Source organism: Mastigoproctus giganteus, chromosome 6 (assembly GCF_048544385.1).
Source record: "Mastigoproctus giganteus isolate SK-2022 chromosome 6, ASM4854438v1, whole genome shotgun sequence".
Classification (NCBI taxonomy): Eukaryota; Metazoa; Arthropoda; class Arachnida; order Uropygi; family Thelyphonidae; genus Mastigoproctus; species Mastigoproctus giganteus.
Window position 1 is genome coordinate 22,092,557 of NC_143580.1, and position 144,179 is coordinate 22,236,735.

The following is a 144,179-nucleotide window of genomic DNA, read 5'->3' on the forward strand; positions in this document are numbered from 1 at the left end:
TATTATGACCCACTTACTCAGTGAAGTTGATGGCTGCTCTTCTAGAGTGATTAAAATTAAAACAACAGCATTTTATACATTTAATAATAGGTTTGTGTGCACAGCCAACGTAACTCCAAATAAAAAAAATCAGAACAGAATCTGAATGAAAAATTACTTTATTCATACTTGGTAGAGATCTGACCTTACATTGCCATGAACACTATTCAGACCAAACGTCAACGTTCACACTGCATGCCAGTTCCAAGGCCCACCTGATATCCATATAAAAATTACCATTCACCAATACTCTGGAATTTGTCATTCCTTAATTACTATGACTTCACTTCTACCACACTTTACAATATATTTCACAGTGAAGTTGATTTTTTTTGTAGTTTTACTTTTTAGTGCCTGTCTAAAACATCAAACTTTTTTTTAAAATCAGAGAACTGTATTGGACAAGTGACAGCAAAACTGTGAGAATTTGCAAGTAAGAAACAGCAAAAAACTTATGGAAGTCACACAAAATGTGATTTTTATAAATGGCAGTGTAGATAATTAAAGTTAGGTGCAGCAAGATAGCAGACACGTCTATTACAAATCCCATGAAGATATTAGATTACACAGAGCAGCTAAAAAAAAAAAAAACAACACTTTTCCATGACTGCTATTACAATTCATCAGTTACCTTAAGATGGATGTTTAGCATGACACTAACTGTTATGCTAAACATCCTCCATCACATTCAAAATAATTAACCATAAAAATGTTACAAAAAATTAGTTTTCTTAAAACTGCATAACAGGTTATGTTTAAGAATGTTTTTATAAAGATTGAGTGAAATTTTCTCAGAGGAGTGTCTGAACTAATTTTCACTGACTGGATAAAATTCATCATAAAAACATGTTTTTGTTGGCTGTGGTTGGAGAAAAACTTAAATATAAAATCAAGAGATATATAAGATTTTGACATTTGTGCACTTGAAATAACTGACGTTTTGACAATAGACTTTGTGCCGTTCACAAAATATCAAAGTATTATGAACTTTTTTGGATTTAACATGGCCCATCTCTTGTAACTGAAATCAGAAATAGCAAATAAAGAGTAAAAACCATACCATGATTTTATCTCAAAATAAGACCACTACATTTCAACAATTACACAAAATGGGCAGCATTCAAATGAATAGCATGTATTTACTGTACGACTCGGTAAACAACAACAACAAAATTTAAGATTTGCTTTTACCAATAAAACAATCTAAAGTCTCTAAAAATAAGCTACCTTTTTAAGTTTTTCTCATTTACATATAATTAAAAAGGTAGTAGCAAGCTAACAAACGCTAAGATGTTTGGCTAAAGAAAAGTACAGCAGCATTACAATTTTAAACTTTAATTTCAAACCAAACAATCATAAATTATCACATTATTAACATTTGTTCTGTACTGAAACTAAATATAATAAACAAGCAGATATAAAAGATCCATATATTCACATTTGTTCTCTTATATTTAAATTTACTTAGATACATTTTAGATTAGTAGTTTTTATAGATATCATGTTTAATAAAATCTGATCTTGCAACCCGAAGGGTTATGCATTATCCAAGTTATGTAAGTTTACAATACCTATTAACACATTTGCTGCCACCTGTATTTGAGGGGGTCCATTCAATGTGCTGTAATTTTCAAAAATTTGTAAATAACAGTTGAAAAGTAAAAGTCTGAAATTCATAGCTAAAAGTGAACACTTACTTTTGGGTTTGAGCTGTAAATCAGAACAAAACAATTTTAACAAAAAATTTATTCTATGTATGTAAATTAACCTGAACACAGGCAAAAATTGTGTACCAAGCTTTAAACAAAAGGCAAACTCTGCTAATAGTCCAGAATTCAATCAGTGTGACAGCAGAATCAAGCATTTAATTTCATGTGCTGTCATCTTTAACCCACTTGTATATTGACAGCTTAAGAATGATTGCCTATATGTGTTACAAAATAGCATGGTACCATTTAACACTTATGTGTCAGATGTAGCGAACATGTTAAAAGTTATTATATCCAGAAGTGGGAGAGGGAAAAAAAAGAAAAGAAAAAATCTATCACAGATATCCTGGATGGTTTGAAATTTAAGCTATCACTACAATATTAGTACAATTATTTTTACAGGTAGAGATGGATAGTTTTGTTAAAAAAGATCTAAATGAATTAATGATATCAATTTACAAATGACAAATCATGAAATGCAAACTACAACTGGGTATTAATGTTATAATCAAGACAAAAAGCAAATGTGAGTAAAAAGATGGGAGATAAGCAAATCTGTTTTTGATGTGTACAAAGGAAATGACTACATATTCCTATAAGATGCTCCAGATAATCTGATTAAGAATCTATTGGGAAAATACGATACCTGAGAATGCATTTTCCAACTGTACAATATAACTGCAACCTCTTGAGAGAGAACTTGGAAAAGCAGAAGTATCAATTGCAGATAAAGTATTACAACCAATTATGAAACTTACTGTTCTAAAATATGTAATGAATTCTCTTTGTTGACACTTGAAGAAAAGTTATTTTATCAGTACAGTATATGTGAAAGAATAAAAATGATTTTACAAAAGTAACATAAGAATATGAATCAATTTGCAAGTAATACAAGTGTTTTAGATCATGCTAAAACAGAAAGAGAGCCAACATACAGAACAAAAAAATTCAAATTTATCGTTATTTAAACTTAAATGAAAGGTGCTTCCCTGAAAGTATGCAATCAATTAAACTAAAATCCATCATTGAACAGGCAGCATGTTTCCCAAAAAGAAAATTTTATTTTATCTGGGTCAATCAACCATTTTGAAAACGTTTTTATTGTTGCAGCAAATAGCTTCCCCTCACCCCTCTTTCTGGGGATAGATATAATCGGATAGAGCCAGTACTACTGGCTCTATCCGATTATAACCATGAAAATGTTTTACTCTGAATAATAAGTTTGTCCTAATAACTGAGATCATCTCATAAATTTTACATTTGATTATAATATTAAATTAAACCAAGGGAGAAAAACTTATAAATCAATTATCTTCATTAATGCTGGTTTAACTATTAACGATTTCCAAAGAATGCATTTGCATATCTACCAACTTTTGGGGGGTGGGGCAAAAACTTTTTTTTTTACCTTGTACTGGTACATTTAATCACTATATTCTCAAAATGGAGTTTATATCTAATATCTATGATATTTAAAAATACAAAAATCTAGTGCATAAATTTTGAAAATGAAATTTATATGAGAATAAATTATAAAAACCCTTTAATTTCAAGAATGTTTTTTATACTTTGTATTTTTCCAGTTTAGATGAACTATCAAATTTATTTTAAAAAAAATTATATATATATATATATATATATATATATACTGTACTTGGCAGATATGCAAATGTTTTCTAATAAATAATCTATAACTGAGTGCTGAATTTCAGATTCATTTATTTAGTATCTTCATCCATTAATGGCAACTTTTCATAGAAGAATAAAGTTTCTCTTTTATAATATGATATGTTCCATTTAAATAGTGGGAGGCAGGGGACCTTGCTAAATCTCCTGTAAGGTTTTACAGTTAAAATAATACATCAACCACAGTTATCCAGTGCAAGACAGCAAAAACTTTTAGTAAGAACATTCTAGTTAAAACAGAAAAGTTTGGCCTAGCACATAACTGCTATTAAATGTAGCTAAAATTGTCTAAGACAGGAATTAAACATTAAATTCCATGTTCAATATGAAGTTGTACTTGCTTAAGTCCAAATATTAATAACTAGTTTCAAAACTATCTTCTAACTTTAAAACCCATTTCTCTTTGTTCAAATTTTGGAAATCTTAAAGATAGATTTGTGCTTATATACACACATGTTCATGCACACACAATATTCATGAAATTATTACAAATTGCATTCTAATTTTTATAAGAATTTTGATATTGAAAATTTTTATGGCCAAAATGGCTTCCAATTACCATTTATTTTGTCCAATCAAGCGTATTTAAATTCATGAAGTTATAAAAACTTTTGTATTACAATTGATAAACAGTTTTGTAGAATATCAATATGTCCTCAAATTATAAGTGGCAGGAATTTGCTTGTCCACTTAGAAGTTATGATAAAAGTCTTGAAGTTACTCAGTAATCCATTTACTGGATTATTAATATACTCATAAAAGTGGCCGTGTTTATACAAAATCAAAATTTATTACAGTGGTCACCTATATATTTAATAAAAAATATTTTCTTGAACAAATGCCTGTTTTCACTGTGTATGTAAGTAACATTATTAACTGTCTGAATACACAAAACAGTGTTGCTAAAATTTGGAAATTGAGCCTGTAGTCTTGCAGTATCAAGGAATAAGAGCTTAATCAAGAACCATGCATATCTTGGATTTTTTTAATTTATTCAGTAAGCCAGCTGTATTCAATTTAGATGTATTAAAATGGACTTCTTGGACAAAGGTTTAATTTTTCTTTTTAATATGCAAGTGTTCCACAAATGGACCTACTCCATATTAAAAGATTGATAGTAAAAACATTACAAATTGTTATTTGTAATGTTTTTACTATATTCAAACTCATGCCTGATTAATACCACCATGCAGTGTTTTGAAATGGGGAAAGTTGAATCTTTTTCTCATGTTTGAAACCACTCCACAGTTGTATGCATGTATTTGTGTTGAATCATAACTAAACACAAATACATGCCTATCACTTTTGCTTCAGTATCACAATATTATTATAGATTAACCCTTTCCATTATTTTTAAAATATGCCATTAATACAAACATTGAAGCAGTAGGGCCAAAACAGCTATTGAAGGATGGAGTGCCAGTGTACATCTTCCTTCGTGGCTTATATGCAGGGATGTCCAGATGTTTACAGTCAATAGCTGGTTCTTGCATATATGCTCAGTCAGTCTGCAGAAGCCAAGAATGGTAATGCATGCTCCTCGTCAGAACGAATAATTTTCATAATTACATGTGCGAGGATATTGCAATTTAAAGAAGTAAGCATCAAATTTTGTGTCTGAGAAATCTTTTCCAGATACAAAACTTGATGTTTGTTCACTATTGAAACTACAGTTCAAACAGATTCATTCCAATGAAGAGCGAAAACAAACCAATCACTGAGTATGTGTCTCTACATGTGCAGACATGAAGATGCACACATGCACTGCAAATCTTTCAGCAGCTGTTTCAAATGTTCAGAAATTTGACTATATCTAATCTAAAACCCAATGAACAAATTATAAATGATTATTTATCCTAATATGAAGCAAAAGAATGACATCCTAAGGTGGAGTTGTTTAAATCCACACCTGTGGAAAAAAATCATACCATTTCAATCCTAATCCTTAAACCTTGTTTAGTCTTTAACATCTGTTGATTTCCCCCATCCCCACCAATTCAGTAAGTTTACAAGCCATCCCAATGTTTCTCTAGCTTGGAACAAGTCCAAAAATCATTTTACTTCCTTCTCCTGCCACCCCCACCACTCAAGTGTTGCCATTATGTCATACAAATATTAACTGGCCACAAGTTTGTGTGCCAAGAATGGAATTGTTAGATTTCAAATATTACATTTACATGATGAAGGCCACGAGGCTAGGGATAGATATGGTGCACAGTTGATTTCTTAATCCTTGTAGTGTATATGACAACTTCAGTTCGTTTAGAATTAAAGTGATCTGGGTAAAGCATTATCGTATGCAAGTCAACAACAATTAAAACATACTTCACTGCAAGGAGTAAGACATTTAATGGAAAGTTAGTATTTTGTAGGGTGGAATATTATATGTTACAATGCCTGTCTCAGGGACTTTACCAGAAGAAAGTTCAGTTAAACTAGAAATTTATGATATTTACATACTGCAAAAGATTTCACCTAAAATGGCATGAAGGCAAATACAACAATAAAGAATAAAAAATATACTGATGTGATGGCAACCTCTGCATTAGAGGTGCAGTTTTTTTTTTTTTGGAGAAAGAGAGAATGGAAAAATCTCTCTTGACATCTTGCTCCTTTCCTGCCAGTCTAGTTGATCTCAAAATCACAGGGTGTGTATTTAGGAGCACAGCAGTGCTTAGAGTTGTTTTTTTGCTGTGTTTGACAACATGAAAGTGGGGAGGGAAAAAAAGAAGATTGGGCAGAATGTTCCTCCTGGGACGAAGAGGAGATGATAGATCACTTTCATGACACGTTAGAAGCAACCATCTCACAACTAAAGAGCAACATCCTTCTACTGAGAAAGACCCCACAGATAGAGTTGAAACATATAGCATTACAAACAAATAAAATACTAAAATTTCCATTAAATGTCTTTCTTATACAGTAAACTGTATGATGTTTTAATTATGATTATTAATTCAGCATTATTTAACCATTAACTACAGACATAGGTGTGGGAGCACTTATGGACATGGAATCATATTATCAGCATGTAATTACTTGGAGACTAACAGACGAGGAGAGCAAAAAAAATTATATTTAATTCAATCATAAATATTCAAATAAAATGTGCACATGCTGGCCAAAAATAAAAAGGGGCAGGGACTCAATCAACTAGCAGATACTTCACTTTGTTCATCTGAATATATTGCCATTGATTTGGATCATAAGTAATGTGTGACATGTTTCAAATATTTTTTTCAAAAAAAAAAAAAAAAAAAAACCCATAAAAGTAAATTCATGCAAAAATAAGGTAATTCATGCATTGGTAATTCTAATGATTTCAATTTTTGCAATTTATAATTTAGAATATCATCAATAAGTCAAATGTGGTCTTTGATAGCTATGGAGTGAAGGAGTTTGGAAGAAAAAGTTAGCGCGTTCTCAGCAGTCTTCTACACCATAACGTTAGTTAAAGGTTAACAAAGTGTAAGCTTAGGAAATAATTATTATAACTGTAATGTTTATTCATTTAAAGCTCGATTCATTTCAAATGGGCTCTTATGGGGGTATAAAAAGGTATTCATCAGATAGTTAAATGGCATAATGCTTTATAATTATATGCTTTCAGGTATTATGTAGACCAAATGCCCTGAAGCTTTAATTAGTTCAGGGACTGTAGATTAGTATTTAGGGTAATGTGGTCTTTTATCTGTAACACTGCCTTTAAAGTAAAGCTATAAAACCTACATATGCAGCAAAAACTTGATTGTCAAGCAATTTTTTACGTTACTTTCATTCCACATTTGAAATGCCATTTGAAATATTAAAAGAAAATCTCATTTACAACTGTGAAGCATTAGGAAAAGGCTATCAAAAAATATCCCTGTCATATGTATGACATTTTAAGATTTTGAACATTTCTGCGATACATTTTCATGCGATAATAACAGCACATCAGATATTTCAAAGGGTTAAGCAAAAGTTCAGTTACATTTTTGTAGCTTGGTATAAACATTTCTGAAAGTTTCTCAAGCAGGGTTAAATAATATTTAATAAAGTCAAAATTTAGGGACTAAATTATGTTTCTAATGAACATAACTCTACAAGATTAAAGATATTAAATATAAATCAAAAAATTAGAGGTATATATAAATGTGCTGCTCTACATTCATAAAAAATCTTGCCAGTTTTTATTCATTAATGAAAATAACAAATAAGAGCCAAAATAAATATTCATAATTTTTCTTATTTTGTAGCCACAATTTAAATAAACATTCAATATTTACAGCAGATCACACATATAAAAAAGAAATGCCATTCATTTAAAATTTTTTAATCATGAAGTTGAACTGAAGGGAAGGAGGTGTGGAGGGTGCATTACAATCCTTACACATAATATTCTAGCATTTCAAATAATAGAATTGAACTGTCCAATCCTTGAAAGCTATACAAAAGAGGAACTATTTTGTGCACAAAACCTGTTAAATACCAAAAAAAAAAATATTAGCATATAACATAAAAATACATATTCTCCTCCTTCCCTTTCACAAAAAGAAGCAAATAAAACATCTTATATCTGCATCCTGTATCTCCCTTATGTAGGATGCCGATATGTATCTTGGCATATGTAAAGGATTCTCTTAATGCTGTACACAGCAGGCACAGACAACCTTTCTACAATCAAGGATACTCGTGGACGGAACCCTAAGCACTATTTATAAAATTTATAATAACCTCACCATTGAAGTAAACTTAATAAAAATTTAGGGAAGATGCAGAGAGCTTTTAAAATAAAATTATCCTGACTGATTCCTTCAGTTCTACCTATTGCACAAATTTGGACCAAACTTCCCAATTAAGTTAATGTAGAGATGTTCTAATTTTCATAAGTAGATCCTTTTCATATGCCACGGTACTGCAAAAATAAGACACAAAAGAAAAGAAGCAGGTTAAAAGAATAAAGTCCACTGCCAGTTTTGCAAAATTAGAAACACAGAACACTTAAATTTAAGAACATTGATTGATTGCTAAAAACATGATTGCAAAACAAAGCTGGAAAGGGAAAAAAAAAATTGAAATTAACTTTTTACAATTCACAGTGTTAATATGGCTTAAATTATGAATAATATTTCTGATCCGCTAAACTAATTTTTGTTGCATTTACCTTTTTTTTTTTTTTTTAAAGCAATGGTAATCAAATGAAGATCACTTTGAGTTGGCATAGAGTATGTTAAATCTAATAAAAAAATTATAAGCATTTCAGATCAGCAGTAGTTTACTTGAATTCCTATTAAAATATGGACTGAATAGAACAGGATAAACATCTTGTTAAAATAGTCACAGCACTATATGTACAAATGAACTAGACACATTCATAAGAACAGTATAATACCAAACTATATATAATCACTAAGTAAAACTAACCATCCATAAGTATATATATAATTCGTCATATTTAATTGCAATGCAAATCTAAATTTAATACTGCTGCCTAATAATAGCAACAAATTCCCAGAATTAAAAGGCTCAGAAGAGAGAGATTTTCAAAAATTTTACATCCATGCTACAGACATTGCACCAAGACAAAAAAGTAATCAGTGAAAATGCTAATTCATACTTTTTGCAGAATTCTAATAAAGAACCTAGTCTGATTCACTTTAAAGACAGTACTATTTGGTGTAAAATTATAAAGCACAACAGTATTTTCATTACCTAAACCTGCCCACATGCAATTACTTGATGCATTAGGTAATTTTCCATCAACTGTAAATTTTAAAAATAAATAGATGTACATAGTATTATTTTCTAACTCAGACATTTATTGAGAAATGTTTATGTAAGGAAATTAAGGGCCTGGCTTTGACAGAACTTAACATGCGTCCATAACTAACTTGACAGCTGCATTGGGGTCTTTTTCCCGTCGTAAAATGATCATTGCTACACTTGCATGTAGGGATACAAATCCAGGATTTTTTTTTTTTTTCTTTATAAGTATATACGCACCAGCAAAATTTTACTTTTTAAATAAACAAGCTAAAACCTTTCAAGGTTTTTTTAAAAATTTAATTGAAGTATTCAATAAGGAATCACGGTTCTAATTGAAAACTTCCCTAATCCTGGTCTACTATAATACATACGTTATCACCCCAATTAAATGAAATCTGACAACCAATAATTCCTAATTAGTCTATACATTAACATGAAAAAAGTTAAAATATTCATTTTGTTTCTTCTTTCTAATGCTGCAAACATAGTATTTTACAGCTCTGAAAAGGTATTCTCACATCAGAAGTGACAAAACACCGACAATCACTCACTGTTACCCAGTCTCCACCTGAAAACCATAGACACATTCTGTGGCTACATCTTCACATATCTTCCCTTCAACCACCTAGAGATGGGAGGGCACATTACAACAATGGGAGGAGGCACAACAACACAATATGTGACACCTCTGCAGCATGCAGTAGAAAAGAGGTCCTGACCTCATCCGCATCTCCTGGATACAGAGTTTACTCAACAGTTAATGATTTCCTGAATTTACCATGAGAAAAGTCTTATCTCTGAGCCTGTACGCCCATTGTGTGTGGTGGAGCAGACTGATTGCCAGCTCCGTTAATGTTGGTGTTGTTGTTGAACGAAGGAGAGGTAGAATATAAACACGTTCCTGTTGGAGAACTGGCCATTTTCTCTGAGGCAGACATCTTGGAGAAGGCGAGGAGGGTGTCTGGAAAATTGGGAGGTGTGGCTGGTGTATTTGCTGGAGTACACATCTAGAAAAGTAGAAAACAGAACAAATGTATGATTATCATAGTTAAGACTTGTACTCTAATTAAATAACATCATATTTATTCAATGAAAATTTTATTTTTTATATAGATTAAAAAGTATTTTTAAAAAATGGTTATTTTATTATTAAGGCTGAGAAAATAGCAGCAGACTAGACTAATACTAGAGTATAAATAGGTAAGTGTGATTTATTATCATGTAGTTATTGATTACACTACCTCAATGTAATTACTGATCTACATAACCTTTTCTCACAATAATGGCAACTAGAATATTCCATATGCAGAGCATTCCTTCCCTCCCACACCTACATATTGATTTATAGCAGACAGCCTGTGTTTTCTAAGTGCTGGCCCCCAGAGAGGCTCTTTCATTTTGGAGAAAGGGGCGAAGTTAAAGAGAGTTATGTCAGATTAGTTTGGTGAATGCTTCTGCATTTCCCAGTTCCACCGGCTCAAAAGTTGCATGACAGGTGCTAGACTCCACAGCACTGAATTGCTGTGGAGAAATGGTAAGGAACAGAGTATACTGTACTGCAATCTTGCACATGTGCAAGATATCCTTCAAAATATAACAGTATCTTCTGATCTACCTAACCTCCATACCTATTTGTTGATTTGTTCACTGCCTGTCAGCTTCCAGGAAGAAAACAATAAGTTGTACTTGGCATTCTGCAATGGTGGGACAACCACTACAAGGCTTATCAGGTGCACTCAACAAGTGGATCAAAAGGCTTTTCCTAACAATCCAACAACAGTTAAATATGTTAATCCTCTCACTCTGCATGCTTCACATAAATCATGTGCAGTGTGGCATAACTCAATCTTTTCATAAACATTGTTACAGTCTGGTGATTTAGCCCAATGCTCAAATTTGACCTAAGCATACCAGAATGTCATTCTTATATAAATTTACCTTTTAAAAATTAAACTCATGCAGTCTAGATGTAAAACTTCTCAAAATGTTAAAATAGCCATTGCCAATTCTGGGAACATTCATAATTTATCATGGCATTGAAATATCAAAACCAAAGAAAACTGGTATTTCAATGCTTGCATGTGTTGGATAAATGTCAAGGGGGAAAAAAAAAAAAAAAAAAATTTAATACTACTTTTGTTGCCAAATATTAGCATTCTGCTTGTCGATATTTTCCAGTTTGTTTATTTGTTTAATTCACTTACTAGCCAATGTATAATTTCACCTGCATACTGTACCTCAACTGTAAAATATGACCACTGTAAACAACACCTGTGCTATCTGCAGCACAATATTCACTGTCTAAAGTCAATCACTGGAGATATAGAGGCTCTGTGTTGTTGCTGTTCATTTTTCCTTGGTCCTCATAGAATGGCTAAGTAATGTCATATAAAAATGAAGACCTTGCCCATGTTTGCAAATTAATGTAGACATTCAAGTAGAATGTACATGGTACATTATACATTTCAAGTGTTAGATTTTTTCTTAAATTAATCAAATTTTTTTCTGTAATTAATAGAAGCAAAAATTAAATAACTAGCTATCTTATTATCAATTAAATACTAATTGATTAGCTAATAATATAAAAAGTAATTGTTTTCATTTCACTCTGTGTTATAACATGACATTCACTTGTTTTGTATTACTTTATAATCAGCGGACCATCACATACAACACACTTCTGTAATGTAATAGAAGACTAAGCAGTGTTAATATACTGTCAACACTTTGTTAATGCAGTTTACTTATTTCTTCTTAGATTTTAATAACAATCAAAATATAACATTTCTGCTGTGATTAATAATAATAACCAAATGCAGCAAAACATATCCAGTGCTTCAGTTACAATTATACAGTATATGGATAGCCTATGTGATATGAAAAAAAAAAAAAAAAAAAAAGCTGCGAGATTTCAATTGGTCTGATTTTTTAATTTTTGTATTACAGTGAAAAATATTAATTTGAGAATAACCGAATTATGCTACCTTTAAGTACAGTAATACCCCGACTTACGCTACCCCGACTTACGCGAACTCGGAGTTACGCGGTTCTTGATTTTTTCGTTTGGCAACGCTGCCGCCCACTATCTTCAAGGTCGTTTTTCATATGTTCATATGTTATCGATATACAGTGCGACGGCGGAGAATGAGAGCGAAAGATGAACAAAATTCAACTTTGCTGCTTTTATGTTTTTTATATCAGTGAAGGGGAAACACATTTCACCATAATAACGTAAAAACCAACACAATTCCAGCTATCGGTATAATCGCAAATGCAATTAGATCGAGTTTACTACCAGTTTATAACAGATTTCACTAGCAGAAACGCAACTGGATTTTTATTGTTTTATGGTAGTAACCCCTAGAAATGTGAGGTGTTAATAGTGTATCTCTGCCTTTATGGTGTTGTTTATTCAGTTGCTACATGCGCGCAGCTTTGTTTATGCGTATCAAGCGTGCCTCCTCGTTTTGTAATTGTGCTTTATTCCCTAAAAATGAGTAAAATACTTAATTAAAAGGTGTGAAAAGGAAGCGTCCTGGTGAAGACACTGCAGATTCAGAGAGAAAAAGAAAAGCAATTATCGATAAACAGAGGCGGACTGGGTCAAAAATTCTTACCCGGGAAAATTTATAGTGGCCTCATACTATGGTTTATGGCCAAAATCACACTGGCCCAACGGGGTTTCCCCGGTAAGGCTTATGGCCAGTCCGCCTCTGTCGATAGAGAAAAAATATGAAATTGTGAAACGCTTTGAGCGAAATGAAAGACCATGTGATATTGCACGTGCTACAGGCCTAAATGAAGCAACGGCGAAAAGCACATGACAATTGCAAACTTGACAGGTTGAAAATTGAAAAGGGCTCAATTGTAAAGGGCTTAAAAATTTTAGAAAACATAGACTCCAACGAAGAACGCGTTATAGCTACAAAGCAAGGAATAAAAAAATTATTAGCTTGCTACGACGAAATTCTGCGTGAAAAAAAGAAGGCGCTATGTCGTCAGACGAATTTGTTAGATTTTATGAAGCCATCGACATCGAAATAACTTTTTTACGTAAGTCATTTGTTTTTTTAATACATATTTTGTATTAATATGTATAAAGAACTGCAATTTTATTAATATTTTTCTTCTAAACTAGTGTTTTTGTTAGTCTTTGGTCCCAATTAAGCAAAGTTTATATGTATTTATATGCAAAGTTGTACCCCGACTTACGCGAATTCGACTTACGCGATTTTCGTCGGACCCACCTATCGCGTAACTTCGGGGTATTACTGTACTGCCATAACAAATATGGTGTAGCATTGGAAAAATTTCCTAGGACCCTTCAGTGAAATTTTGCCACTGATGGCATTATGCCACAGTGGATTTGAACGTGAATAACATGTAATTTATAAGCTGCTTACCACCACATAAGTTGCAACCAACTTTAACTTATACCGAGTTTTTCATCCTTATTTCTGGTGTAACAGAGGCAATGGCATATGAGAAACTCATAAGTTAAGTTGGATGCAAATTGTCTGGTAAAGAAAGTTGCACATTACGCCTGTTAAAATCCAAACAAATACCACAAGTTTTAACGTACGTGGCGTGTTACATTTTGGGCGCGTCAACAAATAATAATAATTCATGGTTTATATTAAAAATAATAATAATCGAGCAAGAGCAACCCAGAACATTTCGTTTCTGCGCGTCCGCCATATTGTCCATTCATTCTTCTAATCTGCGTACGGCAACAAACATGATATCCACTGCTTCAGCTACAATATACGGATAAATAAAACAAAGTAAAAGAAGAAATAACTGCCTGATTTTAAAAAAAAAAATGGTAAGTCCCTACAAATCGTTCTAAAAGAGCCATCATGAAAATCCATCCCCTGAGAATCGAGTTACAAGCAGATAGACGAAGAAAGAATTCTAATCCCATATCATAGGTATTTACAGCTATTTTGGGAGTATTATTTCATATTTTAAATCAACAATTTGAAATTTACGATTTGTTTAATGTAATGTGCTGAAAGCTTAAATTAGAAAGGAAATTCTAAGAAGAATCTTAGAACTCAGTATCCCTTTTCAATGGATTTCAGTCCACTGTTCAAATAAAATGTAGGGTCTTTGGTGTTGAGCAGGTAATGTTCTCCTACTAGGGTTAATACTGACAAACTGATACGCCGACATAAAATATATAGTATAAAATATGAGTACTTTAGACTTATGTTCAAGGTGACTTTTAATTAATGGTACTAATATCGATACCCGAGATTTCTTCGTTTTATCGTATAATCCTCCCGTAGTTCACCTCCATATAACCCTCCCTCAGCTAGAACGACAATCCTTTATAAACCACTAAGTTGACCACACTGACCTCAACGATGGAAACTTTCCAATGCACGTGATGAGAACGTGATAATGCAGGCAGTGTTTGCATCATTTTCAAGGTCACCGTCAAAACACTAGCTGGACAGAAACCGACAACCAAGATGTTCGGTGAACATGAACTAATAACTTATGCCAGAATGTAGTCACGACCTGTTAGCTGCATAATATGAGGATGATGATGATGCTGCTAAAATCTTTCTTTGCTTAAACAGCCGTTCTGGTCGAGACAACACGAAAGGATATTATGTACAGGAAGGGGAAGAAACAAGGAAACTAAGGATGAAACAGAAATCATCCGCGGTAAAATGTTTAACCGTATTTTTATACGGTGTTTAATTTTTTTTTTTTTTTTTATTATTGGTACATGATTAAAGCTCAGCGATTACATGGATTTACTGCTTTATCCTCCTCCCCCCTTCAGAAAATCCGGGGACAAGGCAATGATAGGAGCTCATCAATCCTTGGTATAAATACTCTTCGTTTCTTCATATGTAAATCAGTACCACTCTCACAGTAACTAATGTTACTGTTTTAAGCTTGCATAAAAGAGAAGTAAAGATTAATATCAAAGTAATTACATAAACCTCTCCCTCGGCCGCCCTTCGCTACTAGCCAGAGCCGGACCAAGGTATTTCTGCGCCCCGGGCAGAAAGGTTTTATTTTTTTATTTCTTACCTCATTGTTCTTCTGTTTTTGGCGCCCCGGGCAAGGGCCCTACTAGCTCGGGCCTGAATCCGGCACTGCTACTAGCTATGGTGTCAATGGGACAGATTCCGGTAATAAAATATATTTTTAAAAAAATGACTGAAAATATATTTCAAAAAAATGACTGAAAATGCAGTTTAATACTTTTTCACATGTATGACTATATCGTCTTAAAAAAAAAAAAAAAAAAAATACAATTATTGTAGCGTACCCGTGGCGAATATTTCGCCAAAACTAATGAAACTTAAAAATAACGGAAATTTTGAAAATAGGTTGAAAATTTTTATTGCAAATTGCTCTCTCTCAATTTTACTGCTCAGTAAAACCTATTGCAAAAGGAAACAGGTTGAAAGCTTGTTTAGTCTGAGTTATTCAAATTCAAAGAACGTTCCAGACAGAGGGCCGTAAGCAAATTATTATACAGATGGTCAAATCAATATCAAAGGGTTGTACTTTCCAGATTATCGAGTGAGAAATTAATTTAATTTGCAAACTGAAATTGATGGGAGGCAATATGTAGAGGCTCTTTCTCCTCTTCTAACAGCTTTCTACTTATGGAGTAATAATTATTGGGGTACATACACATTCGGAGCTCTTCCACCACCTACACGGTCCAATCATGGATTTATTCAGAGGGAAGACCTTCCTCGAAGCTAAGTTAATGTTACGTTTTACTTCCAAAATATCGTTTTTTCTTACTAGTTAAATACAGAAGTTATTTCTGCTCATATCCGCTAGATTTTGAATAGTTTATCATGCCCATTACTAACACAATTAGCTGTGTGCGATGAGAAACTGGTACTGCTAATTATCAACAAAATTTAAATGAGGCGGGGAAAAAATAGCATTTATCTTAAAGGTAGTAAATAACAATTATTAAGAGTAGCCGTCTTTTCAAACAGAATTCAATGATTTTTGGCAAAATCATTGAAAACGTCAAAGTTCGTATTGTGAGTACGTTAGTGCTGGAGTAAGTGTTGTGGAAATAACTTTAAAACCAAATTTTGAATTTTTACAAAAACAAACAAAAAAAATTAACGCAATAGCATTTCAATATGTTTGATATAATAAACAGACGAATCACCAAATTTTACAGTGATGGTAAACAGAGAATGCGGTGAGAATTTCAGTTAAGCATCTAGAAGTGGTATCATGGTATGGGGAATGTTTTGTTAGCACGGGCTGGGTCTGTTTATATTGGTGGAAGGTCGTATGTCATCCAGGAAGTATCTGAATTTTGTATCAGATCTACTGCACCCTGCAATGTTACACCTTTATCCCGAAGGTGATGACCACTTTATGGATGGCAGTGCAACAACAGCACATCATGCCAGAACGGTTCGGAGAACATGGGACGGATTTCAACCGTCTTCACTGGCTCCCTCATGCACCTGATCTCAATCCTATTGAGAATGTGTGGGATATGCTATTCGGCAACGAAGTCATCTTCCTTCAAACTTGATCACAGCTGCAAGATATTTTGCTGGAAGAATGGTTACAATTAGACCAAAACACATCAGAATCCATGCCGCCAGACTCGGCTCTAGAAGTTATTTTCTTCACCTAGGTGAAGAGTATCTAGGGCCTACAAAGACCAAAAGACGATCTTGAGAAGGAGCTTTCTTCTTTATAGAGCAAAAGTTGGAATTTTTGGAAATGGTATCACCTTACGCGTTGGGAAACCTAATTTTGCTGTAGTCTTCGCGAACCAACAGTTTACTGATTTTGAATAGTTTATCTGAATGGCATAAAAAGATGACAACTAAATTTCAGAGATGTCAGGAGTATTCACTTCCAAACGTGCCCAGAGCGTTTTCAATTCACTCCAACCAAGTAATTTCTGCTATACTTAACGTCATCCAAATCTATTACTCAGCATCCAATGACGGATTTATATGTACTTTGCTTCCTCAGTAACTAGCACTCAGCCATGACGAGACAGATCTTTTCTTTAGATGAACGTTCAGTATGTGCTGTGTTTTATATTTACTTTCACCACCCCATTGAAATGTGCTAACCTCTTCCTTTCTTTAGGTCGGTGACCGACTGTTATCTTCCTACCTGCCGCGTTATTTTTGCTTTATCCTTTCCCGTTAGCAGGTCATTGGGCACTTTCATCACAGCTGCATTCCGACATAGAAAACAAGTGATCTGAGCACGCCAGCTTGGCTGAGAGTTGCGTATATTTATGACGCCTATTTCCACAACAACACATGCTGCTTTTCTAATTTAATTATGCTACCGAGGACTTAAATGGAATATAAATACGTCACGGTAAACCGTCCCGCTGGAAATATTTAAATAAAGTGTTAATAACTATGCACCGAAGTGACAAGTGGCTGTTCAAAGGAGTGTTGCTAAGTCCACACGAAGCGTTCTGATTGGTTCTATAAGCAGAAATGAGATTTGTTGATAATAATAAACACCAAGTTCTTCTTAACTGTTCTGTACACACAATTAAATAAATAACGAACCTGCTTTTCATCCAGTAAAAATGTCCCTTTAAAATTGCCCATATATTTCATGCAAGATGGCAACTCCAGTGATCTTTTAAAACACATGTTGTTAAGGGTGGCTCATAACATTTTATGAGTTCAAACATTACTAAGAAATCACAGCCCGAGTCAAACATGTTTTACAGGCCATTCACTTCTTTTGAAACTTTTAAAAGGTGGGAAGGGGGGGAGACCTTGGATGGATGAGGGAAAAAAATAAATAAAAAATACACGACCAAGTGCCAAGCTGTGCTTTCTTTCTTTCTTTTTTTTTTTTTTTTTCGCTAGTTACTCGCTACCTATTTTTAGGGTCACACCGAGATTCTGAAAATAGGTATGGTATGCAGCGTTTCACAACGTATGTGGGTGTATGTTCTTTCCCATACAAAACCTAAGAAGTACCCAATATAGCATCCTTCCCTTCTCGCATATATTTCATTAGGTAATCTCTTTAATTTCCGGTTTTGCCATTACACTTCATATGCTCAATAAAATAGCCACAAAAAGTATCATATTATTATAGATATGAAATTCATCCCTATTTCAGCCAATTACTCATATTCCATTAAAACTTACAATATTTAATTACTTGTAATAAACCAAAAATACTAGATGGTCCACCAGAAAAATAACCGGCTAGCAATATCCCACATACACATTTGGTACCAGTCCAAAACTGAATGAAATTCTCTGCAATTTTACTATCAAGAATGTTATTTCATTTTATACCGGCTTTATCTCAAAGCCAAATTAGGTTTTGACCTAATTAGTAATTCTGTAGGCACAGTGTATCTTTGGAGTTATTTATTATTATTATTTCTTTTAAAAATTTAAAATATGTTTATTTTACAGTAATAAAATAAACAAAAAAAAATATCAGTCCATCCAGAATTACATCTAGGTCCAATATGCAGGGTGTCTCAAAAATATTGTTACAAACGTTTAGGGGAGGTAGGTAACATCTAAAGGAATGTGAATCGCATAGGAACCCATAACCGGAAACGTCACCGTAAGTCGGTACACGGCGCTGTTCATCAGTTCGCGAGAGGGAAAATTTCTTGTTTACTCATTCAAGCAGTCGTTGATTCAAGCCGCCGCACGAAGAGCATGCATCGATATACGAACTGTGAGCTGGCAGACATGCACCTAGTGTATGGATTAGCAGAGGGCAAGGGACGAGCCACTCAACGAATTTATGGAGAATGCTTCCCAGACAGACATGTACCGGACCACAGTTTGTTTGCACGTGTGCATCAAAATTTGTGCGATTATGGGTCATTTAGAGGTAACAGGAGTATTGCGGGCAGACCACGTTCGACGCGAACTCCCGCCATGGAAGAAAGTGTGTTGAATGCCGTCCAGAATAATCCTACTAGCAGCACACGTGCCGTTGCCTCTCCCTTAGGAGAGTCTTTTTTTTTTTTTTTTTTGTAGTTGTTGGCGCATCGGCTTCTGTGGCCATAATGCACCTCCCAAGGTTTTCGCAGTACTTTGATCCAAGCACAAGGCGGGATTCGAACCCGCGACCTTTGGGTTGCCAGGCAGGCACTTTACCCACCTGGCTAGCCGGGTCGGCTTTGGGAATGTCTCGTTGCAGTGTACAGCGTGTCTGGCATGACGATTCCTTACACCCCTTTCATCTCCAAAGGGTTCAGTTACTGATCCCCCAAGATCATCCTGCGCGTGTGGCTTTTGCGCAGTGGTTTCTCCAAGAAAGTGTTCAAGACTTGAATTTTCCAGCCTATGTCACTCGGGAAGGCTTATTCAATCAGCACAATGCTCATGTGTGGGCTCACGACAACCCACACGGTGTGCGCCCCCATGCGGCACAACATCACTTTGCAATAAATGTGTGGGCAGGTATGGTCGGTGACTGCTTAGTCGGCCCATACCTGTTACCATCTCGCATAAACTCCGCTAAATATCGGATCTTTCTTGAACAAGTTCTACCAGGTTTACTTGACAATGTTCCAGCAAATGTGAGACGCAACATTTGGTTTCAATATGACGGGGCGCATGCCCATTATGGAAGGCGTGTTCGTGACCATTTGAACAGGCGTTTTGGGCGTCGATGGATTGGCCGTGGTGGACCCGTTGCCTGGCCCCCACGCTCACCTGATTTATCGAGCCTTGATTTCTTTCTGTGGGGGGCCTCAAATCTATCGTGTATGAATCGCCTGTGGAGACAGAAATGGATCTCGTGGCGAGACTCGTCTGCGCTGCTGCTACTGCCAAAGAAACTCCAGGTGTGTTCGACCGTGTACGCCAATCCATGATGCGTTGGCGTCACGCATGCATCTCGTCTCATGGTGGAACCTTCGATTGAGCATCTGTTGTAACACCATGAAATGCATCCATCTCGTACTCCATTGTTAATATTATGTCAAATAAATGTTTGCCACTAATTACTGTCTTGTGTCATTTCTGCTTCTTGTGCCTCTGCTACTACTTTCCCGTGACGTTTCCGGTTATGGGTTCCTATGCGATTCACATTCCTTTAGACGTTACCTACCTCCCTTAAACGTTTGTACCAATATTTTTGAGACACTCTGTATATCTGGAATAAAAATCTGCATAATTCAACTTCACTCCACCTTCTGTACTATGCTTTATACAAGGATCAACTGTTCCAGAATTTTGTAAAGGTAGGAGTAAAGCAGCGTTGGGAGAATCATTAAGCTTTAATTATCATGTAACAGTAAAAAAAATATAATAATAAATAAATAATAATAAAAGTAATATATATATATATATATATATATATACTATCATTGAATTATATTAAATAAAATTAAATTATAATAAATAAATAAATAAATGATTAAAATGCAGCGATTCCATGACCATTATTGGCCTCGTGGTCCTCTGTCGATATGGGGCATGATGGTCAGTCTATTTTATTTTAGTTTATTTTGATTTGGTTATCGTTTGGTAGTTCCTTTAACCCTTTTTGGGTGATATTTCACGTCTTTCGGAACTGGTACCTCTCGGGGGGGTACCGCTAAATTAATAACTAATTGGCATTATTCTAAAATTTGTATAGTTTTTGTTAATTGGATTTAAAGATCGAAATTATATTAGGGTTTCTGGGCTACTATTTATATCTATTTTTTCTTTTCGTTCGATTGTTTATTTGGGTTATTTTTATGTTAATTTTCGCTCTACAGTTTTTGCCATACTGCTGGCTTATGTTTTGTTTAATTTAAAATAATGGATGTATTTCAGCTTCATATGGAGGAATTGCATGTCGCTGCCTCTAATGAATGCTTAATCATTTATTTATTTATTTATTATAATTTAATTTTATTTAATATAATTCAATGATAGTATATATTTCGGCTTCATATGGAGGAATTGCAATTTGCTGCCTCTAATGAATGCTTAATTATTTTAATTTTTTATTATAATTCAATAGTAATGGGTCGATATGCTAATTTAGCAACGCCAGTGCCGCCATCTATTTCCTTTTTTTCTTCAATATAAGCTGATTCAGCTTACAGTATGTCAGTAGTGTGGCTCTGCTTTAGAGTGCTGTCTGTTCTATAGTTTATTTTCGCTGCATAAGGACCACCGCCATGCAAATCCTCTGCATTGGTTGATCTATCGGAGAATGGTAGGGTGGTTTGGTTCTTCGATATTTCCGCCTTTGCGATGTTTTGTATGGCGATTGAAATGCAGCGATTCCATGACCATTATTGGCCTCGTGGTCCTCTGTCGATATGGGGCATGATGGTCAGTCTATTTTATTTTAGTTTATTTTGATTTGGTTATCGTTTGGTAGTTCCTTTAACCCTTTTTGGGTGATATTTCACGTCTTTCGGAACTGGTACCTCTCGGGGGGGTACCGCTAAATTAATAACTAATTGGCATTATTCTAAAATTTGTATAGTTTTTGTTAATTGGATTTAAAGATCGAAATTATATTAGGGTTTCTGGGCTACTATTTATATCTATTTTTTCTTTTCGTTCGATTGTTTATTTGGGTTATTTTTATGTTAATTTTCGCTCTACAGTTTTTGCCATACTGCTGGCTTATGTTTTGTTTAATTTAAAATAATGGATGTATTTCAGCTTCATATGGAGGAATTGCATGTCGCTGCCTCTAATGAATGCTTAATCATTTATTTATTTATTTATTATAATTTAATTTTATTTAATATAATTCAATGATAGTATATATTTCGGCTTCATATGGAGGAATTGCAATTTGCTGCCTCTAATGAATGCTTAATTATTTTAATTTTTTATTATAATTCAATAGTAATGGGTCGATATGCTAATTTAGCAACGCCAGTGCCGCCATCTATTTCCTTTTTTTCTTCAATATAAGCTGATTCAGCTTACAGTATGTCAGTAGTGTGGCTCTGCTTTAGAGTGCTGTCTGTTCTATAGTTTATTTTCGCTGCATAAGGACCACCGCCATGCAAATCCTCTGCATTGGTTGATCTATCGGAGAATGGTAGGGTGGTTTGGTTCTTCGATATTTCCGCCTTTGCGATGTTTTGTATGGCGATTGAAATGCAGCGATTCCATGACCATTATTGGCCTCGTGGTCCTCTGTCGATATGGGGCATGATGGTCAGTCTATTTTATTTTAGTTTATTTTGATTTGGTTATCGTTTGGTAGTTCCTTTAACCCTTTTTGGGTGATATTTCACGTCTTTCGGAACTGGTACCTCTCGGGGGGGTACCGCTAAATTAATAACTAATTGGCATTATTCTAAAATTTGTATAGTTTTTGTTAATTGGATTTAAAGATCGAAATTATATTAGGGTTTCTGGGCTACTATTTATATCTATTTTTTCTTTTCGTTCGATTGTTTATTTGGGTTATTTTTATGTTAATTTTCGCTCTACAGTTTTTGCCATACTGCTGGCTTATGTTTTGTTTAATTTAAAATAATGGATATATATATATATACATACACACACACATTATTTTGATATGGGGGGGCATACCCTCTTCAGCCTCCACCCGAGGCTGAAGAGGTTATTGAGGTCAACTGAGGGGGAGGAAATCCCTTGTTCCAGCCAGTGCTGGTGGTTATTAATATTTGTTAAAGATTCATTCTTCAATGTGCCGTCTCTTTGCAGAGGTTGGCTGTCATCTTCGCAACGGATGAACGTGAGGTAGAAGCCCTAAACAAACTCTGATCATACCACTTAAGGTTTGCTAATCAATATTTCCTTCTTTTCCCATTGATCTTGCCCTGAATTATCAATTGCAACATACATTTGTCATTCCCAGAGGCGGATTTAACGGTGGGCGCACTGGGCCCCGACTTCTGAAGGCCCACGCAAAACCCCAACAAATTAGTTGAACATATTAATTCAAAACTTTGTGATTATTATTATGCTATTATTAATTACATTATACATATATTATATTCAAATTTTATTGGAAATAAAACATTAATAGTACATAATATTTTTTATTTAATTAAAAAATTGGTTAACATGTATTTTTATTTTCCCTGTCTCCTCTTTTTTTTAAGGGACCCAATATTTTCTTCTGTGCCCGGGGCCTCAACCGACCTTAATCCGCTCCTGGTCATTCCTCATCAAATGTCCTAAATATTTTAGTTTCTTCTCCTTAATGGTGTTAGTTATTTCAGTCTTTTTCTTCATTCGTCTCATGATCTCATCATTCTTTATCTTATCAGTCCATAATACTCTTAAACATTCGTCTGTAACACCACATCTCAAAAGCATTTAACTTATTCTGGGTCTTCTTTGTCAGTGTCCCGGCCTAAGCTCCCTAAAGGAGGTCAGAAAAGACATAACATCTCAGTATTCTTGTTCTTAAAGGAAGTGTAAGATCACTGTGGCATAGAAGATTCTTCATTTTAAGGAAGCCTGCACATACTTGCTAAATTTTTGAGCGTACTTCAGCAGAATGGTCCCAGTCCTCGCTCAGCATACATCCAAGATAGCGACAACTTTTAATCCTTTCAATTTCTTCATTATTGATTGTAATTTTTGTTTGCACTTCTTTCTTACTGATCACCATAAGTTTCGTTCTCTTGATGTTTAACTGCAGACCAAAATTTTCATTTATTCTATTAACTCTATTGTATTGCCATTAATTTTTATCCCTTTTGTACATCCCTCTAAAGTTACTTTAAAAATTTCTTCAGCATATATGTTGAACAATATAGGTGGTAGAATACAACCTTGACGAACTCCTCTTTTAATTTCTATCTCTTCCGATTCTTCTCCGTCTATGGATACCTTTACTGATTGTCCCCAATACAAATTCGCCATTATTCTGATGTCTTTGCTATCTATTCAAATCTTCTAAGATTTGGAACAGTATGTCATGTCTTACCTGATCGAAGGCTTTTTCATAATCCAAGAAGCAGATGAATACCTCTTGGTTCACATCGCGACATCTTTCTATTAGAGTCCGAACTGCAAATAGGGCTTCACTGGTACCCAGCCCTTGTCGGAAGCCAAATTGAGAATCACTAAGTGTTTCCTCACATCTTTTATAAATTCGGTTGCGTATAATCCTTAGAAGTATCTTCAATGCATGGCTCATCAAACTAATTGTTCTAAATTGAGAACAACTATTTGCATATTTCGATATGGGTATGAACGACGATCTCACCCATTCCCTGGGAATTTCTCTATGTCAAACTTTTTTGAACAGACCAACCAATACCTTCACTTTTAATATCTTTAATAGTTCTCTCGGAATTTTGTCAGGACCACTTTCCTTTTTGAGTTCAGCATATTTAACAGCTGAAAATACTGGTGGCGCCCGGATGCACCATGGACGAAAATAAGCAGGTGGCTTTGGGCGATGTTCTGCTGGGATACCCTAAAACCAGTCGTCCTCGGTCCTTCCACATTTTCTGATCTGTCAGACTTTTCATTTCGGTTGTCATCAAACAGTTCTCTGATATATTCTTGTCAACTGAAATTTTTCTTCAATTAAAACTGCAATCTTTCCATTCTTCTTTCTAAAGATTCATTAGCTGTTGTAAAGGAAAAGGGTCCTTCAAACACTTTTAAGCATGTAATTAAATAAAATATTTAAAATATTTTATTTAAAATACATAAAATAATATATTTTCTATCGCTCACTATTATATAAAAATACTTTGTAAAAAAACAAACTATTGTATTAGGGTCACCTAGAAAGCTACTTTCAACTACCCATGTGTATTGTGTCTGTAAACTGATTAAAACCAAGAGTCGACTTCACACACAAACACTGCAAATTGCAAAAACAATTACCAATCACTGATATCTTACACGCACTGAAAGTAATTTATATCTGCTTTGATGAAATATCAGACCCTTGAGCAGAATGTACAAAAAAAAATTTTTTTTTTGTCCATTCTGCACAGGCTAACTAACTCCACAAGGTGAGATTACTTCGATCTGTAGGTAATTTTAAGGAAAATTACTAATTATTTAAATTAGGTTTTCAATTACGGTACTTATATTTGTTGTAGCGCAAACAGAATCTTAATTACGCCTTTAACTACATAAAAAATAATCACCCAAAATAAAAAGGCAATAATTTCAACTGTCAAAGGAATTTCAGTGATAAATTTCGCATTAACAAATGGATCATCATCCAAAGTTTTAAATATCAACTTGAAGAATTTGCGTTTATTTACAGTTCCAACATTTTTGTTTTTCAATAAAGTGAAATTAGGTGGGAAATGTCTTTTTTGCGTGCACTTTTCCAAAATACGCCCGCTACTTCTAAGAACGAAAGAGAAAGCTGACTAAGAGTATATATAAACGTGACAGACCCAATTTCTTGAGTGTTTGACCTTGTGATTTGTTTACAGCAGTCGCAAAGGCAAATCAGGTGGGATGGGCTTCTGGGAATAACGGGGTGGATGCATACAAAGCTCTATTTCAATTCTAGGAATTAAATCTCATTGTGTGGCTGTAAAGGTTTTTCCGCTAAACGAAAAGAGCGCATTTACAAGAATGATGAATATCCTTTTAAGATGACAAAATAAAGTACTTTATATGAGGCAGTGTTTTCACAATGGGAATCGTAAACAGATTAAGAAGCTTTTTGGAGCTACAGCCCTCCGGCTGCGAATGATTTCAAAGTACATATTTATACAGTATTGTGTAACAACAATCGTCTTGTTTGCTATTTTGGTTCCTTCCAGTGACCTTAATTTCAGATTATAAAATAATAACTCAAGGATTACATTCAGTAGGTTGGCACTCGAATTACCATATGAATTACATGAGCTATCGCGAGCTACCGAACACAAAAGTTTGTGTTGTAGCTCGCGCAACACTCCAAAGTAACAGGCGCAATTTGGCCATATGCTATGGCCAAATTGCGCCTGTTACTTTGGAGTGTTCATCAATATACAAATAGGCACTTGCAAATGAGTGAAACTCCTTTTAGCTTCGGCATGTCCAGGGTCATCTATTGGTGTTCGTAAGCCCTAGGTATTAATCATTCCCAGGCCTCAATACACCAAAAGACTCTGGACATGCCGAAGATAAAAGGCACTTTACAGAACAGAAAGAGTTGAAGAAAAAAATTATCTTAGAAATCCGTATTTAAAAATTCGTTTATAGAATTTTATTGTTGGAATGAAATCAGTGAATTCTATATGAATTATATTTGTAAGCCGTAGGCCTAATGGAAAAGACGACCCTAAGCATATCCGTCCACACAAGAACTCGACTCCCAATGAAGGGATTTTCAAGCGAGGATTTTCAAAGCCACCCAAAGTTCCATTAAAATCTAACAAATAGAAATCCGACAATTTCTATATTCACACATACAGGTATTATTTAAGAAGGAAAAGTCATCAATTCATGATATGGAAATATCGTGGGTCTCTTTTATATATAGGTAAGTATGGAAAACACTGGTGGTGCGTAAAAATAAAACCTGGTCACAAGCTTCTACTGCCAATCTCACATACTTTTCTTTTTTTTAACGCAAGTCAGAGTATATTATTAAGGGCTAGAAATGTTTTTTCCATGGGGCGTCCGTATATTGTCTGTAAACCCCGCGTCGAGGGGAAGATACGTTATGAATTTAGGATTTTTAGTACGTTATGAATTTAGGATTTTTCAGCCCACACAACATGCAACTTGGTCCGTGACCCCAGGTAGGGGCTATAACTACCACCCCCTTATGATTAAAATAATGTGGAATTTTTATTGCTGCATGGTGATTAAAGCTCAATAATTCCCCAAACATTGCTTTAGTTCTCCCACACACAAAATGGGAATGGGGTGAGATGGAAAGTTCATTACAGAAAGGAAGCAAAAACTATTTTTCTCATTTGCAATCACGTTTGAAGTTTTAAATGGATGGCCTGGTGATACATAAAATACCATACTCTTCTAAATTATTTCTTAACATAAAATTAAAAATCAATAACATAAAATTTCCACCCAAATAAACAATTGTATTTTCTATGGCTAGAAAATTTTTAAAAAATTAAAACCCGCACGGTGACAGATTTAGCATTTTCACGACATAACCAGAAATACCTGGGGGGGGGGGGAAGAAATGAATCTCCACAGACTACCTGCTATCTAAGAAGACCCCAGTACGTTATGAAACAAGTTTTTAAGTTGTCAAAAACTTGTTTCATAACAGTGTCTTAGATTTTGACTTTTGTTTCTTATACAGGCTGAAGAATTCATCTTAGAGAGGCTTGTATTACCACAATCTAGCTATTAAACATGGTTAACCTTCTTAAAATTACCCCAGGTCCTTTTCGTTTACCGCTCCCTTAAGTGCAGTAATACACAGTTGATACGATACTCTAGGTAGCAATAATCCCAGAGTAACGTATCAACAGTGTGGTAGTCGAAAATGAGAAGGATCTGGGGGTAAACTGCGCAGCCCGATATGAACCTCTCTGGGCAGTACAGACAGGCGCCAGGTCAGCTCAGAGAGTTTTGTCAATAATATACAGGAATTTTACTAGCAGGGACAAGAAGGTGATTATCCCATTGTACAAGGCAATGGTCAGGCCACATCTTGATTAATGCATAAGGGTCTCATTTTAGGAAGGATGTAGAGCTGATGGAACGGGTACAGAAAAGGGTAACAAAACAAGATCGGTGAGGGGAACAAAGGGGTGTTCTTACCAAGAAAGGCTTCAGTTCTAAAAACTGCAGCGTCTGGAGTCTAGGCACTGAGAGGTAATCTGACTAAGGTTTTTTAAGACTTTGAACGAATTGAGAAAGCACAATGCTGATGGGATTCTTCCTCTTGCTCAGACTACGCACATGAGGGGGCATAAACTCAAATTGAGGAATAATGATTGCAGAATAGATGTGCGGAAGTTTGCCTTTAGCCAAAGGGTGGTCGATTGCCAGAACAAGCTTCCATCCATTATGGAAGTGGATTGTTTGAATAAATGCAAAGAAGAACTAGACAAGCCATTGGAGGGAATGAATAGGTGAAATGGATTTTTCTCCCCCCTTTTTGGCTGATGATGTATAAGCTTGCTTTCTTGCATCATTTGCCATTAGTAATACTAATATAAAATTCTTTTTGAATAATAATAACTCAAATGGTACACATATCCATAAATTTACTTTTAGTTAGTTACAGATTATATATATGTGTGTGTAATGATATTAAAAATAAAATAGATAAGGTTTTTTCAGTAATATATATACAGTATATAATCTGTGTGGGTATTTCCATCAATTGTGGAGACAATAATGGCTAAAGTATAATCGGATCAAAAGGATTGTGTTGTGTAAACATTTACGATAAATGGAATATCGCTGAAATCTCTAAACATCCTTTTCCAGGAAGCTATTTTCTAGCTGATACATTCGTGATTTGACCAATTTACTTTGGTCCGAACCTTAACCCTGGAACATTTGATCCACAGTGTGCAAACCGAGGGTAAAGATGGGAGCGAAGGTCTTGATAGTTAAATGATTAGCAGCTGTAAACAGAAATATCGAAACTCAGTCCTCTGCATATTCTTGGATGTCAAATCGTATCAATGCCGAGATGAAGTGATGGCAATTGATAACATTTCTGACAGACTCTATAGAGTTCAGCAAAAATAGTTTCTAATGACATGACACCATTCTGTTAATGCAGGTGTTTAACACCAATAAGCAGTTTTCGTTCAGAGGAGACATATCACGTGGTCGTGTATACCTTTCAGCTCGAAGGAGAGAGTCCACATAAATAATCAACCCCGTCTGGCCCAAGTTACGATAACTGCAAGAGCCGTGTAGACATAACAGATAATAACGTACACGTGGAGGTGGTGCAACATTTGTAAACATATTGCAGTCCTTCAATACTGCAGTGAACAAATGATTTCCTTGTCTGCCCCCTCGAACAGAATCGCTTCACAAAGGGACCAGATGAAACACGTCTGATACACGCAATCATTCGGCCACCTGACGGCCGACATAACAAACACAAGTCTGTTAACAAGGAACACAAACATATGCGTTTGCCCAATGGGTAAGGTTTGTTAAAAGGAAAAAAAAAAAAAAAAAGGAAAGGGGGGGAGTCTGAACAAGTTTGTAGTGAAACCTGTTTCGCTCAACACCTGCCAGTGACACTGCGGAAGGCAAATACTTAGTGTTTTTGGTTCTTCGATAATGTTTTGACATATAACGAACTTTTGTCCAGCAGACAAACAGCTTTTATGTTAGGTTATGACCAAAAGGGGTGGAACTGAATTCCGCAGAACAGGGTTCCTCCACCCTGAGATCCAGAACGTTCTTCTAGAGAATGAGCATTTCATAAATACACACTACATTGCCAAAAGTAACTGAACACCTGCACGTTTCAAAGAACCTTTTTTGATACAATATTTAATAACAGGACAATCCATATTTCACCTTACACACTGTATCCCTATTGTAGACTCAGAAAATAAAAATAAGATGGCAGTATTTTGGTCCATGCTCCTTCAACATAGCTGCCAATTCAGCTACTGACTGTGGCGTGCCCACCTGGCCCGAAGCCAATGTTTCCAGGTCCTCCCAAAGTACTCAATGAGGCTGAGGTCAGGCATTGGGCAGGATAATGAAGCTTTTGTATGCATATATCTTAAAACCAAGCCACTACAGGTCTTGCAGTATGACATGTTGCTGGGTTAACAAAAAGTGCCCTCCTCATTGCTGCAACAATGCAGGAAGAATGGAATTATCCAGAATGTCAATGTATCACATGGCAATCGTTGTTCCAGGAAGACTACCATGGTTGGTAAAGTTGATAAATAAGGTTTTCAGTTAATCTGCCAAACCAAAACACGAGGCCGTGTTTGCGTTTGGCAGATTCCCTGAATACAAGTCGACGTTGTGCATTATCCTTGCACAAATATTAGTTCCTGTGGTCTGTCTCTCTCTCTGAACTCCTGGCTGAAAGTATTCAAGGAGGCCTGCGGACCACTGTTCTGAGAGCCCGCCGGTCTCTTTTCATTAATTTTTGTGGTCTACCCGAACGTTTGCTGGCTGAAGTAACATCATGACATTTTCCATTTGGGATTAACCATCAGCCGTCGTTGATTTAAGGTGCTGGTTTTGATGTAATGAATAAACAACTTGATTGTTAATATGGCATCCTATGATAACGCCCTGTTAGACATAACGAAGCTCAACGCCTCGATTCATCCACTGTATTTCTTTGATTTGCTTAATCCTAGCATGGACAGCGGGTATGGTTCATTTTTCCTAAATCCCACGGGTGTCCGGATACTTTTGGCAATATAGTGTTGGGGCAGGAGTCTCATGAGTCGGTGCAACCAGCATAAATATTCCAGAATTTGCTAGGAGTATTGTAAAGTAGACGCCACACATTTCAAACAAATATCTTGTTTATCGTAAGGTCTTCAGAAACCGCCTTAGAACAGAGGACAATTTTTTTCCTAATATTCTGATTCACAAAACATTCGCAGTGGGACCAACTTTTCCAAAACGTGCAAGTCCTCGCTTACCAGCTCTACGCAATGAAGTCGCAAAAGAAATGTGATGTGCGTGACATCCTAAGCCCAAAGAGATTGGCTCCACTACCTGGAGCCAATCCATATACTGTAACGGTTTATGATTTTATCGTGCTGTATGGTTACGTGTCATGGGATGGAGGAGAAAACTTAGAGAAAAACAAGAATTAGACCGATTAATTCTGTGCTGAATGGAAAAACGTCCAGATTCCCCAACGCAAAAAAAAAAAAAAAAAAATTGCGTATATCCCAATAAAATACGATTAAATAAAGATGCACCATCAACTTGGTTTGATTTGGTCAGCGGAAAGTCAACTCAGGTCATGATACAGCATGTACTCCATGTAATTGGTGTGTCTTAATGGGTGGTTAGTCTTTTTTCTTATATTTTCCTTCATTTAATGCTTTCTTGGTAAATGAAAGATCTACAAAGTTGATCCCTTCTTCCCCCCCCCCCCAACAGGGTTCGAAACAGCAGTCTAACGAGAGCGAATTTCTCAACGTTCTTTACAAACCTTAATGCAATAAGAATGGTGCATTGAATCATTTATATTATACATAATGGAGGAACTCGAACGTGGGCGAACACACGTTTTTACGTCCAACGTTGAGTCATAAGCCAGTCCTACCTACGGCGCTGGTCGACCGTAAATATTTACCAGGGCGGCTAAACTCGTCATGGTTGCCCGTATGCCGAGTCAGGTCATGATCACGCCTAACAGAATTCTACCGGTACTACAGTGCGCAGCCGAGCTAATCTCGAAACCAAACATTTCTGCTCTCATCACATCACTTAACCCTTTGTTTCCACCTGCTCCCTCCCTCCCACGAACTATTTCTCGTGACCTGTCGTCTCGCCGAAGAGTCGGCGGCACAAATTAAACGAGTCGAAATGACCCAACACACTGAAGCCGGCAACCAATCAGCGGCAAAGTAGGCGAGCACGTTGAGCGGAAATAGCTACGCCACCTGTTCCTCGAACTTCCCGCAGCGAGACGGAACAAATGCCCGCGTGCACACACACAAGGATGGGGAGGGGAAGGAAGAATACGTAAAAAACAATAATAATAAAATAAATAAAAAAAAAACTAGAAAAGCTAGAAGCTCACAACAAAGCAAAAGTGATACGGACATGCATTCTGATCACGATTCTGTGATGAGACATATAAACAGATATCCGTTTAACACGATGGGAGTGGGGTGGGGGGGTATCAAATACAAAGAGGCAGATGTGGACAGTATCTGTGGGTGGGCGGATGAGTGAATGTTGACACACCCCGCTGAGATGGCAGTCAGACTTATCACGCCGCTTTGTTTTCAGAAATCTAAAAGTCGGTAGCAGAGATTCCGGGCAAAACAGAAGTCTATTGGGCAGGGATTTGCAATACCTCAACTTCTAAAAATGATAAATGAATCTGTGCGACCCCCCCCCCCATGAATAAAACTAATGATTTCATTTGGATTAGAGTTGGACGAGGAATAAATTTTAATCTATGTATCAAATAAAACAATGATACAACTTTATAAAAAAAAAATAAATAAACTGTTTAAAACCTGGGGAAATTTTTTTAAGTGTCCTCCGTGGCAGTATAGTGGTTTCGCCACAGAGAAGGGCAACGAAGCGGTCCTCTTACCAAAAAAGGCTTAAGTTCTGCAAATTGCAGCGGTTGGAGACTAGGCACCTGCTAGGTGTATAAGGCCTTGAATAGGTTGAACACGCTGAATTCTGATGGGATTCTTCCGCTTGTTCAGATTACGATCCTGAGGGGGCATAAATTCAAATCGAAAGACAGTTGTAGAATAGATGTGCGGAAATTTGCCTTTAGCCAGCGGGTGGTTAACTGCTGGAACAAACTTCCATCTGTCGTTGTGTAAGTTGATAGCTTAAATAAATTCAAGGGGGAGCTGGACAAAACTTTTAAAGTGAAAGGTTGTGTGAATTTTTTTTTTTTTTTTTTTTGTGCTGATGCTACATAAACTTGCATTACATACCTTTATTACTACAACCCCTCTATTATATAACTGGAGGAATTTCTAAAGTCCCCTTCAATCGTGCTGCAGTTAGCCGATCTTAAGAGGGGAAGGAGGGTTCCCCCATAAATTACTCCGGTTTTTCATCTTGCACAATATGGAAATGAACACACCACGGCGCAATATGGTCTAAGTCGTGATTTTTATATATATATATATATATATATATATATATATATATATATATATATATATATATATATATTTCCTCCTCCCCAGACTTTGCGTAATGTAATTACTTGTGATGAAAGCTGGTTTTACAGTATAACCCAGAAACTAAAGACAGTCAATGCAATGGAACACAAAAAACAATCCCTCAGGCCAAAAGAAACAAAAAAGTTAAAATCAAAAATGAAAGCCGTGCTTCTTGTTTTCTTCGATATTAACAGATTTAACGATATTAACATTCTGATTAACACCAAATCAGAATGTCAATCACGCATACTACAATGAAGTTCTGACGAGGTTGGGAGAAAATATTCAAAGACCCAATCAGTTTAAAAATGGTTGGATGCTCCAACAAGACAATGCTCAGGCACACAACGCACTCTCTGTTCTCCAGTTTCTGGCCAAAAAACAAATCCCTGTGCGAACATGACCCTGCTCGTCAGACCTAGCCCCTTGTGACTTTTTTCTGCTCTCTAAACTGAAAAATGTTCTTAAAGAAAAACACTTTTCGGTACATTTTAAGTCTAATGAAGACATTCAGAAAAAAAGACGACCGAATTGTTAAAAAAAGGCTTACAGAAGAATACTTTAGAAGTGTTTCTGTGCCTGGAAGAAACGTATGGAACTGTTCGGACATCACAACCCACACGAACTGTGATATACCAAGTTAACCATCCAGCTTCTTACAACCCAAAGATCAGAACCCTTGTAAAGTACGAAATATTTCATTATATTTATTTTATTACAACAGTCTCGTTATTTAACAGCCAACCTCGTATGTACCAGTAAATGATTTCCACGATCAGCCATATCTAAAAATCAGATAAGAGTGGTGATATTTCGTTCTCTACTCAGCGCGGAGCGATTTAAAATTGAATATCATAAACCTGCTATGAGAGTGAAGTTTCTGACTTGGAATTGCAGAAATCTTCACCCTCCCTAGCAAGATATCTGTTTGCATTGCATATAACTCCAAGGAGTAAAACACCCATGGCGTTGAGCCTATCTAGAGAGATATGCAAATACTATGACGTACGATGCACAGCTCCACGCTGACAAATTAAAATTAATTCAAAACGGACAAATATATATAAAAAACATATTACTAGTATAAAATTATTTGCATGTATCTTAGCTGAAGAAGTCCTTGCGACACAACCGAGACTAAACTCTTATGGTATTTAAAACAGGTCCAGCGAGTACGTAGATCCTGAATTACCTTGACTATTAAATGAGCCACACCAATAAGGAAGTGTATATCTTAAGTCGAAGCACGACTAGTTCATATTCCAGTAAAATAGAAAAGCGAGGGGGAACCCCTTCCACGTTGAATTTCATGAATCGGATGTCATTACCACTATGCTACTAATACATGGTTAGCTTTCCCAGGAGAAGTCATTAGCTGCCATAACAACCGAAATGATGGCATGAGTCTGGAAATATTTCCCAGTAAACAAATTATCATTTTATAACTCATTTATCTGCTTCCTGTTTTAGCTGAAAATCCATATACTGGCAGAAAACAAAAAGAAATGCAAAATCCAGCAAATGCAACGAATAACAATTCAATTAATTAAGAACTTTTACATGAAGCTGTAGTCATGCGCACTGCCCCGAAAAAATTGCCATGAACTGTTGAAAAATTTATCTCAATTCATTCATATAATAAATTTATGTACTCAGTCCGTTCACTTTTGTCAAATCTAATTTGAACTCGGTAGAAGACTGGAATTTCGTGAATACTTTAAATTTTTTTCCAAATTTTTTTCAAGTAAAAAAGTTTTTGTTTTTCACTTTTGTTGTGTGTGAGAGGGACCAAAAGAAACATTCAATCAAACCAAACGATAAAAGGTAACCAATGAAAGCAACTAAACAATAATGACATAAATAAAATAAAAATATCACGTTTATTCGTTATTAAAATTTTTATTTAAAACAAATTTTATAAATATAAAAGATAAGAACAGCTAGTAGGCGAAATAGAACTTTTGAATGAACATCGTTTTCTGATAAAAGTATTCCATCGAATAAAAAAAAAAAAGTGCACTGTATTATATTTATTTATTCAAAGATTATCATAAAAAATAGATATAATACAGTGCAAATAAATAAATTAAGTTTAAAAGGGAGGGGGTAGAATCCGAGCGCATAAATAACAGACTGACTCCCATTAATGCAAAATTCATACTTTTTTTTCTTTTTTTTTTTGCCTTTTCGTCTCTTAGTTTGGAAAAGTGTCAATAAAAGTTTTGAACAACCATTGCAACCAAGTAACTGTAATTTAATTTATCGAAGTTTTCCATTTACAGTCTCAAGGACTGCAAGACACGCCTACCTTCGTTACAGTTGACCAGACTTAATTTTCAGTCAGAAAATAAAAACCCATTTCTATTTCTCCCATTTCTTAACAACGGGTAGTTTCAAACGGAACTTTTCCCAAGTCCTTGTACACAGTTCAAAGGACTCTTTTGCGATTCAGCATGTAAAATAACGTTTCTTCCTTAAAGTTAAACTATAAATACAAAATTCCTTTAAAGATGAAAATCAATATTAAAAAAAGTCGGTTGACACATCCGCACAATACGGTGACTAATCACTGCAATGGCTAATATAAGCGACGGTAAACAATGTTTTTGATCATGAAGCATTTCTATTATGAAAAAACCTTGGAAAGGCCAAATAAGGTGCGCAAATATGAATAGTAAACAGATTAAGCCACGGTTCAGCATCTGGACTCCATGTCACGCGTCACACAGCTGATATCTAATGGACGAACTAAACTTAGACAGGAAGGAACCTTGTCCTCATTACAACAGGAATTGTCAATCATAACTGGAGTTCAGCTCGCCACCTGAATGAAAAATTAAACGTTGGGAGTTCTGATAAGGTCATCTGAGAAGGTTTAAAATCTGTAAGACGGTTTCGAATTAAAAACAAAACAGTTGGTTCTTTCCTGACAATTATACTTGGACTTAAGAGACCAATGCAAAGTACAAACACACACACAAAAAAAGTACCAGTCGTTTATAAAACTAGCCCACTAATGATAATTTTCTTATATGGGGTTTACAACCCTCGAGGAAATCGGACAAGTTTTTAACTTGAAAGGGTGCTTGACCTGAATAAACCAGGGTTCGTGTTGTTTTGTTGTGTTCGGCAAATGAACTCTTGTGTCTTCCAATGAAATTCGGCATACTGATTCCCCTACGTTCCGCGGCAGGGAGCTGGCTTGGTAACTTAGAATTCATGTCGTAAAGTCCAGCCATTAATTAGAACGATACATGCTCCAGTTTTTTTTTTTTTAATTCATTTAGTTGCTTTGAAAACATGAATTAAAAAAAAAAAACCGTTCCAAAATATTCAGTCGAAGAGATATATAAAATTCACTTCATCTGCTGACGCCACCAAGTTGGAGGAAGGGGTCAATCGGGTCTGTCGTCCCAGCTGGAAAATTATCATTCATGTTATCTCGGATATGAGTAATTACGAATTTCCCCATTTTATACACTTAGTTATGACAATATTATCCTTAACAGTCACAAATTCGAACCACCGTCAACTCAAACAAGTGTACTTTCGAGTTGACCACTCGACTACTTCGAATTTCCCAAAGCTGGTTTAAACTACTGCATCACTACAACACGTTAGGAACAAGTGACTAGGCAAATAAGGTCATGAGATATCTATATGGTGTATCAGTAAACTAGCTATAATCTTTAGTCTGCTCGGTTTGCGGGATGAAAAATCAGAAGGTAACTAACTGTACCATCGTTTGAAAAACCCTTCAGAAATTTCTACATCTATCAACGGAAATCTAATCTGCAGTATTCCAATAATGTAGAATTTTTGTGATTAGCTGCTTTTGCTACGAACAAGACAGAAATCTGTACTGTCATCACCTGCCCACTCGGCTCTGGTACATGTCACACTACCTTGTAATCAATAAAATTACACAAGCCTATAGTTTATAAATAACAATATTCCAGGCGCAATTTGTTCCAGAAATGTGGGACAGGTGGTAAACCTTGTTGAAGACAATGGAGGTGTTATAAATAGCCAATGGAACAGACAAAATGCGTGCATCGAACTGAGTTAGGTCAACAATAAAGATTGGTCACCCAAGGATGGTTCTGTCATGACAGATACGCTACAGTCAGCAATTATCTTATTACGAACCTTTTCTTTTCAATTTATTGCATAAAACTTACCGCAAACACGTTTAGGGTTGCACAGGGTGAATAGCTAGACAAATATAAGAGTATAAAGGAGAGTAGCAAAATACTTCTAAGTTTTTGTATATAATACAAGTCTCTTCCTCCAATAAAACACATACTTAAAAGAAAAAAGCTTCCTGCCTAATAGCAATTTTAGTTTTGCCTTTGCAGTTGCTAATAACACAGGCAAGGCGCTCCTAGATACGTGGAAACATATCGATCAAATTTCCTGTTTCATTATGTGGAGAAAAGGTCACGTTTAGTAGAAGACACCAGAGGAAAAATAAATAAAAACTGGTTCTAATTTTTATCTCTCTCTCCACCAACCCCAAAGCGAAGAAAGTGCCAATTCCAAGGTGTAGCCAATTCCTGAAAGTGAATTTCCAAATCAGGAATACATATAATGATAGTAATCAAAGCAATAACTTAAAACTATTTTCGTATAATTTATACTTTTTCGTAATAAAACCAGTTCCTAGCCTACGTGGACGTAATCACATAAAAATATGTCAGATTTTGTTCTGTGGTTGCTGTCTAACATTTCCGCATATAAATCTCTAACACAACAGGAACTAGAATGATTCACCTAGGGCATAATTCCTTTGAATAAACAAGTTGACAGAACAACTTCTTATCCAAGCTACTTAGGCATGTAGGGTAAGCTACCTGTAGTTCCTGTTTAAGCTTGCAAGTTTCTCAAGCTTGACATATTCGATTATATTCTCATTGACCGATGAATGAGGTTACTAAGAAAACATCACAATAAGATTTAAATATTCTGCTCCCCCCCCCAAGTCGATCCGTAGAATCTTAACCTTCCTTTTGAAAATAAAAGTTCTCTTATTTGAAATCCTCACAATAACCTTGCTAGACCTATTATTTATGCAAAAGGAAGTTTTACGAATCGCAAAATTCAAGAGGAAGGGTAGGGGATGACCGGAGTGAGGCCTCATTGGTAGGCCAAGGTTATCAAAAGCGATTTATTGTTACTGGAAAGAAATGCAGCTCTTCCAAATCAACAAAAATCGAATGATCCGAATAGGTGAGTTCCTTTCAGTCTCAACATGACTGAACACACAGGATCCTGAGCTGGATATCATCATTCTTCTCTTTCTTGGCGATTCCTTCCTTCCTCTCTCTCTCTAGGTAACTTGGGAATTTTTTTTGGCTGGTGCAGCATAAGCCTCAGGCCACCATATGGCTAATAATACGCTTGTTTGTTGTCATGCGCTGATTGAAAGAGTGAATGGGTAATTTCGTCTCTGCACAATTGTGTGCAGAGACGAAATTTTCTCGCCCATTAAGTGTTGCTTTTTGCTCTCTCTCTCTCTCTCATTATAAATTGTTACTATCTATCGACGAGCTTGAAATGCAAAGCACTGCGCACATTTAACTAAAACTACGAACTCTGCGTCAACAGATCATTAGCAGTAGCTGGCAACGTGCCAAAAAACAACAGGCTTGTTTACAAGTTTAGTGGGTGGCCAGAATGGAAATGATTTCTTCAGTTACGAAGCATGCTAATCTATTTATTTAATCAGTTGTTCACGAAAGCATTAACAAAACGCAGTCTGAGGTAGGGGGCCCAGAAAGCCTTACGAATTGAGTTTAACGTTGAGTATTTAAATTTTTACGCTCTTTTAAACGCTAGGCGAATTTTTTTTTTTTTTTTTTTTGAATGTAACACTAGTTCTTAATGAGAGCCCAAATCCTCCCCCACTGCCAAGTTATGGTCACTCTTAGGTTTTGTGTTTTATATATAAATATATTTTTTATTTGGTAGGTTGATTTTTAAATTTCTTTACAATTTTATAACAGTTGCTGGGAACAGGAGATCAATCATTAGTGTTGGTTAATGCTTTTTTTTTTTTTCCACCTTCTGTTTCTTACTCTGGAATTACTTTAGCTGGCGTAAAAGCTCTGTATTACTCTCGACATACTGTAATGGCATTCGATACGCAGAATGGCTTACACAATTCAGCTGGATTATTTAAATATATTTGTTTGTCATAAAAAAAATATATTAAAAGCTGAAAGATGCTTAATTGTGAATTCCTGCTTATCAATATTTTTTGAAGAAAATTCTTCCATACTATTTTCCATTCCATCCCTGAACCAATACGATGCATAAGCAGAGAAGTCTGATGCTTGGAGCAATAATTATTCTTCTTCTGACATCATAACCCAGGGTGAGTCTTAGCCTTCTCGAAGATGCTCCACCAATGAGCTTTCCCAGAAGTTAAACTTCTCCAAGTTCTTATTCTCCTGGTCTTTAAGTCCTTTTCTAGGTCATCCACCCATCTTTTTCGCGGTCTTCTTCTCGCTTTCCTCCCTGTAAGTTTCCATTTCATTATACTCTTAGTTGTTCTGCTATCATCCATTCTCATAACATGTCCCAATCAGGCAAGTCATAAATCTGACGATGTCCGCACCTTGAAGAAGATGCTAAAGTTCGTGGTTCATTCTGATCCTCCAGGATCCATCAATATCTTATACGGACACAAAAATTTTTCGTAAAATTCTACGCTCGAAAACTTTCAACAACTGCTCATCTTTACTCTTTAGTTTCCAAGCTTCACAACCATATGTCACAATTGGTCTAATGAGATTTTTGTATATTTTGAAGTAATGATTAGTGTACAATTCGTCCCTTTCACAAAAAAAAAAAAAAAAAACTTCAACAAAAAGGCTTCTTTGGTACCTTCGTATTTAATCATTTAACTTACAACAAATGACTTAGGTGGTGAATATTTCAGGATATGTGTGCCCCCACCCATCTACTCTTTATCGGCATATCCGGTGTTTTGGTATTATTTTTATCATAATTTTATTCCATTCTTATCATCTACTGTACTTACATTTGGGTGTTATTCTCAATATCAGCCACACTTGCTCCTGCTTCCTTTAACTCCTATACCGTTTCAGTGTCCAAAATTAGCACACCGCTATTCAAAACAAGCTGGTTGATGTACGAAGTGCGTTACATTTCAGGGGCATTAGCAAACAGTAATTCGTGGTTTATAACAAAAAAAAAAATAAATAAAACAAACAAAATGAGCAAAAAACTACGACTTTTATGCGCGAACTGAGAAAATTTCGTTTCCAAGCATCTGCAACATTTCCCCAGCCACCCAGTGCATGGCAACAAACATATATCCAGTGCTTCAGCAACAACATGCGGTATATGGTTAGTCTATGTTATATTTAAGGAAAAATAGTAATAATAATTTCCGGATTTCCATTGTTAGTAAAATTTTGAACTCCGATGTTAGTAAAATTTTGGATGGCTTGACAAATCTTTCTAAAAAGTCCAATATAAAATTTCTTGAAAATCCATCCATTCATTGGAAGTCGAGGTATTCATGGAATAAAAAAATAAAAAAAATAAATATATAATAAATAACAAATAAATAAATAAGAAAATAAACATAATAATTGCCGGATTTCTATTGGTCCAATTTTAATGAAATTTGGAATGGCTCAACAGATCTTTTTAAAAAGGCCCAAATATAAAATTTCATGAAAATCCGTCCCACTGGGAGTCGAGTTGTTGCATGTGGACGGACCGACGGATATAGTAAAGACAGGCGTATTACGCATACATGGTAATACATCGAAAAATAAAGGAGGGGAATGGCCATGTACAGGAAGACACTTAGGTCTAGGCATGATCCACTTGTTTGTAATGATTTAGGCTTGCATGTAGGTTGAAGTCAGTGAAATAACAGGTCACTCACACATAACTTGATGTCATTTATACATTTGGAGACTCCGGGCTTCGTTCAGTACTGTATATAGCATTCCTCCTCTCCTGTTGGAATAAACTCCAAGGATAAAATAACACACGGTTAAAAATAAATAAAACAAAATGATACAAAAAAAAAAAAAAAAAATTAAGAGCACTTGGCTTGTCATACTATCAACACAAATCAGGTCTTTCAAAATGAGCTTAATTGCCGAAATGTCTTAAACCAAGGTCAGTCTAAATAAAGCCTTGTTTCTTTTCATAACATGCATAAATATGCCACAGATGCCAATATAAGCATGCCACTATTCCAAATACATATTAAAAAAAAAAAAAAAAACATTACACAGCAGAATATCGTTTCTCAGCGAGATAATTACTGCTATGCAAGTTCAACTAAGCAGCATACAGTATGAAACACAGGTGAGAGAGAAAGAAGCACGGGTCAACTAGAAATTTCTCTTTACCGCGTAGGGAAAGATGCCAAAACCGTCTGCGACTATTTAACTTAAAACATTTCACTCACACGTGGAAAGCTCATACGTCACTAGCTCTTAAGATCTCAGGCATTCTGGCTCTAACCCAAGATTCAATCATGTCCGATTTAAGCTCGCTATATTAATTAACCAAACTTAAAACTCACATTTATGACATCTACGGTATGCATTAAATATTATGAAATTCACAGCTTTAATGTTCATGCAAATATATGAAAAAAGCGCCACCTATATGGGTCTTTTTTTTTTTTTTTTTCCTAACTAAACTTTCGTTTAATTTCTAAACAAAGAACTGTCTTTTTGAAGCCAAATCCTTCACCGAACTGAAGTCTAAAGAGTCTTATTAATGAGTTACGCAATGTAAAACTTTTTTTTTAACGAAAAATCGCAACATAACTGAAATTAAAAAAAATAGAATACAGCCTCTTTAAAATGCAAACTATTTTCTCCTAGTGGCATTACTGTTTCAAGCAGCCCTTAAGTGTACGATTAAATATATTCAGCAGCTACTTTATTAGATACGCTCAAACTGGAGAGCTCCTTCAGAAACCGCATCATGCGTTCGTACCATGCGATAAAAAGCATGTGGGCAACAGGATACGTAGAGGATGCTGTATATGTGAAATTCAGTGCGAGAATAGGCAATGCAAATGACTAAGTGACTCTGAACGTGGCATGGCTGTCGATAAGAGTATCTCGGAAACTGCAACCCTGCTGGAGTTTTCATGTACTACTGTGCCTTGGGTACATCGAGATTGATCCAATAACTGAATAACATCCAGCAGCAATCTTGTGGTCAGAAACAGCTCGCTAATGTGAGAGGTCAAAGGAGACTGACAAGACTTGTGGAGAGTAATAGAAACACTACCAAAGAGGCATTCGTCGTACCTTGTCAGACTAAGTGTCGCAGCCGGTTCTACCCCTGTCAACAACAAAAAATAAAAAGTTACGATTTTAGTGAGATCAGGAACAACAACACCAGCACTGGAAGATTAGGAAAAACGTTGACTAGTCTGTGGAATCTCGGACACTGCTATTTCATGCTGATGTAATTATTGTGAAAAGAGCACGAGTCCAGAGACCCATCCTGTCAGGTGTCAACAATGCAGGATGTGAGGCGTGTTTTCGTGGTGTATATTACGCTCCTTGAGCCAGCGGAGCAACATTTGGATGACCAGGTTACCTGGAAATTGTTTACCAGTTCCTTCATAGCTGGCGTGTATCCGTCTGTGAATGGGTTCTTCCAACAGGATAATGTGCCATAAGGACTATGCAAACTGGTTCCAGAAACACGAGAGTCACCAAATCTATGGGGGCCATCTCCAGCTCACCACAGAGTATCTGGTGTGACGAGCTCTAAGGAGTAAAGATCCAACCGTCCAATTTGCAACTGTGGGAAGCAATGGAGTCAGTATGGACTAGCATCCCTGAGGCATGCTTTCTACATCCCTGATGGCTAAAGGAGAACGCACTCACTATTAGCTAGGTGTATCAAATAAAGTGGCCACTCAGTGTGTTACTTCTCAAAAGTTATCTAGAGAGACGGTGAAATCAAACTAGATAGATTCAAGAGATTAAGATACGTCGGAATAAGAAGTCCACACAACGGAATTGTGTGAATGGTAACCATATCTCCAGGCTATTATTCTATTAGTACAATAAAATCATGCATTAACTCTTCCACGGAATTATGACTCAGCCAGAAGAGGCACACAATTATACAATGGTTGGTGAACTTAGTGTCCTTCGTCTACCTCACGCTTTCAAATAAAATAAATAAATAAAAATAAGGAGACAGCTACGTACTGGAAAGTATCTGGCCTCTCAAAGTTATTCAGTAAAACCTTTCGAGAGAAAGGATGGGGCGTTTAAGAGAAGTCACTAACCTTTCTTGCGAAACGGGTTCCAGCTTAAAATGTCTCCTTTGGTCTCTCTCTACCAGTTCCACAAAAGGTACATAAAATTATGTTGGCAAACTTCAACGTAAATGTATTAGGCAATCTTAAAGTTTTAATGGAGAGGAGTTACGTCATTTCTAATTGTAAATTGTAGATTTAGAATAGATATCGCTAAAACAACACAACATAAACACGTTCAAAGCAGCAATTTAGACTGTAAAGTATAAACTAAAAAAAAAAAATAAATAAATAAAACAACACAAAGAAATCAAACCAACTTCTCTTTCTCTTGCGCAGCCTCACAAAAATGAAAGATGCCGTATTATATTTAGCATCACGGAAATGTTGCTATCCTTTGGGGCAATCAATTAAATGTGTTATTATTTAACCGTAGCATTTTAAGGCTGCCTAATATATATTTTATGTAACCTTCAGCATGTCATTAAACTTACGTAGGAGCCCCTATCCGGCTAGAGAACAGAATTACATTGATGAATACAGAATCGTCGCCATATTAGCTTATTTTGGCATTGTATAGAGTTGGTAAATTTGTAAAAAAAAAAAAAAAAAATTCACTTTACTGTCCAATAAAATAATGTTGTCATGTTTAAAAGGCTATTTATTAATATTACTATCGTATATTCGAAATTCTTTTCCAAGTTTTTTTTTAATATCAGGTTCACAATCTGCGACCTCTATTCAATTATTGCTTTTACACAATATTTAAATCAGATAGAGCTTTTACCTTAAAATTATCATTCAATTTCAAGTTTATCATCGTATGGCAGTGACGAAAAAAAAATTTTTAATTATAAATTATAATAATTTAAAAAAAAACAAACAAACATTATTCACCGTAAATAAACACTAACAAAAGCAAGCCAGACTAGAAACTGGCACATTAATTAGTTCTTTGGGCAAGCAGAGAAATTAAAAGCGTGGCCCATGCACATGCCTCGATTATTTGGGGTATCTAAGCGATGTGAACTCGTTTCAGAGTGATGCTTTTTTTCAGAGTGATGTATCACTTTTATCCATTCACTTAAGGTACGCTTACGTTTCATAACGCAGGCGTATCCTTAACATTTATTCGTTTGTAGTATCGGTTATAAATCAATAATAATACAAAATATAAAAGGGGAATTTCCTTTCATTTTTTCACTGTTATTGTCAAAGTGCCTAGCTTAATGGCACTTTATAGCCAGACGTCACATTTCTTTTATCGTCTGATGAATATTCATCAGACGATAAAACGTCTGATAAATATTCGTTTTCCTTTAGAGTTTCTTCGACTAATTTCAATAGCCTTTTCTGTTAATGCAAGTATATACGATTATAACAGAATTCATATATTGAAAATCGATTATGCTGGATTATATTATTTTCTCCTCAAGGTACAGTAATGACTACAGCTGGACATTCACAATATAAATAACGTCAATAGGTAATTTAACCAATACACTGCAGAAAAACTGAACAATTTATTATTATTTTTTATTTTTTTCCAGTTTAAACTTTGAGGCGGGTCCTGTGGCTGCTTCGAAAGTTCTGCTTTACATACAAAACAGGAAGGCACCAGCAAGAAAAAAATAAACAGAAGGCATTAAAAAATATATCCATTCCAATGCGTAAGCAATGACCTACTTTGGCGTCCAGATAAATCTGAACGGGCATTCAGTAGGCAGTTCAGCATATTCGGTTAGTACCAATGCAGCTATATCAATATTACTATAGCTACAAAATTGTTGTTCAAGGACACTTGGAAACATGAATTGATACACTGAAACTTATCTATCTTGTTAAACACGATTTCCAGAAGTATTCCTCAACCCAACGACATGAGTAAAGGTATATCTAAGGATGCTATCGACGTTCATAAATTGATTTTCCAATTTAATACTTGAAAGCTTAACGTTTTAAAAATCAAAGATGGAAAAGTTCACAATCAATAAAAAATAAATCTTGTTACTGTAGTATAAACTGGCGTCAGATTCATTGGTCGTGTCATCGTCTGACTCAATGCAACGATTATGCTAGAACTACGCCGCCTTTTGATCTGTGAATTTGCCAGCAATATCTTTGTTGAAATAGGGCAACTGTCCAAGGTGCTTGATAACAGACGGGTTCGCCTTATGTCTTAAAAACACTTTTCAGAATAAACTGAAGGTTCGTTCTCCATACAGCATGTGACCGACGCAGAAGTATATGGAATGTTAAACGAAACCCTTTTGGGTTTCGAAATAAGCAGAAAGATGATAACAACACGTGGCCTTTTTTTTAAATTCCTTATGGATATAAAATATATATATTCACATATAAATATATATTATAGTAGAATTTTTTAAACCGAAAAAAAAAAACAAAAAAAAAAAACAAAAACTACTGGTATTTTCAGCAGGAGCCAGATCCAACAGCAGACTTGAAAAAATAAATACTGCCAATAATAAAGTACACATAAATACAGTGATCCAGTGTCTTCCAAACTTCAGTCACACGAGTCCAACTTGGAGTTAAAATACGCTATATTTCAGGCATCTAAAAGAGTGATTGCCATTTAACTCAATGGAATTTTTCCTAATCTCGTCGCCACCAAAGTGCAGGGAATACAATTTTGAAACCAATTCAGTAATCGAAGAATACCTGATAATTTAAAGCGACAATAAATTAAGAATAAAAACAGATATCGATGTCATTTAAAGATACGTATAACACGACAGGCCCTCGATTATCCGATGGGGGACTTCTGTTAACTGAGATGGGAGAAAAAATAAAATATATCAATCCGTAAGTGAAAGATTTCGCTTCGGTCAACGTTAATAGGTAATTTAACCAATACATTGCAGAAAAACTGAACAATTTATTTATTTATTATTTTTTTTTTTTTTACAGTTTTTATGGTGTGGGTTTTTAAATATTAATTGGAAAGCTATATCTGACAACAAAATAAGATTATTTATTTTGTTAAAAGTCCATCCAACACATGCAAAATACACCAGTTCTGACATTCAACTCAAAAGTGAACAGTTACAAACCTGTCTTCTGGATGTGAAAAACTACTCATTTCTATCAACAATTTCCAAACCTTCTTCAATGCTGTTTTTAATCGTAGGAAGACCTTCAACCCCAATGTTAATGCAAGTAATCAATTTAAAACACATCATAAATGTAAATATAACCTATGGCCTCATCTGTTGTATTGATGACCTAGGAACAAAATTTTTACTTGTTTTTCAAGAACATGCCAAGCAGGTTTTTAACAGATGTATTTCTCTGGCTGTTCCTATGTAAACAGCCAGAGAAATACATTACGCATCTCAATCCTTCCTCTGCACAGTAATACCGTCATCAAATACTGATTTTTAATACCACTCTATATTAACAGATTTACATTTTGAACCTGTTCCTGCCTTGCTGGACTTGTTCTTCAATAACTTCACAGCTGTTCTTTAAGTGAAGACTTTTACCCTTTTTTGGACTACTTTGGGTAGCAATGGATAGACAATGGTCGTGCAGTATTCTTTATCGCATTCCACTTTTTCTTTCCTCCTTTGTGCTATTTTCTTCGTTTTCTGATGTCCAGTAAAATTTCAAACTAACCATTGGTTGGTTAGTTTGAAATTTTACTGGCAGATTAGCAGCAGTGGCTACCAATATCTTAAGAGAAGGGGAATGGTTGTGCGTGTGTGTGCTGGTGCCGGATTGGGATTCTTTTAAATACAGTAGTTTCAAACTCGCTTTGGACATTCAGAAAGTGACAGTCGAGGTTAGCCACGGTACAATGCGTAGTCATGGCCTACTTTCTCTTGGTACTGGGCAGGTTTTTAGGTGATCGCCTTCCTGGTGGCAAAGTGGCCAGAAACAACTAAACAACACTCGTAGTGCACAAACATAATATTACACATATTTCTGGCCTTTCACAGAGTTCTCTATTCATCACAGCGGACGAAGTTGAACTGACATTCAGGTGCAGCCTCACATTTTATTTATAATGGGTTCCACATTTCAAATATGACTGAATTCACTTACCATTACAAGATTCGCGAATAGTTTTGTCGTCTACATTAGTGTTTTTGAGTTTTGCTTTTTAGACGCTAGCCCAAAATGTCGTTGCATGTCCTTTCTATACCCACAGGTGGCAGTCGTGGATTTTGCCTTAAGCAGCCATGTAAGGCCTCGAAATTGCCATATCTATGGCAAAACAAATTTATTGAATCATAACAATAAAATAGTTAAAACACTTGTTATTTATTGTGTAAGTAAAAATTGTAATAACGTTCAGCGTAGGAACCAATTTTTTTGGGGAGAATGAACACTATAATTATGTAATTTTACGCCAACGGACCTTAAAAATATTATCGCTCAGGGCCCTGAATAAGATGAAGCTTCTACTGCCTCGGGTAGGCCATTCATCCAGCCTCTGCGAAATAAAAGAATGTGATAAATTATAAAAACGTTCAAAAGATAAAAAATAAATAAACATGGAGTTGCAGGTTGCGATTGCTATGTTCCTCAACTGTCATACTAGATGGACTGCTCATAAAAATATCAAATCTGGCTGTTACTGGGGAAATGATCTAAACAGGATTGTACTGTCCTGAAGGGCAACCCTAACACGGAAGAAGAAAGCGACACCGTGACAGCCGGTGAAAATATCCAGCCACTCTACTTCTTTGAAACTGTCTTATACGAAAAAGTTTGTGGGGACATGTGATAAGGTCATGTTTATGAGAGCGTGTTTCCCTTGTTCTTGCTTAAGGGACCATTACTGATAATGACGTGACCAAACCAACATTCGCTATCATCTGAACCAGTGTTACCCGTTCTTACGTGTCGTGATCTTTACAGGACTACAGAGAGCAACTTTCAAGTCGAAACTTAAAATTCAACCGTAGGTATAAACAACCTATACTTCAACCTCGAAAGGGGAAATTCAAGAGTTTTAATAGCCTTGAATTTTCATTACCGGAAATTGTTTTGCGTTACTGGATTGCACAATTGAGTGTCAGATAGTGATTAATACCGCTTGTAACCCTCTAGGTCTGATGCTAGTCGCAAAAAAGAGGATAAAAATAAACATGAGTTTATTTATCTATTGGTCTTTCCGCTCAGGAGTTAGTTTGCCGGTTTCAGGAGGAGACGTAGGATGATCCCCGTAATTTATTTTCGGGTTTTCAACCTAAAATAATGCAAACCAATTGGCTGAGTTCTTGTAATATATAATCAGCTATATTGTTTGTTTACTTGTTTGCGGGATTAAAATCCCGAACTTCCGAAGGGTGTGGGAAGGGACATGCAATATAAGCTCAAAACCGGCTAATTGAATCTGACGAAACTACTACCACCAGCTTCTCCATGCGGTAAAGCCCAACAGTTAGGTCGTAGAAGAGATTGTAGCCACTGCGCCAACCACGTGGACTACATGCAGAGTATTTGGAACACACGGTTAATGAAACACGTGATTCCTAATTAACTGAAATAAAATTTCTTAATTGCTGGTTTTTTTTTTTTTTTTTTTTAGGTGCGTCACGTCTGTCCATCTGCATGTAATAATTCAACTCCTGTTGGGTAGATTTTCATAAAATTATTTTTGGCTCTTTAAGAAAGATTTTTCGAGACATTCCAAATTTCATTAAAATCAAACCAACAGAAATCTGGCAGCAATTTCTCCGTCAGTACGTCCGCATGTAATAACTCGACTCTCAGTGGATGGCTTTTCGTGAAGTTTTATATTCGGTTCTTTTAGAAAAATTTAAAAATTCCCATACCGGAAGTGGCGTCACGAAATTTTTACCACCGTTTAGCTTATTCGATTCCCCTTATTGTCAGAAACACAGAATTTATGACGAACAATTCTGAATAACTCTGTATAATGATACAATGTACAATGACTGAGGAACACCAGACAACACTATATGAAGAATTAATTTCGTGAAATGCGATCTGTGCAGCAGCTTTTTTTTTTTGGGGGGGGGGGGATATATGGATTAACGTTTTAGTCATACCTACTGACATAGTACAAAAGTCTAAAAAAATATCGGAGTTGCAGTTCCGAATTTACCGTAATATTTCTGTAGGGCTATGGAATCTGAACTGAGCGTAAGACGACTTACTAAAAAAAAATAATAATAAATAAAAACTGGTGATCTCAAAGTGCCTGGACACAAACAAGATTCCCCTACCCCCATTACATGAGAAATGTTCTAGCAATAACGCATTCATTTCATTTACCCCTATAGTCGCACAAAACAGTTACCGGTATACAAACAAAAACATGAAGTTTCTAAAATTACACCTAAACCGTAAAAAAATAAAATAATAATAAAATAAATCGTCGGTTCAGGTGGCAATTAATGAACTATATCCAGGCTGGGCCATTATTTACAGCTACTAAAAGAACTGGCAACAGCACGAAACTTACAACAGATCGCTGAGACAACCATCAGTGAGGAGAAGTGGGGGGGGGGGAATTGCCAATGAAATCTTGAGGTGACCTTGATGTTCACGAGCTGGAAGACAGCACAGAATCAGATGGGGTGAACAAAGTCGAGGAAGTCGGTATAACACGCAACGTATGTGTTGTGTGTGAAACTTAAAAGAGCTTAAAGGGTATGCCAAGGTTTAAAACGGGAGGTTGGAGGGAGAAAAAAAACTACGAAAAAAACACTTCGCATGCTTGTTTGCTTATACGTCTTTTTGCTTTGTGAAAAGTTAGTTTTAAATTCATAACGCTACTTCTTTTATAAAAACTGTCATAAGTTGTCAACCATAAAAAAGAAAACATAATATTCCCGTACTCAAAAAGTGCCTAATTCTACCCTGAATTTTTGCCAAACTTTCCGCCTCGGCCATCGAGTGCAGCCCCAACGAATTCCTTAGTACCGTTCATAGACTATAAAATTAAGATCCGAAGTATATGTAAAGATCGATGGACTCTGCAATGGCAAGCGCAAATTCATAATAAACTTTTTCAAATTAAACCTGTACCAAAATTATGGGCTTCCAGCCCCATTGCAAACAGACAAGAAGAAGTAATTCTGGCCAGAGCCAGAATCGGCCATACTCATTTAACTCATTTGTTCCTTCTGTCAGGGAATGACCCTCCTCAGTGTAACCATTGCCATACACCACTCACAGTCAAACACATACTTCTGGAATGTAATCTAATAATGCTCGGCTAGTGTCATTCATTTCTCTGGCAAGCTTAAAGGAACCTTTGTCACTTAGCCATATCATAGGCGAAAAATCAAATATCGCAGAATTCTTCTTCTTAAAACAAATAGGATTGTATAGCCATTTCTAACTGATTCTACATGAACCAACACAGGCAATATGAATCACTTTTCTAAGTGCAATATGGTCTAAGTAGCCATTGCACTTAAAACTCCATCAACAACAACAACCGCCTCGGCCACTTGCAGACAACTTATTCCAAAGATAAACATGCTGCCCAAAGATAACCTTCATAAGATCAAGTCCCCTATTAACAACACCTACCTAATACCTCGTGGGTCCACATTTTGCCTGTAATGCACAATACGTCCAGTAATGCTCGCAAATTGTCAGGTAGATTGTCGTAGTATCGAATATACTTTTGCAATAAGTTCCTAACGTGTTCAATTAGGCTGAGTTCGGCGGCCATGGGAGGTTGGAGAATTCATTTTCATGTTCCTGAAACCAGTTAGCGTTCTAGTCTTGTCGATAGACGACGGAACTGTCTGGATACACTGTCATCATGAAGGGGTGTACTCGGTCGATAGAAGGTAGGCCATCGAGCCGTTGATTAACGGTGATCAGAGAACTCAGGGTATGCCAAGAACAAATCATAACATTAGCGCCTCCAGCCTACCGAACACCAACAGTGCATAATAGGTGCCATGGCCTCATGTTACTTTCTCCAAATGCGGATATGCCCATCAGCTTGATAGAGCAATAAAAGGGAGCCTAACCAGGCTCCCGTTTCTAACTGTCGAGACACTAGCATATGCTCGTCTTGCCTCCACAATCATTCCACATTAGAAGTCGGAAAACTCTCGACGCGGACCCATTCTTCCTCGCAGAGATTCAAAAACTGATCACCACGAATGCAAATTACAATCTTATGTCAGCCGTTCCCAACTTTGGGCCTTTATTGGAGTCGCAGACTAGTCCATTCCTACACAAGGGGGTGTTGCTAATGCAAATACAATTCAGTGTATAAAGAAAACCCCTGTACCTATACCTACGGTATTAAAAGCAATACCATTCTATCACAAGCTCCGCTCTTTTTGAATCGAATCTTGTGAGGAGGTCAAAGATTCGTAATGGAAATTTACAAACACAGTGGAGAAACTACCATAATGGGGCAGGTCCGCCACCGCGGAAGCCAGAGTTAAGGATCCGATGACTGATTTGGTATGGTTGTTAGATACGCCGTGGGGTGGGGGATGCAGAACTTCCAGACCATGAGGAATTCATGACAAAAGGGGATATCACCATGAATAAACAGGCAACCACCCCTAGATGCAACTATCTGGGGACTCGAAATTACCTTTTGTCATCAAAATTCTGCTAGTAAATAAGAGGAAGGGTAATACAAGGATTTGTCTTTGTCCCGGGTGCTGTATTCTCTTCTTAGACTAATAGTTCTTCACATCTCTTTTCACCATGGTGAAAAGATTTTATTTCTATTCTTAAGATCAATAGTTCCTTGGCTAACTCTTCCACTCTAACCAGACTCTTGTAGGTAATACCATTTTGATTCTTAAGTCTATTAATATAGACTTCGAGTAAGTCATCCTCAGTGCAATTTAAGTCACCTTCTCTCTTATGATTTTCCCACTGATAGCAACATTTTTTTGCTAACGTCTACTGGAACCACTGCACTAATTTATTTTCTAGTCCGTGCAACGAATCTCTAATATATAATTTTTAACTTTGTTTGCTTCTTGTTGCCACTACCTCTCAAGCCACTTATCATTTGTTTGTAGGCGTAGAGAGTATAGGAGTCTTTCCTAAGAGCTTGTTTCTCTGGGCATTACACAATGCATGCAAACAAGTGTACTATTCACCATGTGTATTTTAAAACGGTATCGTAACTGGAAGGGGATAAAAAATAAATTTCAAAACCTCTTCTGTACGTTTCTGAACAGAAACCTTGTGTCTAATGCAAATAAATATGTTTTAGTTCGTAAACTGTGTGCTCAATATGCGATAAAAATAACTTGAAATAGAGGAACATATTATCTTACTTATATGGGTCTTTGGTTGGGATCACAAAAATAAATCTTATATAGCGAAGAAAAATGCAAAATCGGGATTCAACTATATCTAGAAGTAAGCCAGAAACTTGCTATTCAGTATGTTTCAAAATGGATCAGTCCTGTAAGTTAATATGCTCCAACAATATAGTCGTTAGCACCATTTATGTATTTTGAGGGGTTGTGCCGCCTTGAATTAAGGATGATCAGGGTGAGTGAACATGAAGCAAAACAGCGAAATCCTCCATCCCCAAATCAATCTTAACTGAATTCAATGGACTTCTATTCTTGTGGCACACAGTTTGGGATCCACTGCCCTGTATTCTCACAGAGGACAACTAATCTCGAGGGCTGATCCGGGGATAGTGTGCATGTGGCGATCCCACTGACAAGCAGGATCGCCACTACTCAATCGTTTGGCGAAGGTCTGCATTCAAATCCCGTCGGAAACTAGAGGAATTCTTGAAAAGCCTATTCAATCGAGGCTATAGGTAGCCGATATTTTTCAGCGTTCTCAACATACAGATCGGTCCGTGAACACACACACTTGTACAAACATAATATATGGTAAAGACCATAAAGATGGCAGCATTATAACCAAAATAATCAATGCACATAAAACAACCAACCCTAAGAGTTAATTAACCTCAAGTTAGTACCTCAAGTGTGTAGTAGTTAGTACCTCAAGTACTAACTACTACACACTTGATGCCCCAAAAGCGAATTCATCGTTTCATTTAATTCTAAGAGGAGAAAAGCACGTAATTCCAAATCTCGAGTATTTAAATCCAGAACCTAAAACATGTTTTCAAGTATCGTAACAGACTTGTACCATATTTTGTTGACGTTATTAAGTCATGCTTACGTTACAGGACTTTGCATCCTTGAAAAACATATCCACTAATTCCAGACTTAGAGAATTAAACCATGAAAAAAAGAAAATTAATTGGTCTAGGCAAAACTCCTACGAAGAATCGACGTTCTAAAAACAAAAGCGCATTGTGAACATCTGTCAGCAAACTACTTCAACCTAGAAACTGGACCCTCATTTGATTAATAAGGATCCAGTTTCTAGGCGAGGCAATCAATGTACTGTAATGTCAGGTCATCGTTAACCTAGCAAGTGAAAGGGGAAGTTCATCATGATGACGGATTTTAGAATATTACAAAGACAATCGTTATTTCCACTGAACAGATACAGGAACTTCAGAATACACGCAATTTCACATGAAGATTAGGTATTCATGATCTCTCCCCCCCCCCCACATTTGGGGTTTCCTTGAGGAAAGGAATAGCAGAAATAAATCAGGCAAAGACTCTTAAAGAGATTATTTAAAAGACGACAGGTGATAAACAGTACATATGACTGAGGCACAAATGCAGCGTGTTTTGGGAGTACACTGTCCGACCGGACACCCTCCGTTGATAGTTTATCCGTCCTACCCAACTATAAATGTTCGTTTTTTTTTTGTAGTTGTTGGCACATCAGCTTCTATGGCCATAACGCACCTCCCAAGGTTCTGCAGTACTTTGATCCAAGCCCGAGGCGGGATTGGAACCCGCGACCTTTGGGTTGCTAGGCAGGCACTTTACCCACCCGGCTAGCCCGGTCGGCTATAAATATGTTCGTAGGCTATCAAGGAGACAGTAGTACAATTGGGAATGCAAGATGCTGCGATCGACAGAGTTGACAGACTTCCAGCGAGGAATGATAATAGGGTGCCACATGAGCAATCGGACTGTACGTTACATCCCCAGGCAGACGACTGGTGGTGGTGTGATCTGCAAATAGAAACGGATTGCTGTTGAAACCATCACGAAACGATTCGTGATGGTTTCAGCGGGATCAGAACGTCCTGCGTTCTGATCCCGCTCAGAACGCAGGACGACGCTGTCGCAGCGCGCGCGCACACGTCCTCAGTGAAACGGTTTGGACACTGTCAGCACCATTACAGTGCATAGGATGCTACATGATACGGGTACCACGGTCGTGCAGTCGTCCACAAAACACTAATCACCCTGACTAATGCCAGACGCCGTCTAGCTTAGTGCAAAGTTCGATGTTCTCGGACCGTAGACCAATGGAAAGATGTGCTTTCGAGTGAAGAGTCACGGTACATGGTCACTCAGTCTGACGGTCGTGCTTGGATGTAGGGGATGATCGGAGAACGCTAGCGGACGGACTGTACCATCCCGGAATTAAGTTTGGTAGAAGAAGCGTAATGTCTGGGGCTGCTTTTCATGGTTTAGCTTGGAACCACCACAAACCATGCATTCTGAGATCTATCTAGATTTCCCAGACAAAACTGCATTACCTACGTTGTGCCAGCACGTCGGAGAAGGACCCTACCCATATCAACGTGGAAATTTCGGAATGGTGGTTCATGAGCGTTGAAAGTTACACTGGCCAACTCAAAGCTCTAATCTCAATCCTACAAAGAACTTCTGGAATGAAATGGACCGTCGGATGAACCGTCCAAAAAACAGAGGCCACCAGTTTGAAATGGATGATTAATAAAGCTATGCTGTGAAAAAAAAAAAAAAAAATTATAATCATTCTTTATTGATAATACTAGGCAGCCTAAAATACTATGTCGTTGACATAGTATTTTAGGCTGCTATCACTAAGATTCAGAAACAAAAAAGTTCGCACCGGAAGCGTAGCACATTTCTCAACCAAAGACGGGTCCGTAAATTGTGCAGAAAAGCATATGATCACCATTTTCGATATTAAGGCGTTTACACTCAGAGTGAGAAAAGTTGTGCTACTTGTGGTACAATGAAGTTCTAAAGAAACTGAATCTGAAAATGAGCTAGAAAAGACCTGATGTTGAAAGCGTCTGGATGGCTATCGATCATAAAAATTCCAGAGTATACATAAACACAATTGTTGAAGAAACACTATACGAGTTGAGCATTACTTCACCCTCCCTATATTGCAGATCTTTCCCCTTGCGATTTTTTCCCCCTATTTCATAAGCTCAAGGGGTTCTAAAAGGGTGGCATTTTAAATTGAACACTGAGCCAACAAACGTCACTCAGCGTAACAACAGATTCTATCAAGTATTTAGAAAATGGTTGAAGACGTGAGACAAGTATACTGAATTATACATGGGGGAGGAGGTTATCGAAAAGGAATAACCATCAGAACGAAAACGTTTCTAAATTTAACTTGTTTCAATTTTTTCTGATCATCCCCTCGTAATGTACAGAAAAAAAAAAAAATAATAATAAATAAATAATAAAAAATATATATATATATCACAAATACAACGCGTATGTACAGGGGTGAACAAAATAATGGAAACACCTGATATGAAAGTAGTAGTTTTTGTTATGGCTGTATGACGTATTTACGAACGTGTAACGATTTTGTTTTCTCTCGGGTAGAACTGTGAAAGAAAGACGATAAAAGATTATATTTATTTAGAGGTAACATAAAAAGGTACATGAAGAAAATGACCGCTCTGTCCATATTCCAAACAGGTCAAATTGTTAGTGCACGTTTAGCAGGGGCACCTCTGACTAAAACTGCGGATTTGCTCAAGGTGTCCAAAAAAACTGTCGAAAGCGATGTCTGCATTCACCAAGTATGGAAAAACAAAATCTGATAAGATGAATTGTGGCAGAAAATCAAAGCTGACTGAAAGAGACCGCCGTACACTAAAAAGGGCTGTAGACTGAAAACATAAAACTTAGTTCAAAAATAACTGCACTGAAATGCGAGTCTCAGAAATCTAGCTTATAGCAAAACAATTCGGCAACTTCATAAAGGTGAAATTTATAACAGAGCCGCTATTGCCAAGCCACTCGTTAGTGATGGCAATGCTAGAAAGAGGATGCAATGATGTAAGGAACACAAAAACTTGACACTTCATGATCGGAAACGTCATATTTTTCAGACGAATTTTACTCACACTTTTTCCGACGCCATGGAGAGTTTACATTTGGCGAATGACAAACGAAGCACATCATCTTGAATATCGTGTCAACCGTCAAACATATAGGAGGATTAACAATGATTTAGGCAGAAATATCTTGGTATTCTTTAGGTCCTATCATCGCCCTAAATGGGCAAATTACTGCTACTGATTATCTTGATATTTGACATTCTGAGTGGCAGGTTCATTCCATGGTGCAAACCCTGTTTGCACCATGTGGTGAGTGTGCTCATCAGGTTCCGGTAGCATCGGCAAGCAGGAATCTGACAGCATCAGGTCTGATGATGGGTATCGGTAAGATGCCTGAAACGTCACCTAAAATGTATAGTGGTTTGGGCTATAAGCTTAATAAACTCTATTATTAATTTCACATGGTATAAGAGTGGTTATTAATTGTAGTAATTAATCTCCATGGAAAACAACCACGTAACGTCCTTCCCTAACTACATTAAACACTGTTACCCCCACAAGCGATACCATGGAGATTGTATCGCTTGTGGTATTTTAAGATGGCAATGCTCCAAAACACAGCCACGTGTCCACTCTTGGTTTGAGGAGCATCACGAAACTGAGACTAGCATCTCCGTGGCCTGCACAAACATCAGACTTAAACGTTATTGAGCCACTTTGAAGAGAGTGAGAAGCAGATGATTTCTTCCACCATCATTTAAGGAGCTGAAACAATAGGCCAATATTCCTCTTAAGAAAGTTCCACATTTGACTCTATTCCATGTATGAGAATACGTAGAATACACGCTGTTTCAAAATCACTGGGTGCATCATATTAGTGCATACCTGTAACCCTTATCGCACATGTTTCCATTATTTTGTCCATTCCCTGTACGTATCCATCTGCAATCTCCATGCATTATAAGCCTATGGGGAAAAAAGAAGGGTCTGGCGATTCGAATAAATGGTTGATGGGAGGGAAGAGGAAACGGCAATATGGATGCAGATTCAGCAATTTTTCACAGAAGGAAAAAAGTCGTTAGTTTTATTACAAAGCACTGCAAATAAAAGATAAGAAACCAAGGTCACCACGTCACAGTTACTGCAATACATGTATATAACGGGGGAGGGGAGGGAAATAATGACAGACCTTTTGCTGAAAACACAAGGAAACAAACACACACAAATCTATAAGCATAAAAATATCATTAAGTCCAGACTGTAAAGATGTAAATAAATAACACATATCAAATTTTAATGATTTGCACGAATAAAAGTACCGAATAGATTAAAAAAAAAAGAAAGAAAAAAAGACACATATCGAGCGGATACCGAGAGCCAGGAGATGTAACAGCTTATGCCTTTATTTCCTTTGGCAAACTGCCAAAACATTTACGTCAATGTTTACATTCTTCAGCCTTCATCACTACACGTCGGTCACGAAGCCCGAAGAATACTAAGTAGTAGCAGTTTGCATCCTTTTATGTCTGATAAGTTATGTCTGCCACAAGAAGTGTAAGAAATGCTGTTCGTTAGTAAAGTCTCCTGTTCGTTAGTAAAGTATGTTAATCAGAGTAGCCCGTGGAGTTGATCCATTTGGAATGGAGAGTTATATAATAATCACAAAAAATCTTTTCGAGAACAAGTTAATTAAATCAAGTTGAATATCAATTTCGCTAAAAAAAGTGATTTTGTGTGCGCTGACGAACAAAAGGGCCCAAATAATACCAAGGAAACGAAACGTAATAAAAATCGAAATAAGGGCATAAAACGTCACCTGTGGTCCTGCTGAGGACAGCTTCTCAAGCGATCCCTTAGGATGGATTGTTGGACTGTGTTAGGAACCATTATTATTTTGAAAATTCCAATTTAAAGATACTTTTCTGAACGGAAATGACACACGAAGATTAACATCTCTTTGAAGGAGAGGATTAATGGTTGCGTGTAAATTTTGCGCAAAGGCGACTAAGGCCACAAGGCAGTTTGGGAGAAATTTTAACCGCTCAGTTGGTGTATTTCACCTGCATTTCTATTTCTTAAGCGATCTGACATAAAATATTCATAACAAATGGTACAAAAGTGCGTTCCATCCTAATTCCAGGCGCTAAACAAATTAACCTCCACTGTTAATCACCACTTCCAAGATGATTAACAGTGGAAATCCAAGGGCGGATTCAACCTTTTTATATGGGGAAGAGATCCCTCCCCCAATCTGAAAAATATCCGAACTGTTTCATGTTTATTTTAAATCGCATACTTCGAGAATATTAAGCAATTGAGGGGGGGCCTTTGGGTAGAGGCCATTTCCCCTCCTGAAGTGCGAGGTTTTGAGGCACTATAGTTAGGCAACTGTTGACGACAATGTTAATTTTAGCAAGGTGGATGCAATGCACTCAGGAATACAAAAATACCCCAAAATTTCCAACGTTCTTAGAGAAATGTTTCCAAGCACACACATTTTAGTGCAAGAAAGAAAAACAGAAAGACAAGAAACTAAAACTTCGTAAATTCTTAACGTTTTCACAAGACTTGTCATCTTATGTTTCCCAATTCAGGAGATATATTTTAAAATAATAAATTTTTTTTTTAAATGACGCTGTACAAATTATAAAATAAGCCTTGACTGGCATCTTACCAAAGATGTTTGTCTTGAAGAGTATGACAAAAACATCGCCTCTGGTAAGACGTCTAATTCCTTTAAAAAAACAACAATAATAACAAATAAATAAACAAAAAATACACTGGCTATCCCAAGTCCTGTTTCGTCGTTTCATCAAAGGAAACAAACTGAGCATCGTTGTAGCCAATAATACAGTAGATAACAAAACAAACGAAAAGTGACATTTTTGTTTACACTGGAGACAAAAATGTCACTTATGTCACTTTTGTAGATGTTATTGTTGTAGATTCTACAACAATGAAACAATGTCACCTTGTTGTCTACAACAATGTCACCTCTCATCTTTCTTAATGAAACTGATGAAGGCGGGCAGGGGAAGTTGTCAAAATCTGCTAATGATTTAAAAGTAGGAAGGGTGGCTGACGACCATTTTTGTCATGGCAATTTTGCTTCTTCAGAATGACTCAGCGATCGGTTGAATGACTTGGATCAAATGATAACTGATATTTAATGCTTATAAATTTTGATACTGCTGCACATGGAAGACAGTATAGCATTAAGGACAAGTTATTACAATGGATTAAAGGATGACTGAGTGGAAGATAAAGTGGTTATCAATGGACACTGCTCTTCAGTGGGTTAATGTTATTGGTGGAGTCTCCCAGGGTTCAGTGCTGGGCACATTGTTGTTTCTATATTTATCAATAATATTGATGAAGGTATGTCGGGATTAATGTCTAAGTTTCTAGATGATACAAAAGTTGGCAGGGTGATTAATGAGAGCAACCAAAGCTAGAAATATTAGGCAGATGGGCTGAGAAATAGTAATTGAAGTTTAACATAAAAAAAAAAATAAATAATATTCAAGGCACTAAATATAGGTAACAGTAATCCCAGATTAAGTTCCAACTGTGTGGGACCCTCGTGGGTAGCACAATTGGTAGGATCGTCGAACTCTCCACACCGGGTGGAAAAGACCTGAGTTCAAGTCCCATCGATAACGGGAGGAATTGTTGTGGGCTTTTTTCACAACGTGGATGAATTACACGGTCTCAAGCGAGGGTAGCATGGTTTTTTATCACGGAAACTCGGGTTTTTCGTCCAGCAAACAGAAAATTGACCTCAGAACACACGCAATTTACAGACAATATGGCCTTAGCCGCTGATGCTCCTAAAACCCTACTACAACAACCGTGTGGTACTACACTCAGGTTACTGAAAATGAAAAACAGCTGGCGATAATTGTGCAGTAAGGTATGAAGTTCTCTGAGCAATATAGAGAGTCTACGAGGATAATTAATGGAGTTTTGTTAATGTTATACAGGAATTTTGCTAGCAGGGATAAGGAGACAATTATCCCATTGTATAAGGCAAGTAAGCCGCATCTTGAGTACTGCGTACAAGTTTGGAGGCTTAATTGTAGGATGTGGATCTGTTGGAAGGGATGCATAGAAGGGCAATGAAATCGGCGAGGGGGGGAACAAAAAAGGCTTCAGTTCTGCAAATTGTAGCGCCTGGAGGTTGTGCACCTGCGAGGTGATCTGACTGAAATGTTTATAAGACTTTGAATGGATTGAGCAAGCACAATGCTAATGCCATTCTTCCTCAAACTACACACTTGAAGCAGGACAATTTCAAACTGAGGAATGATGATTGCAGGACAAATGTGCGACAGTAGTGGGTAGTTTGAACAGATTATGAGAAGAACTAGGCAAACTAATGTAAAGTTTTACACCTAGGGAACAGGTTACAAGATAGGGGAGAGCGGAGTTGAAAGTGATCCAGGACGAAAAAGACTTAGAGGTTACGATTCAGTCAGACATGAAATTTTTCATGCAGCGTAAACAAGTGACTAGGAAGGCTCGTATGCCGTCTGTAATTAATATATAGGGCCTTCACAAGTAGAGAAAAGGATATCTGTAATTGTTCTTCGATATAAAATGATGGTGAAACCGCATTTAAAATACTACTGTTTTCAAGGTCTGCAGGCCGCCCTTGAAAAAAGGTTTCAAAGAGAGTAATCTGATGGGTGAGCCGTGTTAATCAATATCCATATTATGAATGGCTTAGAAGGTGGAGACTGCGAAATTTGGCACTTAGACATCTTGGGGGGGGGAAAGAGTACCTGATAGACGTATATAAGGGAAATCTAGAATAAACAAAAGAGCTATATTTTCACTGCGAAAGAGAAAAGAACCAGGGACACAAATACAAATTGGGGGAGGGGGGCTAACAGAAGCTCGACCACATGAAGTTTACTTTCAAGCAGCGTGTTACAGTACAGATCATCGGAATGAACTGCCTACCACAGAGTAGTTGAGGCAGAGAATTTGGTAAAGTTCAAAGCGCAACTGAATAACCACTTTTTGGCGCCGGGAAAGGTATAAGTGACAGATAATTTTTTCCCCAGATGCAGAAAAAGTTTGCTTCTTTGCAACATTTTAGCTATTTTAATGTTAACAGATGACGCGGAGAACCGAATCGCCATCCAGTTCCCACACGCAAGCATTGGTAATGTCACGTACAAACATGATTATTAAAAAATAAGATATTTTATTAACCAGCATCCCGCTTCGTAAAATTTTCTATTTCGACCCCCAGATGTATGAACAGGGCTAATGGAACCAGGAATGCATGGAACTGGAAATTGTAGTTTCTCAGCCCCTGCAAAGAGACTAAATTACAACGAATAAAAAAGAAAAAGAAAAAAAAGAAAAAGAGAAAAAAAGAGTAATTTTCTCTAGGTCAAAGCAGCGACTTTGATCTTCAGCCTCTCTCTCAAATAAAAATTCTGGGTGCGCTCCTAGATAAAACGATAGTCCCTTAAACATATTTATTATAAACACAATAAACATATTTATTATTATTTTTTTATATTTAAGTATACTTTTATATAGTATAGTGTACTTTTATATATAAGTATACCCTCTAAAAAATCAATTATTGGAAATATTAATAAATATTTAATTTTTAATTAAGTTTTGTTTATTTTTCATGTCAATTATTTTTATTCTGTTTTTTTTTTTTTTTTTTTTTGCGATGAGCTGCTTCAATTAAATTTACATATGAATATATCATATCCAAAAATATCAAAAGATGAACAATTTCCTACCCCCCCCCCCCGGCTGGTGCAAGCCAAAATTTCGGAAAAAGTTAATGCGGAACAGAAAAGAATTCTTTACATACGTACTGACGGAATCGTACTAATAACATTAGCAAAGCATATGATGCAAGAAAGCAAGCTTATATAGCATCAGCTAAAAAAAAAAAAAAAAAAACACCCTTCCCATATCACCCATCCATTCACTCCAAATATTTGTCTAGATCTGCCTTGAACTTATTTAAGTTGCTGACCTCCACTACGACAGATGAAAGTTTGTTCCAACTATCAACCACTCGCTGGCTAAAGACGAATTTCCGCACATCTATTCTACAATTGTCTTTCCCCAATTTGAATTCATGCCTCCTCAGGTGAGTAATCTGAGCAAGAGGAAGAATCCCATTAGCACTGAGCTTGCTCAATCCATTCAAGACCTTATACACCTCAATTAGATCACCTCGCAGGTGCCTAGTTTCCAGAAGCTGCAATTTGCAATTAAGCCTTTCGTGGTGGTAACATCAAACGTTTGTTCCACTCGCCAATCTCGTTACCCTGCTCTGTACTCGTTCCAGCAGCTCTACATCCTTCCTAAAATGAGGCCTCCAGACTTATATACAGTACTCACGGTGTAGCCTGACCATTGCCTTATACAAGGGGACAATCATCCCCTTATCTCTGCTAGCAAAATTCCTGCATATCATTAACAAGACACCATGAGCTACTCTTGCAGCTTTTTGCACTGTTTCGAAAACTTGATATCTGACTGCACAATTACCCCCATATCATTTTCATTCTCCACTACACGAGTGCGGTAACACCCGGTTGATACGGTACTCTGGGGTTACTGCTACCCATATGCAGTACTTGGCATTTGTCATTACTGATTAAACACGCAGACGATGAGATATTTGATTCAACATGTTTATACTCAGCAAAGTAGAACATCTTACTAGGATTTGAAAAAAAAATGTTGGTTTTGAAACCGTTATTTGTCGACTTTATAAATCATTGCGGTGATCAACACACAATATGTCACGATATGAAATAGTCTGTTTTATTCTTCAAAGTTTTATTATTCTTACCAAAAAAAAAAAAAAAAAAAAAAACACACGGCATTACGTTTCGAAATTTATGCCAGTCTCTTGGTCGCACGCATAACTTAACAGAAGAAACCAACATCAACTGAACTCGACGTCGTCTGTTTACAATTCCAATAGTCGACCTAGTTTTCTTGTTTCAAGTGTAGTTAGCAATTCAGTGAACCTTGTCCGAAACGTACTTTACCTCAACAAACAACGTTATCCTAAGCAACTAATAAGAGAAAACAGTCAACAAATCGACTATTGAAAACATCGAAACTAAACTGGTGACACATATAACAAGACCTGCTAAATATGTTATGAAAAAAAAAAAAAAAATAAATAAATAAATAATATATATATTATTGAATTGAACTCTAATGAAGCCATTTTCTTCTGTCAAGATTCGAAGTATTTCTGGAACTCGTTTGCTGATATCAATTTTAGTGCTGTCGATACATACCGCTGGACTTCCTCCAAAGACCTGAACTGTATCCCTAGCTGCAAAATTCTGATACTTGGGAATAGCAAGTAGTCCATCTGACTGCGTTTAGAAATAAGTCAGATGGAATCAGATGCAATGCTAGATTTCGGCAATTTGGGGCCCAGGGCACACACATCTTTAGAGGCACTAAATGCTGATGGAATCCTTAACCTTTCTTGGACAACATACATCGAAAAAGTATGGAATAAATTTAAGGAAGAATTAGGCAAATTATTTGAGAGGATGGGCAGCTGAGGTGGGTAGGATTTTTTTTGGTTGATGCTGTATAAGTTTACTTTCCTGCATCATGTCACTACTGCTACTAATACTTAAAAAAAAAAAAAAAAAAAAAAAAAAAATGGTTATGGGGGAACCTGGACGAGTAATAGCTGCATCATTCTGGGATGCCCATGTGAATTCAGCCTTGGCCAGAAGGACTTCTTATAAAGTCATCCTCAAAACTTTAGCCAAAGGACTCTCATGTTGTTAATGAAAGTATTCAAGAGGCCAACCAAGTATTACTGAGGACATTCTTTTAAGTGAGAAATTCATAACTAAGATAACCACTCTGCTTTCCAGCAGAACTTTAACTTGTTTCCAAAGAGCATTCCATATATGTTCAAATAGGCCTCAAAGTCTAGCAACTTTAGTGGCCAGCCAAATCAGCAAAATATCTTCACTCACAGATAAATAAATACAAACTCTCAAGTTTGTATTTATTTGTTTTGCCATATGATAATTTTCCTATCATCTTGTGGTCAAAGCCAAACTCAGTTATCAACTGTCTTGTATACCTCTCTGAATACAAGAAGTCCTTGTTCATCATTTCATTAATCTGTCTACTTGTCTATCATGTGCACACCATGGTCTGTGATAACTCACACCAAGTCATACTGCTGTTAAATCAGTTTGTTTTGTGTAAATTTAATGAGAATTTCTCAAATTTTCTTATTAATTTCATTGCAACCTTAATGTTACTTTCAATTATTTAAGTACTTTCAAGAATAATTTAAAAAAGCTAAAGTATCTTCAGATATTTTAATACACTTCTTACAATTATTAATTTAATGCAGCATATAAATTTTTGAATGAACTTTGGTGAGGTCTGCTTTCAAAAAAAAAAAAAAAAAAAACAGCAGCAGTATTTATAAGTGCTACGTGGAAATAACACATTTTATGAATACATGTATTTAGAAGTGGTGCTGCATGGAAATAATTCATAATTATTTACATGCAATATTTACATGGTGCACTTCTAAATGCTCTTGCTTTTTTAATGCTTAAAATACATTATTTCCATGCAGAAGCAGCCCCAGGTAGGGACTATAGCCCTCTCTATGAGCATCTTCCCCCAAAAAGCTTTAACCTCTTAATTTAGAAAATCCTGGTACCACCCCTGCTTCAATGAGTGCTTCGAAAATAACAGAAGTAACATTATGAAAAGAATGGAAAACTTTTGGCCATCTGCATTGAGGATACGAATCAACAATGTATGCCCATTATTAGCATTGGTATGGGAATAATTATAAACGAGGCACCGAGTTAACATATGTAAAGCAAGAATTACTAGATCGTATGTACATAAGGACTCCTTAAAAATCAAGAGTAAAGCAAGAATTTGGCATGAATGAAGAAGCTTGAATTAATAGTCACAAATGGTTTGATCATTTTAAATGCAATTTCCTGTTACAAAGGACTTTACACAGGAAAAGGAAAGCAAATAAAATAAATGAAAATCAGTTCTTTCTTTAAGAAAAATGAAGTCACATTATCCAAGTCATTGCAGAAAGCTGGCAACTTTTGTTTATTTATAGCTTACATACATTACATGAAGTTTATACTAAGGAGAGAAACACAAACTCAAGAACAAGAATTATGTCGGAGAGAAGACTAGTTGTACATGGAGTGAGGAGGGGACTGAGCCGCCAACTGATTTTCTATTTAGTAATATTTTTATACTTCAATAAAAGTGATAAATGTGATATTAAAGAACATTGTGCTTTTTATGCACAAAAAACAATTTTTTTTTTTTTATGGACATGTCTTTCATGCAATACATGTTGCACACAAGGCAATACATACTGAGGTTGATTAGCCATGTCATTGGTCTTTTTCATTTATCGTGGCTCTAGGCATATAAGCATGGCAAACAATGGCAGAACTACAGGACTTCCTATAGTTCTGTCTTCACAATCAGGAAATTTCACTTAGGTGTACATTCAAAATCCTTACTACTTCTATCTGTGATAGGCACACCCCTACTCTGCTGACCACTGCATTATAAAATGTTAGTCAGGCAGCTTGAATATCCATGCACAATAAACCTGAGTGATGCACTAGCAATTCCACTTAGGCTGCATATCAAAGTGATATGTGTGTACCGATGTTCATCTGCACCAGCAACTTGAGCTATCTGCACATTTTCAGTTTGATTTACAATGAGTAATTGTGCAAACTTAACCGTACCTAGACTATTGTCCACTAGTGTATATATACAGTTCTTAGGTTCCAAAGACCCTAGGCCAGAGTTTCCCAGACTTTCTTGGTTCACGGTGCCCTTAGTGTCTCATTAATTTTTTCATTGTGCCCCTAGGCCAAAAGAAATATTTAAAAGTTTCGTTTATTAAGTAGTTAGGTCCAAACAACTTAACAAGTAATATTGAAACTGTGAACTACCACGAGCTAGTAGTTGGCGTGGTGTCTGACAGATGTAGAGTATCACCGTGTTTCCCTCAAAAATTTTAAATATTCTGCGGCACCCCTGTAAGTTCACTGCGGCGCACAGTTTGGAAACCACTGCCTTAGGCAATAATATTGCCTTGCCTTTTATCAAAGCTGTTGCACTGGAGAAAGCAGCTTATACAAACTTAAAATACTCTATTTGTGTATGGTCATAAGTTAGGAGAAACTGAATTGGCTGACAATGTTAACAATTGAATATTAATTGTCATAAATACTTCCATAAAAAGAGTGTTAATTTTTTTTCCAGAGTCACTGGTGCTTAAGATATGACATGGATGAAACTGGAACACCACAAACAAAAACATGCAATTTACTGATATATTCCGATGCCTTAGTACCCCAGTTATTTAAAACAAACCAACTGAAGGTTGAATGGGATGACTACAGACTAGGACCTCTGTGATAGGGACAAATTATGCATGGACACACTTGGACAGGAATAAAATTTAAGGAAGATCATCTATTATCAGATTGGGTATAGATGATTTTCCTTTAATTATCACAAAAGAATGGGATGTAAAGAATCATTCTGACGTGATTTATTTAGACATAAATAATCTGCTGTTATAGTTCCACACAAATACCTTTCACACAATTGGAGCAATAACATTAGAGTTAACTACAGTGCATAAAAGGGATGGATAAACAATAAAATACAGAGTGGTTATAAATGACCACTAACTGAATCAATGTCAACAATGGGAGAAGGAGGAGGACACAAAGTTGAAGTCTGAACCCCTTACTGCTGATCATCAATAGACTTGATGAGGTTATTATAAGATTGATGTTTAACAATGATACAAAAGGTAGCAGGTAGTTGATAACCACAACTAGAACATGCCATTCAAGAAATTATTCAGACCATCCAAAAGTAGGTTACGGTTAATGGATTGTGGGCCTTCTTCAGCAGATCACAGTTAACAGTTTAAAATAACTTTACTTACAACAATATTAATATTAGAGTGGCCAAATGATGTAAGGAAGTGAAAATTTTCTGTATTTTCTGAAAAAAAAAAAAAAATAAAAAATAATAATAATAATAATAAATAAAAAAATCATTAATATTTTGCCCACCACCAAAAAAATACCACCCAGTTCCACTTTGATGAACTTAATTAAACTTTCTGTCTTGGCTACCTCAACAGGTAATTCATTCCAATGATATAATCCTCACAAGTGCCAGCTATCATACTCCTTACAATTTTATATTTTTGCTCATTGGTTTTTGTCCTTCCTACTAGAGAGAACAGTGGCAGTTACAGGAATTTTTGAAGGGGGGGGGGGGAACTAATGCAGTGTTCTGGGGAATAATTAAGCATTAATCATTATATAACTGTTAAAAAAAATCAACATTATTTTTATTATGGGGGGGGGGACTATAGAAACTATCTGGGATTGCTCTGGTGAGATTACCCCTTCTTTGTTCAACTCATCCTCTTCAGGACCTTACAAACCTCAATTAGGTCCACTCACAAGCTTTATTGATCACAATTAGTACCTTCACCAATCTGGTGACTTTTTTTTTGTACACCCTGCTTAGCCCTTTTTTTTTTTTTTTTTTCCTTTAAGGTATGGCCTCCAAACCTGATTGACAGCCCAAATATCAAACTGTCTTATATAAAGGCACATTTATATCCTTCACCCCACTTGCAAAAAAAAAAGGTTCCATAAATCATACAGGACACCATGTACCTTCTTAGCTGCCTGTTTATGCCACTGTAAATTTCATATAAGACTATATAATCTCTTACCAATTTCTTTCATCCTGAACTGTTTTAACTTGTCTCCCCCTAGATTTGTAAGTAACATTTGGATTTTTGTTTCCCAGGTGCAAAACCTGGTATTTAGAAGCATTAAACTTCAGTATAATCATCTGAAAATCCATCTTTATGGTGTGCTTAAACCAAACATCTAGGGCTGATGATAGGTAATAGGTTATACTTCCTACCACATGTCAAAAATTTAGCCAACCAAGACTACGTAGAGTCTTACCAGGCAAGTGTTGTTTTCTATTCTATATAATGCGATTTTTAAAAAACTGCAAAAAAGTACTTACACCAAATGTTATGTTCACACAGAACAAAACTATGAGGAAGTTATTTTTCCCAAATCACTATCTCTCTTACCTGGCTATGATTATCTTAATGCTGACCTTTGCTTCTTTGGCACCTGTGAAGATTGTACTCCTGCTACCAATATGATGCTTTCCATCATCTACCCTGGCTATGGATAATTTTACTCCTGGGCACGAACATGAACAAATTAGCACAAAAAAAAAAAAAAAAAAAAAAAAAGGAAAAAAGCGTATATTCTGATCAAAGAATTTGTTGGAAAAGTCTATGAGAAGAAAGGATCTCTGGAACAGAACAACAGAGAACTCTACATACAATTAAGATGATAGGATTCCCACGACCAGTTATCCTAATTTTAAAAAAAAATTCCTATTTATTATTATTAACTTTAAAATGTTTTTCTTCCCCCCTTTAAGGAGAGATTTAATTCTTTCCTCTCCTCTCTTAAGCAGAAGCATAACAAGGGGGCAGTTGCCCTGGGCACTGAGCTTCAGGGGTCAAAATTGAAAGAATTATCTATCCCATTCACATTACATTATCCACTTATGGAGTGCTAGGAAGACACATTGCCCCCAGGCATTGACGACCCAGCTACATTCCTGCTCAAGTGAGGCAGGAATACCTTCCCCTCTTTCTTCTCTTTTGTCCTGTTGTGCTGCCAGGATAGGAAGCACAACAGGACAAAAGTAAAGCAATCCCATGCTGCTCCTTGCAGCATGGGATTGCTTTACTTCACTTCTTAAGACTCTGATCTCTCCCCCTTCCCCAGGGAAGTAGCTTTTTTTTTTTTGTTTTTCCTTTGGTGCCTCCGGTTTGGGCTCACAGAGTTAGTTCCTGCTTCCCTCTGAGTACAGGATTTCATTATCAGTGCCATATATCAGATAGTACATGTGTAGCTCTGGTTCACTTATGCATGGTGAATAAGCACTGGGAAGCAGCCTTCCTGGCGGCAAATGGAACAGAAACAACTAAACAACAGCCACGCACAGACCCTCTTAACCAGCAGCTACAATAATTTCTGGCCATTTACACAGTTCTATATCATCACAGTGTACCATGGCAGAGTTGGACTAATGATCCAGGGCTGCTCTACATAAGACAATTCATGTCCACACGCTCCATCCTGAAGAGTGTTCATTTATGATTATAGCCTCTGTATCCTTTATTTTTACCCAACCCTGATCCAAAGAATATTTCCAATAATCTCAATTTATTCCAGTTCATATAATAGCCTTTCAACCAAATCAAAATTTTTACTAAAGTCAAGATAAATAATATTAAAGTTGTTTCTTGAATCTTGCTGTTTTATGACTTCAACATACTGTAATACACAAAGTGAAATAAAAGAATTCATTAATGATCATAAATAGCACAACAGACAGAAGAGCAGCTTCATGCAAGGCCTAAGCTGATAGGAGAGACAAAGAAGTCTTGAAGCATCATTTGCAAAAAGGACACTAAGTGTTTAATTACTACACATAATATATATATAAGGGCACCATATCCAGGTCCACTTAAGACAGAAAAACACCCAGAAAATCCAGTTCAAAAAAAAAAGGGGGGGGAGTTAATTTTTCTTTGTACCATGGCACTATTCACCTGCATATAATGCAGGTGAATAGTGCCTGCAGATTCTAGCTGAATGCCTTGTGAATTAACTCGAGACTTGAAGGAATCTACAAGGCACTAGGTGGGGAAATTTTTTTTTTTTTTTTTTTTTTTTAAATCAGTGTAACCCTTAACCATAGCCAAGCACAGTCAAACCCTTAGCCATAATTATGAAAGCTTTCTTGGACTCAGGGGAGATCCCCATGGACTGGAGGTGTGCAAATGTATCACCAATTCACAAAGGGGGTTCAAAGATGACACAAGTAACTATAGACCTGTTAGTTTAATTTGTGTTCCGGAGAAAACAACTGGTTAAAGAAGCAATGCAGGATCACCTAGACAAGACTCCAGTAATAGTTAAGACACAGCATGGGTTTGTTAAAGGAAGGTCTTGTCTGACCAATTTGATTGGGTACTATGGTGTGGTCACAAAGGAACTCATTGCCAAAAATAATTTTGATATTGTTGCACATGGAAGACTGCTGTACAAATTGGAGAGGTATGGCATTAAGGGTAAGTTTCTACAATGGATAAAGGGATGATTGAGAGTAGTAATCAATGGACACTACTCTTTGCGGAGTTCCCCAGGGTTCGGTGTTGGGCCCATTGTTGTTTTGTATATTTATCAATGATATTGATGAAGGTATATCAGGTTTAATGTCCAAGTTTGCAGATGATACAAAGGATGGCAGAGTTGTTAAAGACAGTAAAGACAGTATGCTACTTTAACTGGATCTAGATAAGTTGGGCAAATGGGCTGAGAAGTGACAACTGAAGTTTAACATTGACAAATGCAAAGTACTGCATATGGGTAGCAATAACCCAAGGGAAACATACCAACTGTGTGGTACTACACTCAGGGAAGTGGAAAGTGAAAAAGACGTGGGGATAATTGTGCAGTCAAATACGAAGTTCGCTGAACAGTGCAGATGGGCTGCCAAGGCAGGTCATGGAGTCTTATTAATGATATATAGGAATTTTGCTAGCAGGGAGGGAGGTGATTATCCCGTTGTACAAGGCAATGGTCAGGCCACACCTAGAGTATTGTGTACAGGTCTGGAGGTCTCATTTTAGGAAGGATGTAGAGTTGCTAAAATGAGTACAAAGAAGGGCAACAAGATTAGTGAGGGGAACAAAGGCTTAAGTTCTGAAAATTGCAGTGCCTGGAGAGTAGGCATCTGCGAGGTGATCTGATTGAGGTGTTTAAGGCCTTGAATGGGTTGAGCAAGCTGAATGCTGATGGGATTCTTCCTCTTGCTCAGATTAAGAACCTGAGGGCACATAGATTCAAACCGAGGAAAGACAGTTGTAGAATACATGTGCGGAAATTTTCCTTTAGCTAGCGGGTAGTTGATTGGTGGAACAGACTTCCATCTTCTGTTGTGGAAGTTGATAGTCTAAATAAATTTAAGGTTGAGCTGGACAGGCATTTGGAACAAATGGAGGGGTGAGATGGGAGGTTTTTTTTCCCTTGGTTTCTTGCATCATATGTCTCTTCTAATGCTAAACCCAAATTTGTAGGTAAAAGGAATCTATTTTGTAGAGATGGTATTCATTTGAACAAAGGTGGTGCACGGATTTTTGGCAGTATCATTGAGGATACCATAAGGGTTCAGGGAAACTAATAGTAGGGGGGAAAAATGTAATTTAGATCCACATTTATCCAACTATATGGGTCAAAGTAATGCTTATACTCAACTCATTAGTTTTTGTTTGTTGCAACAACAGCCACTGTTGATAAGATGTTCTGGGGGAAAGATAAAGCATGGGATACAAATCTAAATAACTTCAAGGGTAGTAAACTGGAGAAGATTACTTTGTCTCAACTGTATGTACAATAATGTCAGAATTGTTGTCAATAAAATTGTTGAATTTGAACTCCTGGTAAGGACAACTAATGCATATAATACGACTAACAGAAACATGGTGCCACCCAGACATTGGTTTGTTATTTTGTTATTTTGTTATTTGGTTTTTTTTTTAGGAGCATTAGCAACTAAGGCCATATTGCTCCGGGATATGCGGTGGTCATTCCTTGACCTTTCCGCATACTCCGTATTTGGTGGTGACGGGCTCGAACCCCGGTCTAATCAAGAAGCATGTGCTACGCACTGCTGCTCCTTCCCACCTGGCTACGGAGGCGCCCTCCAGACATTGGTGATGAAGAGTTCCACTACAGTACGAATAATGTATTTGGGAAAGATAGGGAAGACAGAAGGGGAGGGGGGGGGTATGCTTTTTATCAAAATCAGCGTGAGAGTGGAAAGAGCTTTACCCGAGTCTGAAGTTACGTTTGCCAGAATAAAATCTGTGTGGTGTGAGTTAGCATTAGTAGAGGCATATGATACAAGAAAGGAAGCCTATACAGCATAAGATCCAAAAAAAAAAAAACCCACTTCCCATTTCACTTATCCATTCCCTCCAAACGTTTGTCAAGTTCCTCCTTGAATTTATTTAAGCTATCAACTTCTACAACGACAGAACAGATGTAATGACAAATGGGCCTGGAGTACTGGGGTCCATAGTTTAACAAATAGATATTTATTGTATACCCAGTATAAAATGAAATATAAGTACAATTTCAGTAGCTTTCGGAACTCGTGTCCCTTTCTCAACTGACAGAATTTTTGAATACATTACAAGCAAAGTGTGGCACGTTACTCATTCGTCATTGTTGTAGCACGGACGTGTGCTGCCTTGCGCCAGTGATCATCCATCAATAAAACGGTTGTCTCCAGGATTGGATGTATACGCATGCCTCTCTGGCGATTTAATGCCTTAGGGTTGTTTATTATGTTTAGTGACTCTAGCCATAGGCGGTGGCGAAAGTGTCGCGCGTGGTCCACTATCTCAAAGTCGCGCTTGGGGTCAAGATCGTGGTTGGTAGCCCAAAAGTGTTCTGCAAGCGCGGACTGGTCAGTTTCGGCAAGCCGGATTGCTCTGTCGTGTTCCGTGAGGCGATCCTGGAGACGTCTCGATGTCTCACCTACGTAGCAACTGTTACAGGTGATACGGTACACTACATTGCTGCGTAAGACAGGTGTGACAGGGGTCTTCACACTGGAGACAAGTGAACGTAGGTTCCTACCTGGTAATTGCATACATTTGATGTTGTAACTTCTCAGGATCTTCGAGATACGTCCTGACACTCCTGGATAGTACGGAATGTAGGCGGATGATATGTCGACTTGCTTCGGAGGTCTTGGGTTGGAAGTAAGTTCTTGTGCCTGTAACAAGCATCTGTTTAGTACATGGGATGGATAACCGCATCTGGTTAGGTCCGCCTTCACACGGGAGATCTCGTTACGTCTGTGTCGGTGCTGGAATGGCTCCAGGCCCTGGAGAACAGGGTGTGGGCAGTGCTATTGAGATGGCTTGGAGCGTGGCCGGACCCGTAGTTGGTGAATTGACCGCACCACATGGGTTTGCGGTATACTGAGGTCTCTAGATGTGGGCCTACGCGATGCACTAGCACGTCCAGAAACGGGAGCGAACTGTCCACCTCTGATTCTACGGTAAACTTGATGAAATTGGATAGAGAGTTGAGGTATTCTAGTAGTACCGTTTCAGAACCACGTGGTATTATGGTAAAAATATCGTCGACATATCTACACCACGTTGTAATAGGTGTAGGTGGGTTCTGGTGTATCTGCTTCTCCAGATCTCCCATGGCGATGTTAGCTACTACGGAACTGACAGGGGCACCCATAGCAGTGCCATGTACTTGTTTGTAGAGTGAGTCTTCAAAGGTGAAGATGCTACTAGAGAGGCATAGGTTGAGGGCGGTACAGATGTCATCAATGGATAGTGACGTCCTGGATTGGAGGCTTAAGTCGCTCTCAAGGAGCCTTCTGGCGCAGTACACGGCCTGTTGGACGGGAATCGAGGTGAATAAAGAAACCACGTCAAATGATGCCATGATAGAGTTATCAGGGATTGAAATGTCCTTAATGGTGTTAATGAATTCACTGCTGTTTTTAACGGTGTGAGATGTATTACCTATAAGAGGCGAGAGGAGGCTCGCGATGTGTTTGGACAGTTCATACGTTGGGGCACTGCAGCAAGACACTATAGGTCTGAGAGGAATACCCGGTTTATGGATCTTTGGTAATCCGTAGAATTGCGGTAGTTGGCAGCCAGTAGCACGCAGAAGATGGTGAGTCGCGGTCGGGATCTTCTTATCTTTAAGCCATGCGTGGACAAGTTTATTAACATTTGCTTCCAGACGTTTCAAGACTTTAACGGGAGGATCAGGTAGAGGTTCATATACGTTAGGATCGAGTAATAGGGCCAAGGCTTTCTCTCGGTAGGCTGATCGGTCCAGCACAACAGTCCGGCGCCCTTTATCCGCAGGAAGTACAACGATGGAGTTGTCTTTTCTTATAGATGACAGGGCGGCACGTTGGCGGTGGTTGAGGTTTGAGCACGTTTTTCGAGTGTTGCGGAGGACTGCGGCAGTCTTGAATCGGATCTCGTTGGCGATCGAGACTCATTCCAATAGCAGCAGTGTAAGAAACACTTTCACCTCTGCATATATCTACTGTTATTCTATTATTCTGTGAATCCCCCAAAGCTAGCAGCTTTTTGACCCACCTAATACTAAATTATGTGGAAGCAAAGGAACAATGGCAGTGGGAGTAATCTACAGACACCAGAAGATTGTGAAGAATATGACGAGAGCCTTTACATGTAGATGGAATGGACAAGCAAGTGTGAATGTCTTATTACTGCTGACTTTAATCTGCCCCAGATTGGTTGAAATAAGTGGGAGAGAAACTCACAATGGGGGAAAATAACTTTTTAAATAAACTAGATTATTATTATTTGTACTAACATGTTAGAGAAAGACTAGGGATGAAAATATTCTTTACCTCATCATTACTAACAAATCAGATGCAATCACAGGGCTTAAAATACAGGAACCATTGTCAGTCATGACATTGTCAGTTGAAGGTGATCATGACATTGTCAGTTGAAAGATGAAATTAGATGTTACAGTAGTTAAAGGTAAAGGCACAGTTTTTAATTTCAGAAGATGGGTCTTTGACAGTTTAAAGTGCAATATGGCATCTGTGAATTAGGCAGATTTCAGAGGGATGGCAAATACATTTGAATTAGGGAATACTTTTAAAGCAAAAATCACAGAAGCCATGAACACATACATACCTTTAAGAAAATACTGCAGGAGGAGGATACTGAAATGGATGACTGCAGAGCTAGCTCATAGGTTCCCAAACTTTTTCAGGCCACCGCCCACTTTGCAAGACAAATTTTGTAACTCTCCCCCCCCATTATAACAGTTTTCCACGTTCAAGCCATTTGATATTTTCGATGTAATAGCAACTAATGATACATTACCGCTTATGCCGTTAAATTATTGAAAAAGTAGTGGCCAATATGTGCTTCATCTTGAACACAGTTATTGCTATACCGATTTTGATGAAACATAGCCCATATGTAAAGATTGTAAAGGGTATGCTCGAATAACATTATGCACAGTTTCATACAATGGTTTAAATATGAAAATTCGGAATACATATTAAGAGATTGCAAATGCATTAGTAAGAATCTTATTGTAATAATTAAAACACCATCAAATATATTACAAAATTGTTTATTCCAAACATAAAGTAAAAATACAAAGCAAAAATAACAAATTAATGTGAAGTTTCATACAATGGTTTAATATGAAAATTCGCGATACATATTAGGAGATTGTATTACATTAGTAAGAATCTTATTGTAATAATTAAAACACCATCAAATGTATTAGAAAACTGTTTATTTTGAACTTACAAAGTAAAAATACAAAGAAAAAATAAATTAATGTGAAGGATGAGTCTGATTCATTTTTAAAAGTTTATTAATATCGGGTTCAACTTTCATTAAAACAGTCGTAAATCGCCACGCTCAGTTATATGCAATCAGTTCCTTTTCTTAGATAATAAATTCCCTACAGCACTAAACCCATGCTCAACCAAATAAGAAGATGGAAATGCAATTAAAAATTTCTGCACTATTTCCCATAATCCAGGGTACAGTGTCGGTATTGATTTCTGAAACCAGAACTCTTGGTATCCACTTTTCAATTTTATTTTTAGTTCTTAATTTGTTGCGAGTTTTATGAGTTCCTCTTCTAAATTTGATGATCCTGCTGTGTTTACATGTGAGAAAGGATCTAGAACCCAATTTGGTATATTCATGTTTAGAATATCCTTGAATCGCTCATTAAAATCAGCATGGAGAACCTCCAAGTGTTGGCAGTATGTAAGTAAATCTTCCTTTTTGAGAGACACTGCTGATAAATTTGAAAAGTGGCTATATTCCCCTTGGCCTAGATTCTGCTTGAACAGAAGAAGTTTCCCCACAAAAGCGGCAATAACGTTTTTTGTTTTAATTAAATTCCATTCATCACCTTGTAATTGTAGATTGACTTCATTAAATATTTTATAGAGTTCTGTCAAATAAGCAATGTCATTTTTGGATGTAATCAGGTTAGCCCGCAATCCGCTGTCTCTGTTTTCTAGGAACTCTAGTACTGAATCAACCAAATTGTAAAATCTATTCAGACAAATACCTTTTGAAAGCCAACGAACTTCTGTGTGAAGCAGCAAATGATTGAAATCTTTGTCGATTTCGCTACAAAATTGGTTAAACAATCTGTCACTCAATGATTTGCTTCTAATCTCGTTGACTGCTCTAATAACATAATGGAGTGACGTATACAAGCGTTCACTTAAATTCTTCGCAACCAAATGTTGCGAAGAAACTTCACATGCATCTTACCTGGTGTGCAAACAAAATATATATATATATATATACACATGCTACGAGTAATGGGTTGTTTTATATGCATTTCATAAAAGATTTGAGGGAAAAATTGAATTTTCACTGTCACACACGCCCGAAAAATTCACCATAAAGTTTCATGTTTGCTTGTTTGAATTCCATTCTGAGCTGCAAATGTAATTTTCACTTCTCTTGTGCTGACAGAGCTACTGTTTGCCAAATGAAGGAAAACGGGGTTCATTTTCCTGAAATTTCCACTTCCTTTCATTCACTTGGGGGGAAAAAACTCCTTAGGGGAGGGAGTTCATCCTTTCTAGTCTGACCTTAAGGGAAAGAGACAGAGAAAGAAATAAAAACACTCTTTTGGTGGGAAGAAGGCTAGGAGATTGTCAAAGGTCCACAACTGTAACTTTCATCACAGATGCTGAAGTTCTAGTAAGTCAGTTTCATGGCGGATTCGAAAGTATTTCTTTATTGCATTCAGTTTCACAACAGATGCTAAAGTTCTAATAAGTCAGATTCATTGTAGGATGCCTAAGTTCAGATTAGTCCGATTTTTGTCCAGTGTGCATTCAATAAAAAACCCTCTTTGCTTTATTGTAATTGTTTTTCGGAACAATATGTTGCAATAATTCCCCTGGAAATATTAGCTAGTGAACTGCATTATACATTTCAAACATCGCCGTATAGCTTATCCTTGAATACAAATGACTACAGTTACTTTCCTTTGAGTGACCGCTTTGTACAGTTGTGGACACTTCCTTCCAGTCAGTAAAATCATCAGTCGTCGTCCTTTATTGTACCTAAAGTAATTCGTTATGTTGGGGCAAACGGTTTTTGCTCCTAATTGAAGTAGCACTTTCAAATTTTGCCTAAGTCGATTATCTGCACATATTGAAAATTAGAAGGGCAGTACAAGAGTTGATAATTGGTGCCATTGGTGGACAGCATTCCAACTAACAAATTTTCTGTTTATACTCCGGGATGACCACACGGTCAGAGATCCCAAAATAGAGAGAGAGAGAATACAAGAAACCGCATCGCATTTAGCAGTCACCGACTTGATTGTGTGAAATTGCTAGCCAAAAACCACAGCAAAGCAAGAGAAGCGATGGGGAGAAAATCAATTTTTCAGCGGGGTTTATCTGTTTTTGCAGTTCAGAACAGCATTATGATCGTGGATAGTGAATTTATTCGGCTTCTGTACTAAAACAGAATTTCTCCCTTTGCGATGACATCAAAGCATAACAAGCAAATATCTTCTAAGAATACTTTTTGAGCAGCCGTTAGTCGCAGTCTGTTTGCTTTGTACTGTTAGAAAATATTGCAGTTTTGTGAAGAATACACATTTCAAGAAACAATCCGTTATTCATAGGGGATGATTTTTTTTCTTCTTTTGCACACCAGTTTTCGAAGTTTATAACGCAGTTACAAATAGAAATATTTTCTCGAAATTTTGTTAGAAGATCAAACCCAGGAAACTGCTGTTCCGATATTATTTACTAAAAACAATTACAATAAAGCAAACTTTTTTTTTTTTTTTTTTTTATCAAATGCGCATTGCAGTGTTATCAGTTTTACACCAGTTTTTCTCGTTTCTAAAAGATGAATTTCCCTGATTTTCTGTTTGTAGGAGCAATACACATTGAAGAAAGGAAATACGATCTGTTCGCCTTTCAAAAACAGTTGCTACTGTTTCACTTTATTGCTTCTTATGTCAACTCACAGTAGCTCGCGTTGTTGCGTTTCAAAGGCCCTAGGCTAATTAGGGTGGGTTTAGAAAAATAACAGAAAAAGGCCTAAAAAAACACACACTTGATGTCACATTTTTGTCATTTGTGTGAAATTAAATACAAGGTTTTGAAAATTGAAGTGGGAAAATCGAAGAAAATAGTTCTGGCTTCACCTATAGCGAATTTCAGCTGTGTTCATAGAGTAAAAATTACAGAATTTATTAGTTGACCTTTGAACTGAGTCCACTGGACCCGAGGAGATAAAAATATGGATAAGGAGCCACTAACCCCTAGACTGCCTGAACGCCCCCAATTGCTTCTGAACCCACTATCCCCCACACCACAGAAGGTTTCAGCACCCACTGGGGGGTGGTACCGCCCACTTTGGGAACCTATGAGCAAGCTGGTCAAATAGAGCAGAAAAAGATATCATAGATTTTATGCCCCCTCATGTGCGTAGTCTCAGCAAACGGAAGAATACCATTAACATTCAGCTTACTTAATTCATTCAAGGCTTTAAACACCTCAGTCAGATTTACCCGCAGGTTCCTGGTCTCGAGACATTCCAATTTTCAAAACTGAAGCCTTTCTAGGTAAGAGCACCCTTTCGTTCCATTCACCAATCTGGCTGCCCTTCTCTGCACCTGTTCCAACAGATCCACAGGCGCCTCCGTAGCCAGGTGGGAAGGAGCAGCAGTGCATAGCACACGCTTCTTGATTAGACCGGGGTTCGAGCCCGTCACCACCAAATATGGAGGATGCGGAAAGGTCAGGGAATGACCACCGCATGTCCCGGAGCAATATGGCCTTAGTTGCTAATGCTCCAAATAACAACATAACAAATTTCCAGCAGATCCACATCTTTCCTAAATTGAGGCCTACAGACCTGTATACAGTACTTGAGAAGCTGCCGAACCATGACCTTATACAAAGGAATAATCACCTTCTTATGCCTGCCAGCAAAGTTTCTGTATATCATTGACAAAACCCCATGAGATGTCCTGGCAGTATGTCTGCAATGCTCAGAGAATTAAAGGTCTGACTGCACAATTACCATCAGGTCTTTTTCATTCTCCACTACCCTGAGTGTAGTACCACACAGTTGATAAGTTACACTGGGGTTATTGTTACCCATGTGCAGTACCTTGCATTTAAAGTTAATGCATTTATTGATGGCACATACTCTGTGGTTTTGAGGGAGTGTATTGCATTGAGGTTAATTATGAGGGCATCTTTGGACTCAGGGGAGATTGCTTTGGATTGGAAAAGCGCCAACGTATCACCAATACATAAAAGCAGTTCTAAGAGTGAAGTTGGTAACAACAGACCAGTTAGTCTGACTTCAGTGGTAGGAAAAATGTTATCAGCAATGATTAAGATTTTCAATCCAGGGACACTTAGATAGCTATGCCATTCTGAAGGCCACACAACATGGCTTTATTAAGGGAAAATCATATTTAACTAACTTAATATGCTATTTTGAAACAGTTTGTTAGTTTGTTATTTGGTTTTTAGGAGCATTAGCAACTAAGGTCATATTGCTCCGGGATATGCGGTGGTCATTTCGTGACCTTTCCGCATCCTCCGTATTTGGTGGTGACGGGCTCGAACCCCGGTCTAATCAAGAAGCGTGTACTACGCACTGCTGCTCCTTCCCACCTGGCTACGGAGGCGCTTTTGAAACAGTGACTCATGAGCTGGTGTTAGGGAACAATTTCAACATAGTTTATTTGGATTTTAGCAAAGCATCTGACTTTGTCCCTCGAGAGAGAGGTTACTGTACAAGCTTGAATAGGTTGGAATTACTGGTAAGATTCTAAGATGAACTGCTGGGTGGCTGCAGGGCAGAAGGCAGAGTATTGTGATTAATGGACATTCTTCAGATTGGTGTAATGTCAGGAGTGGAGTCCCTCAAAGACTGGTTCTTGGAACACTATTGTTTCTCATTTTCATAAATGACACTGACAAAGGAATAGGTGTGATGTCAAAATATGCAGATGTAAAGATTGGCAGAGTTGTTAATGATCAGTACCAAGCAGCACCTCCTTCAGGATGACTTGACAAACTTCAAAGATGGCCAGAGAAGTGGCAGCTATGTTTTAATGCTGCTAAATGCATGGTCTTACTCTTGGGGAATAGCAACTCACAAATAACTTATACACTTGGTGGGGTTGAATTAAAAACAATGGAGGAGGAAAGGGACCTGGGAGTTGCAATATGGGCAGATATGAAGTTTTCTGAACAGCGTAAACAGGCAGACAAGAAAGCTGATGGTGTACTATCGATGGTTTATTGAATGTTATCCTGTAGAGATAGGGAGGTCATAATCACACCGTATAAGGCAATTGTAAGACATTTGGAATACTGTGTTCAAGACATTTGGAATACTGTGTTCAAGACATTTAGAACTGTGCATGGAGACCTCATCTGAAAAAAGACACTGAGCTTCTTCAAAGGGTCCAAAGACCGGCAACTCAAATGGTGAGATCGGCAGAAAGATGAATATATGACAAAAGACTCCTGATTATGTGGGCTACAGAGCTTGGCAACCAGGCACCTTAAAGCTGACCTGACTGAGGTTTATAAGGCTCTGAGAAGTATTAGTAAAATGAATGAAGGTGGAATTCTCACTGTTATAAAGAATTCCAGAACTAGGTACCATAAATTCAAATTACAGGGGTATAGGTTTAGATTAGATTGTAGGAAGTTTTCTTTTAGCCAATGAGTTGTTGATTATTGGAACAAGTTGCTCTCGCAGGTAGTTGAGGCTGACAGTTTGAATAAATTCAAAGGTCAACTGGATAGTTACCTGTGTAAGGGAGGGAAACAATCTGTATTTTCGTATCTACTTGGTTTTTTTTTTTTTTTTTTGTCAGTGCAGAAAAAGCCTGTGGCTTCCTTGCACTATATGGCAAATACTATTACAGCTTGGATTAGTCTTGGCATGAAATGAACAAGGTGTAAAAGCATACTGCAAGGATGCTGGTCCATATTGGTTCAACTGCTTCCCACAACTGTTGCAAGTTAGATATTTGTTGACCTCTACTCTAAAGAGCTTGTTCCATCTCATCCCACTGGTGCTCAGCTGGATTACGATCTGGTGATTGGAAGGACTTATCAGTAGGTATGAAATTCACTCACATTCCTGGACTCAGTTCTGTAGAATTTTGGACTTGTTACATGGTGGATTATTCTGCTGGAAGAACTCGCTTGCAGATGGATACACTGCAGTCATGAAGCGATGAGCCTGATTGAAAATTTTCTGCATAACCTGTAGCATCCAAATCTTTCTCCACTAGCATCGAGGGGCCCAATGCGCACAGAAGAATGCTCTACATATCACTACACTGCCATACTATGCCTGCATTGTTCATACCTGGTAGGATAGTCTATGGACTCATGTTATTTCCACCATTCCAATCCTCAAATGTAACCATTTGAGGATTGGAATAACTCTTATCAGCAAAAAACATTTTCTTGTTTTTTGCTGATAAGTATGGCTTTGGCTGAGATACCATCTGTGAAAAGGTACTACAAGTGTCAGTACTAAATGTACTGACACACCCATCAGGCATCTCTCATATTGTGGAATTATACTTCACAACTAGGTTGTCATCATTGCAACACCAAGGTTCCTCTGAAACAGTGCTATATGGGTAGTGGTATCTGCTGAGAATAAGTAACAATAGTCTTCTCCTATGGTTAAGTGTTACTTATTCAAGGTGGTGCAATATCATGGTAACTTGTTGTGTCACAATATGAGATATACTTAAATGATGCAGTTTGTAACTAAAGTAGTTGGCTACATACAGAAATTATGCTAATGCACTAACTTGTACATGATACTAAATATTAACATACAATGTATCCTCATCAGCAGACCCCAAATTTTTATAACAAAAGGTGATTTTGGTCTATTCCTTCTTCAACACAGCATGTTAATTCAGCTACTAACTGCAGGTTTGTTAGCCTGGCCTGAAGCCAATGATCCAGTTCATATGAAAGGTGTTAGTGGGGTTCTGAGCAGGGCACTTAAGTTTTGGCATGCTCACAGTTTCAATCCAAATCACTGCAAGTTGTGCGATACAATATAGTGAATTGTCTGTCATGCTGAAACAGGAAAAGGACCCTTCACTGCTGTCAATGTAAGAAGATCAAAATTTCAACACATGAAATGAAATTCATTGTTCCAGGAATGACAACCAATAATCCAAGACCAAATACAAGAAACATCTGCACTCAACTTCAGTTAAGATACTAATAAATAATGTTCTACAACCATCCTCCAGACCTAAAAAAAGTTACCAGATCAGAAAACTGTATATTATAACACTGCTCCATAGCAAAGCTTTCCAACATTCTAGAAACTACTACAATAGGCTGTGCACCAGTCAAGGCAATGCTGTATACTTTATTTTTTATTTCTGTGCTGCAGAGCTTTCTTAAAATCCAATGAGAGTGACAGGATCTACATATAAGGGTCACTCAAAAAAAGTTAACTACTTTAGTAATAAAAAAACACCACAGCCTATTTTTTTTTTACCCTCAATATATACAAATTTTAGTTCACTACACATTTTCAATTTGGGGGGGGGGGAGGAAATAACTTTGGGAAAAAAGGCTTTGTTCTGGAATCTGAAAAAGCCATTTGCAACTTCCTTGAGATCATCCTCACTTGAAAAATCTATGCCCACACAGTTTTCTCAGGATTTCTGATGAAGAGGAAATAATCATTGGAGAGCCAGATCAGAACTGTAGGGCAGATGGTTTAACTTCTGTAATCCACAATCTCTCAAAAGTAACTGCTTTTTGGGACTTGTGTAAAGAACTGTCACAAAGAAGCAAGAACACCTTTTTCGATTTAACTCTTCTATATTCGTTTATAGGCTTTCTTAAATTTTTCAGAACAGCAACAACTCAGGCATCTCATGGTAGTTTTCTTATATGGCCTGTGTTTATCAAAAGAATTTTTCCCATGTACAATAAAATGGTGACCCATCATTTTTCAGAGAGTTGAATCCTGAATTTTTTGGGTGGTGGAGGATGGACTCCTGTTTTGTTTCCGGATTTTAGTGATGAATCCATGTTCATCACCAATTACAATTTTTGAAAGAAACCCTCATGGATTTATATCATAAATATGTAAATTTTCGTTCAAATTTGAGCCCTGCACTGGTTCTGAATATGCATGAACATTCTTGGCACTTGGCAACAACTGTTGACACAGCCAACGGTTCATGGAGGATGGTCAGTGCTGACAACTCAAAAATACTACATTCTCTGTAATTCACAGACACTTTAATATATCTGCATAATTTTTTGGTACATTTCTGGAGTTGTCAATTCTGCTGATCATCCCAAGCAAGGGGTCATCTTCCAGGGATTCTGAACCCCATTTAAACTGCTTAATCCAAAATTTTTATTTGGTATTCAAAAAGAAATAGCATCACTATATACAGCTTCTACAAATCCACAAAACTTTTGGTCCACTCTGTTCTTTTTTCAAAAATTTGATAGCCCTATGGTCCAATTTTTTGACATCCATGTTTTCCTTTGAGTTGGATCCTATTGAAATTTCTTCTATACTTCACTGTATTGAGGCAGACCTGCACAAGTAAGATAGATATTTAAGAGTGTGATAAAACTACAGTTTTATATATATATAAAGTATATTTATAGGCAAGGAAGGTAATTCATTGACCAGCCAATTTCTGTGATTAACCTGAACATTTCCCAGATTCAGCAGCATCAGGAAGTTTCCATTTTGTGATTATGTCAGCCACTACTGGCAATGTTTGGCTTAAAAGTCACAACTCTTCCATGAAAATCAAGGCTGTGAGGCTCCATATGTAATCTATTCATACAGACTTCAAACTCTGTTGATATATTCAACTCCCAGTTGATGTTTTGCAAGGATGTCTGATAAGATTATCATACTACCTTTCCAAGCATTCTCTGGTTGCATGGAGGGAGCTTCTTTGGTTTTCCTGTGCATTGTTGTATGTGGTGGTGGTACCATCATGCTTTATTTCATGATGACAATCCTGAGAATTGACCTTGGATGGAGTAGGCTATCAGAAATTGCACAAATTGATGAGCTGGCAATGTGACATCCAACAAAAACATCCCTCTCAAAAATCAGTTAGCTTGGCTCTGTATGGCATTACAAAAACAACTAGCATGTGTGATTTATATGCCTTCCTTATTAGTAGTGGCAATAATGCAGGCTTGCACAGCATTGGCAAAAAAAAAATTCAATATCACCTGTCCATCCTCTTCATACTACCCACTTCATCAATGATAGATGAAACTTTGTTCCAACAATCAACTACTCACTGGCTGAAGGCAAATTTCCACACATGGATCCTGCAACCATCCTTCCTCAATTTGAATTTATATCCCTTCAAGTGTGTAGTCTGAGCAAGAGGAAGGATTCCATCAGCACTGAGCACAGTTGATCCATTCAAAGCCTTAAACCTCAATCAGATCTCCTCACAAGTGCCTAGTCTTCAGGTGCTGCAGTTTGCAGAACTGAAGCCTTTCCTGGTAATAGCACCCTTTTGTTTCCCTCACTAATCTCACTGCTCTTCTATGTACCCATTTCAATAGATCCACATCCTTCCTAAAATGAGGCCTCCAGACCTGTATTCAGCACTCAAGATGTGGCCTAAATATTGCCTTATACAATGACTTTATCTCTGCTAGCAAAATTCCAAAAACTGACAAAACTCAATGAGCTGCTGTGGCAATTTGTCTGCACTGCTCAGAGAACTGTATATCTGATTGCACAATTACCCCCAGGTCTTTTTTATTCTTTACTACCCTGAGTGTGGTATTGGTACCACATGGTTGGTATGTTAATCTAGGATTACTGTCATCTATATGAAGTACCTTGCATTTGCCAATGTTAACCTTCAATTGCCACCTCTCAACCCAATTGCCTAATTTTTCTGGGTCTTAATGTAGTAGCATGCCATGATTATTGTCATTAACCACCCCACCAACCTTCCCACCATTTGCAGACTAATATGCCTTCATCAGTATCATTAATAACACAAAAAAAAAACCAATGGACCCAGCACTGAACCCTGTGGAACTCCAATAACTTTAGTCCACGAAGAGCACTGATTACTCCATGTCTTCTCCAACTTAACCATTCCTTTATCCATAGCAGTAACTGCTAGTATATAATGCTAGTTACTCATAACAGTATATACTGGTATGAGTAGCTTTATTATTTTTTACCTAAGTAGGTTCAAATCACTATGAAAATAGGCTTCCAGATACATATTGGTGGGTAGTGTACATATGAAGTTCAAAGGATTGATCTGATGCCCCAGCTGTTAGTAACTGACTGCATTTTTGGACTCTCTCTCTTTTTTTTTTTTTTTTTTTTTTGAGAGCCTGCTTGAGGGTTAATACTGTGATGTAACCAAGTGGTAAACAGAAATGGAGTAGTGAATGCATTTGAACTGATCATTTGCAGGTGGTAGATGACTTTCATCAACCGGTGAAATACCACCACTTTGCTTATTGGAGGTTTGAAGTGGTGAAACCCATGTTTAGTCTCTAGAGCAAAGTTTCTGGCATCCCCCTCCCCCCCCATACTTCTCCAACCCATGCACGGTACTAAGTACTATAGGTTTTGATACCTTTCGTGTTTGGGGTTTTCATATATAAAAAAAAAAAATGTTCCAAATCCAAATGACTGCAAAATATATTAAATTATAATATTCTTATCAAATAAATAGTTGTTAATACCTCTAATCTATATGCAGAGGTTTTTTTTTTTTTTTTTGTTAGTTGTTGGTGCATCGGTTTCTGTGGCCATAATGCACCTCCCAAAGTTTTTGCATTTTACTCTGATTCAAGCCTGAGGCAGGATTCAAACCGGCAACCTTTGGGTTGCCAGGCAAGTACTTTACCCACCTGGCTAGCCCAGTCGGCCGGATATGCACGCAAAAAATGTATTATTTATATTACATTCGTTGTTGTTGACTTCCTGAAGTCAACAACAACAACAACGAAAATCACCGAGTCTGGCTCAACGTAGCTAGTCTTAGTCTGGTTATTGTATTTTATAAATTATACCACTTTTCAGATCTGGAATGAGTATTTTAAATTGTGTATAAAATTGCTTGAGGGGAGGAGGCACAATTTGTAGTTCTGTCTGTGCATTCAACAACGCTTCTAAACTGTATCTCCTTTGACAATGTGATGCAACCACTGTGACACTATGCCTCCCCCCCCACAAAAAACTTTCATAATTATAGGTCCAAATAATTATGAATTATATATGAATAATTATGTTTCTTATACATTGGTTGCTTTCCCTTAGTACAAGGAGTGTTCAATAAAGAATGATCATAATTTTTTTCACAACATACCTTTATTGATCAACCCTATTTTAATGTCATAAGCAAATGGTCTTGGAGAATACCGTGCATGCTTCCTACCGAAATTCTCAACATCTCTGCTAGTTGCCTTACGGTTATATGACAATCTTCTCTCACTATTACAAAAACAGTTTATAGTTTCTGTGATGACAGCAATGGTTGAAGCTCTAGGACTGACAATTTTTGTGATTGAATCACCTCCATCTTTAAACATTCTAACCCACCTACGAGCTATGCTATATGAAAGCACAGATTCATCATAAGCTTCTTTTAACATTTCATATGCTTTAGCCGATGTTTTCTTGAGATGGAAAGAAAATTTGAGAGGAGTTCACATTGCATGTCATGGCCATCGTTACTTAGGTAAAACTCATCATCATGAACTTGGTCCAGCTTAGGTCTTTTAAGATCTGTTCCGTTGTAGCTCTTAGAGGTGGTCTTGATCTCGCCATCATTGTCTTGGTCGACCAACATCTCTCTTGCCTGTAGGTTTGTAGTTTAAGGCTAATTTTGGGATCTGGTCTGAGTTCATTCTTTCTATGTGGCTGATCCATTTTTCCTGATACCGTTTTATGTAATTTACTATGTTATCTACTTTTAATTTCTCGTGGATATCTAAATTTCTTTGGTGGTCTAGTCTTGTAAAGCTTAATAATGGTCTTAAAAATCTCATTTGTGCTGCTTCTAGTTTGTGTGCATCTTTCTTATTTATGACCCAAGTCTCACAGCTGTAGAAGAGGGCTGGTTTTGAAGTGATGTTGTGCAGTCGTAATTTTGCTTCAGTTGTCATTTGTTTTCCGAAGTGGCCCTTAATCGTTCCATTCATTTTATTATATTTTTGTAGTTTAGTGTGGGTGTCTTTCCCTTCACTTGATATTAAATTTCCCAAATAGGTGAAGTCAGATATTTGTTCTATTATTTTATCAATAACAATTTTGACTCTTTGTATGTTTTTTCCACATAATCCCACTGATTTTGTTTTTGAGGTGGAGATTTTTTTCTCGTACTTTTTACCTATTTTATTAAGTTCATTTGCTGCTATCTGTAGTTCATCTTCGGATTTTGCAATTATTACTTGATGTAATATAGTTTGGATTTTTATTCCTGTCGTTCAATTGTATTCCGTTGTTACTTGTTTGTTTCCATTCTTTAAGAATTTTATTGATGTAGATATTAAATAAATTTGGTGATAGTCCACATCTGTTTCACTCCTTTATTGGTGTTAATTGGATCTGATAGTTGGCCATTAGAATATTTAATACAGACTTGAGTTTTTATATAGGCTCTGGATCGCTTTCTGGAGTTGGGTTGGGATATTTTCTTCACGGGGCTTAGAGGGGAACAGGTATCCTGTGTGTTATCAGACACTCAGCCTGAAACACTGATGGATCCAATATCTCTCTATTACAAAAGATTTAGGAGAAGTCCGGTTGGTCTGCCTCCCTAAAATCCACTCATGCACACCTTCTCGATGGTAAGCCCTGTTACGTCACTTAGGTGGCAACGAACGTGTAGAGTGGTTCTCTTCAAGACGCCTGGTCAGCGTGAAGAGGAAAAGACCAAACCCTCCAGCAATGAGAGCACAACAATACAAATGGCCTTCAGTCCCCAGCAGCTTTCACTCTCCCTCTTACGGCAGCGAGAGGATCAGAGTGGAAGCAGAGGTGCTAAGAATCTCTGGGTACGACCAGGCTGCCATGCACAGAAATTGAACTTGGCCTGTTATAACGTACGATCACTCATCGGTGAAGATAGGATATTAGAGCTGGAAAAGGAATTAGAAAATGTGAATTAGAATATCATCGGTTTGGCTGAAACAAGAAGAAGAAATGAATCACTTATAAGTTTATCAAGTGGAAATCTGCTGTACACCAATGGAAACAGTGAGGAGTGAAGGTGGAGTTGGGTTTCTGGTCCATAAAGATTTTAAAAACAACATTTTGGAATTCAAAAGTACATCACCAAGGGTGTCAAGACTAACACTCAAGATTTCTAAGAGGTACAAGCTAAAGATTATAATGATTTATGCACCAACATCGAGCCATGATGATGAAGAGGTTGAAGAAATGTACACTGAAATTGAGTCTTCTAGATGAGCAGAAAACCCACTATACTATTATTATGAGGGACTTCAATGCTAAGGTAGGAAAAAGGCAAAACAGCGCAGAAAGAGGAACTATAGGAAATTTTGGAATTGGTGAAAGAAATAAAAGAGGTGAAAGACTTGTGGAATTTGCAGAATCTCAAGGAATGTCAGTAATGAACACTTTTTTCAAGAAAAGGGTGAACAGAAAGTGGACATGGAAGAGTCCAAATGGATTAACAACTAATGAAATCGACTTCATCCTCACTAACAGAAGATATATTGTGAATGATGTTACCGTCCTGAATAAGGTAAATGTTGGAAGTGATCACAGAATGGTAAGATGTACTTGATATAGATGTAGGAAAGGAAAGGAAAAAACTGACTCGAGTAAATAATACAAAGGTCTTTGAGATAACAGAGGAGGAGAAAAAGCAGTATGTACTGGAACTTAAGAACAAGTTTGAGCTTCTGCAGACTGCTCAGGACCAAGATATTGACGAGGAATATTACAACTTTCTGAAAGGGATAAAGCCCAAGAAACCTATAGGGAAACAGAAATCCAAAGAAGAAAAAATTAGTCAAGAAACACTTGTCATAATGAACCAAAGACGACAAATGAAGAGCAAGAAAAACACTAACAGGGAGAAAATTGAGTATACTGAGTTATGCAAAGCCATTAGAAAGAGACTCAGAGAGGACATAAGAAGATTTAACACAAGAAAAGTAGAACAAGCATTAAGGGAAAACAAAGGATTGAAATCAGCAGCCATGAGCAGTAATACAGAAAGGCAAATGATACTGAAACTGAAGAATAGCGATGGTGTACTTATAAACAGCAGAGAAGGCATAATTCAAATAGCAGAAGACTACTATAGAGAATTATACAAGGAGCGAGGGAATGATACCAGCAGTGGGGAAGATGGATTGCAAAGTAGCAACACATACGACATACCCGATATTCTTCCTGATGAGGTAGAACATGCATTGAAGAAAATGAAGAATCGGAAAGCCCCGGGGGAAGATGAAGTTACTGTAGAGTTGGTAAATTGGGAGAAAGAGACATAACACAAAAACTGGCAAGGCTCTTCACAAAGTGCATTAGAAAAGGTGTGATGCCTAAGCAGTGGAATAATGCAATCATAGTTTTGCTGCATAAGAAAGGAGATAAATCAGAAATTGGAAATTATAGACCAATTAACTTGTTATCCCATATCTACAAGTTGTTCACAAGGGTCATTACTAACAGATTAGAAAGAATACTTGATGAGAATCAACCGAAAGAGCAAGCTGGCTTTAGGACAGGATTCTCAACTATGGATCACCTTCACGTAATATCACAGCTAATGGAGAAAGCAAATGAATATAAAACACCATTATGCCTGGCATTTGTGGATTATGAAAAGGCATTTGACTCCATACAGCATAAGGCAATGTTTGGGGCACTGGAAAGACAAGGCATAGATACTCCATATATTATGATTTTGAAGAAAATATATGAGAGTGCTACCTCCTTTATTAGACTAGACAAAGACAGTAACAAATTTAAAATCAAGAAAGGAGTTCGACAAGGAGACACAATATCTCCGAAGCTGTTTACTGCTGCCCTTGAGGAAGCTTTCAGAAGATTAGACTGGTCGCAGAAAGGAGTCAATGTGAACGGAGAGTACCTAAACCATTTACGATTTGCTATTTTGTTATTTTGTTATTTTGGTTTTTAGGAGCATTAGCAACTAAGGCCATATTGCTCCGGGATATGCGGTGGTCATTCCTTGACCTTTCCGCATCCTCCGTATTTGGTGGTGACGGGCTCGAACCCCGGTCTAATCAAGAAGCGTGTGCTACGCACTGCTGCTCCTTCCCACCTGGCTACGGAGGCGCCTATTTACGATTTGCAGATGACATTGTGGTCATAAGCCACGATCCCAAAGAATTAGAGGAAAATCTTAATCAGTTATGCACAGTTAGTAAGGATTTTGGACTAAAGATGAATATGGCTAAAACAAAAGTAATGATGAACAAGTATGCCACGGAAAGGGAAATAATGATTGAAGGAGCAGTAATTGAAAAGGTGGAGTCATATACTTATCTGGGACAAGTTATTAGCTGTAATAATGATAAATGGCTGGAAGTCAAGAGAAGAATAAATTTTGGATGGATAGCATTCAGGAAATATAGTCACATACTGAAGAGCAATATCCCAGTTTGTCTGAAATGTAAAATAATGAATCAATGTATACTCCCCATCATGACTTATGGAAGTGAAAGTTGGGCACTCACCAAAAGAATGGAAGAGAAGCTAAGAACTACAGAGCGAAGAATGGAACGAATTATATTGGGAATCAGACTGTTAGATAAGAAGAGAAACACATGGATTAGGCAGCAAACTCAAGTAAAGGACATTCTTATCAAAACTAAAGAACTAAAATGGTCTTGGGCAGGACACATAGCTAGAAGACATGATGACAGATGGACTAAGAAAATAACAGAATGGTACCCAAGAGGAGCTAGAAGAAAACCTGGAAGACAAAGGCGGAGATGGATTGATGAAATTCATGAGTTTTTGAGTAGTAAATGGATGGCCAGTGCTCAAAACAGAAGGAACTGGAAAGTTGCTGGAGAGGCCTTCATCCTGCAGTGGATTGAAAATGGCTGATGATGATGATGATTTTCTTCACGTAGAATCTGCCCAAGTTTTTCCCGGTTTACATTGTCAACCTAGGTAAAACTGAACAGGCATAAACTTGACTGACTGCCAAGGTCACACTGCATGCACGAGCCAACTGCACAGTTGCTATATGACCAAAAATGTAAGACCAAACCAGGCTGCAGCCTGGTTTGGTCTTGCATTCCACAGCTGAGCTAGAAAGAGCAAACAGAAAATTTATAATTATTCTTTATTGAACAGCCCTCAATATTTCAATCTTTTCTTTTTCTTCAGTGATGCCTACAGCTACTTGTTTAGCAATTCAAAGTATAGACTTCTCTGAAATATCTTATCTATGCTATTCTAACTTCACTTTACCATTTATGATTATACAAGCACTTCTCCACTTATGTACTTAATTGGCTGTTTTTCATGTGCACAAGTCCAACTTCAGTCTTGTAGATACCTAAATACATACACAGTACAGTACAGTACAGTACAGTACAGTACAGTACAACTCGCCGAGATTATAATCCTCGACACACTTCAACAGGCCGTATATACAGTATTGTTTACAGCATTTTATGACCAAATTTGTAATTATTTGTAAACAAATTAAATGAGGCGGGAAAAACACACACAATGAATAATAATGTAGAGTACAGTATTTATTCAAAAATAATTTATTCTAATACCTATAAACAGTATTGTATAGCATATAAGCAAGATACAATATACAAGAACAAAAATGAATTAGATAGTATGAATCAGAGCTGTAATACTCAATACGTTCTACACTGATAATAATATTTGTAAAATAATAAGAGGAGTTTACCTCAATATAGTATGTAGAACACTTCCGTATGATACCATCCAGAAATTAAAACGGAAAAGACAACAACTTACCGGTACATTAGAGTAAAATATAAATAATTAAATAATTAAAAAACCAATTTAACACAATTCAAACCAATTTAAAACAATTAAAAATCAAATTAACGCAATTAAAAGAATCTAACGAAAATCGTTTTGAATATTTTCATTAGATTCTTTTAATTGCGTTAATTTGATTTTTAATTGTTTTAAATTGATTTGAATTATGTTAAATTGGTTTTTCAATTATTTAATTATTTATATTTTACTCTAATGTACCGGTAAGTTGTCGATTTTTTCGTTTTTTCTGTTTTAATTTCTGGAAGGTATCATACGGAAGTGTTCTATGTACTATATTGAGGTAAACTTCTCTTATTATTTTACAAACAAGAACAAAAATAAACAAGGGTTTAGTTCGCTCACATTGCTATAGGTTGTGGAGATGGAAGATCATAAACTTTTGATGACACCGATTCTGGTGATCTGGGAGCAGATTGACTGGTCGTGGTACCACCTGTAGGTGCTATATGTTCACATCCACTTTCTTTAAAAACTGATGGATTTTAAGTGATGGATATTTCAAGTTTTGGTGAACCTTGCGATGTTAGGATTTTGAACCTCGAAAGATGACAGTGCTTTATCTATTAAAAAGAAAAGGCCTCAGCAAGCCGTTTGCGGGTAAAATTTTTTCAATAACTTCTTCCTCTTCGGTAGCCTCCTGTTGTGCCTGTTTTTCAAGTTCAGAGAGACCTTTGATGGTCAGCTCCTGAGAGTGGCTTTCTAATGATTGATAAATACACTCTTCTTCCATATCGAGATCCAATTGTTTTCCTGAGCTCCACCATGTTTTTCAAGACTGACTCTACCTCTTCAAATGTAAGGAAGTCATGAGCAAATTGTGGGATAGTTTCTTCCAGATACCTTTAAGTTCATTCCACCCTTTCCTTCTGTTGCAGTTTCCTTAAAAGTTCCTTATGTGTAATAAGTCTTGAATGTAGCAATAACCCCCTAATCCATTGGCTGTAAGAGGGAGGTAGTACTGGGAGGCAGATACACCACTTTAAGATTAATATGAAAATCATCCAGGTGAGGTGGATGGCCTGGAGCATTGTCCAGTACTAACAGTATCTTGAATGGAATATTGTTTTCAGCACAGTACTTTTCTACTTGTGGTATGAAATGTGTATGGAACTACTTGAAGATTTTGAGAGTAATCCAGGCTTTAGAGTTAGACATTCAGATGATTTTTATTAATTTTGAGAAACTTTGTTCTTTGCACGTATCGATGAGTTGTACATAAGTCATTTGTACATAATATCGGTGAAAAAACACCATAGACAACTCTTAAAGGAAAACTATGATAGTAGTGTAATGGGTATCATTTCAACTGTATCTCATATTGTGCTCACCCTTCACTACGAGTTACCATATATTGCACTGCCTTGAATAAGTAATGCTTCACTAATAGAGAAGACGGCACTGTTTCAAGGCTTGTTGGCCTTTCATTGGCCTGGTTTATAATACCAGGGTGGGCAGGCACCCTAGTATTATAAACATGACAACCCAGTTGTGAAGATAATTCCACAATATGAGAGATACCAAAAGATGTACGTGATAATGTTTAAGTAAGACTAAATGCAACTGGGCATAATTTTTAAGAGTTATATTTATCTATATAATATCAGTGTAAAAACACCATAGCCAACTCTTAAAGGAAAACTACGATAGTATCATGTACACCTTTTGGCATCTCTCATATTGTGGGATTATCTTAACAATTGGGTTGTCATGTTTGCCATACCAGGGTGCCTGCCTTCCCACCCATCAATGAAAGGCCAACAAGCCTTGAAACGGTGCCATCTGGGTAGTGGTGCTCACCGAGAATAAGTAACAATAGCCTTCTCTCTATTAGTGAGGCATTACTTATTCGAAGCAGTGCAATACATGGTAACTCTTGAAGGATAAGCACAATATGAGATACAGTTGAAATGATGCCCATTACACTACTATTGTAGTTTTCCTTTAAAAGTTGTCTATGGTGTTTTTAAACCAATATTATATAGATAAATATAACTTTAAAATATTATGCCCAGTTGCATTTAGTCTTAATTAAACATAAATCATTTGTACATAAGTAGAGGAGTGCCTGTATTAGCACGATTTATGCTTCTTGTTCTGAACTTTTTAAATAAAGAACAAAACATTTTTCTATCTTCCATGTCTCCCCAAAAACTTCTGCAAGATTTGATTTTCTTTAGCCTTTTTCACACAAGCCTTAGCTCTTATATTTTTCTTTCTAATTCAATTGGTATTTAATAATAAAATTTAGCAAAATTATCTAACAATATTGTTTCTTTTCTTTAACTAGCACTAACTTCTTGGGTCTACCAGTGTTCTGAATTTCCTGTCTAAATTTACGGAGCACTTTTGAAACTTTTACCAAATATTTCTTAAATTTTTGTTATTCTTCATCTAATGTCATGTTAAAATTGGGAATGGCATTTAAGTTTTGAGCAAGATTTTAAATGCAGAAACTAATCTTAGAGTCTGATTTTTGTTCATTTTGATTTTGCTAATGCAAAATCTTTGTGTTCCATGACCCCCTGACTATAGTTTACTACAGCACACCATGCCAACTTATGTATGAGCTAACTGGAAGAGTTGGCTCATACATGCATGGTCAGAAGAGTTTACATGACAGGAACTAGAACATTCCAGTATTTTGTGATATCATGAATTTGAACACACAGTGTAATCAACGTTATACTTAAATAAACCACTGGGACACAGCTACAAGTCTTCCACTTTGATTTCAAAGTGAAGTCCCAAATACATTTCAACTTCCCCTTCCCCCAGCTTGTGTAGTCCAATAGTTGCAAATTAGCAACAGGAAAATTTCCTTACGAACAGATTCCCTGCCCACAAGAAATGCTTACTGGCACCACATATTTCACTGAATGAGACTCTAGCTCCTCCCAAGACAAATGTAAATTTGGCACAATGCTTTTATACTCTTGAAAGGCCACTAATCTCTGTGTTAGGGTGAACAAAGTGGTTTTACAAATTGCAGGTAATGAAATTATTTGAAAACTGTATGCATTCAGTTTGTTTTTGCAGATGCTTTAGGTTCCTCTCGTGCCCAACTTTTGGGCTTAAAAATTTGGATTTATGCTCCTATTAGACAAATTATTAGTTTTGCTTTATAATAAACAGCACAACCAAAAAAAGCAAATTCACTACCTTGAGTTTCAAAATAGCAGATTTGCCTTTTTGGTGATGGCATTTATATGAAAATGCCATTAGCAAATTGAAACTGATTCATGAATAAAAGTGTCATCTTTAATGTAAGCATAAACCCAAGCCTCAAAAGGTTAAAAGCTGATCTCTGTAACAGAAAGGACCAAAAACTCCCCAAACAGAAATAGGAGGCAGAAATCAATACAATTTTGAAAATGGTTTATAGTGGAAAGTTGGCGAGGGGGATAGTGGAAAGTTGGCGAGGGGGATAGAGGAAAAGGGTAAAAAACAAAAAAAAAAAAAAGCTGGAACAGTGTTCAGAGTAAGCTTGGCCATGAAATTTAGATAAAAATATATACTAGTATTTTTATAAAATATATATTATAAAAAATATTATATTTGTTATACTCCAGAAGAACAACACAACAAGAACAGTAACAACTTCCCTGTTATGGCAGCCACATACTTTGCTCAGTTAACAATGAGCTGTAACATATTTTATGGAGGTGTTCAGAATTCAATGCACATACCAAAACACAACCATGGAGAACCACTTATAGGCAGTATTAGAAAAATATCACGAGAACAGAAATAATCGTATATACCGTAATAAATAAAACAATGGTTTTTTTTTTCAGATACAACGCAAAATATTATTCAACCCAACTTGCTAAAGAAATTATCCTGCAAATTTTTTCCCTCCAAAAAGTACTTAAAAGCATCTAGAATCCAAACTATTAAAAGAAGATGAAGGAACTGTGCCGTGTGATTACCACCATCTCTCTCAGAGCAGCGACAGCTGCCCTACATGTCTTACACTTTGTTCCGCAACTGAGATATCTAGCGAAAGGTCACAATATAAACCTATGCACCTGACCAGCATTCGAGGTTCCTCTTCAAACCTTTCCTGTCATACAGATCGTCAGTTAGATGAAAAGAAGTCCCCACTGAAACTCAGCCTAAGCCTAGTCAATCGAATCTGAGCAAAACATCAAACACACAGCATATTCATGCAGTTCAGAAAGATGACCCACAATTCCAGCCTGCCCACAACTCATCTTTTGATCAGCCCAAACTGAATATACCACCTGCCCAACCCACAGGGTCCCAGTCTAAGAAATGTGACAACACCCTCACTATACCAATCGTCAGACCACCCATACAATACCAGCCTATGACCTGGGCCCAGATCGTGGAGAGACAGTCAACAACTGGAATGAATTCAACATTAAAGTATCAGCCAAAACACAGCTCCCCTCCCAGATGAAAAACAAACTGCTCCTATTCTATAGGAACATCCACCACCTCACAACTCCAAGCAGTAAGTACTACAAGAAAGTCGAAAAGCAGCATATGTCTCTCGACTCTCCCCTCAGACCACAACTGATCAAATCGCGACAGCCTTGAGGGATGAGTGGCAACGATGTAGCAGTGGAACAACTCCCAGCAAACACTGGAGCTATGCCTCCTTCAAGCTCAAATGTGACTCCAAAGAGTATCACAACATCAAAAGTCCATTTATATGGCCAGTTGGAACCATCATATACAGGAGAGCAGTAAGCCATAATGACACATTGGGAAATGCAAAGGCCCCCAAGAATGAAAGACAGCTGACTCGCCTATAGCCACAGTAGCAATCAATCCATCCCAAAGGTAGATACTCCAGTACACACTCACCTGTAACCTTGCTGTCCCAGCTGCCTTCCTGTAGGACCTCTTGAATGACAACCTCAAAACATAATCCATCAAACTGAGATGCCTATCACTATTAGAATCACATTAATCCAGACAGTGTGCACAAGGAAAAGCCTTCTTTCTTCACATCCGAAGACAGCATACCCCTCATCACCCTTGTGAATTAACAAATGAACATAATGGGGAAATGAGCCTGCACTGCTCTTGCTGCTCTCTCCCATGAACTGTGAGGTAGTATATGTAAATCATATATGTATCAGTTGTCATTTGGTTATTTAAGTTTAATGTTCTAAATCTCATGGTAAAATTTAGTAATATAATTTAATTTGTAATGTAATTTGTTTAATGCCAGTTCTAGTCACCTTAATGTCTTATGTAAACCCCCCATATCATTTAATGTCATCTTGTTTTGTTATTTAATGTCTTATGTTATTTAATACCTCTTATCTGTAAACCCCTGGCTTTTTGGCCGTGAAGGGAAAGTGCAACACTCTTTAACCTTTTATCCAGTTACAATCAAAGGTTGTTGCAATAAAGATTTTCTCACTGTCTCTCTCTCACTCCAAATAAGAAACGTCTAAAGTGGCACTGTTTTAGATAACAAGATATATACTGTACTTAAAATAAAAGGAGAAGTAGTAGTTGGTCTTAGAGGTCAGTGAAAAGAAAGGCACACACATTGTAATCCACACATTAAAGAACAGAAAAGAGTTAAAGTATATCTTGTTCCTTTGAATCTTGTATATCAATGCTATTCAGTACAGTTTGTTATTTGGTTTTTAGGAGCATTAGCAACTAAGGCCTTATTGCTCCGGGAATATGCGGTGGTCATTCCCTTGACCTTTCCGCATCCTCCGTATTTGGTGGTGCTATTCAGTACAGTACACATATAAATAATAGTAAAGTTAATCCTATGAAGATTTCTGAAGGAAACCAAAGCACATTTCTGGACATTTAGCTCAGCAGTAGTATGGCCCACTCTTATAATATGAGTGGTATGGCATCACTTGACAGGGGACAAACACTAACTTCATGTTTTGAGAAAAGGATTTAGTATTTTGAACTGTGCTTATGATTACACTAATACTTGATCTTTTATCAATTGATTGCAATGCTTAATAAGTTTATTATTTAATAATAATTTAACTTTTTTTTTTAAATGCTGTTTTTGGCCACTAGAAATACACTAGTTTTAATGAAACAAGAAATTTATTAATTATGCTTAAAAATAGGTTGGTACTATTACAGATGATAATTTGATATTATTAATTACTACCAAATGAAATGTGATTACTATTAATCACTGCCAAATTTAAATTTGTAGAGAGGTTTGTTACATGAAACTTTGACATTACAGTAAACCCCCGCTATTTGCGGGGGTTATGTTCCTGAGAAATGTCGCGAAAACGCGAATACTGAGTTATGGCTCCCATAGTATTAAAGGGGTTCCGTTCCAAAGTATGTAATATATAAGAAAAACTAGTCTAAAATTTTGTCTATGTATGTATTATATGTACCTTCATAATATGACTATGTACATTGTGAAATGCAAGCATATGGCATCGAAATGAAAATAAGAAACAATTTAATATAAAATGTAATATTTATTAGAAATTTCAAACAAATCTTTCAAACCAGCGCCTTTGCTAGCTAAAAAAACTTATCCTGCCAGTGCTATCACCAGTTTCGCTAAAGTGTTGATAAAGGAGTTTTGAAGTTTCACGAATGATGAGTGAACTTAATGGAATTTTATTTTGAGTTCGGTCTTCTATCCACAGATTTAAAGCTTTTTCCATTTTTTCTAATTAAACATCACGAGTTACAGAGCAAATTATTGAAGCAATTAACGCGTTTTCACGGACACTATGGCGGATTTTTTCTTCCGATTTTTTGATTGATCCGTTGTCTCATTGATTTTATAATGTTTTGCCACTGAGGACACTTTCACCATTAGAAATTTTATCTAATAACTCAATTTTATTCGCTAATGTTATCACTTTCTTTGATCTTTTCACATTTCCCTTGTTATTTGTAGCCATATTTTTGTACAGGTTAGAAAGAACTTGTCCACGATAAAGTCACTTTCTTCCGTTAACACACTCGAAAAGTCTGTTTTACACTGCAAAACGGTAGATTTATCACTTTTGTAAGCATATCAATTTATAAATTGATAAATTTATAAGCATATAAATTAAAAGCAAACGACGAAACCTTCCATGACAAGCACATAACACATACTGAACAAGGATTAGCGAGAAACATCCACGCTCGCGATTTTGTCACCCCTCTCGCCCCACCCACCGAGTGCTGTTTTGACCGGGAAAGATAATTTTAGCCACGCCCATGTTTTTTTATGGCGGAAAATAATCACGGCACTTTAAAAATTCACATTTTTTTTGGTTTCATTTTATATTAAATCAGCGATCGCAAATACAGATACCGTGAATAGCAGGGGTTTACTGTATTCCAGCACTACAAGTTAATCCAGGAAACACCTTGAAATTAACATTTTTCAAGGTGTTAATTTTGCAAGGGTTTAAAAGATGTTAAAATTATTTTTGAATCTAATTCCTTTATTACTGTGTCATAGTTGATAAGCAAGGTCTCCCCTTAGCAAATCCATGCTGTGATTTTGTATAACTGCATTTCTGTCTAGATGATCCTGCATTACTTCTTTAACTCCATTATTTCCTCTAGAACAGAAGTCAAGCTTACAGGTTTGTAATTACTCACTTCACCCTTTAATTTCCCTTTGTGAATAAAAGAGATCTGAACACCTTCCGTCTATAGGGGCCTCCCATGAATCCAAGAATGCTTTCATAATTATGGCCAATGATTTGCTTACCTCTCTTGTTGAATCTTTTAATATAATTAGCCAGATTCCATCAGCCAAAGGAGCTTTCTTTACTTTCAGTTTCAAATAGCTCTTCCACTTTATTCTCACTTATCACAAAATCATTAGCTGCCTGTTATAACTGCCTACTTCTAGTATCCCTAAAAATTCTTCATGTATGAATGTAGAGGCAGAACATTTATTATCAGTTTTCAGAAATCGCAACAGGATCAGCAATATTACCATTCGTATCTATTGAATTATTGATTTGATTATTGATTGATTGCTTCTTTGATTAGATAAGCAGCACAATTATAAAACAAGTTCTCAACTTTTATTGCTGAACATGAATAGAAACTCTTAATGACAACAGCATCGTTCCATATCAGCATTTGAGCCCGTGACCACCAAATACAGAGGATGTGGAAAGATCAGGGAATGACCACCACATATCCCCGGAGCAATATGGCCTTAGTTGCTAATGCTCCTAAAAAAACAAATAACATCCGTATCAGCTCCAATAGTGGTTAAAGCCACATCTCGTATTGAGGTTTTTTTTTTTTTTTATGTAGATGCATACAATATACACATCAGGAAGACTAACTACCTAAATTTCCATGGCAACATTACTATACTGTCAGGCCTGATGGCTGGTTTACTATGGTTGTCAGAGATTAGGGACTGTTCAGCAATCTGATGGGAAGGGGTTAAAATTTAGTTTCCCCTCTGCCAAATTTCTATCTTAAATATTAATAACTAGCTCTCAAAAATTGTAATAATTTAAACAAAATCCTCACTCTTAATAAATGCAAGCATGTGTAATTTTGCATTTTATACAAATTTGTGGTGATTAATCTGAAAATTCAAAAATAGTGTCAAAGAGTTTTTCTGTTTTAGATTTAGTACATAGGTTGACCTAATATTGCTAGAAAACTTGGGCATTTGATTAATACTTAATCAAATGGCCAAGTTTCAGGAATAAAAATCCTTTCTTACACAGTCATAAGCCTTTTATGAAAGTAATGTTGTTATCACGCTTGTTCAAAGCAATTATATACATAGTTTTACTCACTACACGTGAGCTTTGAAATTTAATCATTTCATACAAAGTCAAAAAAATAAAAAGTAAACTCTGCACACTTCATATGTTCAATAGTAAAATATAAAAACACTTCCTGATATAGTTATATTTACAAACCCCCTGACAATAACTAAACAAAATAACAATCGAACAAAGTATATTGTAATAAAAACTTTATGTGGCACTTAGCTAATTGGCTCTAATAAAAAAAAACAAAAACACAAAGAGAAATAACTTTTGAACAGGTTTCAGTGGCAAAGCAACACATGTTCAGAACTAAACTACCTATCAGTGCAATGAACTTGTCTGTTGCCACCTGCAAACAATGAGTTGAATTAGATTTATATATATATTGTTTGGGAGAGCACTTTCACTAGGAGGAGATAAACCTCCTAGTGCAAATGCTGCACAGAAGTTAAAACTGAAAAAATAAATGAATTATGCTTTGCTCAAAAATTAGTCACTAGAAGCAGAAAGCTGAGAAACATTGTTTTAACACATTGAGATTTAGGGAAGGGTATTCCAGTTTCAAATCAGGCAGTTATATGGTAAGCCATTACAGATAAACCAGAAAATAATACACATTGAGCATAATTTAAATGAGCCACTTTTGACCGAATGAATCACAACATTTGTGCTGAAGTTAGAGATATGGAATAGCACATTTAAATGATTCATAATTTGAATACTGAAATAATCAAATGATTTTCTATCCCCCATGTGTGTTTTCATGCAATGTAACATCAGTTAGACACATTTCCAATTTAGTTAGACACTTTTCCATTGATTATCAAAAATCTATAACTGATTATGCAAATGCAAAATCTTATATTGATTATTCAATTATGCCCATGCTAATTAGAATGGTACTTGCTTTTTACATGAATGTGTATGTACCCATCACCAACAAGACTCACTGCAATACTCATCTGGCACAAGAAATGGATCATAATCTAACTTCTCTAAAATGGAAGCAGCGCTCATGCTGATTAAAAACAGAAAGACACTCCTTTAAAATTCTCTTTTTCTCAGTTGAGGGGAGTCATAGCTGTCAGAATATACTTCGTAAAAAGCAGTTAAAAAAAAGTTAAAGAGACTTCTTGCAAGAAGTCCCTTTACAGTGATTAATTTATTATTAACAATTAAAGGTGATTCAAGGGAAAAAGGACATGTCCTGGCACCAGTACGAGCATTAGATTACAAGATTTGCATTAGAAATCTTCCAATGTTCCTGAAGTCCAAAGTCTTGCTCACAACAGCAAATGTTGAGACTTTGCAGTTTTAATGATGTAGCATCATCACTGATGTTAAGGTCTAATACTGGTATCAGACATTGAATATGCCTGATCATCCGGCCTTGAATAAATTCATGGCCACTACATGAAGCCTGAGGCAATCACTAACAAATTGGTGACTGCTACAATACACACCCTTTTCAGTTTCTTTGTAATACATACCAAATAGACAGGACTAGTGGAACACGGTAAGCCAGGTAAGCAGGGCATAGTGGCACCAACATCTGGGGGGGGGGGGGGCAAAACTTAAAATTTCTATTATAATAATATTTCATATAAGTATCTCAGTTAAAGTCAGTAAATAACTTAAATCTCCATATATAGACAAAAAACTACTACTGAACTGTTTAGCAAGCACCCTATATCTATTTACAGCTTAGGTGCGTGCATGAATTGTAAAACTTGTGCACATGTTTTACAATTGGGGGATTTTAACTTCCCAGATATTGACTGGAACTTGTGGGTTGGTCACTCACACACCAGTCAGACTTTTGTGGATTTATTGGATGATTGTTTTCTGCAGCAGCATGTTCGAGAGGCAACCAGAGAAAGTAACACTCTTGATCTGGTTATCAGCAGTGATCATTCGTGTATTAAGAATTTGCAGATAAAGGAACCACTAGGTGGCAGTGATCACAGTGTGCTGAAGTGGGATTTACTCAAAGAGGTAACTACCGTCAGGGGTAAAGGAAAGGGTTTTTGCTTCCGTAAAGGGGAGTACAGTGGTCTCAGACAGTTTTTAAATTCTGTACAGTGGGATCAACTGACGATGTTACAAACAGTAAATTCTAAGTGGGAAGCATTCAAGGAATTAATCGTGGAAGCTACTAGACTTTATATACCGATTAAGAAATATCGTTCAAGGTTTAGGCCTAAATGGTTATCAAATGAACTAATGAGACTCGTGACAGAGAAGAAAAATGCATGGGATGCATATAAATTATCAGGTGACGCAGAAGCCTGTGGCAGATATAAGCTAGTCTGTAATCAGGTCACAAAGGAGGTTCGGCAGGCGAAGGCGGATTACGAGAAATCTTTGGCAAAGGATGCTAAGAAAAACAGCAAGGATTTCTTTACTTATATAAACTCTAAAAGGAAGGGGTTGAATATGATTGGTCCACTTGACATCGATGGTTCGACTGTTGATGATCCTGCTCAGATAGCAAACAAACTGAATGAGTATTTTGCATCTACATTCACACGTGAGGAATTATTACAGTTTGAAAATGGAAGAAGGTTATCAAATTGTAGCAGTGTGCTTAATGATTTTGTAATAACTGAGAGCAAAGTGGAGGAGAAATTGTTGAAGTTAAACATAAGAAAGGCACCTGGGGTGGATGGGATCTATCCAGTTATTTTAAAGGAGGCGGCAAAGCAACTAAGCAAACCCTTAGCCATAATTATGAGAGCATCCTTGGACTCAGGGGAGGTTCCCACGGACTAGAGATGTGCAAATGTGTCCCCAATTCACAAAGGTGGATCGAAGGGTGACACGAGTAATTACAGACCAGTTAGTTTAACTTCTGTTCCGGGTAAAATAATGGAGTCACTGGTTAAAGATGCATTGCAGGATCATCTAGACAAGACTGCAGCAATAATTCAAACACAGCATGGGTTTGTTAAGGGAAAGTCTTGTCTGACAAATTTGATTGGTTATTATGATGTGGTCACAAAGGAACTGGATGCGAAAAATAATTTTGATATCATATACTTGGATTTCAGGAAAGCTTTTGACACTGTTGCGTATGGAAGACCACTGTACAAATTGGAGCAGAATGGTATTAAGGGTAAGTTGCTACAATGGATAAAAGGATGGTTAAGTGGGAGAAGACAGAGGGTGGTAATCAATGGGTGCTGCTCTTCGTGGACTAATGTTATTAGTGGAGTCCCACAGGGTTCGGTGTTGGGTCCACTGTTGTTTTGTGTATTTATCAATGATATTGATGAAGGTATATCAGGCTTAATGTCGAAGTTTGCAGATGACACAAAGGTTGGCAGGGTTGTTAATGACAGTAATGGCAGTGTGCTACTGCAACAGGATCTAGATAATTTGGGCAGATGGGCTAAGAAGTGGCAACTGAAGTTCAACCTTGACAAATGCAAAGTACTGCATATGGGTAGAAGTAACCCCAGAGAAACGTACCAACTGTGTGGTACTACACTTAAGGTGGTAGAAAATGAAAAAGACCTGGGAGTAATTGTGCAGTCAGATATGAAGTTTTCTGAGCAATGCAGACAGGCTGCTAGGACAGGTCATGGGGTTTTGTCAATGATATATAGGAATTTTGCTAGCAGGGAAAAGGAGGTGATTGTCCCTCTGTATAAGGCAATGGTCAGGCCACGCCTTGAGTATTGCGTACAAGTCTGGAGGCCTCATTTTAGGAAGGATGCAGATTTGCTTGAGCGTGTACAGAGAAGAGCAACACGATTGGTGAGGGGAATGAAGGGATTCTCTTACCAAGAGAGGCTTAAGTTCTGCAAATTGCAGTGGCTGGAGACTAGGCACCTGCGCGGTGATCTGATTGAGGTCTATAAGGCCTTGAATGGGTTGAGCACGCTGAATTCTGATGGGATCCTTCCACTTGTTCAGATTACGAACCTACGGGGACATAAGTTCAAATTAAGAAAGGATAGATGTAGAATAGATGTGCGGAAATTTGCCTTTAGCCAGCGGGTGGTTAATTGCTGGAACAAACTTCCATCTGTCGTTGTGGAAGTTGATAGTTTAAATAAATTTAAGGAGGAACTGGACAGGCATTTGGAGGGAATGGTGTGATGATTTTTTTTTTTTTTTTGGCTGATGCTGCATAAGCTCCTACACTTGCTTTCTTGCATCATGTGCCACTACTACTACTACTACTACATTTTTACTATTAGATTCCTCTGTAAATAGCTGTCAATAAAAACCTTGGCTTCATTAAAAATCTGTTTCTTAGCGAAATTAAATATTTACTTATAATTCATGAATCCTTTTTAAAAACACATACTTTATATTTTCAGTTGGGGAAATATTATTTTGTTAATTATGTTCAAATTACATTCTAAATACCCTCATTAAGCACTATTAAAATAATTAATTTAAAAAAAAAATTGTGTTCAAATTACATTCTAATGCATACCATTCATTTAGCACTATTAATAAAAAAAAAAAAAAAAAAAAGTGTTCAAATTACAATCTAATACCACGTTTCAATCTAGTAAGTATATGTCTCATGAGCCCAGTGGTTAGGGCACTTATTCGTAAAAGCACGCAGACCTCAAGTTTGAATCCCACCAAAATTACATTTATTAAAAAATCCTGTGGCACCATCCACAAACAAAATTTAAAGGTTCGGGAGAGACAAAAATCGGTTCAAACTGTTGCCAAACAAGTGGTGGCAACAATTAAAATTGATTCAAATGGCCAGTACCAGTACTACAATATTAAAAAGCACATAAAGCAAGAATGTAATTGATGAAAATAAAATTAATAAAAAATGTATTTTCATTTCTATTCAAAATTGTGGTATTCATTACAATCTCCAAATATACTTCTGCATATAAGTGCAAAAAACCCTAGGGCCGGCCCTGAAAATAGACACAGTAAAGTTTGTAAACTGTTTCAGGGAAAGCCTTGTACAATTGTAGAATAATTTTCTGTGAGGTCTAGAGAAACAAGTGCACAACATGTCAATATTGTATTGGCAAATTTAGCACTTGTCAATACAATATAATTTTAACACGTAAGAAAGCTGAACAGACCAAACACTGAAACAGTAACTATAATTATTCTGCCTAGCATTGGTTATGCATGTTGATCAAGGTCATTTTGAAAAGTTACTATTTCTTTAATGGCAGAGATAAGCACCCATACCGACCATTTTTAATTTTATTTCTTACACCATATGAACATAATAAATTATTTTATTGGCTCTTATGTTGCATGCAGTACGACTTTTGATTCGTACTGCATGCATGGGAAAGTGCTTCTGCTTGATACAGCAAAACTATGAAAATAACAATGATGATCAGGCTGTACATTTTACACAAGTCTTTTAAGTTACTACTTGAAGAAGTTGTTTCTGCATGTAGGCTTTCTTACTGGTGTGTGTGTGTGTGTTAGAGTGATGTAACGTGTTACATCACTCTAATAGTAATTTACTGCCGATGCTAAATCATCATCATCATGCAGATGTTTCTCATTTTGAATTCAGGGACTTTTGACCAGCTAAGTGAAGCCAATACATAATTTTAATCTGGATCCTCCTTACTGTTATCAAAAAATATCCAGAATGAACCAAAATTTTGTTTAGTTGATTTACTAAACAATGTATTTCTAAATGTGCATACTATTCTAGCTCAATTTCTAAGGCAGCTGAAGCTCAAGGCAACATGGCTAAAATAAAATACATAAAATATTTGTAGCCATTCATGATCAGCACTGTATAAAGTTTTCTAACCACCTGTACGTTCAAAAAAAAAAAAAAAAAAAAAAAAAAAATGCTGCCATTCTACATTACACGAAAAGATCCTAGCAATGTTATCATTCTGCTGTCCCTGAGAGATGATAGCTGAATGCAGTTTCTTCCATGCTAGTATGGCTCTAAGGATGCCCATATGGTAATGCACTTGCACTTTACTCACCCCAATCTTGGAAACTGACAACATTTGTAAGGTAGCCTATGAATACAAAATCCTTTCAATCTGAGTTTCATCTAACACCACTGTAAGAAGACAAACTCACTGAACTGACCAATGACAGTACTTTGCAAACAAGATAGGCAAAAGCCACTTACAACATTTTCGATAAGTATTAGGAGCAAATATAATATGTTAAAGTGAAAAAAGCTTTGAACATTTTGTTACCCTTAACTTCAACATATTCATGTGAAACAGGGTTTTCAGTTATGACGTCAATAAAAACAAAGAGAAATCAACTGTCTTGATGCTTGTATGCGATTAGCTCTTTTAAACCACTGAATCCAGATTGGGGTCCTTAGTTAAAAGTTTTTTTTTTAACAAAGGGATTATAGGGATCACATTTATCACTTTCAATAAATGCATAAAAATATTACTAAATACAAAAACAACTAGTGGTTCAACCCCCTCTTCATTCTATATACATCTTTTCCTCTGTCCCACATAATTTGTGTTCTGGAGTCAGTCACCAAATGTTTTCACCTTAGTATAAACATCCTGTAATGCAAGTTATAAATAAACAAAAAGTCACCTGTTTATATCAGCAATGATTCAGACACTGTTGCCTCATTTTTCTTAAAAAAAACAAACAGATTTTTGGTTGTTTTATTTGTTTCTGTTTCTCCTTGTAAAGTGCTTTGTGATAGAAAACTGCATTAAAAGCAAACAAACCATGACTAGCAGCATTAAAAGCTTTTTCATTCACAGTTTTGCCAAATTCTTGCTTCACATGTATACGTTATGATTCATATCTCAATCCAGATGGAACCATGTTGATTCATACTGCAATCCACATGGAACCAAAGAATAAAAATATTGCATTCTTTCCATAACACTGCTCTTGTTACTTTGGTGGCACCTACAGAAATAATGCATTTTATGCATAATTTCTAACTACTGCACTTTTTTTCTTTTTTTTGCAAGCAGATGTAACCAAAATTGGCAGAATGGATAGAGTTTATGCAATGTTCACCTTGGAAATAATGTCCAACTAGGTAATGTTTTTAGCCTTTTACTTTTTCTAATGCAAAATTATCATTTGCTATTATAGATAATTTATGTCATAACTAAGCAGGGTACAGTTTTCACACTTGCATATAAACTTCAACTAGAAAATTTATATTCATTTCATTAATAATAGTAGGAAGTGTATTAAAACATCTGAAGATATGTTTAGTTTTTTCAGATAACTGAAAGTAACATTAAGGTTCCAATGAAATTTATAAGAAATTCTTAATAAATAAACAAAGCAAACCGATTTAAAGCAATATGACCAATGTGAGATATATAGTATACTGCAGTATACATATGACAGACAAGTGGTGACAAATTAAATTATGAACAATGAGGACTTCCTGTATTGTGATAATGAAATACAACTACACTATATTCTGCTGACATAATTTAGATACTTTAATTAATAACTTTTCATTACAATATTCCAAATGTTTCAGAACACTATGGTTACTTCATCAGTGGATAAATAATCAAAACTTATTTAGATATTTACATAATGCAGTGTTCTCTCACATCTTGATAGACACAATGAACCTACAGAGAAAGAGGAGAGACAAGGACAATGAAGTTCCCACAAAGCAATGTAGAGTTTTATTATAAAATTAGTCGTTCCTGTGTGCCATATCCTTCAACTTTCTCATTTTAACTAAAGCAAGTCTACAGAGAAAGATATTTCAGTTTTATTGGCTGCAGCTGCATGAGAAGTTGACTTGAGGTAAGGCATTGAATAAACTAGATAATAGTATACATACATGTTTTCTTTCACAGATGACATTAACTAAAGAACACACTTTTAAATTAAAGAATAGTTGCAAACTGGATATTAGAAATTATTTTGGATAAAGGCTTTCAAATGATGAAACAACTCTTCATCTAACTTTGTAAATTTAAGATAGGATTGGGCAGATAACATGCTGCCATATAAGCCTAACTTTCTTGCATCACACTAGCTCCTCCTGTTCATGATTTGCCTTCATATCAATACTAACATTCATTTAGCACACTTTCTCTTAATGCAATAGAGTATACAGTAAACCCTCGATTTAATGGACCAGACAAATAATAATACAGTAATGTACAAATTAATCTCTACCATATTATTTTTTTTAGGTTGTACAAAACTTTGGTGTTATTATTAATTAAAAATTAATAATAATTACCTATTTACATTATTGTTTTAATAATTACCTACGTTTATTTTTATAATCAAATTCGGGAAATTGTTTTTTATTCTTTCTGAAAATGTGTTCAAATAGCTGTTTTCCCAGATTACAGATAAGAGCAGGCAGTGACTTGTGAGATGAACGTGACACTAAACTGCAGGTCTACCGACTCGCTTTTGTTTCGGTCTCAGTCTGCCTCAAGCTATTGTGTGGTCAGGTTGTATACAAAGTGTTTCTGTGATTTCTGAATTGACTTTATTTATTAAATAATTTTGCAATCCTTACAATTTAAAATGGCATCAAGTAATAGAGGAGTTAAAAGAAAGCATGTGAACTTAAATGTGGCACAGAAATTACAGCTAATTGAGAAATTAGAACAAGGAGTCTCAGTAGCATGTGTTTGTGTAATTTATGGTGTAAAAAAAAAAACTGTTTCTGATATCCATAAATCAAAGGCCAAATTGCAACATTTTTCTTTAAAATACAGTGTTGATAGCTCTAAATGTGGTTCTACAGAGGGGAGTAGAAAACACATGAAAGTTGTGCAAGATAAAAACTTAGAAGCTGTGTATAAGTGGTATGTTCAACAGAGATCTCGTGGTTAGATCTAGTGTGTTAAATGTACGAAGTTTTGAGTTTAAATCTGCATGTGAAACTCTTGGAAAACATATGGGATTTAATGTTAAGGCAAGTGATGGATAGCTGTGGCATTTTAGAAAAAGGCATGGCACTGTGAACATGAAAACCTGTGGTGAATCTTTAGTGCAGACACTTCACAAGTTGAGCCATTTAGAAAATTTATAAATGAACCTATTAAATCTGAGGGCCTTATTTTATCACAGGTTTACAATGCTGATGAAACTGGCCTGTTCTATCATGCTGTTCCTGAAAATACGCTGGCCTACAAACATGAACACAGCCTTACTTTGTGCAAAATGCTGATGGCTTGCATCGCCTGAAGCCCATGGTGGTAGGGAAATCAAAGAAACCATGCACTCTTAAAGACATTATGAATCAGTTTCTGTTATTTACACCAGCTAAAAGAATGCGTGATTTACTTCAGAGATTTTTTCTGACTGGTTCTTCAACCACTTTGTCCCTGATGTGAGGTGCTTCCAGACAGATGTTCTGAAAATTTCCCCCAATAATATAAAGGCATTGTTGTTTCTTGACAATGCCCCCTGCTGATCCTAGTGCTGAGAAGTTAGTTAGTAAGGATGGCAAAATGAAATGTATTTTTTTGCCTCCTAACATAACTTCAGTTATTTAGCCAATGGACTGCAGCCTGCAAGAGCTGTATAAGAAGAACTTTTTGGAAAAAATAATGGTTGGAAAAAAATAAAAAAAAATAAAGTGACTTTTGGCACACCCTTGTAAATGCTGGCAACTGGGAAACAACTGAAGATGATGTTCTGAAATGGCTTGAAAATGATGAAGGTGATCCTGGCTACCAAGTCCTCACTGAAGAAGAAATTGTGGATGAGGTTCAATATGGCAAGGCAGGGAAAGAAGACGACATTGAGAAAGAGCAAATTACACCAGCACGGCCTACACTGTCTGAAAGAGAAATCTCATGGAGATCGCCATCCACTACATAGGGACATCTACTGATCCTGAAATTGTCCCTGAAATACTCCCACTCCTATTTAACTTCAGTTATTTAGCCAATGGACTGCAGCCTGCAAGAGCTTGTACATCTCAACTGCCTACAAGCAAACAGATGGCACCAGTGCCTCCATTTGTGTATATTTCAGAAGAATCTGAAGCTGAGGATTCCTCTTCACCTCTACCTTCAGATACTGAATAAAGACTACTGTACTACTACCGCTATGGTCACAGCAAAATACTCTTCAACTACACTGTCAAAAAGGTGAGTAAATATTACATATTCTTTATTATAATTTAATACTTTTATATTGTACAGTGCTGTATATTGTATTAAAGCTTTTTTTTTTTTTTAAATTAAAACAAAAAATGCTCCCCCAGGTTACATTCGATTCAATGGACTTTTTGGCATTAACAGACACCCCTTCTCCCCTATTAGTCCATTAAATCGAGGGTGTACTGTATTATATTAGAAAATTTTTGATTTTTTTTCTTTTTATCTCAAAGAATCTAGCCTACACCAAAACCAGTCCCAGCATCCTCAGCAAACAAGTTAAGTCAGTGTGGCACTGTTTTCAACAAATCACTCATTTCAAAAGCTTCTCAGCTTTCACACAAAGCCTAACAGTGTAACACTTCATTCAAAACATTTAGGTAATATTTTGTTTAAAAAACATAAAGACAGAAAACAAACACAACAAATGAATATTTTTTTGAAGTCTTTAGCAGCAAATTCTTCTCTATTTATTTACTGTTCACAGCACTGGTAATACATAAGTACCAATGATGTTTTAACAGATTTTAGTAATGTTTTGCCACTGATAAGGAAGCTGTAATGCTTCTTTTGGAGTATATAACTTATTTTTATTAAACTAGTCAAATTTTAATGTTAGAACAATGCAATATGTTCTTTTTTAATATCAGTAATCCCTGCATTAATTATGTCTTTCAACATCTACATTATCAACAAAAGAGGATGAGAAAGTCCTGTTTCATAATCTTGACTATCGATGCCAAACAGCACACTGGCAAAACAAGCACAAAACAGCTTGATCATTGTAACTACTGCTGGGCTAATAAATAACAAATGATATTAAGTAATAATGAAATCCTCGTTATTTTATGATTCTCATAGAATTATTAATTTATGGAAAGTATATACCCTAAGATACGTACAGAAAATATACTTACGAAGATTACTGAAATAAAGAAATTGCTGATCTCCTGTTGTCTGCATCTTATCTTCATAAGTATGTTAGAAAGTTGAAGGGGGCACATGCTGTTTGAAATTTTTAAACATTGTAACTGACGCAAAATGACATGTATCTTTTTTATGAGGAATCCACAGAGACTGGAGAATGATTCTTGCCTAGGAGTTCATCTGAACTGAATGGTATACTTCTCATATTTTCAAATATTAATCAATTCATGATACATCCAAAACTGCAGTGTAATAAGGTGTATTATTTAGGTTGTTGTACTGTAACTATTCCAATAGTAGCAGGGATGTGGGAGAGGATTTCATATATTTAGGGCTGGTCCAATGGTTAGGGTGCATGGCTATAAGTAAGATTGTCAGTTTGAGCCCATATGCTACAAAACTGCATGGCTAACTGTGAATTGCAGTGCCAGAAAATCCTGGTTGCCCTTAATTACATTTTGCACATTCAGTTGCATTGGATATGTAAATTCTTGTCCTCAGCTGCCTTAAGAATAAACTAAAATTTATTTCTTTATATGTTTGCACACTATCATATAAAAGTATTGTGGGGGAAAATGGAAGAAAAGGAAAGGGAATGTCTTCATAATTCTCATCACTATTAACCTTCACTAATGTGTTTGTAACTGAAAGCAAGTGTAACAACATTTAATTGTCTTATCCATTTGGAGCAACTTTTCCTTGCTCATTCTGATTTCCGCTTCTCCTGATGTCCTCATTCACCCATCATAAATCTAAGTCAATTTTATTCTTATTTTAAAAAAAATAAATAAATTTTCTGTTTATACTCTGGAACAACCACATGGTATTTTCTATTATTAATTAATCTTTTCTACTACATTTCTTTAAATTTCTATCGCATTTTTTTTTTTTTTTATTTCAGCCATCTTTCACATAAACAGCATATGGAGATTGGGGGAACTATAAATGAACCTAATTTCTGTATACTGCTTACGTGAACATCTTAAATTTTTACCATTATCTTTATCTCTTTCTGTTATCTTTTCTTCAAAATCAATTCTTTTCTTCAAAACCTTTGTTCCCTAAGACCTATCTTATTATAAATTTTGTTATATCATTCAGAATGCAAATAAAGGTTCACAACTTCACCTTAAAATCTACAAATGTCAGCAAATATGAAAAACAACAACACCAAACAGCCAAGGTAAGCTAACATTAAAAAAAAAAAAAAAAAAAAAAAAGATAAATTTAGGTGAGTTTAACATACATATTTAATATAAGTTTCTTGCATCATTTACTCAATACTCAATGGCTTGGTATAGCCAAGTCAGTGTCCTTGTATTATTCTGGTACCTGCATCTTGGGGTCACTCTGACTCTCACCTTTTCTAAACTCTTTAAAAAAAAAAATAATAATAAAATGATAATATTAAAAAAAAAAATTTTCTGTTTATACTCTGCCACAACCAGATCGTGTCAGAGGAGTTTATAATTAATCATTTCAATAATGAATACAATCTTTAACCATATCTAGCAATTACATGGGCTCAGACAATGTGACTAATAAATATGGTCAATGATTATAATAATGAGCACAGGTATTATGTATTACTGCTAAAATTACTAGCCTTTTAATTAGTGTTCCCTTAGATTCTCTAGAAATCATTCTTGAAAGAGTTAAAATGACCTCCATGTGCCTAAATATTTAATCTAGTGGCACTATTTTAGCAATATTAAACATCCAATGATTTGGATTTCATCCAATGATCAGAATTCAGTAACTAGAGAAGTGAACAACTGATATCATTATACACACAATATATGCAAGGAAAAATTATTAACTAATAAAAAAAATTATAACTCTTACAAAAATATACTAGATAGTATGAATCAGAGCTGTAATACTCAATACGTTCTACGTTGATATATTTATTACTTATTTATTTTTTATTAGAGTAAAAAATAAAATAATTTATTTTTTACTGTAATGTAAGTTTTCGATTTTTTCGTTTTAATTTCTGGAGAGTATCATACAGAAGTGTTCTACGTACTATATTGAGGTAAACTCCTCTTATTATTTTACAAAAAAATATACTAATATACACTATCTACAAAGTTTTCTGTGGGTGGGGAAAAGTTTATAATTCAAAAATTTTAATAGTAAATTTTTTAAAATTAAAAAGTGCAAATATAAATAACTATAAATCTTAGATTAATAAAGACGGTATTTGATGGTATTCAAAAATTTTTTGAAGAGCATGAAATTTTTTTGAAGGGGTCAGTGCAGCTAGTGTTGGTACTGTCATCAAAGCCCTGCTTGTCACTAATTTAGAATGTATAATTTATCTTCATTACACATATGTCACCACATTCTCTTTTCAGAATAAGAGACAAACTAGTTACATGCATGAGTTACACAAAAATACAATACACTGATGTGTGTGGGTGGGTGATGACAGGATTTTGTGAATGGTTTGTATATTATATATTCAAGTCACAAACATATAATAAACTTTTAAGTGTCTGTCCCAATTTCGAAAATAATGTTTTCAAAGCTTCTCAAATTCAAACTTCATTATATGCACAAATATGGATAACTGTGTAGGGATTGGGGAAGAATTAAAAGTAAAGAAATTGTCTAGCTTCCTTGGAAGAATAGACTTTTGTAGGAAACCTGGTTGCTCAGTTACAATCAGATCTTTAGTTCCTTTATGGAACCCAGTGATAAATATATGTTCAAGCATCAGTAAACCAGGCCAAATCCATGTGAAATCCATGATACGTACTAAACAGTACTAAACAACTGACTCACATAATGAAGTCATTCGTGGGAAAATAAAATTGATCAAGCAAGTATCCACAGAATATTGCACACATTATTTATTTCTGTGTAATGCATCTGATTTTGTATGGTAATTCAAGTGTTTCAAATATAATTCTTAGCTGTTACCTGATCATTCTCCTGAAATATAGACCAAAAAACAAAATTTCAGTTGTATTCATATATTAATCCAATATTGAACTTTGGATAATTTTGGAAAAGTGGATCTTTCAAAAGATTAACTTTTGAAAGATCCACTTTTCATTATCTAGAGTCCTCCCTCCCCCTTTTTTTTTTGAAAAGCAATTCATTTCTTTCAAAATACCTATTCTCATTCATCATAACAGTGCGTCATAAAATGACGTATCATGCCAAGTTAACTGACCAATCTTTTAAATTGTGTTATGCCACAATCGACCAGAATTACACAATCTCAAGTGATTATGAATAAATGGTAAACTCTTACAATTTCACTTTACTAATCTATTTCGCGCTTCACGTAAATGGGGAAAGCACTTATTAGATATATCTAAACGCAAGTCAAAAATGAATGACTAGTTGTGAAAAAAACTTACAGTATTAAAATGACCGTTTTGATGATGATGGCAACTTGGCACCGTTACTTCTTGGAAAAATATGCTCAATGCCGTCTGCAATAAAGCAAAAGAAAGCTTAGAAAAAGTGAAATTTTAAAAGCTGCTTCAAAGCAAATGCCACATTTATTAGCAGTATTCAATTAACTGCGTTAAAAATATCCGCACGCAATACAACAACCGGTCAAACAGCTAAAATCATACACACACACACCACATGGTCATGCCAGTGGTGTAAAGAAAGCCATGTTTGTTCTTCTACATCTATTTCTGTGGTGCGGTATGTGATTCATTCAAACTTACCTCAAACTGCCAATGTGCCGCTTGTAATAATTGCTTCGCTTGTTCTCTTGCACACCCGGCAGCTACAACAAACTGATTAATCATGACTTGTTCCCTTAGCGATTCCATAACTTCTGTAAATAAAAGTCCACGGAAGCGTAATCCTGAATGGGAAACAATTCGCCCGAACGTGCGGATGTTTTCAGCAGGTCTCAGTGAAGAATGACGTCATGTCCTTGGTCGCCATTGGTGGATGAACTAGTGTTTGGGTGATCAGTGTTGTATTTCCGGTATAGTATTCAACTAGAAGTATTCAGCGAGTTATGAACAAAATACACTTAGTCAGTGTATATTTTTTAACTTGTCAGGAAATAATAACGAAAAAAACACCAAATACCAAAATATATCGACCTAGTAATTTCTTACTTTGTTTTGATAAACAAATCCATTTCCTTCTTGTACATATCGCAATTACGCATGCGCCTTGTTTTGTTTACATTTTTTATTGTGACTCACTTTGGCCGTGTACCTGTATGCTTTTGTTGTCATCTTAATTTAGCGATAAATGTAAATAAACACGTGACTTTTTTTGGCTTGTTTGTTTTATGTTCTGTTTATGTCCACAGTTCTATTTTCTGTATAGTTATAATACGAATATCAAACCAGTTTTGTGGTTTTTTTTTTTTTTTTTTCCCCGGATAGATGACATCCGTCAATGAGCGGGTTATTTTACGACAGCGAACTCGTAGCCGTACATATTGCGATTGTGTCGATGCGATCTTTGTTCTTAATGGCCAAATGGGGGCAGAAGTCCATTACAAAGTACACGCGTTTGATAATTTAACATAAACAGAATGAGAACTTTGAAAATAATTCTCCATATACCAATGAATGGTAAAACCAGTTTTATTTATTGGTATTATACAGAGAATATAGTAATGTACAGATGTGAACCAAGAGGTATACATCTGCTTCTCGGATTATGAGAAAGCCTTTGACCGTATAAGACATGCAGGGTCGGATTTACATATAAGCTAAACAAGCTACAGATTAGGGCCTCGCTCCATCTTAAAAAAATCCTTTTTTAATATTGCCACAGGTGACCTGTAAGAGAAGGACCTCATACATGTTAGGGCCACAACGTGTAAATACGGCCCTGAAGACATGACAAAACGTTCAAAATTCTAGAGAAGATTGGAATTGATGGCAAGGACATCAGAATATTTGTGAATCTGTACCTGGAGACAATCAGAAAAAGTATACACAGAAGGAGAAATTAAAAGAGGAGTTCGTCCAGGTTGTATTCTGTCACCTATATTGTTCAACGTGTATGCTGAAGAAATTTTTAACCCGATTCTTGTTTAAAGAAGCTACAGAGGGATGTACAGAAGGGATAAAGGTTAATGGCAATACTGTAAACATGATCACATATGCAGATGATACTATTTTGCTAGCCAGTTCTGAAATTAATTTATAATCGTTAGTGGATAGAGTAAATAGAATAAGTGAAAAATTTGGTCTGAAGTTCAAGAAAGATCAAGAAACCAAAATTCGTGGTGATCAGTAAGAAAGAAGTACGAACAAACATTACAATCAATAATGAAGAAAATAAAAGGGTTAAAAGTTATCGTTATCTTGGATGTATGCTGAGTGAGGACTGGGACCATTCTATTGAGATTCGCTCAAGAATTGAGCAAGCACGTGCAACCTTCCTTAAAATTATGAATATTCTATGCCTCAGTGATCTTAAGCTTCCTTTAAGAACAAGAATACTGAAACGTTATGTCTTTTCTGTCCTCCTTTATGGAGCTGAGGCCTGGACACTGACAAAGAAGACCCAGAATAAGTTAAATGCTTTTGAGACGTGGTGTTACAGACGAATGTTAAGAGTGTCATGGACTGATAAGATAAAGAATAATGAGATCATGAGACGAATGAAGAAAAAGACAAAATAACTAATACCATTAAGGAGCGGAAACTAAAATATTTAGGATGAGGAATGACAAATATAAGATGTTGCAAATGATAATCCAGGGCAAGATCAATGGAAAAAGAAGTCGAGAGAAAAGAAGGAAATCTTGGTTGGCAAACCTCAGAGAGTGGTTTGATCAGGGTAACGAGGGCTTGTTTAGAGATTCTACCTCACGTACGTCCATTGCAAAGATGACAGCCCACCTCTGCAAAGAGACGGCACATTGAAGATGAAGACAGAGAATATTCGTATTTTGAATTTATTTTCCTAACTAGAGGTAACTATTCGAAAAAATAGGTAAACACGTTCTATACCATCATACTGCCATCGAGGGGGAGAGAGAGAGAATAGGGATTGACTCCACCGTCGAGTCGAGTCTTCAATTTTTGAATGTAAATAATTTAATACGTTAATACCCAAAAATTAAAAATTAATACATTAACTCATAAGATAACTTACTAATTATTTAGTGAATTTAATAATAAAACAGTACGTCATTGTTTTAATACTTTTATCAATAAGTTTTTTTACTGTTTTAATAATTTTAATAAAATTATTAAAACAGTATAATTTGAATTATCGCACTGCCAGATGTGAAAAGTAGAAAAACTAAACGTCTCTTTTCAGTTTCCGAATTATCTCTAGTTATCAGAGGCGATCCCAGGATTTTTTTAAAGGGGGGAGAAAGCTAAAGTAATGTTTAGGGAATCATTAAGTTTTAATCATCTTGTAAAAAAATCCATATTATTTTGATTACAAGGAGGAGTTATTGCCCCTTTACCCCCACTTGGGACTGATCTTATTAAAATGTTATTAAAATTTACCTAAAAATTTTAGAATTCCTTTCATCGCGGGAAATTTAAAATTACTGTATAATTTAATTAGCTTACTGTAATGCATACATTGTCTGCATTTTCATTTTTTACTGTTTATTCAAATGACTTTTAAAAAGTATATATTCATATAACTTAAAAAAAAATAATGACTATTTTAGAGTTTGAAATCGGGAGCACACAATCCACCTTTCCAAAGCTGATGTGATCGGATTTAAGTATTGCCATCCATGCCAACGAGTTCAGTGCCGAACCAAAGTATTTTCGCGCCCCAGGCAGAAAGATTTTTCGTCCCCTTTACTGAGGCTATAGACACTGAGTGGGCAGAAATCATAGTATTGGGCAGGCTAACCTTTCCCCCGGATAAGGACAGTCACACGACGAGGCATTAAGTCCACTAATTCATAAAAGCGTTCCCCAGGTGTTTCCATCCATGCTTGCTGCACCGCTGTCCATAATTCCATCGCATTCCTCGATAGAAGATCCAAAGCTTGAACGGACCTTTCCACAGCATCCCAAAGATGCTTCACAGGGTTCATGTCTGATGAATGGGGAGGCCATTCCATGGTGGTAAAATCTGCTGAATGCTCTTCAAACAATGTTGTAGTCACCACGGTTCTGTGGGGAGGGACATTGTCCTGCTGGAAGAGTCCATTGCCCTGTGGGTGAATGATGACCATGATGGGATGCAGATGGTCTGCAATGATGGACACGTAACCCGGACAATTCAGATATGTGTCTATACGTACCAGAGGTCCCAACGTGTGCCAGTTGAACACACCCGACCATTACTGAATGTCCACCTGCCTGAACAGTTCCTTGTTGACATGACGGGTGCATAACTTCGTGCGATTTCCTCCAGATACGTACCCCTCCTGTCCGCTTGAAATAAGCGGAAATGGAACTCATCGGACCAGGAGACCCATCTCCAACCATCCGTGGTCCAGTGCGGATGTTCTTTCACCCAATTGAGGTGTAGAGTCCTGTGTCGTGGTGTAAGCAATGGGACTCTGGTGGGTTGGCAGCTCCCATAACCTATAGCGGCTAATGATCGCCTGATGGTCTTGGTGGAGATGTTTCTGGTACCTCCACCAAGGTGATTGGCGGCGGCGATTTTTGCCACTGTTGCCATGATTCGTTAAGTAGGCAAGTCTGCGATGTTCTTGACTTTAAGCGCATATGAACTAACATAGTCTACATTACTATATATACTATGTATAAATTTCGATATATTAGAGAAATAACAGGAAACATAATAAGAGACCGAAGAAGTAATGACTTTACCATATATGGAGCGAGCAACTGTAATATATATTTCAAAAAGGTTGTAGAAAGTATACCCTCAATTTTGAAATCGAAGAACTATAGTCCCTTTGGTGAATTTTATGTTGTAGATAATTTCAAACGAACTGAATTTCAATACAGATCTAAACATTTTAAGAGCCAGTATCACATGACCACGTTTATGTCTTCGGCGCACAATGGAAGAAAAATTTACCAATAGTTACAACCCACGCAGTAGTGTAGCTACCCTTTTTCGGGCCAGGAGGCAAAGAACATGTTCGGGCCCCTACTTAATTAATGAAAATTCCAAAAACAGGAGACAGCCAGAGACGCCGGGCCCCTAAAGGACCCGGGCCCGAAGGCAATTGCCTTGCTTGCCTACATGGTAGCTACGTCATTGAACCCACGGATCTTAGGCGTTTTCATGTCTAAGATTCATATATAAAAATTTAATGCCTTATTCAATCAAAGGAGCGAAATTAATCGAAGAAACGCTGGAATCGTTTACCTATTATACTTCCAGAAACCAAACGTCAAAGTCAGGAGTGGCGCACAAAAACATCTTCACATCCGAAGAGATCTCGAAAGACAAAATCGAAAGTGAAGACGATGACTATACGTTTTTTTTTTTCTCTTATTATCGAGGAATCATTCACAAAGTTTCTACCACAGGGACAAACAAAGAACCAAAATTACTACAGAGAAATTTTCGAGCGGTTACAGAAAAAGAATTATTCGTGCACGGCAAGAGATCGATCAGAATTCGATCCTCCACCACGGCAACACACCATCCCATTCTGCCTTCTCCTTTACAGAACTTCTGGTGCAGAAGATCATTCCAATCGTCTCGCAACCGTCATATTCACCAGATCTAGCTCCATTTGATTACTTTTTGTTCCCAAAACTGAAAAATAAACTGAAAGTAAATCATTATGAGCCAATAGAGACATTGAAAAGGCTCTAACCGACATTATAAAGGAGCTGACAGATGAAACTATCAGTCTTGCCTTAACCATTGGAGACGTTATTTCGACGATAACCATTGTTATTCTGCGTAAATTTGAAAATAAAATTTTTTACTGATTTAATTGCATTACTCTTCTCATCGGCTGTATTATTGATTGATTTTAATTTAAAACAAACTGTATTGCATTATTACTGAAATTTTGTATTAAAAGGCCTAAATTTTATACAAAAAAAGTCATCATGTTTCTTTATTATTTTATTTTTATATATTAGCATTAGTAGAGGCATATGATGCAAGAAAGCAAGCTTATACAGCATAAGGCAAAAAAAAAAAATAATAAAAAAAATCTTCCCATTTCACCCATCCATTCGCTCCAAAAGTTTGTTCAATTGTTTTTGGAATTTATTTAAGCTATCAACTTCCACAACAACAGATGGAAGTTTGTTCCAGCAATCAACTACCCGCTGGCTAAAGGCAAACTTCTGCACCCCTATTCGACAGGTGTCTTTCCTCAAATTCAGTTTATGCTCCTCAGTTTTGTAATCTGAGCAAGAGGAAGATTCCCATCAGCATTGAACCTGCTTAATCCATTCAAGGCCTTATACATGAACCAGATCACCTAGCAGGTGCCTAGTCTCCAGACACTGCAGTTTGCAGAACTTAAGCCTTTCTTCGTAAGAGCAACCCTTTGTACCCCTCACCAGTCTTGTAGCCCTTCTCCTTACTTGTTCTAGCAATTCTACATCACTCCTAAAATGAGGCTTCCAAACTCAGGGGCATATTCAGGGGTGGGCAGAGAAGGCATATGCCCCCTTAACCAAAAATTCTAAATTAAAGAAAATTAACGCAGGAGGCGTTCTAAAAAAAAAAACTCAAAAACGTGGTCGCCATGTCTCCCCTTACAATGATACCTGGATGGTCGCCGCCATGCTTTTCCTCACGACACGCCACTGTCCAGACCTATATGCAATACTCAAGGTGTGGCCTGACCATTGCCTTATACAAGGAGATAATCACCTCCTTATCCCTGGTAGAAAAATTCCTGTAAATCATTGACATGACCCCATGACCTACTTTGGTAGTCTGTGTGCACTGCTCAGAAAACTTCATATCTGACCACACAATTACCCCCAGGTCTCTTTCATTCTCCACTGTCCTCAGTGTAACACCATCCAGTTGGTACATTTTTCTGGGATTGCTGCTACCTATATGCAGTACTTTACAGTCGTCAACGTTAAACTTCAGTTGCCACTTCTCAACCCATCTGCCTAACTTTTCCGGATCCTGTTGCAGCAGCATATTGTTATTAACAATCCCGCCAACCTTTGTATCAACTGCAAACTTTGACATTAAGCCTGATATAACCTCATCAATATTATTGATAAATATACAAAACAACAATGGGCCCAACACCGAACCCTGGGGTACACCACTAATAACATTAGTCCATGAAGAGCAGTGTCCATTGATTACCACTCTCTATCTTCTCCCACTCACCCATCCTTTTATCCATTGTAAAAACTTGCTTACCCTTAATATCATACAGCTCCAATTCGTATAGTAGTCTTCCATGTGCAACAGTATCAAAAGCTTTCCCGAATTCCAAGTATATGATATCACAAATATTTTTTGCATCCAGTTCCTTTGTGACCACGTTATAGCATCCAATCATATTGGTCAGACAAGACTTCCCCTTAACAAACCCATGTTGTGTCTGAATTATTACTGCAGTCTTGTCTAGATCCTGCAATGCGTCTTTACCAGTGACTCCATTATTTTCTCTGGAACAGAAGTCAAACTAACAGGTCTGTAATTACTCGTGTCACCCTTTGATCCCACTTTGTCAATTGGAGATACATTTGCACATCTCCAGTCCGTGGGGACTTACCCCGAGTCCAAGGATGCTCTCATAATTAGAGCTAAGGGTTTGCTTACTTCCTTTGCTGCTTCCTTTCATATAACTGGATAGACCCCATCTATCCAGTTATATATATATAGCTGCCAAACTAAATAGTCATTTGGTTTGGCAGCTATCCGAAAATGATCATCTACACTCTACAGTCAAACCATTGATATCAAGTGGACAATCTGTTTCGTCCGCTTCCTTCTAGAGTTTACATAAGTAAGGAAGTCTTTGCTGTTTTTCTTTGCATCCTTTGACAAAGATTTCTCATAATCTGCCTTCACTTGCCTAACCTCCTTTGTGACTTGATTACAGACTATCTTATATCTGCCATAGGCGTCTGTGTCGCCTAATAATTTATATGCATCCCATGCATTTTTCTTCTCTGCCACGAGTCTCATTAGTTCATCTGACACCCATTTGTGCCTAAACATAGAAAAGTATTTCTTAGTTGGAACAAAAAGCCTAGTAGCTTCTAAGATTACTTCCTTGAATGCTTCCCATTTAGAATTTGCTGGGTAACATCATCAATTCGTCCCACTGTATAGAATTTAAAAAATCCCTGAAAGCAAAAACCCTTCCCTTTACCCCTGATGGTAGTTACATCTTTAAATAAATCCCACATCAGTACACTGTGTTCACTGCCACCTAGTGGTTCCTTTATCTGTAAAATAAATATTATTATTTTACAACGAATTGCGAATAAAAAGAGGGCAGGTCGGTTTCGGGTGCCAGTTTAATATAAAGGACTCCAGGAAGAAAACATGCAAATATCATGGGCGATACAATGCAATATTTTAGTATTTTAGTACTCCAAAGTGAAACTGCGATAAGCATTATTTATGTATTTAAGGTTCATAACAAATATATAGATAACTCCTACCATTATATAAAAATTAGATAATGATATCTTCACTGGTAACTGTTATCAGTTTTTTCCCCTGCAGCAATTTGAAAAGTTAAATCTATTTCCTGCTTTATGATTGCTTTTAAATTTATGTTCATTTTGTATATGGATGTTCCACTGGAGTATTAATCAGCCAACTAATTCAATTAACAGCGACTGATTTGGCTGTTCTGAACTGAAGGACAAACTTCAAGTTTTGGGCTTGTATTGTCATTACTGCTGACAGAACCATTTTTTTAAACTCATAATGAGAATCAACTATAGGAAGAGAAAAGGTAATACAGGGTGTCTACAAATTATTCCCCTGATTATGGTCCTCGCGAGTAGCACAGTTGGTAGAATCGCCTTCCTCTCCAAACCAAGTGAAGATCTGAGGTCGATGACGGGAGGAAATTTTATGGTTTTTTTTCACAACTTGGCTGAGTTAGTCGGTCTCAGACGAGGGCAGCATGGTTTTTTACTCCTGAAAAATCGGGGATCAAACAGGAAATCGATCTCAGAACACACACAATTTACAGATAATATACACGGGACAACATAGCCTTAGTCGCCTATGCTCCTAAAACCCAACAACAACCTGATTATGAAGCACGATTAAATATTATTGTAATATTTTTAAATGGTTTGCTGCACTTATCAAACTCAATGAGTTTTTTCTCATGCGTTTGGCAGCCATTGCGACAGTACAGCATACGTCCAGAAAGATCCTAACAAGGAACAATCAATGAAGCGATGGTTGAAACAGTTTCAAGAAACTGGCAGTGTGCTGCATTAGAAAGGAGCAGGCAGGCCTAGTGTACTGCCGGTAAAGTTTCGGAAATTTAGGAAGTGTATACCCGAAGTCCACAAAATCTAATCACCGGGCAAGACTGCAGCTGCAAATACAGCGAGCAACATTTCACATGGTTCGCAAGAGATTGAAACCTTATGCTTATAAAGTACAAATCGTCCAGGAAATAAAGCCTTACGACAAACCACAACGAGAGGAATTCGCGGTTCACATTCTCTACCACATAGACGAAGATGAGCACTTTCTGGAAAATGTTGTTTTCAGTGATGAAGCAACATTCCACCTGTCTGATAACGTTAACAGCTACAGTTGTTGCTTATGGGGATCTGAAAATTCCCACTCAGTTCATGAAGACGAGAGTGATAGTTCCAAGGTAAACGTGAGGTGCACGCTGTCCTTCAGGCAGATGACTGGGCCATTTTTCTTCCATGAATTTCGAACTGGCACCTAACTTCGCAAATTACCTATATATGCTCGAATTCTATGCTGCACCTCAGCTGTAAATTAAGCAGCCATATGTGTTATATCAGCAAGATGGGGCATCACCCCACTGGAGCTTGCATGTGCGCGATTTCCTCAATAAAAAAAAAAAATTATAACCGATGGATCGGCCGGGACATTCCATGGCCTCCTCGTTCACCGGATATCACACCTATGGGTTTCTTTATATGGAGCTACGTAAAGGACAAGGTTAGCAATGTCACCGACTTAAATGACCGGATTGAACAAGCAGTAACTTCCATTTTTCAAGAGATACTTCAAAACACTTGGAATGAAATCGCTGCCATCTTGACTTTCTGCATGCTACCAAAGGTACCCATGTGGAGGCTTACTAAAGTGCGGTTTTGTGATTAGCAACTGTGATAAGAAATTCTTTGAGTTGCTTTATTAAAAGGCTGCCGTAGCCTAGTGGTCAGGCGCGCGGGTGCATAAGTACACGTTCCTTGAGTGACCGTTTGGTCGTCCCGGAGTACAAACAGAAAATTTATTTATTTAAGTGCTGCAAACCGTTTTACAATACCTATTAAAATTTTAATCGAGCTTTATAATAAGGTGAATAATATAATACTATTCTATTTAAGAATGGGGGAGAAAGGAATCTGAGAATTTACTTCATAGGTGCAGGAGTATGGACGACTAGCATGGACTCTAGAGTAATGAGCTTTGCTGACCCAGCCAGCCTTTCCACTTAGGGGATCGGGATTTTAATTCCAGCCACTCCCACACGATGTATGGCATTCCTGCATAGGTAGTAGTAGTAGTGGCATGTGATGCAAGAAAGCAAATGTATGAGCTTATGCAGCATCAGCCAAAAAAACAAATCACACCATTCCCTCCAAATGCCTGTCCAGTTCCTCCATAAATTTATTCAACCTATCAACTTCCACAACGACAGATGGAAGTTTGTTCCAGCAATTAACCACCCGCTGGCTAAAGGCAAATTTCCACACATCTGCGGAATAATCTTAATTTGAATTTATCCCCCCTTAGGTTCGTAATCTGAACAAGTGGAAGGATCCCATCAGAATTCAGCGTGCTCAACCCATTCAAGGCCTTATACACCTCAATCAGATCACCGCGCAGGTGCCTAGTCTCCAGCCACTGCAATTTGCAGAACTTAAGCCTCTCTTGATAAGAGGATCCCTTCATTCACCTCACCAATCTTGTTGCCCTTCTCTGTACACGCTCAAGTAAATCTACATCCTTCCTAAAATGAGGCCTCCAGACCTGTACTCAGTACTCAAGGCGTGCCCTGACCATTGTCTTATACAGAGGGATAATCACCTCCTTTTCCCTGCTAGCAAAATTCCTATATATCATTGACAAAACCCCATGACCTGCCCTGGCAGCCTGTCTGCATTGCTCAGAAAACTTCATATCTGCCTGCACAATTACTCCCAGGTCTTTTTCATTTTCTACCACCTTAAGTGTAGTACCACACAGTTGGTACGTTTCTCTGGGGTTACTTCTACTCATATGCAGTACTTTGCATTTGTCAAGGTTAAACTTCAGTTGCCACTTCTTAGCCCATCTGCCCAAATTATCTAGATCCTGTTGCAGTAACACACTGCCATTACTGTCATTAACAACCCTGCCAACCTTTGTATCATCTGCAAACTTCGACATTAAGCCTGATATACCTTCATCAATATCATTGATAAATATACAAAACAACAGTAGACCCAACACCGAACCCTGTGGGACTCCACTAATAACATTAGTCCAAGAAGAGCAACACCCATTGATTACCACCCTCTGTCTTCTCCCACTTAACCATCCTTTTATCCATTGTAGCAACTTACGCTTAATACCATTCTGCTCCAATTTGTACAATAGTCTTCCATGCGCAACAGTGTCAAAAGCTTTCCTGAAATCCAAATATATGATATCAAAATTATTTTTTGCATCCAGTTCCTTTGTAACCACATCATAATATCCTATCAAATTTTTCAGACAAGACTTTCCCTTAACAAACCCATGCTGTGTCTGAATTATTGCTGCAGTCTTGTCTAGATGATCCTGCAATACATCTTTAACCAGCGACTCCATTATTTTACCCGGAACAGAAGTTAAACTAACTGGTCTGTAATTACTCGTGTTGTCACCCTTCGATCCCCCTTTGTGAATTGGGGATACATTTGCACATCTCCAGTCCGTAGGAACCTCCCCTGAGTCCAAGGATGCTCTCATAATTATGGCTAGGGGTTTGCTTAGTTGCTTTGCCGCCTCCTTTAATATAACTGGATAGATCCCATCCACCCCCAGGTGCTTTTCTTACGTTTAACTTCAACAGTTTCTTTTCCACTTTGCTCTCAGTTATTACAAAATCATTAAGTATCTTGCTGCAATTTGATAACCTTCTGCCATTTTCAAACCTTAATAATTCCTCACGTGTGAATGTAGAAGCAAAATACTCATTCAGTTTGTTTGCTATCTGAGCAGGATCATCAACAGTCGAACCATCGATGTCAAGTGGACCTATCAGATTCATCCCCTTCCTTTTAGAGTTTATATAAGTAAAGAAATCCTTGCTGTTTTTCTTAGCATCTTTCGCCAAGGATTTCTCGTAATCTGCCTTCGCCTGCCGAACCTCCTTTGTGACCTGATTACAGATTAACTTATATCTGCCATAGGCTTCTGAGTCGCTTGATAATTTATATGCATCCCATGCATTTTTCTTCTCTGTTACGAGTCTCATTAGTTCATTTGACAACCATTTAGGCCTAAACCTTGAACAACATTTCTTAATAGGTATGAAACTTTTAGTAGCTTCCACGATTAATTCCTTGAATGCTTCCCACTTAGAATTTACTGTTGGTAACATCGTCAGTTGATCCCACTGTACAGAATTTAAAAACTGTCGGAGACCACTGTACTCGCCTTTACGGAAACAAAAACCCTTTCCTTTACCCCTGATGGTAATTAAATCTTTAAGTAAATCCCACGTCAGTACACTGTGATCACTGCCACCTAGTGGTTCTTTTATCTACAAATTCCTAATACATGAATGATCACTGCTGATAACCAGATCAAGAGTATTATTTTCTCTGGTTGCCTCTCGAACATGCTGCTGCAGAAAACAATCATCCAATAAATCCACAAAAGTCTGACTAGTGTGTGAGTGCCCAACCCACAAGTTCCAGTCAATATCTGGGAAGTTAAAATCCCCCATTATAAGACATTCCGATTTACTAGCCCACTCTATTTCTCTGTACAATTGTTCAACACTGTACTCATTCGAGTCATTAGGCCTATAACACACTCCTACTCTTATTTTTGCTTTCGCAGTGCTTATGTCACACCAAACTGACTCAACAGTGCACTGTTCATCTGTATCAACTGGGTGCACTTCTTTTGATTTTATGTTTTTCTTAATTAACAGCATAACACCTTCTCCCTTCCTATCCTGTCTATCCTTTCTGTACACATTGTACTCCCCAAATTCCCGTTCGGCATTCCTTATATCTGTGCGACACCACGTCTCTGATATCCCAACAATATCCGCCTTTGATGTCTTGACCAACACTTCAAATTCATCAAATTTATTTACTATACTTCTAGCATTGGTATACATGCAAGTATACATGCACCTATTCTTATTCTTAGTTACTCTAACACATCCCATATACCCACCTGTTTCGCGATGACTGCCACCCATCCCTGAAACCCCCAACACCCCTCGCTCCAGGTCGCTACTTATTCTAACAGAAGTTGTGCAAGAATCACCTTCACCTCTGCCTACGGCTACTGTTAAACTATTAGTCCTTGTATCCCCCCAAGCTATCAGTTTTCCGACCCACCCAACACTGCCTCGATAGCATCAGCAAATATTCTTGCACCCTTTCTATTTAAGTGTATCCCACCCCTGTAGAAGCAGTCTAGGTATGAGTAGGATGGGATTAAGGATGAAATAGGCCCCCGGCCATATTTAAATTTGAGGCCCCCTTTAATATATATATATATATATATATCATTTGCCGTCCTGATTCAGTTCCAAGAACGCGTGCAGTCATTATTAATGTTAGATAGGGAGAGGTGGCAACATCGCGTGAAATTTCTGTTGCAAAATAAACTAAAAATCACAGAATTGATTTCGAACACCATTCCTTTATTAAAATTTGTTAGATGAAGGAAAAAAACTTGTTTTTAGTTTTATTCATCCATATATTGATAAACATTTTTCCGTCATCCATAAAAACTATTATTATTATTATTAGAAATTTTTATCACTACTTTAGAAATATTTACACTGAAAATTAGGCCCCTCTTTGGATTAGGCCCGGCCATGGCCGGTTGGACCGTAGCATTACCGCGGCCCTGAGTATGTGGCAATGTTGAGAAAAAGATGTGAGATAGGCTAAATTTGATTGTCTGGAATTTTGCCCATCACGATAGGAGGAAGTACAGGATGAGATCCTTATCAATCAATTCGGCACTGGAGAGAATTGTGCAAGCTTAAAGAGTAGAATTTCTCACAGTATGACCTGCACTTGTTAACAAGAGGGCTGTTTTTAGAGCTATGGAATACACTTAAATAGAAGGAGCACAATAATATTTTCTGATAGTATTGGGAAAGTTTTAAGTTGAAAAACTGCTAGTTTGGGAGGATACACAGATTAATAGTTTAATGGCAGCATAAGCAAAGGCAAAAGTGACTCTTGTAGTGCTTCAATTGGAACATACAGCAACCTGAAAAGCAAGGTGAGGAGATCCCTATGCAAGAAGTAAATATGGGCTGTGTTAGCCTTACTAAGAGAAATTTGGGTACAAATATACTTGCTGATACACTAATGTGAGAAGCATAGTAAAAAATTTGACAAATTGGAAATACTGGTTAAGTCATTAATCAGAAACGTACAGCAAGTCAGACAATAGAGATGCAGAGTTTGATTACTGGTGTATAACGCGTATAGAACGTACAGATAGGTCAGAATTAGGTTTATTCAAAGTATGAAGCGTCAGTATATTATGTCTGCAATGGATGTGTATTCTGGTCGGTTTGCTACACAAAAAACCCGAGTTTCTGGAAGAAAAAAACCATGCCAACTATCACCTGACAGACTAATTCAGCCACGTCGTTAAAAATGCGATTAAAATCTTTACATCATCAAAAAGATTCGAATTCGGCCTTTTTCTACCCTGTGGAGAAGACAGTGACTATAACAGTTGGGTTACCCACGTGGGCGACAGGACAGGGGTAGAGGAGAGGTCTTGGTTAAGAAACAAATAGATTCTAAAACAGTATCTCCAATTGAAACGAGTTGTTAGTGCTGATATAAAAATGCTAATATGCTGGTATAAAAAACAGTCATCCGGTAGCAGAACATTTCTGGATTTACTGAATGGCTGTTTTACATACCAGAATATTAGAGAGGGCAACAAGAGAAAGGGATACTCTTGATCTGATTATTAGCAGTGACACTTCGTATTAAAAATCTCTAGGTAGCAGTGATCATAGTGTTTAGAAGTGGGATTTATTGAAGGATATAACTACGGTCGTTGGTAAAGGAAAGGGATTTTGCTTTTCAAAAGTGATTACAATAATTTTGGTCAGTTTTTTAATTGTTTTTAGTGGGATTATTTAGTTCGTAAAAAAGCCCTAAGCTTTTTTTTTTTTTTTACCAAAAAACTAAGAGATATTGTTCAAGGTTTAGACCCATGGATACCAGATGAACTGATGAAACAGGGGCAGAGAAGAAAAATGAATGATTTTAAGTTATCAGGGGGCACAGACACCGACACCAAGCATAAATTAGTCTGCAATCAAGTTATTACGAGGATAAGGAATACTAAAGCAAATTATGATAAGTCTTTAGCTAAGAACGTAAAGAAAAGCACAAAAAGTCATTTATGTTAACTCTGGAAGAAAAGGGATGAACCACATTGGATCATTGAATATGAACAACATAACTATTGATGAGGTTGCTAACAAACTGAATATATATTTTACCATCCCTAAAAACTTCTTCACACGTTAGGAAGTTTTAAGGGATTTGGATATAAGAAGTATATTCTCACATTTAAGTCCCAGTAATAGTCTCACTGGGACTTAAATAATTTTATGAACGGAAACTAATAGGAAAATTGGGCAAGCCAAAGGTAAACAAGATACTTTCAGCTGACGAAATCTATCCAACTGTATTACAAGAAGCGGTGGCGGACTAAGGAAAAATCGGGCCCTGAGTAAGATTCTCATTTCAGGCCACTTTTCAGAAATTGTAATGGAGGACACAGTTGAATGGATTAAAAAAGGTCTTGTGTTACTAAAAATAAAAATACAGGTCTTGTATTATGTTGAAATCTAAAAAGAGTCCTCTGCCTATAAAAATTTATACTTTAAGTCAAAATCTAAAAATGGAGGACATTTTCGTTGCAATGAAGGATGGAGGACATCATTAGGCTAATCGAGGAGGCCGGCTGGCAACCCTAGCCCTACCAGTACAACAAAACATTCACTCAAAAATATTTAATTTTATTACAATACCTATGTAATTAAATAAATTAAAACCATATAAATCAACAGTTAGCTATTACAAATAATAATTATACAGGTTGAGGTAAACTTTTGTGGGGGGTACTTTTTTATCTGGTAAATCATCGTGTGGTATACACGATGATTCACCAGATAACGCGGCGTGCAAAGATGCTTTAATTGATCGGCGCGTAACAAGCTGAACATTATAAATTTATTTAAAATAAAAGAATGAAAAAAAATATAATAAAACCGTTTAACGGGCCCCCAAAAAATAAGGGCCCTAAGTAGTTGCCTAGTCTGCCTAGGCCAAAGTCCGCCCCTGAGAAGCAGCAAGGATAAGCCTTTAGCAAATAATTAAGAGTATCATTGGATTCTAAACATGTTCCTACAGACTGAAGATGTGTTTCGTGTCTTAAGATATGAAATCATGTCCAAAGTTGGAACTTTTGTACGAAACGACCGAAGATTAACTCAACGTGAAATAATTTAAGAAAAGTACTTTTTATCTCCATCAGATCATATCATTCCATTGATGAAATGTTTAAATATGACGTGTATTTCGCAAAGTTCTCTCAGGGCAGCTAACAGCGAAACAATGCGAACACTGCCAGTAAGTCAATTACGATTTGTTTTTACATAATTAACTTAAGATTAAACGTGATTTTATGGGTATCATCCCGAAACTAGACATCCCAGTGGAAGATTTTCTCCCCCAACTCGTCCCATAAAGAGTGTCAAGAGTGCAGCAAAACAAAGGCCATTTTGTTAGCATTTATTCATTATGAGGGTGTTGTCCACCACTAAAATACTCCAAAGTTAAAAGCAGCTTCTTTCGTGATGCGATTCGAAGAAAAAGACCTGAAAAGTATAAACTCCAAAGAGTAGTTACTTTGATAATGCACTGCCGATACCATAGTTTTGTGGCCAAACATCCATGGAATCATCAGAAACGGTTCAATGTGACTTTTTTTTATTTTCTTTCCTAGACTGGAAAAAAAAAAAAAAAAAATCCTGAAAGGATGTCTACTTTGATGATGTACAGAAATAAAGATAATACGACGGCTCAGCAAACTTACACAATCATAATACGGTGATTATGCCTTTTATAAGGCAATGGTCAGGCCATGCCTTGAGTACTGCGTACAGATCTGGAGGCCTCGTTTTAGGAAGGATGTAGAGTCGCTTAAGCATGTACAGAGAAGGACAAGATTGGTGAGGGGAATAAAGGGGGTTTACTTACCAAGAAAGGCTTAAGTTTTGCAGCGGCTGGAGACTAGGCACCTGCGAGGTGATCTGATTGAGGTGTATAAGGCCTTGAATGGGTTGAACACGCTAAATTCTGATGGGATTCTTCTGCTTGCTCAGATTACCAACCTGAGGGGACATAAATTCAAATTGAGGAAAGATAGATGTGCGGAAATTTGCCTTTAGACAGCGGGTGGTTAATTTCTGGAGCAAACTTCCATCTGTCGTTGTGGAAGTTGATAGCTTAAAAAAATTCAAGTACGTACTGGACAAACTTTTAGAGGGAATGAATGTGTGAAATTATAACTTTTCACATTAGATTTTCAAAACATAAAATATTTTAAATAGGAGAAACTAATGTCATTTCCTATGCTTTATTAGTTTATGATTATATGCTTAATTTAATTTAATGCGCGCACTTAGTTTAATATTCTTAATTTAATCGAAGTACTGTATTCATATTATTTCAACCACCCATATTCAAAAAACCATTAAAAACGTTCTTTCCTTTCGTAATAATTTCTAGATTATCTACAATGCTGACAAAGGAGACTTTACCTTAATAATCAATAAATCAGATTACATTGTAAAACTTAAAGGTATTATCAGTGACCAATATACTTATTTGTAACTATTCAATAAGCCTATGGTCCAACTAATATCCCAATATAGTAAGACCGGTATGACTAAATTTGTACATTCTTTCATTGTTTTAATGAAAGAATGTGCAAATTTAGTCAAAATTACTCTTTAAATTACACATAATATAATCAGTTTCTTACCTGTTTTAAACAATACGATTTCATATCTATACGTATTCGTAAATAAAATAAACCATATTTTGAGCTTTCTCCGGACAACTAAACCACTCGTTTTCTATTATAGTTTATAATTTATTTTATTTCGACACTGCATGTTCTTCTTTCTCATTGAGAAAGCGCCACCATACAATACAATTAAATTTAAAATATAAAAGATAAAAATAAAATATATTTTATTATAAATCAATTTTTATTTATATAATATAAATAAGTATTTTATTTATATAATATAAATAAGTATTTTATTTATATAATACAAATAACATATTTTATTTATATAATAATATAATTAAAAAATTATCGTATATACAGGAATTTTCTTAATCCAGGAACAACATCAGGTACAATTATAGCCAAAGAGAAAATGCTTAATAGACAAAAAAAAAAAAAAAATAATAATAAAATAAAATAAATTACAGGGCACAAGGATGTACCCTGTAAAACATCGTTGGCTTGGAAGAGGTCAGCGAAATCCATTTGTAGAATAGTATGACGTCACAATCATAATTCTTGCATCAAGGACTACATCGGCACACCGATGTAGTCTCGATGTCATAATTATTAAAGGATGGAAGAACTAAGAAAGTATGATTGTGACGTCACAATCATACTTCCTGCAGTTACTACTGCAGGAAATCATTTGCGTCATTTCCGTCTCACATTTCCGTTACATTGAATTGTTAGTTGCCGCTATACATATTTTCACATCAAAAGTCAGGTGATTTCATGTTAAAGCCAAGTTAAATGTACGACTTAGACTGTCCATGCTTTTGTAGCCGAATTCAATGCATTTCTCAGACTATAGAGCTAGTTCTGCACAAGACGGAAGAATTTTAATAGACAATTATGCCAAACACGATCGAAAACCTTATAAATGTAGAGAGCAAGTTCTTGAGTTTCTTCAAAGTTTTCCATGAAATTAGTTCACAGATGAGTAAAATAAGCCATGAATGGAAAATGATCGAATCCATATTGTGATCGTTTAGTCAGATATAAAGTTTGAAGATACTGTAAAATTTGGGCGATTTAAGTATTTCTCCAGTACGTCACAGCAAGTTCAATACGATATAATTGGAAGGGAGAGATTTGGCACACTTCATATGTTATCGTTGTGATTGAAGCTTAACAACACAAGCGCAGCTAAGGCTTAAATGCGATTCTCAGCGATTGAGTTGAAAATCGGATTATCAACAGCACGTCAATGTCAGTTTAATGCAGGAATAACGTGTTACCTGTCTAAGAAAGAAAGGAAAAAAGTTGTGCAAAATTTTCTGTATTTCCTAGACATTGAAGTGTTAGAGGGCCGTTTAGGTTTGTTAGAGTTTGACAAGTGCTAGACCTTATATTTGAGTAAGGGTGACAGTCAACTGAGATATGTTTGACAGTGATTTGGGTTTAACTTGAAGTTCACTGAGGAGGACTTTCGTTCATAATTAAATGGAATAGGTAAGATATCTGTGGCAAATGCGAACACAACTTCCTCTCATCTGTTTCGGCGGGAGCTAAAAATTTATTTTTGATGTTCAGGTTTAATTTGAAAGAGTTTGTTACAGGCCTGTTTTCTCCATATGTATGCCCATTAAAGTTTGCATGTTTTTTTTTGATTATGCTCTTAAAATCCATCTTGGAAACTAATGAAGAAGACTGAGACAAACGATCAGTTCGTTTAGAAGCCTAGTTTGTTTTTCGTTTCCCAGAATAGCAGTGTTCCGATATCCAGCAGAGTGCTATTTCTTTATTGTGTTATGTTGTGTTCTTGACATTGTTGAGGGTGACTTGTGCTGTCTTTCAATAGACAAGAACAGATTATTTCGAATAGCTAATACTGCAGTGAGGGAATCTGTATAAATTATGGATGGCTAACTGAATTGCAAACGGCTTAGACTTCGGTATGTTACCTTCCAGGAATAGTGCAATACTATCTGTGAAGGAAGGAAAACATTGCAGCATCTATATGATTGTTAGATTTCACACCATCAATGTATGCTACCTTCCAGGGGTAGTGCAATACTGTCTGTGAAGGAAGGAAAACGCTGCAGCACCTACATGATTGTCAGATTTCACACCATCAATGTATCCTGTAATCTCGTCACTGTAATTTCAGACCTGCTTTTTATCATAGAGATCATATGGGCTATCGACATATGGTATTTTATAGTTAAAGCAGTGGACATTATGTTTGTTGCCTTGAGCTGATTGGAGAATTAATGAACAATAGGGTGGATGAGCAAAAGCGAAATTTTCTCGCGAAATTTTCTCGGCTCGAGCACAAGATTCGTTGCTTTTTAATTTTGTTATAAAATAAATAATATATATATATATATTATTATTTTATTTATTTTTTCTCCGAAATTAACTACCCAAGAGATGGTAACCTCAAGTTACATGTGCAGATCTTAAAATAAAACCATTATTATTATTATTAGAATTAGAGGTTGCTCACTGCAAACAGATTTTTAATAATCAAAACACAGTGTAAATAGTTACTATATAAATTAAAAATTCCTCTTTGAAATTAAAGCAATTCTTCATTTGGTTTACGGTACATACAACCTTTTTAACAACGCAATTCACTGTTTTTTCCCCTCTTGAGTTAGCACAGTTGATATAATCACCATCCTCCCCACACCGTGTTGAAAAGACCTGAATTCAAATCTCGTTAATGACGTGAAGAATTTTCACGGGTGGTTTTCACAAGGTGGCTGAGTTAATCGGTCTCAGGCGAAGGTAGCATGTTTTTTTAATCCCGAAAACTTGAGTTTTTCGTGCTGCACACAGCAAATCGATCATAGAACACACGCAGTTTACGAACATATTATATATGGCGCAATATAGTCTAAGTTGTCGATGCTCCTAAAACCCTACAGCCAACCACTGTTTATGCAGACTGGAAAGAAGTAGATTATTGGTGGGCATCTTTAATGGTAACATAATCCAAATATGGACCAAGAGGAAGCAACGTTGTGTGTTGTACAAGTTCCAGTTCCTAATTACTAAAAGAAAGGCATTCGTCTAGAACTGGCAGGAAACTGGAACTATATAGTACTCACATAAATGTAATGTTCATTGCAGTAACTGAAGTCCTAGGGGGGAAAAAAACAATAAATATACTGTATTTTCGGGAAAATAAAACGCGCCCATATTTTTGTAGGCAAATTTGAAACATATGTTATTGCATGTATTTGAAACACAAATTCAAAAGTGCTCATTAAAGAAAATTTCTGTGTAGCGTTTATTCGTTGTAGAACTCTAGAAGACTTGCATTACTGACATTATCATCTAACCTTTCACTTTTGTCAAAGAGTACAACTATTGCATTTCCATCAATGGCATTGCTGGTTCCACATTCCTTAAAAGACTTGGTAACTTCACCATATTTCTGTAATTCCCAGGAATTTTTCACCCATTCGCACACCTGTGAATTTGTTGGTCGCTTTATTCATCCTGTTGATGTCAAATGGTTTTAGGCCTCCATCCAATTGGCGTGTTCTTCATACCACAAGAAGGGAAGCTTTAGGCAACATATTCCCGAAGAAAAAAATACATCTTATAGTCTGAAAAATACGGTAACTGCTACCTATTTTTCAGACTATAATTTACAGCAGAGGCTTTACTGTAAAAAAATTGTTTTCATATTTCTCTTGTCCTCAGTTTTACTTCACTTTCCTTGGATCGTGGGAAATTCAGCTTTCGAGTTATTACGCAGAGGGAACAGAAATTTCCCAGTGTCCTATGCACACCTGCCCCTGGACATTCTTTGAACATTTTTTTTTTTTTTTTCTCCATATAATTTAAAAACACCGGCATTTTTTTTTTTTTTTTTTTTTCTCCATATAATTTAAAAACACCGGCACGCTTCATGGTAATAATCCGTTATCTACTCCCTCTGGAGCCATCTATCGGATATAATGATAACAAAATAATGCCACTTCCACCAAGACGCTAAAATATTTCTGATTAATTATTTACTTTTAAATTAATGATAAAATAATTACATTTTTATTAATACATTATAAAAATTACACAATAATATTATAATTATATTATTATAATATAATTTGAAATCGAAAAACGATTTCAAAAAAAAAGACAACAAAAACATTTAAACACAGAAATCATCAGTTGATTTTCGTGAGACACTGCAAAGAGAATTGCATAAAATGCAGGGCCGAATTTTATGTAGGCCCTAGGCACTTTTATTCTGAAAAGTGGGAAAAGAAGAGTAAAATATTTCTTATAATAAATTATATTGTATTAAGACACTGACTGAGTATTGCATCTTTTGATGTAATTCAAGTATGAGCAATTGATCAGAGCATGCACGTATGAACATGTATAAACGTCTATGATTGTTGTCTCATGCTTATAACCCAAGGGGCTCACATCTGGTAAGTATAGGCTTGGCACCCCAGGGTTCTGGGCTGGATATCATCATTCTTCTCTTTCTTGGTGATTCCCTTCTACTTCCAACTCTTGTTCTCTCTCTCAGAATAAATCAGAAATTTTTTTTTGGCTGGTGCAGCAAAAGCCACAGGCTTCCTTGCACCACATGGCTAATAATAATAATAATAAGAATAAGAATAAGAATAAGAAGAAGAAGTAGAAGGGCAAGACCATCCAGCTCTACCAACTGGAAGTGCTTCCTGCACAACTGCGCTAGTACCCAGGAAGGAAGAAGACGCCAACGCATGAAGTGAAGCATCGAAATGAATATGTACAACATGCATACTATGAAATAACCAGGCTAGCGACCGATATGATAATGTACCGGTCGCGACTACATACCAAGTAGTTGGAACGATTCCCGGATATTCAGGTCACCGAACAGCGATTAGCGGACCAAAGAAGGACCATCGTCACGAAGACCTTATAGCTCCTGCCATCTTGGAAAAAATCAAGCAGGATGTGAACGATAAACTACAAAACACAAAGAATATTGTCAATATGGAAGCAGAGGAGGAGGAGCAGCATGCCACGGAACCAGAGGAGGAAGATCAAGAAGAAATACGACCCAGAGAAGCTGAAGTGGAAAGAGACGAAGTCATGATATCCAGAATAGAAGACGAATGGAAGAAGGCCCTAAGAGAATTCGAAAGAATGGACCCCACAAGAACCCACGTGATACCTAAGCAGAGGCCAAATAACATTCTGTGGAGAGTAACAGACGACCTCAATTGGCAAATAATGCCACATTACCTTGACAACAAAGGTGCAACGCTGGAGGCTATCCACACAGCCGTATACTCTGCTGCCATAGCAGCCACTAGGATTAATGGAAAAGAAACGAGAGACCAGCAGCAGAAGAACCGAAAACAGACGGAACTGCCAGCTTGGAGAAAAAGACTTCAGCAGAAGGTAGAAGAATTAAGAGTCAAGATAGGTCAGTTGATCCAGTACCAACAGGGGAATAGAAATGAGAAATTGATTGGAAAGGTGAAGAGCATCATCAAGAGAGATAGAGTCCACAGCAAACATGAGACCAGAAATCAGAGAATAGGAGAATACTTGGACACACTGAAGCAGAACCTCCTCGCACAGAGCAAGAGACTACGCCGATGCAAAGACAGCTCCCAGTGGAAAATAAACAACCGAATCTCCGATTAGGACCAAACAGTCTTCTACAGGAAACTGGATGAAGATGAGAAAGCAGGAAACGGACCACCCGAGAAGAAGACGATCGAGGAGTTCTGGGGATATATCTGGAGCAGTGAAGTAAGACATAACAGCAGAGCCCCCTGGATCGAAGTAGAACAGAAGAAAACCAAGGACATATAAGAGATGAGAGAGTGGGAGATTCGAGAAGAAGAAGTAAAACAGTCGATCAGGAACACCCACAACTGGCAAACTGCAGGAATTGATAATATCTACAACTACTGGTACAAGACGCTCACTTGCACACACAAGCAGCCAGTAGAGAAGAATGATAAGACACACAGAGACAACCCTGCAGTTTCACACTGAAGGAGTCACATATATCACATATAGGAGTCTGAAGCCTAAAGACGAAGATACAAGAAACCCAGCGAAATATAGGTCAATCATCTGCCTCCCAACGATGTACAAGATCCTGACAAGCTGAATAACCCAGAAGATATCAGACCACTTAGAGAGTCAGAACAATGGCCGAACAGCAGAAAGGATGCAAGGAGAAATTAACGACAGATGCCGCAGTTATGGAGCAAGCCTACAAGAAGCACTGCAACCTATACACGGCCTACATCGATTACTGCAAGGCCTTCGACCCCATACCTCATAGCTGGCAAATAGAGACCCTAAAGATCTACAAGGTCAATCCGATAGTGACAAACTTCCTGGGAGCAACAATGGCAAAATGGAGTACCACCATTAAGGTCGAGAACATTACAACCAGGCAATCCCCATCAGAAGAGGAACCTTTCAAGGAGATGCTCTGAGCCCACTGTGGTCCTGTCTAGCACTAAACCCAACCCGCTGTCCACCATTCTTAACAGCAGCAACTATGGATAAAACCTCAAAGAAGGAAGAAAGAACCTGTACACCCTCACCCACCTGATGTACATGGATGACATCAAGCTCTACGCTGCAACCGAGAAGCAACTCCAGCAACTAGTGTTGGGCCCATTATTGTTTTCTGAATTTATAAATAATATTGATGATGGTATATCAAGCTTAATGTCCAAGTTTGCAGACGATACAAAAGTTGGCACGGTTGTTAAGGACACTACTGACGCTATGCTGCAACAGGATTTGGAAAGGTTGAGCAGATTGGCTGAGAGGTGGCGAATGAAGTTTAACATTGACAAATGTAAAGTACTACATATGGGAAACAGCAACCCCAGAGTGACGTATCAACTCTGTGGTACTACACTGACAGTGGTAAAGAATGAAAAGGACCTGGGGGTGAATGTGCAGGCAGATATGAAATTCTCTGAGCAGTGCAGACGGGCTGCAAGAGTAGCTCATGGTGTCTTATCAATGATATACAGGAATTTTTCTAGCAGGGATAAGGAGGTGATTATTCCCTTGTATAAGGCAATGGTCACGCCACACCTTGAGTACTGTATACAGGTCTGGAGGCCTCATTTCAAGAAGGATGTAGAGCTGCTGGAACGATTACAGAGAAGGGCAACAAGGTTAGTGAATGGAACAAAGGGTTGCTCTTACAAAGAAAGGCTTAAGTTTTGCAAATTACAGTGTCTGGAGATTAGGCACCGGCGAGGTGATCTGATAGAGGTGTATAAAGCCTTGAATGGTTTGAGCGTACTCAATGCTGATGGGATTCTGCTTCTTGCTCAGAATAATCATCACCTGAGAAGGCATAAATTCAAATTGAGGAAAGACAGATGTAAGATAGATGTGCGGAAATTTGCCTTTGCCAGCGGGTAGTTGGTTGGTGGAACAGACTTACATCCCTTGTTGCGGAAGTTGATAGCCTAAATAAATTTAAGGCTCAGCTGGACAGGTATTTCGAATGAACGGAGAGGTGAAGTGGAAGTTTTTTTTTTTTTTTTTTTTTTCTGGCTGATGCTGCATAAGCTTGCTTTCTTGCATCATATGCTTCTACTAATGCTAATGCTAACTACTCCAGATCACCGAAGAATTCAGCAAGGACATCAGGATGGAATTTGGTCTACAAAAATGCAAGACCCACTCACTGCCAGGGAAAATTAGTCGGCCGCCGAAACTACTAGCTGCTGACTGGTAAAGAGAACGCAGCTATGTCAGAAGGAGAGACCTACAAATACTAGGGTGATGCAGGCTCAGCAATTAGGGCACAAGGAAAATCAAGACGTGTCTGACCGAAAAATATCATCAGTGACTCAAAAGCCTGCTGAAAGCAAAATTAAATGGAGGGAACACGGTTAAAGCCATAAACACCTATGCAGCTCTCCAGCACTAACATACACCTTTGGGGGCACAGATTGGACTAACACTGAGCTAGAGGATATCATGCGAAAGACAAGCACAATGGTGACTAAGAGCCGCCAACCCCACCTGAAGTCAGCAGTGGAGAGACTAACAGTACCTCGGAAAGAGGGAGGAAGGGGCCTGATAGACCTGATAGAGCAGCAGAAAACAACTGTAGGATTACTTTCAGAAACACCAGCCACACTCCAGCAGGCCATAAGGAAGATAGACAAGTCGTATACCTCACGCAACCTAAGCGAGAAGTTTATCGCCCAAACAGGAGGAAGAAACGAAGCTAGAAAGGTGGACAGAGAAGACACTCCATGGCAGACACTACAATGATCTCCATCAAGATGACATAGATAAAATTGCTCCCAATGCATGGCTCACGAGCGGAACGCTCCTCCCCGAAACTGAAGAATTCATGCTGGTCATCCAAGACCAGGTAATGAACACCAGAAACTATAGAAAATACATCTCAAAGGAGCCCTGAGTGTCCGATGACACATGTCGACGATGCCACCTGGCCTCAGACACGATCCAACACATCACCGCGGGGTGCAAGGTGATCAACCAGACTGAGTACACTCATAGACACGACCAGGCAGCTAGGATAATACATCAGAAGCTAGCAAGGAAATACCAGTTGATCGAAGAAAGTTTACGGTACTACAAGTACGAACCCAAGGCAGTACAAGAGACCTCAACCCGCAAGCTGTACTGGGACCGCGCCATAATAACGGATAGGACAATCCCGCACAACAGACCGGACATTACGCTTGTGGAGAAGATGGAAAAGGCTACGTACCTGATTGACATAGCGGTACCCAACACTGGCATCCTGCAGAAAACCCATGGGGGAAAAAATCAGGAAGTACACGAACCTAAGACATGAGATCAAAGAGATGTGGCATATGCAACAAGTAACAATAATCCCGACCATTCTGTCAACCACAAGGTATGGTGCAAAAGACCCTACATAACAGCCTAGCAGCAATAGGTCTCCTAGCGAACACCTACAGGAACTCTAGAAAGTCGCAATTCTGAACACCTGTCGGAAAGTCATAGAGTTCCTCGACCAAAAGTAACACCAGACATAACTACAACCACCCTGTGTACTTGGTAGCAATACCCGTCACGAGGTGGAACCCGCAATCAGGGAGAAATAATATAAGAGCAACAACAACAATAATAATAATAATAATAATAATAATAATAATAATAATAATAATTAATAATAATAGCCATAAACACCTATGCAGCTCCATTACTAACATACTCCTTTGGGGCCATAGCTTGGACTAACACCGGGCTAGAGGATATCATGCGAAAGACAAAGACAAAGATGACCAAAAGCTGCCAACCCACCCGAAATCAGCAGTGGAGAGACTAACCATAGCCTGGAAAGAGGGATGAAGGAGCCTGATAGAGCAACAGAAAACAACGATAGTCAACGTGAAGGATTATTTATTATTATTGTTATTGCTCTTATATTATTTCTCCCTGATTGGGGGACTGACTCAACTCCGTGACGGCTACTGCTACCAAGTACACAGGGTGGTTGTACTGTGTGGTGTTACTGTCGGTCGAGGAAATCTCTGACCATCCTACAGGTTCTCAGGATTCCAACTTTCTGGAGTTCCTTGTAGGTGTTCTCTGGGAGACCTATTGCTGCTAGGCTGCTATGTAGAGTCTTTGATACCATATTTGACACGATCATTGGGATGGTTGATACTCTTGCATATGCCGCATCTCCTTGATCTCATGTCTCAGGTTCGTGTACTTCCTAATTTTTTCCTCATGGGTTTTCTGGACATTGCTAGTGTTCGACACCGCTATGTCAATCAGGCAGGAAGCCTTTTCCACCTTGTCCACAAGGGTTATGTCCGGTCTGTTGTGTGAAATGGTCTTACCGTTGTTATGGCGCGGTCCTAGTACAGCTTGTGGATTTGGGTGCCTGGGGTTCGTACTTGTAGTATGGTACACTTTCTTTGCTCAAATGGTATTTCATCGCTAGCTTCTGATGTATTATCCTGGCTGCCTGGTCGTGTCTATGAGTGTACTCAGTCTGTGTGATCACCTTGCACCCCGCGGTGATGTGTTGGATCGTTCCTGAGACCAGGTGGCATCGTCGATCTGTGTCATCTGACAATCCGGGCTCCTTTGAGATGTATTTTCTATAGTTTCTGGTGTTTATTACCTGGACTTGGATGGCCAGCACGAATCCTTCAGTCTCGTGGATGAGCGTCTCGCTTGTGAGCCATGCATTGGAAGCAATGTTATCGATCTTGATGGAGACCATTGTAGTGTCTGCCATGGAGGGTCTTCTCTGCCCATCCTTCTAGCTTCGTTTGTGCCTCCTGGTTGGGGGGGGGGACTCCTCGCTTAGGTTGAGTGGGGTATACCGCTTGTCTATCTACCTTATGGCCTGCTGGAGTGCTGCTGTGTGTTTCTGAAAGTAATCCTTCAGGTTAACTGTAGTTGTTTTCTGTTGCTCTATCAGGTCTATCAG

General features: G+C 36.9%; 1 protein-coding gene across 2 annotated transcripts; it reads right to left on the reverse strand.

Annotated features, from left to right (window-relative positions):
- Positions 1-9,396: 9,396 nt before the first annotated feature.
- On the reverse strand, positions 9,397-116,415 carry LOC150084075 (UBA-like domain-containing protein 2). Of its 2 annotated transcripts, XM_090375885.1 has the most exons (4): positions 116,104-116,415; positions 115,783-115,857; positions 113,655-113,781; positions 10,090-10,189 (listed from the first exon to the last, which is right to left on the reverse strand). In XM_090375885.1, the coding sequence occupies exons 1-3, from the start codon at positions 116,209-116,211 to the stop codon at positions 113,686-113,688; spliced, it is 279 nt and encodes a 92-aa protein (XP_090232011.1). In that variant the 5' UTR covers positions 116,212-116,415; the 3' UTR covers positions 10,090-10,189; positions 113,655-113,685. The 2 variants fall into 2 exon arrangements, with proteins under 2 accessions (XP_090232010.1, XP_090232011.1); XM_090375884.1 differs by lacking the exon at positions 113,655-113,781 and having other exon boundaries at positions 9,397-10,189; positions 116,104-116,407.
- Between the last annotated feature and the right edge of the window lie 27,764 nt (positions 116,416-144,179).

Excerpts from the sequence above, each read along its gene's own strand:
- LOC150084075 (XM_090375884.1), bottom strand. The coding sequence starts at position 116,211 with ATGGAATCGCTAAGGGAACAAGTCATGATTAATCAGTTTGTTGTAGCT. Across the intron at positions 115,858-116,103 it reads CGGCACATTGGCAGTTTGAG|ACGGCATTGAGCATATTTTT; the intron begins GTAAGTTTGAAT and ends GCTTTATTGCAG. Across the intron at positions 10,190-115,782 it reads AAAACGGTCATTTTAATACT|ATGTGTACTCCAGCAAATAC; the intron begins GTAAGTTTTTTT and ends CTACTTTTCTAG.